Source organism: Mesoplodon densirostris, chromosome 18 (genome assembly GCF_025265405.1).
Source record: "Mesoplodon densirostris isolate mMesDen1 chromosome 18, mMesDen1 primary haplotype, whole genome shotgun sequence".
NCBI classification, from domain to species: domain Eukaryota; kingdom Metazoa; phylum Chordata; class Mammalia; order Artiodactyla; family Ziphiidae; genus Mesoplodon; species Mesoplodon densirostris.
The window spans coordinates 8522148-8653200 of NC_082678.1; the positions used below are offsets into that span (position 1 = coordinate 8522148).

The window sequence follows — 131053 nt, forward strand, 5'->3', positions numbered from 1 at the left end:
GGTCTGGGAAGATCCCACATGCCGCGGAGCGACTGGGCCCGTGAGCCACGGCCGCTGAGCCTGCGCGTCCGAGCCCGTGCTCCGCAAAGGGAGAGGCCACAACAGGGAGAGGCCCGCGTACCGCAAAAAAAAAAAAAAAAGAAAGAAAGGAGGGAAGAAAAAAAAGCCTCAAGTTTCAAACAGGGAAATGGGTCTGGTTTCCAGCCTCTGGCAGGGAGTGGTAGAGCCGGGTGCTGTGAGAACCATGTCACTTTTTATTCACATGGGGCCCAGGCAGGAAAGGATCAAAACCCAGTTTGAGAACTTGAGAGTCGCCCTGGGGCTCTGTGGTTTGGAAATTGTAGGGTCAACTTGAAGGCTGCAGTGTGTCACTATTTCCATTACACATTTTCCTGGGTCCCCACTTGGCTGGGACACTCGGAGCAGATTCTTCTGTCCAGGGGGATGGGAGCGGAGGCCCAGAGAGGTAGGATTTGGGAAAGCTTCCGGTTGGCAACAGGAAGCCCTGCTTGCCCCAGCCTGGCCGGATAAGAAGCTCTTGATTACTTGTGCTATTGGGAGGGGGGTGTTGTTAGCACAACCCCCTGCCCCCATAATCCCCAGCAGTTTCAGTTAACCTGTGAGACACATTATACTGCTCCTCCCTGCCACAGGGATGTTGTTTGAAGCAGATTTTTTTGTCAAAAATTTTTTGGAATCGGTAATGCAAGTAGTAGAGACGGAACAGTCAGATGACTGCCCCCTGTGTTTCCCAGAGCCCAGCTAGCTGTTTCTTGTGTATTTAATGCTGGATTTCAAGTTAAGGTCAATTTACTTGCAAATGAAGGGTAGGTGAAGTATGCTCAGGAATTAGGGGTGGGGAGAAGAGTATGGGAGATGAAGAGACCTCCTCTGGTACCACCCACAAACAAGGACATTTGGACACGCTCAGAACACAGTGAGGGGGGAGGGATGAACTGGGAGACTGGGACTGACATATATACACTATTGATACTATGTACAAAATAGATAACTAATGAGAACCTACTGTATAGCACGGGGAACTCTACTCAGTGCTCTCTGGTGACCTAAATGGGAAAGAAATCCAAAAAAGAAGGGATATATGTATACGTATAGCTGATTCACTTTGCTGTACAGTAGAAACTAACACAACATTGTAAAGCAACCATACACCAATAAAAATTAAAAAAAAAAAAAGAACACAGTGCGCTGGCTCAGGACCTACCCTGCCTTGGTGAGAGGCAGTGTGGTGGGTGTGCAGTCCTTGAGTGTCTGGAAGCCCTGGGTTCAGAGGTCTGCTCTGCCCAGCTGTGTGCATTCATTTATGTGTATTTCTAAGATGGTGTGAGAATGTGATGAAATGTACAGGAAATCACATTGTCATATGTTAATTTTTCATTGTAAAGTGGTCTATAGTGGTTATCTTTTTTTTTTTCTTTTTTTTGGCCGCACCATGCAGCATGCAGGATCTTAGTTCCCCGACCAGGGATCGACCCCAGGACCTTGGCAGTGAGAGCACGGAGTCCTAACCACTGGACCACCAGGGAATTCCCTGTAGTGGTTATCATTATTGGCTGGATAGTGCAGCCATTTACCTGCTGTGTGATATGGCTGTTACTTAACCTCTCTCAGCCTTGGTTTCCTCATCTATAAAACGGGGATAATGATATCTACCAGTTGGGGCTGTTGCGAAGGTTAAATATGTGAAGTACCCTAAATCTTGTAGGCTCTCAAGACATTAGTTCCCTCTCATAGTGCGCTTTGGGTAATTTGGGTATTCAAAAGCCCGCAACACAAGAACTTCAGCAAAACATTTCAACTCCTCTGGAGCAACCATTTGTTAGTACAGGGGTCTGTACTGGTGTCTTCTGCAGCTCAAAATTTTTCCTTCACAAGACATGATTCTGTGTCAGCATCGCTACAGTCTGATTCAGCCTTCCAATTGCTATTATTATCCACACCCTCTTAGAATCTTTAAAAATATGTGAGCAGACCCTCCAGAATGATTAGGGGGTACTAAAGGCCCCCAAGCCTGTGGCTCTTGAGGTGTTCTTGGACAAATGCTGCGAGGTCCTTGGAACCCAGTGCGTGTTTTTAGAAGGAGAGGAGGTGTCCCACCCTCCCCACCCCAGGCACCCTCTAGAGGCTGCCTCAGCCTAGCCACATCATCTGGAAACTTCCACTGCCTCTGCCTGTTCCTGCTACTCCCTCTTTGCCCCTCAAGTCCCCCAGATACTACTGTATGGCCCAATGTTTTCTCCCCTGTGATTACCCCAGCCCTTCAGCCTGGGTCCTTCCCATTCCACCCCCAACTCAGAGCATCCTCTGTTCCTTGTCCAGTTCATTCATCATCATCCCCTCACTCACAGCACTCCTTAGCTCAAGGCAAAAGCTGCACGTCCCTCACCTCCCCCCTCTTGTCACTCAGCTCCCTCAGGCTATATATAGCACAGCTGTGTCTTAGATTGTGTACAGCCTCAAGTCCAAGTCCCCCTCCCCTACCCATTCCCTTCCCCCCACACAATAAGGAGAACAAGCCTGAAGCTTCCAGTTAGGGCAGGGAAGCCCCTCCAACAAGGAGGAGGTGGGATTGGAGAGGGATGAGAGTGTGCTGAATTCCGGACCACCCAGAACATGGGAACCTTCCCATCTGTTGTCAGGGGCTTTCCACTTCTCCCCCAGCCTGTTACCCATCCCTGCCACTTGCTCATTCTGGAGGAAGAGAAGCAGGCAGTGTGCAGGGGAATTCTAACAATCATCTTATTTAACACAACGATCCTATAGGTAGGTGCTACCTCCATTTTACAGATGGTGACACGCGCTCAAAAGAGGTTGAGTGGCATAAGACCAAGTGTTCAGAGAGTGGTTGGTCAAGCAGCTGACCCCACGTCTGACTCTGGCCTGCACTCCGGATCCATTAAGTCTGTCTGCATCATTCAATTAGGCCCCTCTAATAGAATTTCTATTAGTGTGACCTGATCTGGGAGAGGTTTATTAAGCAAATTACTAATGTAGAAAGGCTTAAATCAAAGTAATTATTAAAGACTTGGCATATTAAACAAAAATGTTATCATAATTTTATCTGTTTACTAAAACAGGACTCTACAGAAATCTGGTCCTTGAAGTTTTAATTACTGTGTGTTCTCAGAGGTTCTTTTTTTGTGTGTGGTACGCGGGCCTCTCACTGTTGTGGCCTCTCCCATTGCGGAGCACAGGCTCCGGATGCGCAGGCTCAGCAGCCATGGCTCACGGGCCCAGCCGCTCCGCGGCACGTGGGATCCTCCCGGACCGGGTCACGAACCCGCGTCCCCTGCATCGGCAGGCGGACTCTCAGCCACTGCGCCACCAGGGAAGCCCAAGCCTCAGTTTTTCATCTTTGAAATAGGAGTAAAAATAATAGTACCTACCACATACCTAATAGAATAATAGTTGTGAGGATTAAATAAAATAACCTACTTAAAGCAATTAGCACATTTCTAGGCTCACAGGTGCTCAGAAGGTCATAGCAACTATTATTTTCTTGGTTCTGGGCTGAGATGCTGTGGGAGCATCGACATCATCTCAACGGGGAGAAGTTGAACTTCGCTCTCCATATCTTGGCCTCCATTTTCTAAAGGGCTTGGAGTTGACCCTGATTCTTGCACTGTCTCATCCAGACATTTCCATCCTCCCACTTGTGGCCTAGAGCATTGATCTCTGGGGAATTCAGGCCACTGCTGGGACTGGGAGAAGCAGCACAGGAGTGTGTGTGAATGACTGGGAGGAGAGTTCCCATGGACGCTGGGGATATGCGGAGGCCCTGGGGAGATGCTGTGACCCTGGGTCTCTCCCTGAAGCAGTGAGGGCTAGGGAGAGAAAAGAGAGACGTCAGCTGCTGGACACATTTCCAGTGCTGAAAAGCCCCTTTAGGACAGACACATGGGCTAGGAGAGGAACAAAGGCATGGGATGGAGTGGGACTCTCCACAGTGCATCTGATCTTTCTCCATTTCTTAGCAAGAAGCTACTTTGGAGCCAGCCAGACCTAGGTTCAGATCGTGACACTGCCATTTACTAGCTGTGTACTTGTGGATAATTCATTTAGCCTCTCCGAAGCTCAGTTCCTGGTCTATGAACAAGCTGCTACTTACTGTGTAGAATAGTGGAAAGGTCTGAAATATAAATACTTGAAATAGAATAGGTGCTAATGCTGGTCGTTGTCATCTCTGTATCCTGAGTGAGCATCACCCCACAGGCAGTATGAAGGGGTCTGGAGGTGTGAGGGAAGTCCCAGTTGTTTCAAACTCCTAGACAAATCTCTTTGGCCCAGAAAACATCCTTGGAAGGATCAAGACCAAGACCAGACAGCCCGTCTCTCACAATTAAGGCACAATTAAGGCAGTACAACTTGCGGGAGAGCCCAGGATCTCTACCCATCCTTGCCTCTATATTCCCATCTTAGTTCTCCAAATCAAGTCTGTCTCTGATCCAGCCACTTACGTCCAGAGGAATGAAAAGACTGGATTGAGGTAAGGGCTCCCCTCCATCTGATCTTTCATTACTTTCCAGTGCTTGGAGCTCCAGCCTGGAACTCAGCAGATGGGGGGTTAAGACTGATGCCCTGTCCTATCTCCTCCCCTCTCCATTCCTGACTTCAGAGTCTCCATAAAGCCGGACACTGCTTCCCTGACCCCATAGTGGCAGCTCCGTCATCAGCTCTTGGCTGATTCAAAACAGCAGACGCTGAGCCCTGGCTGGGCTGCTTGCACTCCACTCTCTAGACGTCTCCTAGGGTAAGCACCGGCGTGCTGAGGACCTGTGGGGCCAGCAGTCTTTGCTCCTCCAGGAGAGGAGAGGCAACTAGGAATAGAAGTCACCTCAAGCGGGGACTTTGTCTCGTGGTTAGACTTAGAAGCCACCCGGCAGGCAGAACCCCTGGTCTAAGGACCAGGACTCTGGGACTCCATCTAGTTTTTGATCAGAGCAGACATTTACAGGGTTAGCAAGTAGAGCCATAGGGGTTTCAGTGCAGGGATAAGGCAGGGGGTTGGTACCTGCAAAGAACCTGTCAAGAGATGGACTTAGAGACAGGGGAACAGCTCAGGGACCAGAATTTGTTCCATTAGCCTTAACATCCAAAATCTACACAAAATTATACACAGATCCATGCCTAATCGTTTCAATCTCTGGCTCTGGTGATTCGGTGACCAGTACTGTAACACTGTCTGGGATGGCTCTGGCTGCCTGGGGCCAGATCTTCCTCTGCAGCTCCATCAGGGACAGCCATCACAGACTCAAGGCCAGTGGGGGACCCAAGGTTAAAGGCCTGTTCCTCCCACCCTCATCTGTGGATTTTTCCAGCTGCTTTTCTTGGCCCAAGGATCACACCCATAGGGACACAGATGATAGAGGGGGAGGCAGAGAAAACAGTGAAGCTGGAATGATCTGGGCAAGAGGCAGATGTTGGGAGGAAGAGACGGAGAAATGGCTCCAGCCATCTGAGACAGGACACCCAGGACATCTTTTTTTTTTTTTGCGGTACGCGGGCCTCTCACTGTTGTGTCCTCTCCTGTTGTGGAGCACAGGCTCCGGACGCGCAGGCTCAGCGGCCATGGCTCACGGGCCCAGCCACTCCGCGGCATGTGGGATCTTCCCAGACCGGGGCACGAACCCGTGTCCCCTGCATCGGCAGGTGGACTCTCAACCACTGCGCCACCAGGGAAGCCCCCAGGACATCTTTTTAAGTAGTGTCTATGTTGGGCATGGTAAGAGAGGTCTCAGCAGTCCACTTCTTCCTTCTCACCCTTGACTGGGAATTGGAGTTCTTCCTGCCTCCTTCTAGGACTGGTTTGAAGCCTAGGAGCCCCAGCTCCTAGCATCTGGGGGCAGGATCACGTCTGCTAACAAAGGCTGGTGGGCATCACCTCAGGGTGAGGACAGCGTGTCTGAGAAGTTCCTGAGGAAGACCAGGGAGTCTCTGCTGGTGCCTATAGGTGAGTGGGAGATGAAGGAATGGGGGACGAGGAGGGGGCCTTCTCTCAGAGAACATGTCTCCTAGTCCTTTCAAAGAATGAAGCACAGAACTCAAGTGGTCCTACCCATCGAATAATCAACAGCTAGAAGAGAAGTGAACCAACAACAAAGGTGCCGAGGAACTAAGGGACACAACCTGACAATGAAACGAAGGAGTCTGGATGGCTGGATGGCTGGAGGTGGCAGCCAACCAAGCGCATGGGATACCAACACCAGTGTCAGGATGGGCAGGAGCAGTTAGGGGTCCCCCAGGGCTCCCTTCCCCTGGCCCTGGGAGGTTAGAACAGCTGTGGGGGCTGGCAGCAGTTGGAGAAGAGCTAAGCGGGGTGGAAGAGTCATGATGATGGGCTACCTGTACAGGGAGGAGGGGAGTCATTGGCGGGAAGCACTTTGTAAATATCTTTGAGAAGAAGCAACTCAATGTTCTAATGATAGCCTCTCCTCACCCCACTGCCAGCCCCAAAGCAGCAGCAGGAAGGCAGCTGATTATCCAGATGCCCAGCCTGCCTAGTGAGGTGTCTCTCACCAGGAGAGCGAGGTACTTGGTGACTGAGGTCCAAGGGGTCAGTTCTCTGCCTCCCTAGGCTTAGGAGGCTGCGTGGTGCTGGCAGCGTACAGGATTTACCGGCTGGAGCCTCGTGGTTCCACCAAGATGCCCACACACCTGAGTCACACCCGAGTGGCAGCCCAGGCCTGTGCTGTGGGTGTGATCGTGCTGGGTCAGTAGCTGGTGGGGTCACGGGAGAATGAGGGCAAAACTGATTAGGCAAAATCTGGCTGTGAGTCCTGACAGTTAAGGGACCATGAGTTCAGTCCCTGTTCCCTATACCAGGCTCCACAGCAAGTCCTTGGTGAGGTCCTCATACTGAGACAGTTTCAGGGTTCCCTGTTTAATTTCCTTTGTTCCAGGGGAAGATGCACAGTCTGTTTCGTGAGTTTGTCCTAGAAATGAGAAAAACCACGCAGCAGAACCCATGCTGAATTTCTTTTCCTCTCTGGATCAAAAGGCAGACAGCTACTTACTAGCTGTGCGACAGTGGACAAATCTGTTTCCCCACGTGCGACATGATGACAACCACCCCAGCTTGCCTCCCTCGTGCACTGCCGTGAGGTTTCTCAGACAGATAATATACATTAAAGTACTTTGTCAAGTGTTAAATGGGATGTTTCCCCAGGCTGTGCGGCCAGGTGTTTGCAGCAGCTGTGGTGACCTAGGGCGGAAAGATAAGCAACAAAGCTGGACTCTCGAGGGGATATAGCTAGTGTTGGACCCCCAGGACTCTGGGACACCTGAGAGAGTCAGAGGATGGGTGGAGGGTGCGAAGTCATGGGGCCTTTTCCCTTCTCCCTCACACAGGTGCTGTGTACACGATGTACAGAGACTACATCAAGAGAACCGCACGGGATGCTGGGGAGAAGTGGGACTCCTGCAGGCCTGGGGCAGTCAGACCTCTTCGACCAACCCCTGGTAGGCACCTAATAAAGGAGTTTGAGGCAAATCAACAGTCTCTTCTTCACGTAGACGAGAGCAGAGTAAGGGACTGGTAGTGGCTGGTAGGAGGACTTAGAGCCAAGGGCTGGAAAGCAAAGAGTTCTGGCCCCCAGCTCCAGGGCAAGGAGAATCCTCAGGGGCAGAGGAGGAGCTGTAGCCCTCTGATCCCAGAGACCCAACAACTCCCAAGCCCCCTCAGGTGCCATCCACCAGGAATGGGAGCTGGGGACAGTAAAGAGGCCTCAGTGCTCATGGGAACACCGAGTGAAGAGGCAGGCGTTCCTCCCCCCACAGGCCGCCTCCCTGGGGACCAGGCAGGAAGAGGCTGCAGCTGGGAGCAGTCAGTGCAGCCTCGTGGGAGACGACACAGAGCCAGGACCCAAGTGCCAGGACGAGCCTGTGCTGGAGGGAAGGGGGCGGAGCGGTGGGGATGAAAAGAACGGAGCAAGGCAGAGGTCAGAATGTTCTGTTCATTTATAAACCATGTCTAAGGTCAAACTTTTATACAAAAAAAAATAAAATAAAAATCCACGTAAATCCTGAGGACAGGGCCACGTGGGCTTCAACACTTCCGTCCCCTTCTCCTTCCCTGAGCCCACGCTCCTCTCTGTTCTCTGGGAATGGAGCCAGGCAGAGGCCACAGGAGGAACCAGGAAGCCAAATGCTCCTCCGGCTGGGTTGGAGGCTTGGAGGCTCTGGGCTTGTTAAGGGCGGCCACAGCAGTCCCAGACACGCTCTGACAGCACGGAGTCCGAGTCCCACCAGGTCCTAGCTTCAAAGTCCAGGATGCAGCCCCGTGCAGGCAGCAGGAGCCGCCAGGTGTCCGGGCGCTCACATGGGGTAATTGAGCACAACATCCTGCTTGGCGAGCTCCAGCAACATAGGATCATCGAAGAACTTGCTGATGCTGACGTCTTCACTCAGGCCCTGCAGAGTGGGGCAAATGCAAGGATGAGCCCTGCGTGACCGAGCTGTGCCTGAGTGTGGGGAGCAGGTGGGGGCCGAGTGTCGGCTGAGCTGCTTCGGGAGCCCTGCCTTCAGGGTACTGTCCCAGGCCAGGGGAAGGCGCTCCCTTCCCAGGCACACGGCCCCGGGTCTGGTTGCCTGAAGCCTATACAGATCGTGACTCTCCACGCTGTGCTGTGAAATACTTTCAGTTTTTGGGAGAAGGGTCCAAAAGCAAGAAATGAAGGGAGATCCAACTCCTGGCAAGACCCTTGGGGGTGGAGGGATGGCTGTGGGTCTGAGGGACACGTACCTTCCTACGACGGGTTTTGATCATGAATTCTCGGGCCAGGTGGGGCGCTGGCTGCGGCTCCAAGGGACGGATGACAATGCTCTTGTCCAGAGGATCACCGGGTACAATCTGAAAGGCAAAGTGGTTTCATCAGATGGTCCAGGCCGACCTCCCAGAGCATCCGGCCTAGAAGCAGGGCCCTTCTCTAGGATGCTGGTGATCCCCCTTGGGGCCTGGAGAGGAACAGGTCAGAGGGGATGGCCTTGCAGAGGTGGGGACCACAGCGGCCAGCCTGCGTTGTTTTCTTACCTGCCAATGGTGGAAGACAGACAAGGAAAAGGCCTGCCCCTGCGTGTGAGTCCGCAGATCGGTCTCAAAGCCAAAAGAGTCGATGGCGGGGATGAAAGCTTTGATGGTGTAGAGAGGGGAGCCTGGGATGGGTGCATCCTGAGTCACATGCCCCCTGAGACAGAAAAACAAAGGCTGAGTCCCTAGTCCTGAAGAGGCCAAAAGCAGAGAAGTAGTGTACCCCCAAATGTTGACCATCAAAGAAAGGATAACCACAAGTGCGCTACAGAGGGCAGAAACGGCTCTTGGCATAGTTCCCTGTGGAAGTCAAAGGGGCAGCAACCTCTGGGCAACAGTGCAACATTGATGAGACAAGGACCTGTAGACATTCCCACCACTGACACACCCCAGGAATACCTGCCCCAGGAGCTCTCTGAGGGGGAAGCCCAAGGAGAAATCTCAAATTATAATCTGTGGTAAGGCTGGGGATTGCCTCATTCCTTTCCTACTTCCTTCTAAAAACCTTGGTTTCAGGAGTGGGAAGTGTGAGGTCCAGTCCCTCCTCCTCCACAGCGAGGTTCCCTCTTGCTGGGCTTGTGCTCGCTGCCCCCTCCCTTACGTGCCTGGGCGGCTCACCTGCGCCTGGCCAGGACAGTATAAACAGCAGAAACACAATCTGCGGGGGCCTGGACCTCTACGAAGTAGTAGGGCTCCATCAGACGAGGGGTGGCCTGCAAGAGAGCCAGGAGGAAGGGTTCCTCAGCTTGGGGAAGGCTGAGGACCGAGAACCGGGTAAAGGGAAGGCTGGGGGACAGCGGCCTCGAGGCCCCACTTGATGCCCTGCGGCAGGACAGCCCTGCTCGCTCACCATGAGGAAGGCCGAGTAGACGACTCTTCTGGCCGTGGGGATGATCTGGCCCCCGCCCCGGTGCAGGGGCTCCTGGGCAACCACCGCATCCAGGATCTTAAACTTGACATTTCGAATCACTGGAAAGGAGAAGGGGGAGCTGACTGCTGAGTGGTTCTGGTGCTAGTCAAGGGCGCACGGGCAGAGCAGCCAGGAACCTCCTGCAGCACTGCAGCTGTCTTGTAGCCGTGAAAGACGTGGTACAGAATCAGCCTGCAGATGCGTGTTCTGATAGCATATGCGGAGGTGTGAAGGTAAGCGTATGTTCTCAGTGTTGGTTTCAGGCCACGTTCAGACAGCATAAAGTGTCCCTAGAAGTTTATGTGTTTCTTTTCCAGATATTTAATTATTTGGGGGATGCAGAATACGTTCCAGGAATTGCACATTTGTCCCTACTAAGTTCAGTCCTGGTCTATAAACCACTCCAATCCCATCCCCCGGATACCCTTCCTGAAACACATTCCAGAAATGAGGAGCAAATGTCAATCTAGATGTGACTTCCATTTCTAAGATGTACCAAGCAGTAGCACCAGGATTGGGAAGGAGAAGGGAGGAAGCTGGCCCAGGACATGGGGAGGCCCTGTGGGCCCTAAGCTGCTGCTTCTGCCGGGTCCCAAAGATGAGCCCACCCCACCTCATACACCCAGATGCAAGGACCCTAGAGACCTGGGGCGGCAAAGGCAGAGGCGCTGGTGGACTTACACTCATCACACAGGGGCCCCTCCCTGGTTCCCCACTGGAAACCTTGAACGATGCTGTCCTTCACCGATCCGAGAAGAGCCTTGTCCACCTGCACAAAACATGAGGACCCCTTAGCAGTGACCCTGGCAACAGCCGAAGAGTTTAGAGGGAGAAGGAGGTAGGTACACCAGTAAAAGGGTACTCTTCTTCACCAGAAGATACAAAATACTTTCGGGAAAAATGAGAACACTTTGTAGTTTCTTCCACTCAAGAGCTAAGAGAAGGCCACAGGGCTTCCACTAGTTCTTCTGTACCTCAGAGGGCAGGGTATCATCCACCAGGATGTTGGGGCCGGTGGCATCAGGGCCAAAAGCCCAGATGGAACGGGCAGCTAGCAGATCCCAGTCGTACTTGGTCTGGAAGAACTCTCCCAGCTTCTTTCTGGGGGAGGAGGAGAAAATGGTCATGTCAGACAGTTCTGTGATTGCCCGTTCCTGAGGCCACAGATCTTGCTTTTCTGGATGACAGTCGCCTCAGCCTACCTACACTGTGCCAGGACCATAGCGAGAAGGGGGAGACAAAATCGATTCCTAGAGGGAGGGATGTGTCGTGCTAGAGACTCATCAGGTAAGCTGTCCGGCCCTGGAATCAGAGCCACGTTCTCACCTGTTCCACGTGATCTGGACCACCTCGTTCTCTATGTCCTCAGCGAGACCCTTCTCAAGAGGCTCAGCAATCATGGTGATCTTGTTCCTAGTCAGAAAGGAAATGGGTAATGAGGAGGGTCAGCAGGTTGACCCTCTCATCAGAAAGGAAGTGGGCTCTGAGCGGGGTCAGAAGGGTTGTTCCTAAGAAAGGGTGACAAAGGAAAGAGCTACGGCAGCGACATCAGTGAAGGCCACAGGAGCAGAGTAGAGGAAAAGGGCTCATCTTCTGACATGGGAATCTATCACTTTAAAAAAGTAAGATTTGGGGCATTTGTTTAAAAAGCTTTAAACAGTATTAGTTATTGAACAGTGAAACAGTAGAGGTGCTGCTAGGGAAAATTTTAAGATGGTCATATTATACAGAGAGAAAAAGTGGCAATTACAAAACCACTGGGAGTAACTAAGGCAAAGAATTCCACAGCATCGTGTCCAAAGGCATAATGAGAGGGCTGAGGTTAAACTCTAGTATCCTAAGCACCCTCATCCCAAGACTTAGGGGCCTCTATTTGTGATTGGGGTAGAGTTGGGGGCAGGGGAAAGCGACCCCTGTGAGTCCCAGGGTCACTATGACCCCCAGCTTACTTCTTATTGGGAGTTTCAGCAAAGCATTTGAGGGAGGATGTTTCCACAACCGTCTCACAAAACGTGACAACGGGGTCAGCCACCTGAGACACAAAATAAACTGTTAGGCAAGGTCTAACTGTTGGGAGGACAACCTTCTACCAAAGGGGACTCCAAGGTTCCCCTGACGCTACCTCTGCGAGAACCCCTGTCTTAATCAGCGTTAGCGACAAGTACCATAGCAGGCTGAGGCTAAAAGTCTGCACCTACACTGAGCAGCCTGGAAAACTTAGTGTAGCGCACCATTTATGTTCCTGAGCCAAGAGTAAGTGGAGATCAGTTTAGGGCCTAAATTATGGTCTCCCAAGGTATCTTTCAACATCCACAGAGCCATCCCACCAGCATCCACTGAACACCGTGGGTCTGTCAGAGCTCTGCCTTGACAGACTGACTGGCGAGCGCCCGTTCCATCCTCAACCCACGACCTCGGGGCAGCACAGCTCCTCCCGGAAGCCCCCACACGGCCTACTCCCGGAAAAACGCAGCGTCTTCTACAGCACCAGCCCTGGGCTAAGAGGGGCACTTGAGGGCACTCACTCCCACGACCACCACCCAGGGCCCTGGAGAAGATGTGTGTGTCCACTGAGACCAAGGCTGTGCGACGGGCAGTTTAACTGAGGGGCTACATTAAGACCTCACCACGAGTCCAGAAGAGCCCATCCCCACGCTCTCCTCGAAACCATCCACTCTGAGCCCTCATCACCACAGATGGCTTAGCTGTGCAACCATTTTCTTAACAAAAGATCAAGAATAACTTTGGCTTGGGAGCCTTGACTCTGAACGTTTGACACTGAGAATAACCCCCACCGAAGGAGGCAAACTGGATTTCCAATCCTTCCCACACAGGGAGCAACAGGTCATGCTTTTCCCACACCGATCTCCTCCCCTGGACCACCCTTCTCCCCTTGGGCCTTCCTGGGGACTCAAGGGTTTGGCTGCCTGTAAAATCAGCCTGGAGCTGTGAGCCAAGCTCCTGGCCAAGCAGGCGCCAAAGAAAGGAGAGGCTGCTTTACCTTGATGTCTATCTCCGAGTACATCTTCCGCAAATCGTGCATCACACAGTCCAGGTAGAGCTCCCCAGTACCCAGGATCACGTGCTCACCAGATTCTTCCACCTGAAACACAGCGACGCTGGTGGTCACAGCCTGGACTCTCTTGTGGCAGTAACAGCAGGCAGACAGCATCAAGGCTGGAACCCAGGAGGAGGTGCCCAAGCCCCCTATGAGAAAAGCCACTGGTCGGCGCTGGTTCCAGCCTCTCCAGGAAGGGTCAGTGGGGAGCAGCGACCTATGAGTCAGTCCTCGAGACACCTGGACCACTGAGCACAGTGCTACTGGGTGTGAGGTCACGGACTGAATTAACATCTTAGCCATTTAGGGAAAACCCTGCTCTGTCTGTGGATATCAGGTGACCCTGTAGCCCTGGCCAACTCCTCAGAAAGCTGTGCTGGCAGGCTCAGAGTGACTCACCTTTCCCTGTGTGTTTTCTGGAAAAATCAATTAAAAGTGTACTTTCCAGGAATCACCTTTCCTATTTAAAGACGCTTGTGTAAGATGCACACACACGTGCATACAGGCCCATGCACACAAACAGGGGTCTTGTGCTGCCTTCAAATCACAATTAACAGACAGGGACCAGTCCCTGATGTAGGCTGCTGGAAGCAGCAGATCAGAGCCACCCGATGGACACGAAGCAGGGTGCGGCACAAGCAAAGACCCCTCAGCCTGGGCACACAGGGCTCGGCAGCGACTGCGGCCTTGGGCCTACCTTGGTGGTGAGGGACGGATAGCTCTTGTTGACCTTGCGGAGGCCGTCCAGCATCTTGGGCAGCTCAGAGGGGTTGACTGGCTCCACAGCAATCTTGATAACAGATGTGGTGTTGAACTTCAAGGGCCGGAAAATCTGAGCCTGAGACCCAAAACGCAGAGCAGTGAGGACACCTGGCCTGAGCAGGCACAGACAGTGCAGAGGTCAGGGAGAAGCTGACGACCTGCTGGAGAGCGGACTATCCCCCCCACCTGGAGCCAGGGCGCTGCTTGGAGGCAACCTGAAGGGCCATTTAATCCCACATATGTTGGCAGAACAAAAAGAGGAGGGAAAGAATAAAAGGATCCCTTCTAGTTCCTAGCATTCAGTACAAGGAGAGTCCAGCAGGGTCAGATCTGGAAGGCTGGGCCCATGCTGAGGCCTGGCAGCAGGAAGCAGCAGTGACGCCAGGTTCAACCCCTGCGTGTTCTGCTGCTTGGTGCTCACGTGTGCTGCGGCTCCTCGTGACCCTCTAGCTTAAGCCAATCTAGTTGCCTCTTCCAAAACTCTTACCTCCTCATTGCCTCGGGGTTCAGTTATGGTCGCGGTCTTCACAATTGGTTGGTCGACACCTTCAATCAGAACCCAGTTGCCAGCAGGAACACGGTTCACTTCAATGTGGTACCTGGAGCAGCATCCAATAAGCAGCAATGGAACTTGGGCAGAGTATTCCAGAGTAGTTATTCATTCCATAAAAATTTACTGAGCACCTGCTCTGTGCCAGGCACTGAGCCAGGAGCAGGGTGAGCAAAACAGATACTCTAGCAGGGGAGGGATGCGATAAATCAATAATATAGCCACACATACATGTGGTTACAAACTGATGCATGCCATGAAAGAAAAATGCAAGGTATAACATGAGGACAAAACAGGCAAATCTAATTCCAGTTAGATGTTGGTAGTAAGCAAACCACTACCCAAGGGGTAGAATGTAAGGAGATGCCAAAAGCACCACAGAAGATACTGCAACTCTCCTAGCTCTTTAATTTTCTTCTGGCTTCTAGAGAATGGGGTGAATTTGGAGGGAAAAGGGGCTAGTGGCAAGGTGCAGCAGCCACCCTAGGAACAGGACAGCCTCGGTTCGGCTTTCTACCTAAAACGCCAAACTGATGAACTGACAAGCAGCCCAGACACACAAGCGAAGTTTAATTCTGCAGACTGGGATGCTACAAGGGACCCAGCAAAGTCTTTATCTTAGTCAAAAAATAGTCAGTGGAGTTTGGGAAATAATTTCTTTGGGAAGAAACATAAAGGTTATGATTTAAAGAACACAGAAGAGGAAGACAAGATTAAGATGAATGAACATGGAAATCCTGCTACAAGAGTTTATACAAACCATCCAAAAGGCAAAGGCAGGGCTCTTGGCATTATCCCAACAGTAGCTGCCTTGTGAGCCTAGCAACCTTGGATAGTAAGAACCAGAAGTCAACAGATCTGCTGAAGGAGTGTCCATCTTACCCCCATCACAGGGGGCCAGGCAGCTACTGTGTTTCCAAGGAGGACCACCCCTTTCAGCTCACTGGGGCAGTTCCACTGCAGAGGCCCAGGCATGCCCCTAGGGGCCCTGGTTGGCAGTACCTGGCCACGGAGATCCAAAGGCGGCCCACGGTGCATATCTGGGAGTCTTCCTCATCCTCCAGGGTGTAGTTCTCCCCCAGTACCTTCACAGGCTGCCCAGCATGGATGGTGCCACTTAGCACTCGGCCAAAGGCATGAAACTGAACTCCATCATCTGTGCTGTACATCTTGGTAGTATGGCACATCAGGGGACCCTGGAGGTGGCGACAGAGTGCAGCCTCAACCACACGGACTCTGTGGGTAAGCACCACTGTCTCCACCTTCCTTGTTAGCAATGACGTGAGCTCCACGAGAAGGCAGCCCAGACCGAGAAGAAGATATGGCAATCTCCTGGGAAAATTCCAACCAAGGCCCACCCCCTGCTTAGTTAATAGACGTCACAGGCATAGCAAAAAGAATCTTCCTTTTTCTTGGGGGGGATGAGGGCACTGGGAAAGAGAAGCAGGTTTAGGATGGTAGAATGGCACTTTTAACTTGCAAGATTATAAGACTAACTTGCCCCAAATTTCCTCCAAAGAAGTAACTCACAATTCTCGACTGGCTGTAATGTTTATGCCAAGAAATTAGACTGCCTAAGGAAGGACTGGGAAAGATTTTTTTAAAAGCCAGGACTGGGACTTCCCTGGTGGTCCAGTGGTTAAGACTCCACACTTCCACTTCAGGGGGCACGGGTTCGATCCCTGGTCAGGGAACTAAGATCCCGCGTGCTGTGCGGCAATCAATCAATCAATCAAAAATTAAAAGCCAGGACTGACAAGATTAGTTATCATTCGTTGAATCTTTACTACCTGTCAGGCACCATGCTAAACACAACCATGACACTTGCTTAATCTTACTTACTTCTCATAACTACCACATACAAATTATTATCATCACTTTAGAGACCAAGACCCTTAGACTCAGAAAGCCTAAACAACGTTCTCAAGATCACACCAGCAGTAGTGGTAACATCGGGCTTTGAATTCAGGTCATTCTGACTACGCCCATTGGGAGGGCCATGTAAGGATGGAAAAGAAGGCATTACTCCTGTGACTGGAAAACAGTATTCCCCATACAGTAGGGGACGGAAATCAGAGAACCGGGGAGCCACGTTCCCTTACATCAGGGTCACAGTCGCTCATGGCCTCGCCAAGGTCGGAATCCACACCTCCGGTGTAGGTGTGCTCTATCTTGGGCTTGGCGCCCACCTTTGGAGAGGGGATATGCTGTACACACATGTCCACAAAGCCTGTGGAGGGAGAAGAGAAAGCCATTACTCTACACTCTCATGGGGGAAGGGAGTGGGGAGTTCTGATCCACTCATGATGGTCAGAAAACTAACAGTGAGGGGACTGCTTTTCAGCTCTAAAAGCTATGGTCCTATGATTCTAGGCAGAAGTGATACCCTGTTTCCTGGGCATATGCTGCTAAAAGATTTGGAATCACACTGATGCCAGGGAAGAGCAAGAAGCAGGTCTAAGCGGTTCCTTGGAACTCAGCTGACAAAAACTTTAATGTATCTATATCAGTCCATGACCTTTTACTGAATATAAGCACTTACTGAGCACTTACACAAAACTAAATAAGTACCCCATCTCTTCTTTCTAGATCTACTTAGAACAATCTCCGAACTCACTCTTCCCTTTGGGAAACACTGCATACGTTTCTGTTCAATAAGTTATTCTGTTTTTCTAACAGCCAATAAGCCATACAAGAGAGAACCTCCATTGGCACCTTGGGGTGCCTAGCATGTCTGCTTTTAGTTGGGATCTCCTATGTCAGATTGATGACCAGCCCAGAATGAACCATTAAAATTATGTGCTTTAGGGATTCAAATACCTAATTCCTACCAGACTCGGAATCAAGAGATTGCTGAGAGGGCCCTTAGCCATCACCTTTTCCACCTCCCTTTTTTTTTACAGATGAGAAATTAGAGTGACAGAAGGATTGAGTGGCTGGCCCGGGATCACCCCATGGGACAGGGCCAGAGGAGGATTAAGACTCAAGTCTTTTCCCAACCAGTCTGGGGCTTGTTTTACTACAGTACCTGCCTTCTGCATGACTGAAATACAAGAAAGAGGAGCTTGGGGGAAAGAGAGATCGGAGTCTATAACCCATCTCCCAAGTCCCAGCCTGGGGCTTTTCCCACTATTTTACCACACCAATGAGTCCACCTTCCTGACTGCCCTCTGGCAAAAATACCAGAACCTCAGAATCTGCTTCCCCATCCCCTTTACTTGCGTGCTCCTCCTGGTAGGGAAATTTAATTGTTTTTGTTTTCCCAACATAGAATTCTTGGTACCATCCTCTAAGCAAAGCAGCTAGGCAAAAACCCAGGTGCCCTGAATCCTGACCTGCAGTTTACTTAAAAGAGCCTCAGATCTCCAAACACCACTGTGGGGTAAGGAGAAGGTCCCCATGATACATGTGGAGGAAATGGTGATGACGACGAGCTCCTTACCTGTGAACTCGCCAAAGAATTTTTTGCAGACCAGCCTGAGCAGGGGGCGGATATTCAGCTTCAGCTCCTCCTTGGTCAGGTGGATGCCAAGCTCATCCAGGGTCCTCGGGAGGCTGGTATCCACATCACCCACGACCTGTAACAGAAACAGACACCATGTCAGCTCGAATGATAGCCCCAGTGTGGTGGTACAGAGGACAAGGGGGGCCAAAGGGCAAGAGGAAGGGTCACTGCACTGGGTTCTCTTCTACAGGGAGAGCTCTTGGCAAGGATATCAATTTGGTTTCAGGGAAATCTTTGGTACTTACACGTCAAACCAACAGTGGGTGTAGCAAGCTCAGTTAAATGCCCCCACCAGCCAATAAACCTGGCCCTCTCAGACGGACGGCTATCAGTGCCGCCCCCTGGTGTCCAAAAAGCAGCACCTCATCTCACTCAGGAAATCCCTTACCCTTCCTTCCCTATTTAGAGACTTCTCAGATTTAGAGGATCACTGCCCTGGAAGGAACCAAAAAAGGTCACCCAGCAGTCCATCAGCTGTCAGGATGGAGCCAAGCTAAATCATCCTCAGCAGACTCAAGGTCTCTACGGAGACGGACTCTATACATTTCTTCTTTAATTCATCCCAATCTCACACAAGATACAAAGTATTTTCCAGCACTAATAAATTTTAATCGTGGTACTTTGTCTTGTTGCTATGTTTTACTATTTTGTCAGTCGGAATGGCCACACACATTTTGTGTATGTGTGTGTATTCACTGTGCACAGTGCTTATTAAACACTTGCATAAACACATAACAGTCATAAAGTATAACTGTCTTGGGAGAAAGGTATGTATGAAAATTCCTGTATAACATTATTACCCTTTTAGGTAGCACAAATTCATACAAATGCAATGTTATATTCTTTTCTTTGGAGCATCCTACATGTTTGTTTGTTTGTTTATTCGTTATTAATTTTCATTGGCGTATAGCTGCTGGGAGCATCCCGTATGTTTAACTATATCACTACCACTGTCTGATGCATCCTTTTCAATCTGACAAACATCACATACATACGTGCCCAGAATAGTCATTAGAATCAAGCTCATATAGCCATTCATTTAATGGCTACAAAATACTTCATTTTATGGGGTGTATCGTAATTCATTTAATCAGATTCTCACCGATGAACACGTATTTCCAGTTTTTCCCCTTTTCCTGCCGGTATAAATAACGCTATAACATGTATATATATTTTTTAAATATATTTTTATATGTGTATAAAAGTAAAAACTAGAGGACGTTCATGTGAAACAATTATATCTAAGTTAAATCCCCATAACTGAAACTATTATTTCTCAAGTGTCACATTCTTTCGAATAGTCAAAATCTTTGTACATTTCTCCAGGCTGTGCCTTTTCTTTTCTATCTTCCCCCTTTACTCTGATCTCAACAGCACTTAGAGGACTGTAGTGTTCTAGATCCAGAAGATTGGTGACCAACCTTCCTCGTACTGAGTAATACAAAACTGATCAGGTTCAGGGGCAGGGGGAAGACCAAGTTCACCAGCTCTCCCACCTTGTGCTTAGAAGGGCAGACCTGAGCCAGGGGGCCTGACACACTCACCTGAGCGAGGATCTTATAGAGGGGCTCCAAGATAAACTCCACGAAGCTCCTCTGGGAGCTGCTGGTTGGGGCCTTTTTGGTGAACTTTCGCCTGAAGAGATCAAGAGTTATGGGAGACCCAGGAGGGAGAAGGCAGTGTCACCAACCCCAAGGGTGTATTTCCTAACTTCTGAATCTGGGCAAGGCCAAGGCTTGAGGGGAAGGAATGTGTGTGATCATACAATCTCCAAACAGAGACTCCTGAGAGGGCATAGGTTATGACGCTCATGAATGCCTGGGCTGAGCTGTGGAGACGTCAAGGGAAATGGCCTCTCACCGTGTTAGAGCTCATGAAGCCAGCTCACTTAGAGGAGAAAAGATGGTAGTTCACGTCTAATAAAAAAGTAGATTTTAATCTTAGGAACTCTTTCTCCGTCTGTCCGCACTTACTGGGAAAATGGATCACGCCTCTAGAGAGTCGCTTCCTGCACTCTACTTACGTCTTGGGGTTGAAGTAGATGTCACCCCAGAGTCTTTTAGCAAATTCCTGGTAGTTAATGTCACCTATAAGAGAAGCCATACAATTATAATCTACCTAGCAAAGTACTGTTTAAAATTGTTTCATGTGCCACAAGTGGTTTCTAGCTGAGGAATTCTTGCACCTTCCTCTCCAAGGTCCAGACATTCGCTTCGACCCAGGCAGGCAGACAAGGATACAGAGGCACAAGGGACACGACTGGTCCAACGTCAACAAGGTGATGCTGGAGCCAAAATGAGCACGCAGGTAGCTCCGTCTCCAGCAAGCGTACGACTGAGCTATGGACAAGGGTACAGTTTATATCCTTTCCTTTGATGCAATGGGCTCAAGCGCCCACATGCTGTCCTCTGTGTGCACCTGGCACCGCCCCTTCCTGCAGTGGGTCTCAGTAGCTCCTTCATCCCTTCCTGACCCACAGAAGCTCTACTCTGCTGCCAGTGTGGGCCACCTCCCAGCTGCAGCACCACGCCGAGGCTCCGACTAGCCCTCAACCTCTAGAAGGCACACACCCAGCCCTCTGGAGAGAAAACACCAAAGCTAACCGTTGTGTCATCTTTTACCAATTGATATTTTTAGTTTGACTGCAACTGCTGATCCTCATCAGACTGAAGCAAGCAATTGTGGCTTTTAAAGATCTTCTGAGTCCAGAGCTCCTCTAACGTTCAGTTAGATCCCTGATATCACCAGCTATCTCGTGATGCTTCTAACCCAGATGTCAGACTGCAATCTCTTTCTCGAGAAGGCATAGAGGAAATTCATCACCTTTTCCCTAAAGCCACGTTCACTCAGACTTTTCGCTCCCTTTCAGCGAGGCCATCATCGGCACTACAACCAAGCTCAAAATCTCTTCGTTGGTTAATTACCACATTTCCCCTTCTTTCCCACATTATTAGTTACTTTAACCCTCTCTCCTCTGTGAACCGCTGTTTCTTTTACACACCTCTATTACTGCACTTAACGTACACTGTATCATAATTACTGGAGCGAGCTGCCCGAGCACTCACAAGAACCAGGCCTAGTCCGTAACAGACGTTTAATACATGCTCACTCAAAGAACGAGTGAACACCTCTCCAATCCCCCTGCCCCCGTTCAATCTCAAAGATGACATCCAGCCAATAATCACAATCCTGTATCTGCATATTGACGAAAATGTCTAAATAAGTGTCCCTTCCCTCATCCTTTCCTCTCTCTGGCCTATCTTCCATCAGCTTTGCACCTATCACCCTACCCCAATCTTTACTAGCTCCTAACTGCCTACAGGATAAAGTCTAAATTCATTAACCTCGCATTCCAACCCTCCCCAATGTGGTCCCAACCCAGCCTCCCAGTAGTTTTACTTGAACTCTTCTCCTTGATGCAACAATCCACTATTCCTGAACAGCCACCTGTGGGCCAACACCACCTGCCTCCGTGCCTCCTCTCCCAGCCCAGCGAATCTGGACATCCTGGCTCCCTACTCTCCACCGTCAAAGCCCCATTTCCTTCACGCAGCCTCCCCTGGGCCTTTGGAGCTCTACCTGCCTACGGCAGCCACCAGGCACTAAGCCTACACCACCTTACACTGTCATTCATCACTGTGGGATTCTGTCTACCCACTGGATGAAGTTCCCAGGAGTCAGAGATTATTCATCATGCCCTGTGTTCCTAGTAAGAAGACATGGTATCAACTTTGGCAGGATGATGTGATAAAAAAAGCACCAAAGTGGATTCTAGTCCCAACCCCATCAATAAGTTCTGTGTCCCTGGGCACAGTTTTCCCACATGTAAAACAATGGGGAAGGACTCAAGTGATCTCTGATTCCTTCCAGTGCTGACTTTCCAGAAGTCCATACATGGCTTTTCATAATGATGCTGGGGCTCACAGCTGGCTTCTTCGGAAACTAACAGTGGGTTTGAAGGGTGAGTAATAATCTCTCCTGAGGCTCAGAGCCATTTTCAGTCAGAAACTGAACCGTCAATACATTATAATTACAGAAACAATCTTGGATTTTGCTTCGTATGTTGATACAAAGAACATTCAGAAACATAACCTGGAACCTTGTTCGGGTGAATTTCATTTACTGTCTGTCCATCTATACATTTTTTTAAAAAGAGCCATTTGGAAACAACCAAAATATATGTCTAATGATGAGAAGGCGAATAAGTTATAGTTCATCTATACAGCGGACCAGTAGGCAGTTACATAAAATCATTTTATCAATAAATTTTAATAGGCAAATTATTGTGATCTAATGCTAAGTGAATATTTATCTTATGCTATTATACTATATGTATATATATAAAATATGATCTCTTTTATGTAAAAAACTGAACTCAGAAGGAAGGAACTATATCAGAATGTTTGCAGTGGTTATGGTCATGAGGTTATGGGTGAATTTTGTTTCCTTCACATTTTACTGTATTTTCCAATTTTCTCAATAAGGATGCAGTAAATATGTATATATTTTTAAAAAGACCAAGTGTCAATTGGTCCATTATGTTCACCAGAGCAAACGTTTCCACGTTTGAGAGCGAGGCCGGACCAGTGACTGGAGAGAACACTGGTGCCCCAGCGCCAGCGACGACCGGCTGTGAGGCCTCTCACTGAGCCTGTCTCCTCAGCTCCGAAAACAGGGCTGACAAAGACCTCTGTGAGGAAGTACAGTATTTTACACACAGGCTTCACACTGACACCCAGGACATGGTTCCTACTAGATCTGAGGGAACTGGGGAGGCACCGAGGTGGAGCGCACGGGAACCTCTTGAGAGCTGGGGAGCTGGTCCCAGGGTTCTGGTGTTGCAGCTCCAGGGGCCTATAAAATCATTCCGCTGGACGTCCCAGTGGGCTGCGAATCCAACTCGAGTTCTCAAGTGGGCCTATAGAACTTCTGTGTGCCTGGATATAGTTGGAAAGACAGCTAGAAGCACGACCGGTGAGAGAGATTCCATCTCTGAGAAAGAGGCCTCAATGGCTTTGGGGCCATGGATAATTCCTTCTTGACAAAATCTGTTTCAGTCTAGGAGAGATTCTTATTCCTAACTTGAGCTCCCTCTTCACCCATTTCTTCCCAGGCACCTTTATCCTTCTATCTATTGTTTGGAAAGCAGTTAGCCTGAGGAAAGAGCCTAGGTGCCAAAAAGAGCCCCAGATGTGAAGACAACACTTGATAAAATGCCTCCCTCCGACAGTGGACTCTGGCATGAAGCCCATTTCTAAACCATTCAGCAGGAAAGGCACACATGACCTTGGGGAAGCTGGAGAGACAGATTGCCAGCCAGAGCTTACCAAAGGTGTCAGCGTAGATCTTGGCAAAGGAGCCCAGTGTGAAGCAGATGCTGTACTGGGAGCTGGAGAAGCAGACGTTGCCCAGGAGCGGGGAAAGGATTAGGTTCTCGTCAGTGGAATACATGCTGAAAGAGAGACAGCCGTGAGTGCAGAGCCAGGCTGGGCAGCAATGCCGGCGCGATGCCAAGGGTGAAGGGTGCAGGGACTCAATATCACAGCTTCTTCCCAGCCCTCACCCTCAGAAGGGGCTTGTGTAATACACTCAGCTTTGCCAATAGCCTGGTCCAAGAGGGTGACATGATGGAGCTGTACCCTAACCCCCAGTAACAAAGTGATTTCCCAGAGCTGGAAACATTCTGTGTGATCTTTAAGAAGTTATCTGCGCCGGACAAGGGGAAACTTGGAGGACAGAGACAAAGACCTTGGAACACAGGAAACTAATCTAATGTGATAAGATTAGAGAAATCCAACATTTTAGAGAAATCTCAATTTCACAAAGAGAAACACCAGTGTAAGTGAATGAATGAAGAAAAAGCAACTTCGCCCCCTGCTCTCACTGCCCTACTCTTTATTGCCTTGTTTGGCTTTGCTTTACAAATTCACGTTAAAATGTTCAGTCTTAAAAGCCATGCAGAAGCCACAGCACCCCAAGTTCACTAGCATTTATAACAAAACCAGCTGTACACAGGGATCAAATCCACAACCCTAGCCTGACACCCTGCTTTACGGAATTTCTTTTCTTTTTAAAAAATATTTATTTATTTGGCTGCGTCAGGTCTTAGTTGCAGCGTGCAGAATCTTTTTACCTGCGGCATGCGAACTCTTAGTTGCGGCATGTGGGATCTAGTTCCCTAGATCGAACCCGGGCCCCGTGTTGGAAACGCAGAGTCTCAGCCACTGGACCACCAGGGAAGTCCCTGGAGTTTCTTAATTTAGAAATAGAAGTATTGGCTTATAAAGAGTACTCCCCTACCATACTCCCAAGTTACGGTCCCCAGAGGCAATTGCTTTCAACTCTTTTAAAGGTGCTTCTAGAGCATTCACCTCTATATTTCTAAATAACATGTTCATGTTACTATTTCTTTTTATTTCTTTTCTTTTTTTTTTTTATGGCTGCATTGGGTTTTCATTGCTGTGCATGGGCTTTCTCTAGTTGCGGCGAGTGGGGGCTGCTCTTCGTTGCGGAGCACAGGCTCTATCTAGGTGGCGGGCTTCGGTAATTGTGGCACGTGGGCTTAGTAGTTGTGGCTTGCAGGCTCTAGAGCGCAAGCTCAGTAGTTGTGGCGCACGGGCTTAGTTGCTCCGCGGCATGTGGGATCTTCCCGGACCAGGGCTTGAACCCGTGTGCCCTGCATTGGCAGGCGGATTCTTAACCACTGTGCCACCAGGGAAGACCCATGTTCTATTTCTTGTTTGGTGGTTGAGATGTGACTTCTTGACTTCCTATTCTGGTAGATCAGGATTTAGCCCTGTCCAAGCTGTCCCCCCTTTAGAGACGTTTATCATTTCATCTTTTGGACTCCAGCCATTATATGGGCTCCAGTCATTCTCAGCCCTTCCAGTGACAGGGAGAAGATACCCTTGTTGAGAACCAGTGTTACACACTGGGGGGTGGCGGGGGTGGGGTGTCTGAAGGGGAACCTGTCCCTGGCCACGAGAGTACTGTCCCTGATCCTCAGCTGGAGAGGAGTTCTCTCAGGAGGACAGCCTCCTCCCAGGTCCTTCAACGGGCCTCAAAAAGTCATCCAGTACATCCTTCAGCCTACAGATAAAACTGTCTTTAAGAATATATTTAGGGAGTTCCCTGGCGGTTCAGTGGTTAGGACACCACACTTCCACTGCTGGGGGCCCGGATTAGATCCCTGGTCGGGGAACTAAGATCCCACAAGCTGCATGGTGTGGCCAAAAAAAAAACTATATTTAAGCTATTCTTCAAAGCCACCTTGGTACTGTATTCTAAGGACTCCCAACCATCACTCATAAACCCCAAATCCATCTCGTTGAAAAGCAGCTTCAACAAGAAATAAAAGCCAACAGTTCCTTCGCTTACTGAGTCTGTGCTAGTAAGATGATAGCAGCTAACATTACTCACCAATCAGCTACTGTCTGCTGAGCACTGTGCTATGGGTGTTACACTGGCTGTCTTTAATTTCTTGTAACATCTCATTGGGCAAATATTACTATTCCCTTCTTACAGAAGCAGAAACTGAGGCTCTATGAGCTTAAGGACTCTGCCCAACTTTACATGGTTGGTTCGGTGAAGACGAGACTGATTCTAGAGCTCAGGATACTGACTGCAGTACTAAGGTGAGGATGTGAGGCGAGCTGCATATCTGGTTAAGGAGCAGAGTTAACGAGGCCAAGGCGGCGGAGTCAATCCCTGCAGAGCCACAGAATGCGCCTCTGTGTCCAACAAGCCTGTCAACGCATGCCAAGGAATCAGAGTTGCCCCCAGAGGTGTTCAAGGTTAAGATTTATAAAAACCAGAGTGCCGAGGACAGGAGGTCCACTCCCAGAGTTCCTCTACCTTATTAATCCGTTGACCTCATCTACAATGTGACGCAGCTTGTAATAAGCATCAGTGGGGGGCAGCTTCAGCTCCAGGATCAGCCGGTCAATCTTGTTGATGCACACGGTGACTGCCAGCCTCTCCTGCACGGCGTGCTTGATCAGCCGCTCTGTGTTCAGCATCACCTGCGAGACACAAGGCTCAGAAGGTGGTGATGAGAGCAAAGAGGGCAGAACAATCCAGAGCAGAGCCAAAAAAGGTACTACTTAAAAATATGAAGAATGTGGAAAAGAGGAAATAGATTGTTGGGGGGAAGCAGAGGGTATCTTGCCCAATGGCAGATTCAGGAATTTTAAGAGGTGACCTTGCAGGATTGAGAAATGAATAAATACACTGATGTTGGGAGCCAGGTTTCTCAGTGCCAGAGGAGGAACCTAGGAAGGCTTGGGAAGAAGCTGTGGTGCTGAAATAGAATTGTGGGTATTAGGATAAATTGATTTTTTTCTTCTCTTCTACTGTGTTAATAGTTCTTAATATGTATGTGTACAAACAGTTACAGATATGTATGGGTGTATATTATCTGTGTTCAGTGGAAAGTCCTAGAAGCAATGTGTCCCTGTAGCAATGAACATACTCTGATCTTTGTTTCTAAGTATCCGTCCTCACTATAAGGAGCCGAAGCTCTATGGAGAAATGGCTGATTCCAGGATTGGGGCAGGGAAAGTATAAGATGAGTCTAGAACATCTTTTTGTGCCTAAAAAAAGACAGGGCACGTCAAAAGGATGAAGGAGCCAGCCTGAAGGAGTTCTCACTAGCCAAATCTGGGATAACTAGAGTATCAAAAGATATAAAGATACTAGTGGATTATAACCCACTGAGTAAAATAAAAATCCGTGTATCCATACAGATAATAAATAAGCAAATGGAGAAGGGAAATCTCTTCCTTACAACAGAATTCCCACCAATAAATATAAAAGAAATAGTAAGAGTTAGAAAACCACCATTTGCAACTATTATATCAATAAGCTAGGAATGACCAATGGATGATAAAACTGGTAAAGTTTGATAAGGAATAACATGTATACATAGACTCAAGGTATCGCCCCACAAATCAGTTATTACAAAGGGGGAAAACAGTAACTTTACATTGGAGAAGCCTGGCACACCCACCTTAACCAAGTGATCAAAGTTAACATCACCAATAATGGGATAAGGTTACATCATGGGCCTTCTGATGTGATGGACTAAGAACACAACTGTGCTGATATAGTATTCCTGCCCCAAACAACCTGAACCTAATCATAAGGAAACATTAGACAAACCCTGACTGAGAGACAGTCTACAAAATAAATGGCCTATACACTTCAAAAATGCCAATGTCATAAAAGACCAAGAAAGGTAAAAGAAGAATTCCAATTAAAAGAGACATGAAAACTAAATGTTATGCATCATCCTGGATTAGGAAAAAAAATTCTATAAAGGACATTATTGGGACAATTAGTGAGACTGACTAAGATCTACAGAAAAAGATCTGTACAACAATATTGTATCAACGTTGAATTCCCAGATTCTGGCAAGTGTATTACGATTATGTAAGTGAATGTCCTTGTTCTTAGGAAATACATTCTGAAATATTTTATTTTCAAATGGTTCAAGGGGAAAACACATAAGTGTGAGTGCATATGTACATGTACAGACACAGAATTACAAATGAGGGTGTTCTCTGTACTACTGCAACTTTTCAGTAAGTTTGAAATTACTCCAAGATGGAGTCGATTTTTAAAAAGGTAACCCTGGCTCCCTCTGCTGGCTGTCTCACCGATGACAGCATGAAGGAGGTTAGCCAAATTACCTAATCTTTGGGCCTTTTAACTCCAATCTCTCTTTACCTTAGACAAATTCATTAACATTTAAAACTCTCCTCCCTCCCTTTTATTTACCTCTGTCATTTTTGTGTTTCCGAATGACAATGGGTCCTATCATTTTGAGCTTCACTGCGCAGGCAGTGAGGGACTCACTGAGAACTAATTTTGACTTTCATTTGCTGCCCTAATTTTAGAGCAAAGGTGAGCCTTAATCCCACAGACTCTCACGTTCTCTAATTCCCAGCTCACTCAGAGCTCTGGGCATTGTGTGTGGCAAACAGGACAGGGAGGAGGGGTCCTAAGAGAACTGACGCAGACTCACGCCCTCAGCAGCATCGATGAAAAGGACCACCCCATCTGAGATGCGCAAGCCAGCTGTGACCTCGTCAGAAAAATTCACGTGTCCTGAAAAGCAAATACCAAGTAAGTCGCCACTGGTGTGGTGGCAGGATGAGACACGATTAACTTGTACGTGGTCTGTGGGGCACTGCAAAGCATGTGAACCCACAAATACCGCCTTCCCTTCTCCCCACAGCTCCCTGCAGTGTGCCAAGTTCCATGTTAGAGTCACATCCTTGGATTACGCTTTTATACAGGAGGCCCCCAAACATAAAGAAAGCATTTTATCAAGGAGGGCACAACACATTCAACTTGTACACTAAACCAGTCTAATCAGCAGTGAACAGAGTTCTGCCGGACAGAAGACAATTTGGAAGCAGGAAAGAGGGCAAAGGAGGGCCTGGAGCACGGGAGCTGGTTCCTGGCAAGGTGGTGCTGATGGGTGCGGGTAGGGGTCAGGGGCTGAGAGGCACGAGGGCATCGGGCATCTGATGGGGCAAAGAAGGCCAATCTGTCAAAACCCAAATTTTCCTATTTAAAAAAAGGGCCCGTGAGCCATGGCCGCTGAGCCTGCGCATCCGGAGCCTGTGCTCCGCAACGGGAGAGGCCACAACAGTGAGAGGCCCGCGTATCGCAAAAAAAAAAAAAAAGGGAACCCTGAGCTGGCCCTTCCCAAAGAGAAAGTCAGCCACAGGGTGAGGTATGCTGCTTCTATGGTGACCTGCATGTCCCCCAGCCATCGGTGTGTGCTCCCATAGTCTCCTTCAAAAGACTGAGACTGCCTGAGGCTGGGACCATGTCTAACTCAGCTTTGTTGCCCCAATGTCTAGCATGGGCTGACACAGGCTGATAGGAATAAGTGAATAAGATTCCCCCAAATTTAAATCTTCTATAGCAGAGTCAAGAGAGGAACAAAATAGAAGGCCTGGAGCACACCGCTGGCTAATTAACTAGTTAGAAGCAAAGGAGACAGATAAAAAAAGAAAATTATCTCAATTAAGGCAAGGGAATGTAAAAACAAAGACATAATGCTCTGCCCTGTTCTGGAAGCAAAAGAAACAAACAGGACAGAGTTCTGATGGTAAAAAGTCAAGGAATGTCCTACCTGGAGTGTCCATGATATTGAAGAGGTAGGATTTCCCTTTGGTATCTGGCAAGACTACGGTCACAGGAGTACTCTTGATGCCGACACCCCTCTGAAAGTCGCAGAGAGAAAGAGGGCGAGAGTGATCAAGGTTTCTTCCTATGCAGGAGGGATTCATTCTGCTCTTGGATCTTTCCAGTTGCTAGTAAATTACACTGATGTCTCTCCTTGTAATGGGTATGATTTTTATCTAGGTCTCTAACCACAATGACCTTAAAGATGAACAATCTTGATGTTAAAAAGCACCGGGGCGGCGGGGGCAGGGGGAGTTGGTTCAAATACAAAAAAGTAAAAATAAAAAAATGAGCAAGCCAGCAAAGCAGTATTAAACCTTAATAGAGAATCCAGAGTCCTAAAATCTTATCCTCCTCATACACTGTAAACAAAAATAATTAAGCACAGTACAAGTAAAAAGAAACAATCTGCAGCATTTTAGGTTTTCTTAAAAATATATTATAAAAGCTGTAACAGAAAATAAGTATTAAAACAACTCCAGTCAAACAGATACATAAATAAAAAAACAATAGCTAGTATCTGTTGAGTGCTTAACATATGCCAGCACCACTCAGAGTTCCTTTGGTTAATCACAGTACTTACACTCTTGTGCTTTCCATGTGGTCATTTGAGACAGAAATAAAGAAGAGGGGGAAACAAGGGATTAGAGGGGAGGGACAAAGCTCCAGATGGAAAGGAAGACCAACCAGTAGGAACGGGAAAGACAGAGATGTATGCTCACTCCTTTATACAGAAAGAGAAGCACAAAGACAGACGAACCCCTTCTCCAGGAGAAGCTACTCCCAGAAAGATCAACATATGGATGGAGTCATGTTACAGATTTTAAGGATGATGTCATTTAAAAAATCATGTTTAGCTTCTGCAGAACTTACAGCATAAATGTACACATCACCTCTTAGCATTTGCCCTACTAGGCTAAATTAAATCCAGCCAAGGATAGGAGGGTCCCCCCTTTTACCCTACAGTTTGCCTACCCAGCTCTCTTTCAAGTTATAGATCATAGGATGACCGAGAGAAGCAGGGAGATAAAGAGATGAGGGGTGGGAGTGAGGGTGGGGAGGCGTGTGGTATGGACCAAAATGTTACCGTGAAGCTCTTCTACATTCCCTACAAAACTACTACTGCTGGGCCTGCTGTGGACAACAATCAGACTTCCAAAGGCACACTTACCTCTTGCTCTGTGAAGAGGATGTCAGTGTAGCACAGCTTAAAACAAAAACAAAAACAAAAACAAAAACTGTAATTACCTCCTGAATTCAGACTCCTCTCCTACACAAACCATCAATCACTTTTCCTCACCACCTCCCAGCTCAAGGGTCTCTGCCTCAGGAGGAGAATAGATGGAAGAAAACAGGGTACCCCTACAGAAATTTCAGACAATGAGACCAGCACCCTCCCGGATGGAAAATGCTCCTGGGTGTGTGGTTTTTTGGGGAGTGGGGGAAGTCGCTAAAGACCAGGTATGACTGAAGAGCTAAATTATATCAAATGCACTGAATTTTTCACAGTGGTACAGGGAGACACATCCGGCCTTCATGGGACCCTGAAGGTCAGAACAGTCAATCTGGCCAAGATTGAACATTTATTGCACTGAGACTTGCAGCCCCACCTGGCCTCATTCACAGGCGCTTAAATTTATCACGAAAACAACAAGGTCCAATTGTATTATATTTATAAAGAGGCTATTAATACTATGGTAGGAAAGAATAGGCTATCGAAGTCAGGATATATCAGAACAGAGGAGGGATCCCAAGCACAGAACAGATCATCCAAAAATACTGCACACTAATATTTCTACGTTTCTGAGAAAGTTGAAATTATTTTAAGGCCTATTAATAGAAATTACAATTATAAAGCAGCACATTATATGCATCATTATTTACAGTGAGAGTGGGAAGGTGGAAGAAAGGGGAAGGACAGAGACACCCACCCCTGTATATTCCGAATGGTTCATCCTAAACCTTCAACAGAATTTCTACTCACATCTTGGTCGTAGCGCTTTCTGATTTCCGGGTGAGTCTGCTCTATTAAACAATCTACAAAACATGTCTGAAAGGGAAGAGAAAGTTGAACATGTCTGAAAAAGAAGAGAAAGTTAAGTTCTGCCAACCACAGAGAAAAATCTACTCTACCCTTCTCCCAGCTCCCACTACACCACATAATTTAGGGATAAAGAGAGGAAGAAGAGAGCAGCGAGGATTATGGGACAGCAAAGAATTAACAAGGAAGCCACAGGATTATTTTCAAATGAAAGATGAAATCTTTCTTAGACAAGCATCCCCCAGGAAATGAAAACTTATAAAATCAGAGTAAGGCTCAATTTCCCCTCTTCTGTCCAGATGTAGACACAAGGCTCAGGCATGCAAGTGGCTTAGCTTTCCATCTGCTGCTCAGGAAAAGCTAGAATTTCACAGCTCAGTTTCACAATAGGCATGGAGGCCCCCCAGAGTGAGGAGGTCCAGCCTTCTGGCCTCAGACCCCAACGTGTGGCTCTGAGGGCTGAAAAAACGAGCAGAAATGAAGAGCGACCCTGTTCCAAGTAGCCGAAAGCTCTCTCACCTTGCCATGGTGGAGATGACCACAAAGGGTCACATTTCTGATGAGCTCCGAGTTATCCATCAGATCTGCCAAGAAACTGAAAGGAGAAAGGAAAAGAGCAAAAGGGACTTTGCCATAAGTTTTCAAATGGGGGAGTGGTACAAAGGTGTTTTAGGTATTTTCGGCCAGGAACAACTTTCAGACCAACTGGAGAATGCTCAGAGGCAGAAGTGAGTTTCTACCTCTACACAGTTCTGTCTTTGGTTACGGAACAGACTTATTCATGAGGAGACTCGACCTGTGAAATGTCATGGAGATTTCAACAGTAAAATAATGAAATTTGAAAAGCAAGCAAGAAGAAAAAACCAAATACCAGCACACACATCCATGAGTACTGCTCAGTTCAAAACATTCAGGCTAGATGTTATACATTTATACCACTGATACCAAGGGGACTTCAAATCACTTTGGGAGCTTTGCTTCTGAAACTGCCGTTACCGCTGGATAACTAGGCTTTCAAGAAAACCTCATCTCATTAATGATGAGCAGAGGAGTTCCATCCTGATCAAAACCAACCCTGCCCTCCTTGCTTATCATCCGCATTACTTACGGTAAATAGCCTTCAGATGACTTTTGGCTCTTTGAAAAATCACGCCTGATTTCAAAGACTGGAGATTTTTTTTAAAATCATCACTGAGAACACAAAAGAATGTGACGCAAGTTCTGAAGAAAACTGAAGGGTTGTTTCAAAAATGTGTGAATGGAGGACTTCCTGGGGGCGCAGTGGTTAAGACTCCGCACTCCCAATGCAAGGGGCCCAGGTTCGATCCCTGCTCAGGGAACTAGATCCCACATGAGATTCACTTGCCACAACTAAGAAGCCCACCTGCCACAACTAAGGAGCCCGTGAGCTGCAACTAAGACCCAGTGCGACAAAATAAATAAATATATTTTTTTAAAAAAGTGTGAATGACGGCAGGGGAGCTGACCATGTCAGAAGGGACCTCACTCCTTCGGACATACAAGATGTCAACATGTTTTTTTTTAAAAAGTTTCATTATCTGATAATGGGCCACAAGCTCCTCAATATATGGGCCTTATAAGTGCATTTCATCAATGAAAATATTTTCAAAAACAGTTTTCAGTTTGAAGAGTCTAAATTATTCTACACATATCTACCTACCTGTGCCTCCTTTTCAAAATAAAGAGTTGCTATGTTCCCAAAACACTTAGCAACCATACCGTGTCAAAACAGGCTCTGGTGGCCCCAACACTGACAATTATAATACCCAGTTCTGTCTCAAAGGGTGGCTTCTAATACCCAACTAAAGGTTTGGAAGAAGAGAAAATGGCTGAGATCTGGATGAGAGCCAAGAAGAAAGTTAAGACTGAGCCTAAATATCTCAGCAACGATATAAGCTGAAGGAAAATTTTGGCAAATTGTAGGAAGAGATTTTTGCTTTCACAATAATTCACTGGTGCAGCACCATGGATGGACCTAGAGATTATTATCCTAAGTGAAGGAAGCCAGACAGAGGAAAACAAATATCATACGATATCACTTATATGTGGAATCTAAAAGAAAAAAAAAAGATACAAATGAGCTTATTTACAAAACAGAAATAGGCCCACAGACATAGATAACAAACTGACGGTTACCAAAGAGGAAAGGGGAGGGGAGGAGAGGGATAAATTAGGAGTTGGGGATTAAAATATACACACTACTATATATAAAACAGATAACCAACAAGGACCTACTGCATAGCACAGGGAACTATACTCAATATTTTGTAATAACATAAGGGAGAAGAATCTGAATCAGTGTGTTGTACAGCGGAAACTAACACAACATTGCAAATCAACTATACCTCAATTTTTAAAAATTAAATAAATAATAAAGAGCTCAGGGATATGCCCTTTTACCTACCAAAATAAATAAATACATAAATAAAGCTGAAATCTGTCAGACTAGATGTGGCAGCGGGCAGCGACAGAGCTGAACCTGGTCATAGAGAGAAGTCAGCAAAATGACTCAGGCACAAACAGATGCCACTGCTCTCACCACCACCACCCCAAAAATTCACTGGTTACTTCAACCACAAACCACCTCCTACCTCCATGAAAAAACTGAACCTACAATATTCATGCAGAGAGGCTGCAAGACCTTATAACTTACTCCATTTCATATACCGTGACAGGTAATGTCTGCTCCATCAGAGTGAATTTCTTGGTTTTCACCGGTTTAATAATGGGTTCTAGGAGGAAAAAAAAAGGAGTGATGTGCAGGTAGGCATAAAGCATAAAAATACAGAGCCCTACTCCATTAGACTGAGCTTTCAGAATGGATGATATATGACATCAATTTATGTTGTTCTCGAGGACCACTCAGGTTGAGAAAGTTCTGGGAACACTGTTTGGCATGAGACACTGAAAGATCTTGAATTGTGGACTGAGGTGTTTGGACTTCATTTTGTGGGAGGAAGGGAGAGGGACTGGATATAGGATGAGGTCAATGTCAGTTCAAAATCTCTCCTCGCATTTATAAAATGCAACTACTTCCCAGAAGATCAATGAAAATTATTAAGGAAGTGGAAAATAAGCATTGTGGGGACTAGTTAAAGAAACTGGTATTATTTGGATGGAAAAACATATCAGGGGCTTCCCTGGTGGCGCAGTGGTTGAGAATCTGCCTGCCAATGCACGGGACACGGGTTCGAGCCCTGGTCTGGGAAGATCCCACGTGCCGCGGAGCAACTAGGCCCCGTGAGCCGCAATAACTGAGCCTGCGCGTCTGGAGCCTGTGCTCCGCAACAAGAGAGGCCCACGCACAAACGATGAAAAGTGGCCCCCACTTGCCACAACTAGAGAAAGCCCTCGCACAGAAACAAAGACCCAACACAGCCATAAATAAATAAATAAATAAATGAAATTTTTAAAAAATCAGACCAGAGGGAGAACTTAAAAACTGTCTTCAAGAACCCAAACAAATATTAGATAAAGAAAGAAGTAACACTTATTTGCTTGGTAACAAGCTGTTTTGTTGAATATCAAAACAGGGTTAACTGAATCTCAATCCAGAAATACCACCTGAAAGAAAAACTAGTCAGTTCATTCACTGACCTTTCAAGACTGCTGATGGCTATCAAATGAAGTTTTCTAGTTTCGATTTCACCGCTCACAGCCCAGTGCCTCCAGACTCACCTGTGAGAGGCTGGGTGTCCTCCTCCTGAACTATGGTCTCCACTTCAGGACCATACACCTCCTCAGCTGTGGGGTAGTACTTCTTGTCCTCATGCAGCACCACCTCCATCCCAGGGTGGTCTTCATCATGATCTCCCAGCTCGTCGTCGTCGTCATCATCATCAACCTAAAAGCAACAGACAGAAGGAGGTTGGAAGAGGCATGCACTTGTCCTGCTCAGTGACTCACTACACTACACGAGTTAAGAGCAATGACTTCACACGCCTGACAGCTTCTTATTTTGAATTCTGTGCTACAGTCAGTGGCGCAGGTTCTACTCTTGCGTGATCCTTCACAAAGAGAAGACTGTAAGCCATGGGTGTGGACGGCTCTCCTGATTCAAATGGACCCTTTCTTAAATGCAGGCCATTGGTCACAAATGGATCAAGCTTGGAGGCACTTTTCTGGATATTGCCCTATGCCTCACATATTAGCAATCCCATAGGATGGGAGTTCTCTGAGCACTATTCATCTCTGCGTCCTCGGAACACAGCACGGTGCCTGGCACATAGCAGACCATGTTAAATGAATGAACTCTCTCTACGTATTCCTGTCCCTGTTGAATACTTCCAATAACAACAGTACTCACTCACAAGACAGCCCAGTTCCCTGTTGGAAAGTGAGTCTTCGTAAATCACATCGAACTCACCTCCTTATAAATTAAAACCCACAGTCACAAGCAACACTGAACAAAGCTATGCCCTCTTCTCCTAAAAAGTCTTTCAAATGATTAAAAGTGGCTACTACATAACCCTTTATGTTCCAAAACACCCTGGTTAATTCATTCGCTCAACAAATATCTACTGAGCACTTACTATGTGCCAGGCACTGTTCTAGGTATTGGTAATATAGCAATGCAAAAAAGAGAGGTGATGGATGACATTTGAGCAAAAATCTGAGGGAAGAGAGAGTAAGTTCTACAAGTAAGTGGGGAAGAGCATTCTAGTTGGCTGAAACGGCAAATGCAAAGGCTCTGAGTCAAGGGTATGCTGGCAACTTTGAGGATCAGCAAGGAAGCCAGTTCAGTAAATAATGGGGAGAACAGTATACGCTGAAATCACATAGGAGGTGATCATATAGGATCTTCTGGATCATTCTAAGTAATCTAACTTTACTCTATGACAGTGCTTCTCAGCCAAAGACAATTCTGTCTCCCAGGGAACATTTGGCAATGTCTGAAGATGTTTCTGGTTGTCACAGCTGGGTATGTGTGTGGGGGACCTAGTGAGTAGAAGCCAGGGATGCTGCTAAACATCCTACAAAGCGCAGGACAGCCCCTGCAACGAAGAATTATCTGGCCCCAAACGTCAGTGGTACTGAGGCTAAGAAGTTCTGTTCTAGCAGTTCTGAGCAGAGGAGTAATATGATCAGGCTTTTGTTTTAAAAGACTCACTCTGGTTCCCATACTGACATATACTAAAAGGAGAGAGATTAGTTGGAAGGCTACTGCAGTGATACAGGAGAGAGATGGCAGTGATTGTGGCTTATACCCAGAGGAGTAGCTGTGAAGGTGGAAGGAGAGGTTGGATTCTGCATATGTTTTATAAATAGAGTAAAAAATGTATTCTAGTGAATTCAGAGTAGGAGTGAAAAAAAAGAGACAAGGTTTTTGACCTGAGCAACCGGGGAATGGCCCTGTCTTTACTAGATGAGGAAGACTGTAAGAGGAGGTTGGAGGCAGAGGCAGGGGACAGGGGATGGGGAAGCTCTGTGTTTAGGCCTTAGATATGCTAAGTTTGAGATGCCACATTAGACATCAAGTAGAGATGCCAAGTAGAAAGCTAGACATACAAACCTGAGGTTCAAGAGAAAGGTCCAGGTTGGAGATATAAATTTGAGAGTCCTCAGGGAATAGAAGGGATTTGATATACTGGATAAGATGACCAGGGGAGTGAGTGCAGATAGAAAACAGGTATTAGGAATGGAGCCTTGGGGCCCATTGACAGTTAAGAGGTCAGGGAGATGAGGAGGAACCAGCGGCAAAGACTGAGAAGGACCGGCCAGAGAAGAGAAGGAAAACCAGGGGATTCCCTGGAAGCCAAGGGAAGAGAGTTTTTTTAAGGAGGGAGAGATCAGCTGGGCCAGATGCTGCAGACAGGTCGAGCAGGATGAGCCCTGCGTCTGCGGCAGAGGTCACTGATGACCCTGACAAGAGCAGTCTGTGTGGAATGCGGGAGGCAAAACAACAAAACTTTGATTCAGAGAAAATGGGAGGAGAGGATTTGGAGACAGCAAGTAACAACTCTTTTGTGATGTGCCGCATTGGGAAACAGGGAAATGGGAGGTAACGGAAGGGGGCTATAAGGTCGTGAAAGGACTTTATGATGAAACAACAGCGTATCTGTATGCTGATGGAGATGATCTAGTAGAGAGGGAAAACTAATGACATGGGAGAGAGAGGAGAATTGCTGGGGTGAACATCTTGAGTAAATGAGAAGGGATGATGGAAAAATCAAAAACACTAGTTCAAAAAGACACATGCACCCCCAGGTTCACAGCAGCACTATTTACAACAGCCAAGACATGGAAACAACCCAAGTGCCCATCAACAGATGATGACTGATTTAAGAAGACGTGGTACATGTATACAGTGGAATATTACTCAGCCATAAAAAAGAATGAAATATTGCCATTTGCAGCAACGTTGATGGACCTAGAGAATATCATACTAAGTGAAGCCAGACAAAGACAAATATTATATGATATTACTTATATGTGGAATCTAAAACACAACACAAATGAATCTATATACAAAACAGAAACAGACTCACAGACACAGAAAACACATTTATGGTTACTACTTTATTGCTTTCTTAAAAGAGATGAAAAAAGTATATATTTGTTTTACCTCATCAAGATCTTTGGTCTCTCTGCCCAATTCATCATCATCTTCATCAGAATCAAGCTCTGGTCCAATATAATTCCCAAACTCATCATACAAGTCAGTATCCATGATGCTAAAATTCAAGGAGAAGAGTTAGATGCTGGCAAGGTAATCAAGGCCTCCGCCCTAGCCTGTGGTTGACCATATCCCTCACACAGTCTCCTCTCCAGTTACATCAACCCACTGACTGCTCCTCCAAAGCCCTGTACCTTCCCCTCCTGTCTGTTCCACTCCTGTTTCTGTTTACATATACTTCACCCACTTCTGTTTTCTAATACTAAACAAATTTTAATTTTAAAATAATTAAATACCAGAAAGTTGCAAAAATAGTACACATAACTTTCTTTCTCCTAAATTATTTGCAAATAAGCTGCTGACACAGTGTCTCATCGCCTCCTCATACTTTTGTGCAGCAGCTGGTAAACTATAGCCTGTGGCCACATCTGGCCTGCCAACTGTTTTCATACAGCCCTGAAGTTAAGATGTTTCTTATTATTTTTAAATAGTTGAAAAAAATCAAAATAATAATATTTCATGACACATGAAAATTAGTTATATGAAATTCAAATTTCAGCGTCTATAAAAACAGCTTTATTGGAACACAGCCATGCTCATTCTTTTATATTGTCTGTGGCTGCTTTCACACTGTAACAGCAGAGCAGAATAGCTGACACTGAGACCATATGGCCCACAAAGTCTAAAATATTTACTATCTAGCCCTTGACAGACAAAGTTTGCCAACCCCTGCTTTTAGTGCATGTGATTCCTACAAACGAGGACATTCTCCTACATAACCACAATACAACCATCAAAATCAGAAAACATTGACATATTACTACCACCCAGCCCACAGGCCCCCATTCAAGTTTCACAGACTGTTCCAATAATCTCCTGCACAGAAAAGGAGCCAATCCAGGATTCCATGTTTGCGTTTAGCTGTCATGTCTTTAGTCTCTTTCAATCTGGAACAGTTCCTTGGTCTTTCCTTTGACTTCTATGACTTGACACTTTTGAAGATTATAGGCTAGTGAGTTTGTAGAATGTCCCTTAATTTAAGTTTGCCAATGTTTCCTCATGATTAGATTCAGGTTATGCATTTTTTGGCAAGAATATCACAGAAGTGATGCTGTGCTCTTTTCGGTGCATCTTCTAACAAGTGGCATATGATTTTAATTTGTTCCATCAGTGGTGATGTTAACTTCACCACTGATTATGGTGGTGCCTACCAGGCCTTTCCATTGTAAAGTTACATGCTTTCTCTTTGTAATTAATAAGTATTTTGTGGGTTGTCTCCACTTCAATTACAGAAATTCTACTCAAGGTAACAGGTCAAATACCCCCTCCTTCAAGCCTTCCTATAGCCTCAATTTCTCACTCTCCTATACTGCTGTAGCCTTTCGTGTCTTTATCAGCATTTAATTCTGTCATGAATGGTAGTTAACTGTACTAATTACCCTCACCAACACCTCTACAGCTTACAGTAATAGGCAACAGACCAGAGTGTGGGTTAATGGTCAGGGCTCTGGAATTGGAAGACCTAGATTTGAATCCCAACTTTGTCATTTAATAACTATGTCATTTCAGGTTATTTCACCTCTCCAAGCTTGTTTCTTTAATTGGAAAATAAAGTGATTAATCCCCATTGCATAAAGGGTTATGAGAATTAAGCAAAATAGTCTGTGTAAACAAGTTATTACAGTTCCAGGCTCAATAAATGTTAGCTAGCATTATTTTTTGGCCATTCTTGAATACAGGAACCCTGCGTTCCTTGTGCCCACCTGCCAATGACCAAGACAGCGCTTCACCTAAGTAGAAACTGGATAAATGTTAACTGAACAGAATGTTTAATTTTGAAATACTGATACTTCTTTCATGAGGCTAATCCCGCCACCTCCCTCAATGCCCCTGTTGAGGGCTGACTGTGGATAAAATAGAGAATTAAGAGTTCCAAGCACTAATAATTAAATGTAAATTATTATGGAAACTTTCATATGCATAGAGATTCTTTTTACTTCCAAAGAGCTACCACATCTGTGCACATTTCATTCTCCCAAGACACCCATGAAATGACTGCAGAAATTTTTACAGAAGGCTGTCCATGGAACAACCTATCTCATTTCTGCTTCAGGGCCACTGCACTTACTATTCTCTTCCAAAATGCTCTCCCCTTGCGCATGTATATCTTGTTCCTTCATCTCACCCAGGTGTCTACTATATAAAATGTTACCTTCTCTGAGAAGCCTTCCCTTGTCACTCTAAAAAAAGCTCCACCTATACACACATTCTCCAACCCCCACTTTCATTGTTTTATTATTTTTATTAACATTTATCATTAGCTGACACGTATCTATTCGTGTATTTACTGTCATCTCTCCAACTACAGTTGAAGCAAGGACTGTTTTTTTTCACTTAGAACGGTGCCTGGCACAAAATAGAACCTCAATCAGTATTTGCTGAATGACTAAATGAGTGACTCCAACAAGGCACACAGAAGATAGCTGATTGCCCACAGTTGCAAAAATCAGTGAATTTCGGTACCAAACTTCACCGCAGCTTCCCGCTACAACGCAGGCTCTCCAAGGAATACAGAATAAGGACGGAGAGAGCTTGGCAGAGAAAGGGTGAAGGCCGCACAGCTGGAACAGGGAGTGAGACAGTGCAAGAACGACCCCTGCCCCGGGAAAGGGTTTTAAAGATGGACGACATTAGGGAACCCCGGAATCGGGGTGGGGGAGGGAGGGCTTTCATTCCCTTTCCCGCCTCAATTAACCCATGTGTAAAGTGAAAGTAGAAGATAGCATATAACGTCTCCTCCACATCTGCCATTATTTAATTTCCCATCCCACAGTAGCAACCTTCCCATGCCGTGGACCCGTGTCAACTCACCTCCCGCTGCTCAGCCAAACACTCCGAGTAGGCCGCCAGAGACCGCGCTTCCGTCCAACGCCGCCGCGCCGCCTGCGCCTGCTGTTCGGAAGGACCCCGCACACGCCGGAGGACAGCCCTTTGCCTGTGGACCAGCTCGGAAGAATGCCGGCCGCGGACACAGGAACCTGCGAGGCGGAGTTGTGGGTCCCCAAACCAAGGCGTGGGTTGCTCCAAAGAAAGCAAGGCCCGAGGAGGCGAGAATCTGATCAGGCGCCTCGGGGCAACCCTGAAGGGGTCCTTCGGGGCGGTCACGTGGGCAGGCTGGTGGAGCAGTTGCTGGGCAACCACAGCTGCTGGGCGTGGTCTACGCTGAGCAGACTTGGTCTGGCGGTAACTGGGGATCCCCAAAGAAAGGAAACCAGGGCCCTGGCTGCTGGGGTGAAGGTCAGGGGGCAGGAGGATTAGGTGTTCTATTTATTCAGTGGCTGGCAAGGGCTCAGAACTAGACAGGAGCCAGGACACCTGAGTTCAGTTCCTGGCTAACCCAGCCTCCTTCTTGGTCTTCAAGCTTACCCATGTTGGGGTGGAGGGGGAGGGCACGGGGTTGCTTGTAGACCTCAAGCTTCCCTGCCCTAGGGCTGTTGATGATGACTTCACCACGTAATCTAGCTTAGTGCATTAGGAGTCTGATGTTCAAAGGGGTCTCACAGCAAGGAAATGCTAGAGCCAAGACTAGAACCCATACAGGTGATCTCCGTGTAGAACAGGTCAATCAGCCTCAGATATGCGGAGGCTGCAGAACTACAGTGGCAGCGCTGAAGAGGTTGCCCAAGAACCTAGGAATCTGTGCTCCAGCCCTGGCTGGAAACGGGGATCATTGAGCCCCTTCTTCTGCCACCTCTACTTGATTTCCTGCTCAGTCACTGCGTCTGGTTTGGGTGGAAAGTATCATTCCTCGTTAAAGACATTTAACAATGAGTGGTATTTTATCCCAGGGCTCAAGAGTAGGTTACAATAGTTCTGCTGTTGTGTGAGGGCCTCTATCACAACTCGCTATAGAGTGAGTCCATGTAGAAATGTGAAGGGACTGAATTCTGAAATCCATATGCTTCCTCAGCCAAAGCACCAATACTAAAATATTTTTAGAGGCAGAATAAAAAAGAATGAAAAATTGCCGTTTAAAACAACATGGGGGGCTTCCCTGGTGGCGCAGTGGTTGAGAGTCCACCTGCCGATGCAGGGGACGCGGATTCGTGCGCTGGTCCGGGAAGATCCCACATGCCGCGCGGAGCGGCTAGACCCGTGAGCCATGGCCGCTGAGCCTGCGCGTCTGGAGCCTGTGCTCCGCAACGGGAGAGGCCACAACAGTGAGAGGCCCGCGTACCGCAAAAATAAATAAATAAAATAAAATAAAATAAAATAAAATAAAATAAAATAAAACAACATGGCTGGACCTAGAGGGTGTTATGCTAAGGTATTATACAGCATTACAGGGTATTATAAGTCAGACAGAGAAAGACAAATGCTGTATGATTTCACTTATATGTGGAATCTAAAACACAAATGAACAAACAAAACAGAACAAACTGGTGGTTGCCAGAGGGGAAGGGGGTGCTGGGGTGGATGAACTAGGTTAAGAAGCACAAACTTCCAGGTATAATATATATGTTATTAGAACGTAATATACAGAATAGGGAATATAGTCAATAGTATTGTAATAAACTTAAATGATGACAGATGGTAACAAGACTTATTGTGGTGATCATCTTGTAATGTATATAAATGTCGAATCACTATGTTGTACACCTGAAGCTAATATAACATTGTATGTCAATTATACTTCAATTAAAAAAATATTTTCAGAAGCAGAGAGCAAAATTAAGAGAAGGCACTAAACTGAAAGTCAAGACTATTTTCAGTGGCAAAAAATCTTAAGCAAGACCTCACTGTGCAGCTCAGCTTCCCTCTGTAAAATAGAGAACTAGATTTTTATAACACCTCCCTCAAGATAAGTGACTAGATATCCAGAGTGCTTTGGAGTCATTTTGTGGGCTGGCAAAGAATCCAGATGCAACCCCCCATCCCTGATATTCACCCTCTGCTGACGTTCATTCCCTTTGCCTTCCCAGGCACAGGCCATGAAAAGGAATGACATCATTGACTTCAAGGCTCTGGAGAAAGAGCTGCAGGCTGCACTAACTGCTGATGAGAAGTACAAACGGGAAAATGCTGCCAAGTTACGGGCCGTGGAACAGAGGGTGGCTTCCTATGAGGAGTTCAGGTCGGCTTACTGCCATTTTTCTCAGGCTCTCCTGTTATGGTTTACTATAGTGGATAAGAGCGTGCACTTGGAGTCAGACAATTCTGGGCTCAATCTTGACCGTACCTTCTGCTACCTGTGTGAGCTTGTGCACGTTATTTAACCTATCTGAGCCTCTGTTCCTCATCTGTAAGAGACAGTAACCACTGTCATGATTAAATGTTATTGCACATAAGATTCTGAGCACAATATCTGGCACATGTAAAGTGCTCAAAAGTTGTCAGCCATTGTTGCTGCTGTTGTTATTATCACTGTCATATTGGCCTGCCAACAGGTTCAGCCGGTATCACGCAAAGTCCAGCCACCTCACACCTACAGATGGCATTAGGTCCATCCCCTAATCTCTGTCCTTTGCCTGTAGGGGTATTGTCCTTGCATCACATCTGAAGCCACTGGAGCAGAAGGACAAGATAGGAGGAAAGAGGACTGTGCCCTGGAACTGTCACACTATTCAGGGAAGGCCCTCCCAGGATGAAACCACTGAAATCTCCCCGGTAAGTGAGGCCCAGCGGGATTCTCTGCCTTAAACTTCCAACCTTGTTTTCTTATAACATATATGTTTTCCTTATTTCTCATGTAAAGCCAACAGAGGCAGGTTTCTGCCTCCAATCCCAGAAAGAAAAGCAACCAACGGGTGGTGAGGCCTAAACCAACCAGAATAAGTCAGAAAGGGGGGCTCAGCAGGCCCCTGTCAGTCAGTCCTTGGTTCCCGTTCCCAGGTCAGATTTGGGTTACTCTACCTCGAGTTATATGGTATAGAGCCTATGAGCCTCTGGCAGTGTTGGGAAGGAGATTCAGCCTGTCATGCCCTTTTTTTTTTTTTTTTTTTTTTTTTTTTGCGGTATGTGGGCCTCTCACTGTTGTGGCCTCTCCCGTTGCGGAGCACAGGCTCCGGATGCGCAGGCCCAGCGGCCATGGCTCACGGGCCCAGCCGCTCCGCGGCATGTGGGATCTTCCCGGACCGGGGCACGAACCCGTGTCCCCTGCATCGGCAGGTGGACTCTCAACCACTGCGCCACCAGGGAAGCCCCAGCCTGTCATAGCCTTAATACTCATCTTGAGTTCCTTTCTCTCCTCCAGAGGTTTCCAATTACCCCCTCTCCTGCCCCGCCCAGAGTAAACTCTGAGTTAGTCTTGCAGAGAAGGGCTATGTCCACATTCATCAGTAGGAAAAACCTGGTACAACTGAGAGTCTCAGATCACAGCCTGGGTTCCTTGGGACCCTCCCTCCCCATCCCATCCCTTGTTCTCTCATCTGAAAATGAGGCCCACAGGGACCGCAGCCTTGCCAGTGCTCAGAGTGTGATACTAGAGCTCAGATGAAAATCCACAGGCTCCCCTCACTCTCACTGTCACAGAGCAGCTGGAGGAGCTCTGTACTCTCTTTCCTTCCTTTGCAATCCAGGAGAAAACGCTCCTCCAGCCCGAGACCTCGGCTGAGTTCTACCGTGATTGGCGGCGATACTTGCGGAGTGGGCCAGAGCGCTACGAGGCCCTGCTGCAGCTCGGGGGCCCAAAGCTGGGCCGCCTCTTCCAGATGGATGTGGGGTTTGGACTTCTAGGGGAGATGCTGATGGCACTGGCTGATCACGTGAGGCCAGCTGACTGGTGGGTGGTGCTGGGGATCCTGCGCAGCCTGGCCAGCACTGGCCGCTTCACCCTGAACCTGAGCCTGATGAGCCATGCGGAGAGAGAGAGCTGCAGATCCTTGTTTCAGAAGCTGCAGGCCATGGGCACCCCCAGCCTGGAGGGGCGGGGTCTGGGGGAGCAGCCTAGTGGGCTTCAGGAGAAGGAGAGTCTGCAAGAGCTGCTAAGGCTGTACCATGTGGACTGATGGGACCAGTTACCTTCAGAGGCCCCCAGTGGTCACTGGAGGCATTTTTTCGTTGTCTCGAGGGCTCTGCAAGACTGTAGTGAGAAGCCCACACCTAAGTCCCTTCTGGTCTTGGAATTTTCACAACAAAAGCAGTAACTGAATTTTCCCTTTTCCTCCAGCCTTTTGGGGGCTCCATATTCTGAACTGTGTAGATCCACCGGATGGTCAAGGGCCCAAGAAGTTGAAAGACTTGTGCTTCCCACCTTTAGAGTCTGCCTGTCTGCTAGCCCATGGCCCTGAGAGATGGGTGAGCACCCAACCAAATACTGGTACCACCAGTTATAGCCTCCACTCAAAAAAAAGAAAAAGCAAAATTGTTAATCTTCCATGATAAATTAATATTGATCTCCATAGCTCTTAACAAGAGTATTTGTAACTGGAAATCAACAGAATGGACATTTAATCAATAAATGATCAAATGCTACCTCATTTGAGGTTCATTACTTTTCTCCAGGGGCTGAGTTCCCTTGCAGGTTGGGCCTGGGAAAGCCCCAAGCCATCAGCTCAGGCCTGGCCAGCCTCCCAGGCATCTTTAGATGACCAGATGTGCAGGTAGGAGGGTTGCCTTCAACTCCTGGATTAACCAAAGGGAGGACCTTTCCACCAGGCAGGCAGGGCAGGGCCTGGAACAGAGAGGCAGAGATTTCCCTGTCCTGGTACCTGGGCCCTTGCTTCTCATTCTGGCTTCCCCTGACCCATTCTTGAGTGAGTGCCAGTGTTCTAGAAGGGGAGAAAGGGCCAGGTTCTAGAATGGTTTTCCCTCAAGTTCACGTCCAGAACTTTAGAAGGGCATCTTGTACATCCACTGGGAATAAATTGCCTTGTCTGGGGCAGCTTCCTCGGCAGATTGTTGCCTCTTTTCCTGGCTGCTGGATCCTTTCCTCATATAGATGACTTCTCCCAGCAGTGATTTCTAGAAGCCCCATAGGCCTTTAGTGCCTAGGTTTTGCCCCGGCCCCTCTGACTCTTCCCTTGCACAGGCATGAACCTGGCCCAGGCCACTGTGCTCCTATGGGTGTTGGGGAGCCTCCAGGCCTTTGAAATCGTGGAGAAGGAGAACATTTTTCAGAGGACCCCCTGCCCAGCGTTCCTGATGTTTGACAATGCAGCCTACCTGGCTGACATGAGCATCGAGCTCCCCTGCCACTGCAAGCCCGAGGAGGTGTCCGCTGTCGTCTGGTACTATCAGAAACACCTCGGCAGCAGCCACACCAAAGTGCTGACGGACTTTGATGGGCGGGTCCTGACGGAGGCAGCCCAGGTGCGTGTGGGCAGCGACATGCTGGTCCGCTTCAGCATCCGCATGTTCAGCCTGTTGGTCTTCCGGGTGCAGCCCGAGGACTCAGGCTTGTATTTCTGCGGCACCCGCAAGGGGGACTACTTTTATGCCTACGACGTGGACATCCAGAGCAGTGAGGGGATGAAGGCCACCTTCAAGGACCAGGGCCAGGAGCCCTTCGCAGATGAGTACCACGGGAGCCTCCACGTCTTCACCACCTTCTGGGAGTGGACCCCCTGCGACCGCTGCGGGGTGCGCGGGGAGCAGTGGCGCATTGGCCTGTGTTACCTGCAGAGCCCAGGCCTCTCCCCCCGCTACCGCAAGACAATGCCCGACGTGGTGTCCTGTGGTTCGCGGGCTGTACCCAGGCAGCTCCGGGCCAAGGCCAGCAGCCACGCCCCCGAGCTGCTGCTTCGGAGCTGCCTGGTGCCCTGCGAGAAGAAGAAGATCCAGGAGGGTGTGATGGCGCTCTTCAGCTACGTGTCCAAAGTGGGCAGCCGGCCCTGGTTGCCCCAGGTGCCCATTCAGTTCCACCAGCAGAGGCTGGGCCACGGACTAATCATCTCCTGTCCCGGGGCCCGGCCGGAGCATGCCGTGGCCTGGGACAAGGACCAGCAGAACCTCTACCGCACGCAGTACCTAGAGGGCGTCAACAGGTCCATGAGGGTGTTCATCGACCACGGCAACCATCTCCACATCCGCTTCACCCGGCTGGAAGACCGGGGCATCTACTATTGCTGGCGGCAGGGCGTGCGCATCGCTGGGTTGCGACTGGGCGTGACATCTCGAGGCCGCTACCCAGTCTCGTTCTCCAACCCCGAGATTCGGGCCACCCTGGTGCGCACCCTGATAGGCTACCTGGTCATCACGGCAGTCTTCATCACTATTCACCTCTGTCGTTGCTGCTGTTACTTATTCCGCTGTTGTCCCAACTTCTCCCCCTAGGCTCTCTCTTCCCCAGCTCTGAAGACCAATTGTGCACAAATGTGTTTGTTAAATGGTACCAGATGCCTCTGGATAGGCATCCTGAGCTGGGATGTGTGGCAGGGCATGTGGACAAAGTTGTTAGCTATAACCTGTTCCCTGCTATCATGAGCGAGTCTGGGACCCAATCTGGGAAGCGGGGAGGCCCGAGGCTGGTGGGAGATGGGGGACTGAAGCGAGATGGAAGTAGCCAGGGTGCCTGTGTCTTCTGACTTCACGCTCAGAGAAGGAAGAAGTGAACCTAACATTTATCACCTGTCTGGTGTTGAACAGCGTCTGACGTGCTTTATTTTCTTGCCTTCGAGGATTGCTAAGTGGGCGCTGTTTGAATTGGGGGTAGCAGAGGGAGGAAGAAAAGGGTCGGGGTACCTAGTGTATATCCTCTTTGCCTTCTTTCCCAGCCTCATCCCGGCACTGGCAGGTAGAAATGGTGAGTTTGGGAACACAGGTAGAGACTAGAACAGGGGAAATGGATGAGGAAATTGGAGACTGAATTCAGGACTTTCCTGAGAGATTGCACCCAGGCTGGGGGCTGGGGGTGAGAAGAGGGGCGGGAAGCAAAGGCTGTGGGGGAAGGCACCAGGGCTGCAGGGCAGAGTAGGGCTGGAGATGGGATTTGTCATGTGGCCACTGCTGGGGGTGGCTGGGGGTCCCAAGATGATCAGTGATAAGAAGCAAGTTGTGTCTTGTCCAAGGCTACTTCCTGCCCCCTTCCCCCAGCCCCAGCCTCTGCCGAACAGATCAGAGTCCACTCTGGGGAAAGCCACAGCAGTTGTCTTTATTTATGTCAGTGACTAAAGGCAGCAGTGGTGCCCCGAAGGTTAGCAGCAGTGGGTGGCAGGAGGGAGTAGGGGAAGGGCACCAGCCTTGGAAGGAGGGAGGGACTCCGACTTCTCCCTCCCTCTGCCTTAGAGGGAGATGGGGACCCTGGAGTGGGCCTCTGAGCCCCACTCGTGGCCACTGATCATCTCGTGCCCGCCAGTCTTCCCGTGGACCCCAGAACAGGTGCTCGGGGTGAAAGTGTCTGCCCCAAGCTGTCCTGCCTCTAGGCTGCAGGAACACAAACCAGTGTCTTCACTCTGCGTGGGTCTCGGGTTCCCAAATTATAAAATAGGGTGCTACCTAAAACACGGGGGTACGTTTTGTATTTGACTACAAGGGGACAACAGGGGCCTTGGCTTAGGGAAGAGCAGCGGTCACTGTGGGGAGGAGGGGGTCGGGCGTGCAGCAGAGGCTTTGCCTAGCAGTATTTGCTGGGGTCAGGCGGCAGCTGCAGCGGCTCCCAGGCCTGGGTGGACAGGGATTACGCAGCCAGGAAAGGGCCTTTAGTGCTGGGACAAAGTGGGCCCCGCCCCCAGGAACAGCAGCCTCTTTCTTTCCTGTTTCAGCATCTTCAAGAGGATGAGTCACTTTCTTGATTCCCACGACCCAGAGGCCAAGTGTAACTGCTCACGCACAGCCCCCCACTCTGATGTCTGGCCTCATCCCAACCGCCTCCTCTACCCTCTCTACCTGCTCCCCCTCCAGCCTGTATGGGGTGGGGGGAGTCCTCCCGGGCTTGACCTCTCTGTGCCCACAGCTCGGGGCCAGGCCCCCTTCTACTCTCCCCCAGCACCCCTTCCCTCACCACTTACACTGTAGTTCCCCCAAGTGCTGAGAATCAAGCTCCCACGGGCCCACGGCATGCCCACGTGGCAGCTCAGTGGGGCTGAGACACTTGAACCATCACTCAGGAAGCCCCTCTGCAATCTGGGCAGGCCAGGAATTCTGTCCTGCGACTACTCCAGGTGGCAGGATAGCCCCACCCATCCTCAGACTGGTCAGAGTCAGTCTAGAAGAATAAGCCTCTGGCCAAAGCCTCCTTGCCTGTGGGGATTCCCCTGCCTGTCTCAGAGTCTCGGTTTTCCTCCACCAGCCTGAAGAAATTCAAAGGCCCCATTCCCAGATACCCCCAGACACCTCCGGCTCTGGCAACAGTTGCCATGACAACAGAGATTCGGGATACGGAGGGTGATTTATTAGGTCTCCCTGCCCTCCCCAACTTCTCTCCTCCCTCCCAATTCTAACCCAAGCTGTTGGCCATGCCCCTTCAGGCTGCCCCTTTGGGGTGAGTGCCCTGTTAGAGTTGCTGGGTGCTGGGTGGGTGCTGTCTGACAGGCTTAATGCTGATGGAGCCTAGGGCAGCAAGCTGACATAGAGACTGAGGGGGAAAAGGAGCAGCTGGGGTGGGTGGGAACTCAAGTCTGGGGAAATTAACTAGCAGAGGAGGGGCAACTACCCCGACTCCTGCTGCAGGCCCCTCATACTGTGGGGCAGGGACCACCAGGTGGGTCCTGTCTCACATCACATCCTTGTGCTCCTGCTTGGACTCCTTAATGACCTGCAGGGGACAGAGAAGGTGCCACAGTTAGGTTAAGAGCTCACACAGACTCCAGGTCCACCACAGCTAGGCTATGGACCTAGACAAGTCCCCCGCCTTCCTGGGTCATCTTTTCTATGAGAGTAGCCAGAACACCCCCAATGCAGCAGTCAGAGGGGGAGATGAGGTAACACGGGCAAACAACTATCACGGTGCCTGGCACATGGTGAGCTGATCTTGTGAGATTAGCTGGTACTGTTGCTGGTGTGATGGGGAGGGGGTATGACCAATCCCCCCATCCCATTCTTCTGCCAGGTTCCTTTCACCAAGCTGCAAGTTGAAAGTTGGGAGTGAAAGCTACTAACTTTAATTTTCTTTCTCTCTCCCCCAGGCCTGGCATGGGGGCACCTGAGTCTGAGGGTGAGATAGGGAGAAAGCTGGAGTCAGGACCCCATCCAGTGGTCTAGGCACCCAGGCTCCCCTTAGAACTGCCAGTGGAGGGGCTGGGGAAATGAATTACATCCGGGTTCCTTCCCCTCTTGCAGAGCCTCCCAGAGGAGCTCTTTGTGAATTATCAAAAACCTTCTATGTGCCAGTCAAGCTTTCTTCCAGAGTCTGCCGGGGCCAGAATCTGGGATCCACCCTCCTCACCTCTCCATCCCGCATCTCCACAGTCTTCACCACGATGTTCCTCTTGAGGTGGCCTTCTGTCACGGAATTGGTGTCCAGGCTGGTTTCTGCAGGCATGAGGAGAGGAGGCCTCCATGGGCTCTCAGGGCACTAGACATCCTCTCCCACCCTCGGTTTCACCATGAAACCCCCAATCATGAGTACAAAAGCCTATCCAATCAGGCAGAGCGGGCATAGGCTCTTCCAAAGGGGCTGGCAACCTCCTAAGTCCCCACGGTGCTGGGCAAGTCCTTGCTGCACTGCTCGCTCTCCTGGCCTGGCTGCATTTCAGCCCCTCTGCAAGCCCTCACCTGGCTCCTGGCTTCCTGTCAACGCAGCGCCATGCCAAGGAAGGAGCACGTGGGTTTTGAAGTCAGGCAGGCCAGAACTTGAGTCCCAGCTCAGCCACATGACTGTGGGCAAATTAATTTACCTCTTCCAGCCTCAGTGTCCTCATCTGCAAAATGGGGATGCTGTTGTCTACTTTTCCACGTGGGAGTGAGGAGTCAGTTAACTGAAATAATGTTTGTTAAATGACGGGCACATATTAGTGCTCAATACACGTGGGTCCCTTTCCTGTCCCCCTTCCTCTTTCCTACTTCTCTCTGCCTCTTCTCTGGGCCCTAGTGACCCTTTTCTGTCTGGCATTTGGCAGTATTGCCTCTACCTGGTCTGCCTGGTTAACCCTTCTGATGCTGAACTAAGCCCTGGGACATGCATAGCTAGTGTTCCTAAATTTCTAGCCCAAAAGAAAGAAGAATTTTTTTTCCTTAGCTAAGAATCATTTGAGGGCCACATACAAGTAAGAAGTAATTTACTTCTTTTCACCCCCTCAGAGAGAAAAATATAACATGTCACACTCACTAATATTTAAAATTAAGAGCAGGGGACATAAAACTTTATTCACTCCAAGAGCAGCCGTCCAGGGGGAAATAATCCTCTGGGTTGAATCATCACTGAGCTGAACAATGGAGCCTCAGGGACAGACGAATCAGGCAGAGAGCCTGGCCGCCGGGCACAGTGAGACCCTAGGGGCCCTCCCAGTGATGGGAAAGAGGTGAGGCAGAGGCTGGCGTTTGCTCAGAGGCCCCAGAGCATCTCATCTGTGCACCCGAGGACTTATCACCTTGAACACCGGCCAACTCTGCTACTTTAACCTACATTTACCCTGTGCCAGGTCCTGGGCTGGGTGCTGAGGTTGCTGGGAAAATGACACAGGCTTGGCCCTTTAAGGAAACCTGGGAGGAGGGAGCCTAAGAGGATGGGGAAAGTGGGCTTGGTGAGGCTCGCTCCCTATCAAGCTGAGAAGAGCACCGTGTCTATAAGGCAGGCAGCTAACCGAGAGCCGAGCCGGCGGGGGCTCCATTTACAATCTGGTGAGCCTGTATTGGTATAACTTGTATTGTGAGGCTTTTGAGATGTCTTGTGACCTTGTGACTTTCCCCTTCTTTGGTGCTTTTGCCCCCTGTAGTGACAAGCAGTTAAAAAAAAAAACACAAACATCAAACACTTGGATGAGCAGAGCTTAATCAGGGATCTGCAGACAGGACAGAGGTTGAGACAATCACCCAGTTCTGCAATGGAATGGGGTGTGGGGATGCGGGGGCGGGTGGGACAAAGGGCAGAGCAGGACAGGAGTGGCTGCAAGCCCCACCTTGAATGCTCTGGGATGGTGTGTTCTGGCTAGAAGTTCTGCGGTGAATCATGAAGGTCCCCATGGAGAGCCCCAGGCCCGTTTGCCCTGGTCCTTGGCCCCAGGCCAGAACAGCAACTCACAGGCCTGGGGGAGGGGGCAGAAATCCAACACTCTGCCCACAAGACCCTGTTCTACTGACCTCGGATCTGCAGGTTGGAGAAGGTCTGCACAGGAATGGTGATGCTGAAAGACAGCAGAGAGAAAGAGAGAGAGGGGTGACCAGGCTGCCCGAGGATATCCCCAGGCCAGGTCCTGGTCTGGAGATTTCATGACAGCTTTGAAGCTTTCTTCCTTGCCAGGAAAGGCCGACCCCATCTTTTAGCTTCCCCAGCAGCAAACACACTCCTTGGAGCTACCAAAGCTGGCAAGGAGCCTGGATGTTGTGAGGGGCACATCTCTATTCAAAAGAGTGGACGCTTGGAGGATGGCAGAGGGGAGGGAAGAGTGGCGAAGAGAATTCCCAGGCGGCAGAAGACACTGGTCAGGGGAAAAGAAGTCCGATTTTTGTGGGGAGGGTGGGGAGTGAGCCTCAGTTTGGGAGGTGACCCGAGTCCTTACTCTGGGACTTAATCAACATGGGCTGAATTGAATCCGTTCACTCATTCATCAGACATTTATTGAATACCAACTGTGTGCTAGGCAAGCACTGTGCTGGGCACTGGGATAGGAGGGGGCTGGACGCAAGACTGAATAAGACGGTCCCTGAAGGGAGCAAAGCAACTCCAGGGAGGGGCCAGCAGGGAGGGCTGCTGGGCAGGGCTCACCGGTTCTCCTCGCCCTCCAGCAGCTTCCTGTAGGTGGCGATCTCGATATCCAGGGCCAGTTTAACGCTGAGCAGGTCCTGGTACTCCTGCAGGTGGCGGGCCATCTCGTCCTTGAGGCTCTGCCCCTCCTCTTCCAGCCGGGCCAGCGCCTCCAGGTAACTCGCCGCCTCCCGGGCGTGGCGCTCCTCCTGCTCCCGCATCTGCCTCTCCAGGGACTCGTTCTGTGGGTGGAGTCGGCTGGTTTCTCGAGGCCCCGCCCCCGTCCCCGCCCCGCCCCGAGTAACTTTTCAGAGCTCCGCCCCCAGCCCTGGTCCCAGCCCCTGGCCCTTTTCCAGCACCTCCTAGGGCGGCAGGTTCCCTCCTCCGGTTCACCAGCCTCCGCTCGCGGACCCCGTCCCCCCCGCCTCGGGCCCTGCCCGCGCTCACCGTGCCGCGCAAGGACTCCAGGTCGCAGGTTAAGGCCTGCAGCTGGCGCCGGTAGTCGTTGGCCTCGTGCTTGGCCTGGCGGAGCAGCTCCGCGTTGCGAGCAGCAGCGTCCGTCAAGTCCGCAAACTAAATGGGGAGAGGGCTTTATGCTGAGGGGAGGGCTGGGGACGCTTACGGCGGGAGCTGTGCTGGCCCGTGGGGAGGGACGATGTCTGGAGGATCAGGGAGATGGGCGGGACCCCAGGGTTGTTGTCCAGCTCACCCCAGCCAATGGCCTGGGTGGGATTATTCGCAGCGACTGCGGCCCGTGGACCGGGGACACACAGGACACTGCTACGTCTCTAGCACCTAGCACAATGCCTGGTCAGGGAATGCAGGAATGAACAGTGTTTGCCACGGAATCCGGAATCTCCAGCATTGGCAGCTCCATCCACGTGACTGAACCCTGACCTCCTCCACCTTACACAGGGGATTCTGGTGAGCAGAGCTCTGTACTCTAATAGCCCTGTTGCAGTGAAGCCCTCAGGGCTCCATCACATCTTGCCCTGCTCAGAACCATCACTGGCTTCTGCCACTTACACACCTCAGCTCCACGCCCTGGCCCAGGATCTCTGGGCCCCTACCTCTTTGTGCTTTTCGGCCTCTACTCAGGCTCTGTCCTGCACTCTGAATGCCCCTTTCCTCTTTTTATGTTCACAGGCTTCCAGTCCTGCCTGGCCCCAGTGCCCTCCCTTCTATGATATCCTTCCTGTCCCCATATTGTATGTAAACTCTGCCCTGCTGTGTTCTCCGTAGACATCATTATTGAGTGACATAACATCTCCCTGGTCAGACATGCCTCTGTATCCTGGGCAGAGCTGGAGATGTAGTAGATGCTCAATAACCCAGGATACAGACGCATCAAGAATGCAGGCTCCGGGCTTCCCTGGTGGCGCAGTGGTTGAGAGTCCGCCTGCCGATGCAGGGGACACGGGTTCGTGCTCCCGTCCGGGAAGATCCCACGTGCCGCGGAGCGGCTGGGCCTGTGAGCCATGGCCGCTGAGCCTGTGCGTCTGGAGCCTGTGCTCCACAACGGGAGAGGCCACAACAGTGAGAGGCCCGCGTACCACCAAAAAAAAAAAAAAAAAAAAAAAAAAAAGAATGCAGGCTCCCAAGTGAGGTAGCTAGGGTTAGAAATCCAGCTCTACTGCTTAGGAGCTGTGTGACGTTGGGCAAATTGGTTAACCTCTCTGGACTTTAGTTCTCTGATCTATCAAAGAACAGTACCTACTTCATGGTGAAATAATCCATGCAAAGCACAGGGCCTAATACACAACAGTGTTGGCTAATAGTAATAGCAATAAGTACTAATAAGTACTTATTGGAAATAATAGTGCCTGTGTAGCCCCGGGCAAGGCACCTCACTTCTCTGGTGAAGGTCAGTCACTCAGAGAGGATCCTCCCCCAGCTTCCTCCACCCTCCTTCCCCAGTTCTTTTGTATGGAGCCAGGAGGGCTGCCTGGAGGAGGCAGGCTGGCCCAAAGTCAGGGCTACCTTGGAGCGGTACCACTCCTCCGCCTCATGCATGTTGCTGGATGCCACTGCCTCGTACTGTGTACGGATCTCTCTCAGGGCTGCTGTGAGGTCGGGCTTGGCCACATCCATCTCCACGTGGACCTGCTGCTGAGCCAGCTGCTCCTGGAGCTCCCGCACCTCCTGGCCAGGGTGAGAGAAGGAATGCCAGGCTCAAGGACCAGGCTGCAACTGGGGTTTCCCCACAGCATCATGCCCTCTTCTGTCCGCCCCTCGGACACAGAAGTTGGCTAAGGGAGGTGGGCATTCCTAGTTGGAGGAAATGGCATGGCCCAGGCTAAGGGAGGCGGGGGTAGTTTGGGGGTCTCATGGTGTCCTCCTCCCAGGCCTGGAAGGCAGGAGCACTGAAAGTGTCCCTGTGTTCTCGTGGGTGAGTGACTGAGTCCCTGTGGTGTGGGTGTGCCTGTGGGTTCCCAGGTTCCCTGAGGCCGTGGATTCTGCATCCATTATCTGAAGTCAGAGCTCAGCGGGGGTAGGGGGGTTTGTGTGTTTGTTTGTGTGTGTGTTTTTATGTATAGCTCTCATTTAAATGAAGACAGATGGCAGAGGGAATGGAGTCAGAGAGACTAACTGTGTGACCTTAGCAAGTTCTTTAACATCTCTGGGCTTCAGTGTCCTCCTCTGTGAAAAGGAGAGAACACTGGAACGGTCCCTATCTCACAGGGCTGTAGTGAAGAAAAACAGGAGGTGACGAGGCCCGTTGTAATTCTCAGTAAGTGGAGTGTGTGTCTGTGTGCATTTTACCGGGGGCTGGAGATGCTCTCTTGTCTATCATTTTGTACCCTGGCCGCGCCGCGAGGCATGTGAGCTCCCCAGCCAGGGATGGACCCCGTGCTCCCTGCAGTGGAAGCGCAGAGTCCTAACCACTGGACCACCAGGGAAGGCCCTGTCTTTGTCTCCCTTAGTCTCTCTCTGTATCTCTCTCTGTCTTTTCTCTCTCTCTCATTTTTTCTCTCTCTGTCAGTCTGTCTCCTTCTCTCTCTGTCTGAATATCTGTGTCTCAGTCTCCGTCTCTCTGTCTCTTTTCCTCAGTTCCAATCTGTGTTGGCCTTTCCTCCCTCTGCCCTGACCTTACCTCCTCATGGATCTTCCTCCAGAACCGGATTTCCTCCTCCAGAGACTCAGTCTTCCTCTCCAGATCCAGACGGCCCAGGGTGGCTTCATCTGCCTCCTGGAGTAGGGAGGAAGCAAAGGGCCCCTCTGACCCCAGACTCCTCCTCCCCACTCCCTAGTCTTATCTGATCCCTCCTTTTGTGGCTGGGGGGAGCAGCACATTGCTCTGGAGGGCTGGGCTTGGGGGCTGTGTTTGGGTGGGCTGCCATCAACACTCTCCCCCTCCCCAGCCCCTCCCCTCTACCACCCTGACCTGTCGATAGGCAGCCAGGTTGTTCTCAGCCTCCAGCCTCAGGTTGGTTTCATCCTGGAGCCTGGGGTAGGGGGACACATTCCTGGGTCCGGGCTCTTCTGAGGACTATTGGACCCCTACCCTAACCTCCCTGGAGGTGGCTGCCAGAGAACCCCCCCTCCCTCCCAGGACCACTGTGAGCGGCAAGAGGAGTGAGGGGCCGCAGGACTTGGCCAGGCGGGTGAGCAGACAAGGGCCTTTGCTTTAACTCATTACCAAGGGGCCTTATCAGGGTTGCTGCACCTGCTCCTGCTCACACAGGCGCTTCCACCAATGTACACTCACTGCTGCACACACACCACACACACACACACACCACACACACACACCACACACACATACCACACACACACCACACACACACCCCACCCCCCACACACCACACACACACACCACACACACCACACACACACACACCACACACACACCACACACACACACGTCCTCCCACACTTGAAGTCACACACGCATGCCCTGCCAGCTCAGCAAGGACCATGCCCCTGGGGTTTCCTCTGACCTTTGGAAATGGGTTTTATTAAGATCTCCGCTTTACAGCTGTGCAAGTTGAAGTGTCTTGACTAGGGTCATAAGCTGGTGACAGGCAGCGTCTCCTGTATTCTGAAGCCAGCATTCTGCCTGCTCTTTCCCTGTCTTCCTGTAACCCCAGCCCAGTCCTCCTGGTGCACACCGATCTTCCTTCCAGTTCCCCCTCTAGACAGACCCAGGCTCAGAATAGGTGCGCTCCCCGACCACAGTAACAAGGCCCTGCAGTGAGTGAAGCGCAGAGACCCTGCCCGCTGGGGGTCCCTGACTGTCCCACACAGCTTTCCCCAGCGGGGAGGCGCTGAGAGTACCCGAAGGTCTTTGGGAATCAGATCCCTGAGATCCTGGGCCTCCTCCCGGGCCCACCCTCATCTTGGGGAGCAAGGGCCACCCTCTCCTCCCAGAGGTGGGAAACTGGGGAGCAGGGAGGCAGAGCCCCTGCCCGAGACCCTGCAGGCCTGCAGGCGCTCCCTCTCCGGGGGTGGGGGGCAGCTCATGAGATCCCTCCTCACTTCTGCCTCAGGGTGCCCAGGTCCTGCGCCAGGTTGTCCCTCTCCACCTCGAGCCGGGCGCTGTTGGCGGTAAGTTGATCAAGCCGCAGCCGCAGCTCGCGCAGCTCCGCCTGGTAGACGTCGGCAAGCTTGGTGGGCTCCTTGGCCCGCAGCTGGTTCAGCTCGGCAGCCAGCGCCTTGTTCTGCTGTTCCAGGAAGCGCACCTTCTCGATGTAGCTGGCGAAGCGGTCATTGAGCTCCATCATCTCCGCCCGCTCACTGGCCCGGGTCTCCTTGAAGCTGGAGTTGAGCGCCCCGGCCAAGGAGAAGTCCACCCGGGCCGGGCGTGGAGATGGCATTCGAGCCAGGGACAGGCGGGTGCCAGGACCCAGGCGGCGGCCCCCCACCCCCATCTCTGAGGAGGAGACATAGGAGCGGCGAACCGCTGAGGTGACCCGTCTCCTCTCCATCCTGTCCTGGCTCTGCCTGCTCCTGGGATGTGCTGGCTTTATGGAGGAGGGCCTGGCCTGGCCCGGCCCAGGCTGCCCCTGGCAACACCCCCTGGCATAGCCTGAGTGGGTGGGGCTGGGCCGCAGCCCAGCCATGGGGAGAGTGCCTCTCATGCCCACCAAGGTCACTGTGCCCAGAGACAGGGCCTCCTGGGCATGCCAGCCCCAGCCTGGCTCCAGACAGAGGTGCTAGTGGGCAGTTCCTGGGGCCGATGCTGCATCTGGGGCCCTGACCACTGGACAAGGAGACCCTTTCACTGGGACGGTGGGTCAAGGAAGGGCTGGACCAGATGACCTCTGACCTGTCTTCTAACTTTTAGATCCTATGACCCAGGCCTTTCCTCACTCAGCATTCTCATGCACACTCAGTGCCTGTTAGATGCTGGGAATCTGGTGGAAAACAAACCTGTTCCATATCTTCAAGGAACAGCCTGTTACAGTTTCCTGCCAACCTCATTCCCAGCAGATTCCTGGAGTCCTCCCCTCTGAATACAGGCGTTCTGCATTCCTGCTTTCTCCCCATCTGCAGGTGCGGGGCTGTGGGCTGGAATTAGAACCAGCTCTTTGTCTGGAGGGTCAATTGAGGCCTCTGTCTAGCAGTGGGGGAATGATGGAAGGAACGTGGAGCCCCTGATAGGGTAAGTGGGGGCAGGCGCTGTACTCTCTGGCCCTCCCCCTGGGTCACCCTTAAGCCCCAGCCTCAGCCTCCTCAGGCTCACCCCTTCCTTGCCCAGCCTCCCCGCACCCCCTCCCAGAGCGCAGCTTGACAGCTCCACAAAGCACTTATGAATGAGCTGGCTGTCCCAACTCCCATCTTTGTTCCTGTAACACGCCGTTTCCTTGGCCACCCCTCACCTCACTCTCACACTGGAGATTTATCTCCTTCAAGTTCCCACACATCAAGCTGAGAAGCTGGGAAAGGCTTCTGGGGAATCGGTGGGTATGGGAACCTAGGAGCCAGTGGGTTTGAACTGGGAGCCTGGGGCCTGGGCCCTGTTGGCCCTTGAGATTTCAGATCCAATCACACCTTCTATCTGGTCCCCCAGGGTCAGTACCCTGCCCAGGCCCTTCACCCATCTGTGTCCCTGGATTTCTGGGAAGTGGGCAGCCTTCCTCTCCTGCACCCCCCCACCGCCCCACTGCCCACTGCCCATGCCTGGGCCTCTGATCCCTTTTCCCGAGCACTTGCTGAATGGAGCCTTGTTCTCCACTGCCGGTGAGGGTGTCACGTGGCAAGGGCAGCCCTTGCAGGGGGCTGTGCTGTTTTTATCCCAAGATGCCAGCCTGTTGGGTGGGGTGCAGCCCAAGCCCCTTGCTCAAAGAACTTCTCGGAAGGCATCTGATGGGGGCTGGGGTGCAGCAGGGAGCAGGCTCTGTGCCCACCCCTGACCATTGTGTTTGTGCCAAGGTGAGTCATTCAGTGGGCCCCTCACAGTGGTAAGTCATTCAGTGGGCACCAAGGGGAGGCCCTGGGGGTAGCCCAGCACTGCCAGGTCTCCAGCTCTGCAGACAGAGTCTGGCTACTCGCCTCCTCCCCAGCTGTCAGAGCCAGCACAGCCCCTGAGCTCCTATCTGGGCAATGCCCCCTCGTCCACGCCAGGGGAGATGCTTTTCATTTGGGCAGGTTACAGGCTGCTTGCCGAGATTTCCCCATGAGTCCCAAGCAGAGAGAGGAGGTGAGAATCCCTAATTCTTTAGCAGAGTCTGACCCTGGGCTTGAGCAGTCTCATGGGGAGGGGAATCTTGAATCTTGAGGAGGGGGCACCCAGTCACTGGATCCTGCTGTGGGTTGAGGGGCCGGGGAAGGATGGGGGCGGGGAGTGACATTAAAGGAAGAACAAGACTGGGGACAAACCCTTGCCCCAACTCCTCTGTGTGGCTTGGAGAGGCTGCCCCTCCAGCTTGCCGGGCAAGTCACAGCGTGTGGCCTTCTCTCTTTGTACAAGTGAAATCTAGTTGAAATGAGCGCAAAGCGGTCCTGGAGGGAAAAGATGTAATAGAGCAGGAAGGGCTTGTCAGGGGCTCTCAGTAATTGTGTCTGGGAGACAGAGGCTCAGCTCGTTTTGGAAGCGGCAGATGAGTCCCCCTCTTTAACCCCTTCAGCCACTCGCTGGGCCCCTGTCACCCGCCCAGGCCCTCTCCCTCCATCTTCAACTCCCATCCGACCTTCAGACCCAGCTCCACACTCAGCCCTTAACTATCTGAAGTTGTCCACACAGAGAAGCAAAGAAATAGACAGACCCGGTCATGGTTGTTTGTCAAAGCTTCATTATTTTTTATTATACCTTCATTGTAGAAAAATCAGCAGATACAGATAAGCAAAACAAAATTTAATTAGCTATAATTTTGCCACCTGGAGATATAAACTTTACCGGATTTTTTTTCCTACACATATAAATTCATTGTTTAAAAGTAGGCTCATGCTGTACAAATTATTTTGTAACTTGCTTTTTTTTACTAGACAATATGTTGTGAACATCTTTCCATATCAGTAAATATTTATCTACATCATCATTTTAACAGTTGCATGGTTTTCCACTATGTAAATTAATGTAACCAAGCCCTGTTGTTGGACAGTTATGTCACCTCTGTCTCTGTTCTAGGTCACACCGTGATGCACATCTGCCTCGGGCAGACACAGCTCCCGGCCTCCACCTCTACCCACCTCCTCCCGGCCTGACTCAGGCCCCATTCTCTGTGGCGCCTCCTCTCCTGCTTCCCCAATCTGAGGGCCTCATCATCCAAAGCCTCAGGCCAGTTCCTAGACTGACTTCTGGACTAGACAGCAGAACGCTGCGGGTCCCAAGAAGAGGATGCCTGGACACCCTTCCACACGGCCTTCAGCCAAGCTGCGCCCCACTTCAAGCCGAGTTGGGGACAAGATGACCTCCCACTCCCTGTGCCCATCTTCTATGTCAGAATTTGCCAGGATGCCCTCCTGCTTACGAAGCCCAACTTGATCCCAGGATAGATCAACACTTCACCCGGCCTCAACCTGCACATGAGGTGCCCAGTGTTTTCCAAACCTGCCAGCCTCTAATTCAAGGGGCCCTTTTGTCCCTTGACTGCTGCCCACTGACTCCTGCCACTCTCCCAGTGCCTGGCACAGCGTGGTGGTCAGCAAGAGTGAGTGGGATGGAGAGAACATGGATCTCTGACCAGTCCATCCACTCGGTGACCCATCGCTGAGGAAGGAAACTGGCCACTAGATGGCAGTGCTGAGCTGACCAGGTCCGAGTGGCCTGGTGGACATAGCCCTTTGGAGGCAGGAAGAAAGTTGGTCTCACAGCTCTAGGCAGGCTTTCTAAAACCCAAATGTGCATCACTTAGAGGGCTCACTAGAATTGCCTCTGACTGCTATGGCAGTGCCGTCTAGGGGAGAGAGCAAGGCCATGGCCACTCAACAGCTGTATGATCTTGGATGACTCAGGAACCTTCTCTGAGTCTCCATTTCCCCATCTGTAAAATGAGGTCTAGACATACTTACTTCCAAGGTAGTTGTGAGATAAAAATCAGTGAAAGCCGGACACGGCAGGTGCTTGACAAATCCTAGCTTCCATTTAATAACACCTACCAGGTGCTTTACCTGTTTCCATGTTAGCGCATCTGTGATGGGGTGGACCCCGGGGGCTGGGAGCTGGGTCTTCCAGGGGAGTGGCCATGTCCTGTTGACTACATTGGGGTTGGGGCAGGGACAGCATGTGGGCAGGCCCCCCCTGCACAGGGCAGTTACCTGGCAGTGTGGACAGGATGTGGGGAGGGGGCAGCACCCTTTGCCCCCAGATCACTAGTTGTCTGTGGCTTTGGGTCTCCCAGGGGACATGGGAGAGTTATGTCCCACTGTTCTGGAGGAGACTCAGAGTACAGGCTGTTTCCCACCCTGCTTTCTCTCCTCCCTGACTCCCCCAGTGGGCTCTGTGCCTCCATCCTTGCCCTTCCCCAACCCTTGTGGGCTTGAGACCCACAGCTCCATTGGCCTGAAAACCTCTTGGTGTGTCAACATCTCCCATGGGTGCGAGTCTCTTCTGCACTTTACCCTGAGGCTTCCCAAGACAAGGCCCCCTGAAGATGGGGTCCTCCCGATGCTAGACCTATGTTTTCCCATCAGACTGGGATGCACCTAAGGGTAGGGTCTGTCTCCCCCTTCAGACTCAGGCACCCACAGGACAGGAGCCGCCCTTTCCCCTTGGATGGGAGCCACCTAATGGGAGAACCCCTGGTTCACTGTCAGCTGGGAGCTCCCTGAGGGCAGGGGTCTCCCCTTTCTGTTGGAGGATGGTTGGAGGATGGCTGCCTCAAGCCAGGGATGCTTCCTTCTCCGATCCTGAGCCTGTGCCCAGTCCAGCTCTGTCGGTTAGAAGCGCCCGACCCCTGTGGCTGCAGAAGGGCTCCTGGCTGAACCCCTGGACTCCTTCTCCTTCTCTTCCCCAGCCCCTCAGCCGTTGGAGGCATCAGCTCATTCACCCTCACAGACCCAGGGGCCAGGCTGCTGTGTTGGGATTAATAAGCTCGGGCGCTTGCTCTAACCCTGCCTCCGCACCCAGCCAGGGGCCGCTCAAGCCTGCCCCCAGCCTCTAACCCCGAGACCAGCTCTTTAATTGCTTTCCCTGGCCTGCTCAGCTCCCTGCTCCCTTCCGTCTCCCGCCTGACTGTGTCCCTTTGGGAGGGTGAGAGGCGGGGACCAGATGTGTCCCTGGAGGGAGGAGAGGGCTGACCGGCGACCTGTTATTTCCAGTCCAGTGGTCCTTCAAATGGGCAGGATGAGCTGGGGGTAGGGCTGCGGGTGAGCCCAGGGGAGCTCTGGGGTGAGCCAGAAAACAGCCATGGTCTCCAGGCTCTTGGGTATGACTCTGGTCCCTTCCTCCACCCACAAACTCCATCCCAAGACTTTCTAGGTCCCTATTCACAAAAGGACTGTGGAGAAGGAGAAGACAGCCAGAAACTAGATTCTGTCTGGGAAGCAGGATCCCCCAAACCTAGCCAAGAGCCAAAGAGACATTCTGGGGGAAACTGGAGGCAGATGAGCAAGGGTCTGGGAGGCAGGATGCCTGAGTTAACAGCTGCCAAGGAGGAAGGATCCCCATGGGGTGATGATGTCCCCTGTGGGCGCCAAGCCGATGGCTGGCGGTGGGAGGACCCAGTGGAAAAAGCCCAGTCGCTTCCTCTTGACACATCCTAACACTGAAGGAGGTTTGGCTTTACGCTCAGGTGACAAGGGCTCCATCCTGACTGTGTGAAGGGACCATATCTGCAGCTCCTGGCACTGAGCCTGATTCTCTGAACTGGGCAGGAATTTGTGCCCCCGGGGTGGGGCCCAGACCTGAGCTGTGGGGCCTGGAGTGGGTGCAAAGAGCCTGGGAAGAGAGAACGTCTAAACTCCCTGAAGTGGAGGGAGGGGCTCTGCGTAGGCCCTCAAGGTGGAAGAGGCAGGCTGAAGCCGGGAGGGGAAAGCTAGGGCAGTGGACGGGGAGCCATCTATTGCCGCCTCTGGCGGATGACTCTATGTGAGAACAATCCAATCTCAGAGTCTCATTGCTGCCCACGGAGGTCAGCTGGGAGCTGGCCGTCAGCTCGCTGCCCCCCTCAGCCCCTGCCAGCTCCCTCGACCAGCCAGGCTGCCTCCTCGTGAGCGGCCCAACTCAGCCCAACCTCCCGTGATTGAGGGCAGGAGCCACATGTGCTTAACTCCATTGGCAGAGTCTTTGTACATTTAATGGGTCACCCGAGAGCACATTCTGCACCACGGAGCCACAAATGTTTGCTGAGCGAATGGTCAGGTGCAGAACATCCTTGTCAAGAGTGACCTCTTCCCCTTGCAAGCTGCCCCCAGCCCTCGTGCAACGGAGCCTGTTGGGCGAAGCTCGCCCTCCTGGCCCTGGTTACCAGCCACCTTGCCCTGTGCCTGTTGCCTCTGCGCTTGCAGGGGTGATGGTGACGATCAAATGAGATAATAGATGTGAGGGCCCCAGGAAATGAGGCAGTTATTCAGTTTGGATCCAACCAGCAGGCAGCGAGGTCTCCTGAGGCCAAGGCACCACACCAAGCCGCTGGGGGCTACAGATGTGACGCGGTGACTGCTTCTGTGGGGATCATGGTACACAGGGGGAAAAAACTCAGGAAGACTAATTGGAGAGGAGGAAATTCCCGGCACGCGGAAAGAAACGATGTCTGTTCACTTCTAAACGGAAGCAGCTTGGTGTCATGTGTACGACCAGATCCTGATCTGAAACCTGGCGCTGCCACTTGCAGTCTAACTCCGGGCACATTTTGTTAACCTTTTTGTCTGTTTCCTCATTATACCTCATAAGGTCGTGAAGTCGTGTGAGATGCCTGCAGCCGGTAGGAATGCGATGCTCCCCTCTGTGCTCTCCACTCCTCCAAAAAGGCATGGAAACTGAGCGGGGAGGGGTGCCCCAGGTAGAGGGGGAGGCTGCTGGCCCAGAGCAGCGAGGCCTCACTTGAAATTAGTGGCATTGTTTACACACTGCTCACAAAGTGCTAAATGCCTTTTACCGTGTTTGTTTTCAGAAGCAATTTAAACACAGACTCCTGGAATTTTGGTTATGCCATTCGTTCATGCAGCCAGCCATGTCTTCCTGGGGAAACAGAGGTAGGCTTGGGTTGAACTGTCACAATCCGAATGAGTGGAGGGGAAAGCCACGAACGGGGGTGGAGGGGAGCTTTCGGAGCTGTGGGAGGAAGATTTCAATGGGTTCCAGCAGGTGGAGCCTCAGCCTGGAGCCTTGTAAGACCAGGGGACCACTAAGACGCTCTCTCTGACGACAGGACTCCTGGCAACCCACCACATGCAGGCTGTAGGAGGATGGACCAGGCCTTCAGGGGTGATAGCTTCTTCACCTGCTAAGGAGCAGGGGCCCTTCGCAGAAGGTGGGGCTGTGGAGTAAGGGACAGGGCCCACCTGTAAGGCTGAAGGAGGAGGCAGCGGGGGGATGTTTTTTATACTCAGAAGTTTCTTGAAGAGGAGGAAGGGGTTGCTATCCTACCTAGGTGTACAGAGAGAAACACACACCAAGGATGGAGATGGTTTATTAATCGTTATAATAAAAAACTATATCTATACATATATATATATATATATATATATATGCAGAACTGAAGGATCAGCGGATATAAACCCACGTATTAACAGCTCTTATGTCTACGTGGTAGCATTAAGGTTTACACTTCTTACACTGAGTGTGTATCCTGTTTACAATAGGGTTAAAACGATAAACTCTCTTCATTTGGAAATCAAGGCACCACCATCATCTGCATCATCGCCAGGACTGTGGCATGGGGTTGGGGCTCTTACTCCAGGCTGGGGGGATGGGGCTGAAGACGCCTTCCTCTCAAAGCCAGGAAGAGCCAAGCTGGGATTCCCTCATGCCCCCATCCCATGCTCAGCCCTCCTCAACTGCACAGCGGGCATCACTGTGCAGAGCCCTGTGTTAGATGGGGGGTGGGCAACAAAGCCCCCAAAAGCCACCTTCCTGCATGGAGGGTGTTATAAACTAGGGGGGGATGATGGCAGCACCCTTTAAAATAGCAACACGTTAAAACTCACAAATGAATAAATACACGCTGAGAAGCTGAGTGTGACAAGAGATTAATAAAGAGGGCGAGTAGCAGAATGAACGTCTGGGGGAGGACTGTTAATAAAGGAAGAGGGTGTTGGCATTAATTGCTCCGAGCCGAGGAAAGCAGGTCAGGGCTCCCGGTTTAGGCGGCGCCAGGGACCAAGAGGGGCCGGGCGGTCAGGACACCTTGGTGGAGCAGCTCCCAGCTGACAGCGCTCCCCCAACCCCCAACAGTTCCTTCTGGCTCCTCTGGTTGCCAGGGGAGTGGGGACTGGAGGGGGGCTCTGCAGGCCAGTTAGATGAGGGGAGGCAGGGAGGAAGGAGAAAAGTGAGGCTGTATCCCACCATTCCCTTCCCCCACCCCATCCCCCATCTCTCTCACCAGCGTCCCTGAGATGCTCGGAAGTACCCCATGCCCTCCTCTCGCCTGTCCCCGCCTACATTTTTTTTTTTGGCGGCCTGCGGGATCTTAGTTCCCTGACCAGGGATTGAACCTGGGCCACCGCAGTGAACGCGCCGAGTCTTAACCGCTGCACCGCCAGGGAATTCCCTCCCCTCCTACTTCTTGTCCCCATCTGCCACTGTGACCCAGAGCATCCCTGCCCCCAAATGCCAGTCACCTGGGATTGCCAGGGGCCCAGCTGGCCTCTTCAAGGTGCTGCTGGGCAGGCGGGCGATGCGACTGTGGCCGCGGGAGATTGAGGAACTGCGGGAGGGAAGGAAGGAAGAAGGGGGGAAGGTCACGGCCAAGCCTCTGGACTTTGGTGGGGGCGGGCGGTGGGGTGGGAGGGTAAGAGCTAGACACGGAGCCTTGGGAGCAGGGGGAGGCTGAGCACCAGTAGGAAGCACCCAAGGCCAGACCTGAGGGTGGGAGAGGCAGCAGGGGGAAGAGGAGCTGAGTGGGGTTTGGGAAGGAAGTAGAGGTGAGGGGGTGGGGAGTCCACTCCCTGGATTACCCAGGGAACACTGAATGTCCCTTCATGGAGAGAGGGTCTGTGGCCTTTACCAAAGGAGGGAGACATCTCTAATATAATCCTGTAGTAGCAAGAGCCCAGGGACCCTCAGACAACCAGACGCTGGTCCTGCTCACAAGATACTGGCTCCAAGGGGTCTAGAGACACGCGCAGCGCCTGTAGTTGGCCCGGGCGCCCGCCGCCCTGGTGACAGCTCCCGCTTTTCCTCCTCCCACACCTCCCCGGCCTCACCTCACAACGCGCCTCTTCTTGCGAGCTGAGGTCCTAGGGAAGGAAGTTGCCGGCTTGGGGCCCTTCACGGTGAACAGGGGCCTGGGTCCGCTGGGGAGGGGGGAGGAGGAAGGTGGCGCATCAGGAGGGAACCAGAAAAGGGTGCCAGCTCCTCCCGCTCCGGCGCCCGGCTTGCGGGGCAGGGAGGTTAGACAAGATGACCTCTGAGGTTTCTTCCTCCTACGAGGCGGACTCCTCTCCCTGCCTCACTCGGCCTGGGCTGACAGCTGAGTGACAGGCCTGCTCTGGGAGAACATCAGGTGGCAGTTTCTGGCGCGTCTGGGGAACTGGAGTTCAGACAGTTTCACCCTTCCACCTGCCTGGCTCTGAGCTTGTTACTGAGAGGGGGTTCGGGCTGTGGGAGAGGTGGGGGGAGCAGTGGGCAGCCTGCCATCCTCGGCCTCCCGAGTCCAGGTCAGTCTGCTGCTTGTTCGCGGCCTTGGACTGTCCTGAGCTGGTTGCTGCTCCCCCCTCCCCGCCACGCGGGCAGAAGCCGAGGGTGAGAGCATCTTCCCACTGAAAAATGCTGAATAAAGTTTTCTCAGGATCCCCTTCCCAGTTCCAGATGCTGGGCTGGAGGGTAAAGTCTGGGGTGGAAGTGGTAGAAACAGGTATTTCTCAGTGGGATACAGAACTCAGACCAGGCCCAAGTGACGGCAAGGAACAGAGTGGGCTGGGCACCCCATGTTAGTTCCTCCTCCCTGCTGGCCCTCCCCATAGGGGGCGCCTGTGAGCTACTCATGGGCATGTCACAAACCAGCACAGAGCAGGCGGCTTTGAAGTATAGATGGACAAGGCAGGGCCTGGAGAGGAGCAACGCCTCCAAAGAAACGGCGCGTTCTGCTCTCCTGGGCCTGGATGCTGGTCAGACCAAAGGGAGAGATGCAGTGTCCCAACTCCAAGAGTGTGCTGTCTTCCGTTCCCCTGGGCAGCACCTCTGTCCCTTGCTGACCCCTCACCCCCTGCTGAGGCCAGAAGGGAGACCTACCTGGGGATGAAGGGCTGATCCAGCCTGTCCAACTCCCGGGGGACACTGTCCCAGCCAACGCATTCGTGGAAGCCCAGCTTTGAGGGGGCCTCCTCGGAGAGATCAAAGGTGGCGTTGAGGTCCCGTGCGGGCAGGGCCAGAGGGGTGGAGCAGTTCTGCAGAGCGGAAGGGCCCAGGGGCACCCGGCTTTTGATGACTGTGGCTGGGCAGAAGTGAGGGGAATGGCAGGGGGAGGAGGCCCGTCCCCCTGTGGGGGTGATGGGCCCTTCCGGAAGCCGAGCCTCAGGAGGGGTCCCCCTCCTCAGGCAGGGCAAGAGGGACTGGCGCTGGCGCTTGGTCCCGGGCTTCGGGGCTGGTGGGCTGTCTGGCTCCAAGGGGCTCGGTCTCCTCCTTTTCTTCTCTGTGGGCCGTTGGGATGCCTGAGCTGAGGTGCGGTCAGGCCTGGGTGGGACCCCGAGAGTGTGTATGAGGCCACTCAGTTGCCTTGCCATGGTCCGGGTCACAGGGCCGGAGTATCCTAGAGACTCTGAGCAGAGAGGAGGGTGCTGAGGGGAGATCAGGGATTGGCCAGAAGGAAGGAGAATTTGTAGAATTTGGGAAGAGAGACACGGGACAGACAGGAGCCCCTGACTCCTCAGGTCTGCGTGACCCCTGGGGCCTCTCTGTGCAGAAGTCCATCATCCTAGAGGTCCAGTCTCTGACCGAACTATAACCCTGCACCTGGGGCCCCAGCCACCCCTTGGCACCAGAAGACAGAGGCCGAGCAGGGCTGAGGCTCACTTGACTCTGAACGTAGCTCCTGAGCCAGAGGTGACCCCCTGGCCGGGTCAGGCTCCCCGGTGGCCTCTGCTCCAGGCTCAGTGTTTTCCTCTTGTACCAGCTGCTGCAGCATCTCGAATTCTGCGATCATGTCAGGGGTCAGGAGGTTGGCTGCTTGGAGCAGGGAATACTGGCGCTGGGCCAGGCACAACACCCTCAGAGCCAACCTGGAACAGAGGGAAGGGGATCCCCACTCCGCCTCAGACCTGCCCGGAGGACCCGGCCCCAGGGCTCCAGGTGTGGTGAGCAGCACACGTGCACTGGCCCTCCCGGACTGCCTGGCCGGCCTCATCACCCTTCCAGCCGTGCTGAAGACCAAGGCCGGCGGAGGTGACCCTGGTAATGGTGGGCGGCTTCACCCACTAAACATGTCCCCTGACAAAGACAGTACTTGGGAAGTAGGGAAAGGGCACTAAGTGGCCTTGGACACGGAAGGTCTGAGTTTCCTCTGAGCTCTGCCACCTACAAGTGCTGTGATCTTAAGTCCATTTCCCAGAGGGGCAATGGGAGGTAGCAGAGAAGAGCCAGGCTCAAGTCAGACTAACAGCTCAAAACCCGGCTCCAACACATCCCAGCTGCATGGCCTCGGATCACCTCTTACCCTCGGTGTCCACATCTCTAAAATGAGGTCAACACACGCAGCCACCTCACAGGGTTGCTGGGGAGATGAAATAGGTTATATTATTATTTTTTTTTTTTTTTTTTTTTTTTTTTGCTGTACGCGGGCCTCTCACTGCTGTGGCCTCTCCCGTCGCGGAGCACAGGCTCCGGACACACAGGCCCCGCGGCCATGGCTCGCGGGCCCAGCCGCTCCGCGGCATGTGGGATCCTCCGGGACCGGGGCACGAACCCGTGTCCCCCGCATCGGCAGGCGGACTCTCAACCACTGCGCCACCAGGGAGGCCCAGGTTATATTATTTAAAAAAATTTTGGCATCGCCCAGCAGATTGTGGGATCCTAGCTCCCTGACCAGGGATTGAACCCGGGCCCTCAGTAATGAAAGCACACAGTCCCAACCACTGGATTGCCAGGGAATTCCCCAAATGGGTTATCTTAGATATAAAGTGTTTAAAGAGTACTTGGCACATACCCAGCACTATAAGGTTAGTTAATTGTTGTTTTCTATAATAGTAATAATAATAATGCCATCTACCTTGTTAGGATAATAAGAGATTAAATAAGATAGGCCATGTTGACCTTGGTTCTGAGGAGACCCTCAAAAATGCATTCAGTCTGCTCTTCCTATTTAGTGATTGGGATGCTGAGAGAGTATGTGTGTATTAACACATACTTCACATGCACTGAGGGGCTATTTAAAGGAAATTACGAAGGACTCCCCTAGTGGTGCAGTGGTTAAGAATCTGCCTGCCAATGCAGGGGACACGGGTTTGATCCCTGGTCTGGGAAGATCCCACATGCCACAGAGCAACTAAGCCTGTGCGCCACAACTACTGAGCCTGTGCTCTAGAGCCCGCGAGCCACAACTACTGAGCCCGCGTGCCACAGCTACTGAAGCCCGCACGCCTAGAGCCTGTGCTCCACAACAAGAGAAGCCACCGCAATGAGAAGCCCGCGAACTGCAATGAAGAGTAGCCCCCACTCGCCGCAACTAGAGAAAGCCCGCGCACAGCAACGAAGACCCAATGCAGCCAAAAATAAACAAATAAATAAATATATTTTAAAATATATATATGTAAAAAATAAAGGAAATTACGAGGGTAATGTGATTATTGATGTTGTAAATTTAGATTCTAAGAAAGCAGATTTTCTTTCTGTGAGGCACACCCATGATAAAAGGATAAACAGTTATCTCAGTGGGGATTATTCATGGCCAGTCATTTATCCCTGGGTAGCATTTACCTGCCTGGACATCTCTGAGCCCCCTCCTCTGTCCTCAGTGTGTGCTCAGGGAACCCAAACTCATTTTATAAAGCAGCCTCAAGGCCTTTTTGAAAGAAGGCAGGATATAAATTAAAAAGGACACAGCAGAAACTCATTCTATATCTGCCTGAGCCACACATTATATGAAAATTAGACCACTGAGAAAAGTGGGAGTCTGGGGAGAAAGCCACTGGCCTGGATGTCAGATGACACAGGTCTGGCCCCGTCCCTCTTGCTGCGTAGCCCCCGCAGACGGGGAGTCGGTCTATATCATGGGTTTTCAATTCAGGTTTCAAGAAACCCATCAGAGGACATTTTTAATGGAACAGCTCTGCTTTATCTGTTCTATATATTAGACCTCAGCATAAGATTTCATTTGAAGACAGGGCTTTGCCGCTAAAAAAAAATTCTGAAAAACCACTGGACTGGAAAATCTAAGATCTACTCAGTGCCCTGGTGGTCTAAGATTCTAAACTCTAAGGCCAAAGCAAAATTATTTTCGATTATCTGGTGGTTAGGTTGTTTTCAAGCATGGAGAAGACCTAGAATGTTCTGCAGCCCCTGACACTTGGGGTCTTCCATCACAGTTTATTAGTATCTATTATTAACTCTAAGAAGTAAGGAAAACAAGGACCATGATGCCCAAATTGCAGCCAAGGTTGAAGCAACTTGTCAGAAACCACAAAATCAGAGGCAAAGCAGAAATGAGAACCCTGGTGTCCTAGCAACGTGGGACTCCAGGCAGAGAGACCCTGAGTCATCAGTGGGAGTCCACGGTTGTTCCCTGGGGGCCAAGGGGACATCCCGCCAGTGCATCCCTGCCACTCCAGGGCCCCCGGGGAGTCGGCAGCAGGAGACAGATAATGAGCCGCTGATTATTCAGGCTGCAGCCTTTTTTGCTGAGTCGGGAACAGGCACTCCCCAACAAGAAATAAAATTAAACAGGCCCTTCTGTCCGGAAGCTTTAAATACACTGCTTAGCGTGAAGCGTGCTGGGGTGGGGAGGTGTAGGGTTGGCAACAGCAAAGCTAAGTGGCAGGGGATTTATGTTCTGGGGGCCAAGGAAGAAAACACTAGCTGCACCTCTCTATGAAGCACGGAAAGAATGGTCCCAAAGCCATTTCTCTTTGGGTTTGTATTTACTTCAGAGAAGAGCAGCCGTCAATCTGTTGATGAAGACACATGACGCACACCTGACTCAGGAAAGCTGTCCCTTGCTCAGCTGCTGCCCAGCTTCTCCTGGCAGCTGTCTCTTTGCTGAGCACAGGCAGCTTGGCCTTCAGACTGGAGAGCAAAGCACTAGCCCAGGCAGCCCTGCCCTAGCTCGGCGTTTGCCAGCTGTCTGGATGGAATTCGGTGTTTTGCTTCCCTCCTGTTGGGCTGCCAGCTACACGGAGTAATAAATAGAGAGGATGCTACATAAACAGAGTAGGTGATAATATCAAATTGTTGACAGCAGGTAAGGGACAATATTGATGAGAAAAGACCTGCCTCTTTAACTAGAGCAGAAACAGAGCTTTTGTGAAGTACTTAGCGCCAACTCCCACCCCAGGAGGCCTGGAACCCATCACCTCCCGCCTTGAAGCAAGAAGATACCTACTGCTTAGAACGGCCCCTGCCCAGGTTCCGTGGTGGGAGGTGGTCCACGACTGGTTTGGGCTGCAGGGTCAGGTCAGGGGAGCCGGGCAATGGGTGTCTGAGGTTCTGTGCTGGCACCTGGATTGGAACCTAGAGAGGAAGGGAGTCACAGGTCGAGAGCCCAGGATGGCCTCCCTCGCTTTACGTGAGCAGCTCCTACAACCCGTCCCTCCTCCAGGAGTGGGAATGACAGCTCCTGGAATGACCAGTCCCCGTGCTCCCTCCCTGCTCCCCTTCTGTTAACACTCAGCCTCCCCACTTCCAGACACACAGAATCTGACAGACTAGCTCTTCCTGCGCAGGATCTGAAAGCCTCCTAATGACCGAGGTGTAAGACATCCAGGTAGAGAAGCTGGGACTGAAGGGACCCTGTGAGTTGGGGGTGGGGCATTTCTTTCAATATTCCACCAGCTCCAAGTCTTACCTCCTCAGCCAGACCTTCGTCCTTGCCCTCTGGGGGCTGCTCCCTGTCTGAAGAGTTGCCTTCCACGACCTTCTCCACCTGGGCCTCTGTCCCCAGGCTCTCCTCTTGAAGGACTGCCGACCCTGGGCGTAGCTCTGGGGTGCAGGACTGGCTGGGGAGGCGGGATGGCGAGGGGCAGCTGGAAAGGCTAAGGGGGAAAGGAGAGGTTTGAAAGGCGGGAAGCGGGGGCAGGTGGGAAAATCAGGGAGGCGGCGGGATCTCTGTGGCTCCAGGTCCATAAGGGGTGGATGCTTGGGTAACAAGAGGGCAGTAGCTGAGCGTGGGAGAAGGAGTCAGGGATTTTCTGGTTTAGGAAACAATGACACCCGCCCCTTAAATGCACCTTCTTTTGAAGAGTAGGTGCTGCTTATATAGGCTGGGGTGTGATTTACTCCTTTGACATAGACCATTCTAGGTGACAGTCAGTGTGCCGGGCAGTGAGGAGGAACCCCTAACCCCAGATGCCAGAACAGAAGCGAGGAGTTCTAGCCCTGCAGAAGCTGGAGAAAGGATGGGCGCAGGTAGGGGACGGCAGAACTCACGGTTGATGTGGAGGGCCCGCTTTGGGGGGCTGCGAGGAGTCCTGCTGCGGGGCCTGGGCCCCTGCCTCGTACACTCGGAGCTTCTCCCTCAGGGCGGCCACCTGGAACGAAGCAGCCCAGCCCCTCAGAGCGCGCCGGGTGAGCACAGGAGGCAGGGGGCAGGCAGAGCGCCCTGGCCGCGCGCCCGCGGTCCCGTCCTGCCCCGCCCCGAGCCGGGCGCCCTGCCTCCCGGCCAAGCTCCCGGGGCGGCTCCTCACCTCAGCCTGGAGCTGCTGGCAGATGCTGGCGTACTGGCTGATGTGAGAGTCCAGGCTGATCACGTTGCTCTTCAGCTGAGATGGGGGCACAGGGGAGGGATCTGTTCGTTCATTCAAAGCAGCTTTCGGCAACCACTTCCGGCGGCCAGACGCCGCGCTAGGCACACCTCACTCACATTCCCGAGACTCACCCTCATGACTGAGGGAACAGGGAGGCCAGTGGCTCTCCTAGCCCAGCAAGAGGAGAGCTTGCCTTTGAACCCAAGACCCCGGCTCCCTGACCGATATGCTCTCCGCAGGCCAGCCGCTCTGCCGCAGCGGCTCCTGGAGCACTGGGGCTCCCTGGAGGAGGCGGGGGAAACCGGGCAACTCTGCTTTTATCTGTGTTATATGTTGTTTTGCCAAAAATATGGGCCTGCTGCTAAAAACAAGTCTGACAAAGATCACTGGCTGGTACTCGGCCACTCCCTTCCGTTGCCTCCCTCTTGAGAAGATTCTGCCTCAAACATCCCAGTGCTGTGATTTTTTTTTTTTTTTTTTTTGCGGTATGCGGGCCTCTCACTGCTGCGGCCTCTCCCGTTGCGGAGCACAGGCTCCGGACGCGCAGGCTCAGCGGCCGTGGCTCACAGGCCCAGCCGCTCCGCGGCACGTGGGATCTTCCCGGACCGGGACACGAACCCGTGTCCCCTGCATCGGCAGGCGGACTCTCAACCACTGCGCCACCAGGGAAGTCCAGTGCTGTGATATTTTAAGGACGAGGACTATGTCACTCCTTCCCTCGGCCTTGCGGGAACGCTTGCTCCAGGTACCAGAGAAAGCCAGTGGGTCCTGTCCCCTCGTCCTCCCAGCCTGGGGGCTCCCCCGACACCCCTACACCCCCACTCCAGGGTGGTGGCCATCCCAGCTGGCACGCACCGAGAGTTTGATCTCCTTGGCCCGGTCGGCATACTTGAGGGTGTTGTAAGTGTCCTCGTAGGCCAGGCTGGAGGGGCTGATGGCAGCGATCATCACCGTGCGGCAGTTGCCCCCGATGGAGTCCTTGAGTAGGCGGGTCAGCTTGCTGTCCCGGTAGGGCACGTGAGACTTGCGGCCCTGGGGACAGTGGGTGGGCGTGGAGTGAGTGTCTGGACTACACAGACCCAGGCTAGACTCGGTAGCCTTTGCTTTTTTTTGTTTGTGTTGTTTTTGTTTTTGTTTTTTTGACCCCATTGCTGGGCTTACAGGACCTTAGTTCTCTGACCAGGGATTGAACCCGGGCCGCTGGAGTGAAAGCACCGAGTCCTAACCACTGGACCACCAGGAAATTTAGACTTGATAGCTTTTGGCCCAGGGCTGGAGGGAGGGACCCTTGGCTCGGGCACTGGGTCGCTGTCCCGGGGAGGAGCCTGGCTCCGTGCAGCTTTACCTTTGCGTCGGCCAGGGCGTTGAGGACGTTGATGAGGGCCAGCAGCGAGCGGTTAATGCTGGCTCCCTCCCGCAGCCGCTCCCCCTTGGCGTGGGTGCTGGACGCCCGCTCCGAGCCAGCCAGGTCAATCAGGCTCATCTTGGCCACCCGAAGGGCCTGAGTCAGACCTGGGATCCGGTCCTGCTGCTTCACGAAGATCTGGGGGCAGATGGCAGGGGTGAGGGGACACTGGGCACCAGGAGCTCCAGCTTCAGGCCCTGGCCTGTGACCCCTCCTCACCTGGAAGATGGCATGGGAGCGGGAGGACGTAGCGTTGACGTCAGTGGGGTGCTGCGTGCGGTTACGGTTCCCCCTGGTCAGCATCCCCAGCAGCTGCTCAGCTGAGGTCGGCTACAGAGGAGATGTGCAGGAAGGGAGCTGTGGTCTCCCCAGTGGGGACTTTTCCCCCAGCAGAAGGGCTGCTCTTCAGGACCAATGTTACCCCCTTGCTATCACCACCACTGCCCCAACAGGATCCAGGACATCCCCAAACTACCCGGTGAGGGGATCCCGGAGGACAAGGCTGCTCATCCCACCTGAGCCCAGCCCCTTACCTGGTGGAAGGAAAGCCCTTGCACCACCACCCCCTTGTCGGGGTCCTCACGGATGGTAAGGGGCCCCTTGGGCTCCAGGAGGTCGTGGATCTGCTCATTGTACACCTGAGGAGAAAGGAAGCCAGGGAGAGACTCGAGGGAGAGGCTGGTCAGGAAGCCTCTCCCCTAGGCGCTGGGGAGAGCTGAGTTGCTGGGTCAGGGAAGCATGAGACACGCTGTGGTGAGTGGCACTTTGCTGGATGATGTCACATGATGAGTAGGACAGGCGGGGTCAGTTCATACGCAGGCTCTCTTGGAGCTGTGTCCACCCTCTGGGCCCCCGTCTGCCCACACCCTACCACCCTCTCCCCGCTCCTGCTTGCTCCACCCCACTCCCTCTTTAGGTGGTTGTGAGAATGAGGGATGGGGCCGCCCAGTCCTGGGGTGCAAACAGCCCTACCTCCTGGTAGCTGATGAGCACCTCGAGTTTCTTCTCCTCCCGGCAGGCCTCGAGCCTTCTGTACAGTTCCATGGTGGTCAGGTACATGATGCCGGGGTCCCCCTCTCTTCCCAGCATGGTGTGTGTCTTCCCGGCCCCGGTGGCCCCATAGGCAAACACTACAGAAGACAGAGTAGGGAGTAGGGTGGCGGCAGGGCCAGAGCCACCTTCTCTGGGGGCTTCTCCGGGGGCTCCCCCAGTGCACTTCCATCCGGTCAGCCCTTCCCTTCTCCCCGAGCCTCTTTCCTTCCTTCCACGTGCGCGGTTCCACTGCTCCCTCCCACCCACCCACATCCCCGACGTTCACAGCTGTTGAGTTCTCCGTGTCCATTCCTGGTGCCCCTGTAGGCTTGTGGATTTGAGGGCAAAGGGGTCTCCACTATGGGTGGGAGCTTATCCCTTCCTCAGGGAAGACTTCTCCAGCCTGGGTAGCTTCCTCTGTGGAAGGCCCACAATTCTTTCCCTCATATCACTCATCTTGGTTTTTAACCACACACTTGTGGGTGTGATTTTTTTTTTTTTTTTTTTTTTGCAGTACGCGGGCCTCTCACTGCTGTGGTCTCTCCCGTTGTGGAGCACAGGCTCAGCGGCCATGGCTCATGGGTCCAGCCGCTCCACGACATGTGGGATCCTCCTGGACCGGGGCACGAGCCCGTGTCCCCCGCATCGGCAGGCGGACTCTCAACCACTGCACCACCAGGGAAGCCCCGGGGGTGTGATTTTGTGATGTGTTTTCTCCCAGTTCTAAACTCTAAGCCTCACGAATACAGGAACCCTGTCTGCCTGATCTGCTATTGTATCCCGTGGCCCAGTGGAGTGGTCCCCACCCAGGAGAAGAATGAATGGGGGGGCCCACAGAGAACGCACGGCCGGAGCGCTCCTCAACCAGTGCCCAGCAGAGGGGGAGACGGGCTCACCTGAGCAGTTGTAGCCCTGGAGGAAGCTGTCCAGGATGCTGTGGGTGGTGTGATGGAACACGTCCTGTTGGGTGGCCGCCTCACCAAAGACCCGGTCAAAGACAAACGTCAGGTCTTTACCCTTCTTCTTGGGGCCATCAGGAACGCTGCCCCATTTCAGGCCAAGGAAGCCCCCATCGGGCTCCTCAGGGTCAAACACCAGCACCCGCTCATCCACCACCTGAACCACAGGCCGCCGCTGACTCTCCAACTCCCTCGGGGTGGGGGGCCGCACCCGCACCACGACCCGCACCACGCTGTTTTCCACCGCCATCACCATGGCAACACCTGGGCAGAGACATGATGGAGATGAGGACCAATCTGACCCAGGCCTGACCAGGTGCCCTCAGTCTAGCACTCAGGGGCCTTCTCCCACCTCCTCCTCAACAGCTCAGCTCCATTTTATACCTCAAGAGAATATTGATGCCAGCACCAATCATTGACAAATATCTTTCCCATCTGAAAGACTATCTCTGTCATATCCAATGACTGTATTGTTTTCAGAGGCCTATTCTGGGCTTTCTATTATGTTCCACGAATCTGTCTATTCCTGTGCGAGCACCAGTGTTTCCACTCCATTCCTTTACAGTTGCTTCTTATCTAGCAAGGCAAGACACCCCTCCCAACCCCAGCTTTCTTTTTCGTGATTCTCGTGGCTATTTTCAGTCATTTATTCTATTCGACTTTAAGAACATTTTATCGATTCCATCCCCATCCCAGAACCCCCCCCCAAAAATACCCTATTGGGATTACAATCGGAATTATATTAAATTTACATATTTATTTTATATTAAATGTTTTCACACAAGAATATGGCTATTACCATTCTATTTGTTCGTGTATTTTTTATATCTTCAGGTAGTTTCTATAATTGTCCTTTTAATACAATTCTTAAGTACTTTATTGCTCTTATGAATGGAACACCTTCCCTATTTCCAGGTGCTAATATGGAGAAACATGATTGATTAAAAAAATTTATTTATTTATTTGGTTGCGTTGGGTCTTAGTTGTGGCAGGCGGGCTCCTTACTTGGCTCCTTAGTTGTGGTATGCAAACTCTTAGTTGCGGCACCCACGTGGGATCTAGTTCCCAGACCAGGGATCGAATCCAGGCCCCCTGCATTGGGAGCGCAGAGTCTTAACCACTGCGCAACCAGGGAAGTCCTGAAACATGATGGATTTTTATATATTTGCCTTATACCCACTACCCTCAAACTCTCTTATTATTATTATCATTATTTGGCCATGCCACGAGGCTTGTGGGATCTTAGTTCCCTGACCAGGGATTGAACATGGGCCCTCAGCAGTGAAAGTGCGTAGTTCTAACCACTGGACCACCAAGGAATTCCCTCAAACTCTCTTATTGACTCTAAGTGCTTTTTATTAGAGCTTATTGAGTTTTCTGAGTATACAATTATGTATCAGAAAATAATTTTTTTAACTTTTTCTTCTCCATACTTATACCAAATATTTCATATGTTGTCTACTGTATTCCCTAGAACTTCCAAAACAATGTTGAATGATAATAGGCATCCCTGTATTGTTTTTTATTTAAATAAATTTATTTATTTATTTATTTTTGGCTGTGTTGGGTCTTTGTTGTTGCACGTGGGCTTTCTCTAGTCATAGCAAGCGAGGGGCTACTCTTTGTTGTGGTGCGTGGGCTTCTCACTGTCGTGGCTTCTCTTGTTGTGAAGCACGGGCTCTAGGCACGTGGGCTCAGTAGTTGTGGCTCGCGGGCTCTAGAGCACAGGCTCAGTAGTTGTGGCACACGGGCTTAGTCGCTCCACAGCATGTGGGATCTTCCCGGACCAGGGCTCAAACCCGTGTCCCCTGCATTGGCAGGCGGATTCTTAACCACTGCGCCACCAGGGAAGTCCCCCTGTAGTGTTTTTGATCTTAAAGGAAACGGCTTTAGTGCTTCACTATTTAGATATTGATTTGGGACAAATAGTCATTATCATATTAGTAATTTCATCTGTTCTTACTTTACTCAGAGCTGTTATCAGGAATGTCTTGAACTTTATCTAATGCTCTTGCAGCATCTTCTGATATGTTTACATGTTTTTTCTCCTTTATTTTGTTGATGTGGTAAATTATTTGATATTATTCTTGGCATCAAAGCAACCATGCATTCTTGAAAAAAAAATCCTACTCTGGCCATATTGAAGTTTCCAATTTTCAAATTGTCAAATGTGTCAACCTTTTTTTTATTGTTTTTATGTCATATTTAAGAAGACGTTCCTTCCCTAAAATAATAAACACTTTTCTTATATTTCTAATACTTTTCCTTTCTTACATTAGATCTTTATCCAGATGGAATTTATTTTTGTGTGTGAATGATATGAGGATATTCCTAAATATCTTTTCTTTCCAAATGGCAGGCAACTATCTCAAGATCATTTATTAAATAGTGCATTCATTCTCCACTGATTTATTTATTTTAAAATTTTTATTTATTTATTTATATTTATTTTTGGCTGCGTTGGGTCTTCGTTGCTGTGTGCGGGCTTTCTCTAGTTGTGGCAAGCAGGGGCTACTCTTCGTTGCGGTGCACAGGCTTCTCATTGCAGTGGCTTCTCTTGTTGCAGAGCATGGGCTCTAGGCGAGCGGGCTTCAGTAGTTGTGGCGCATGGGCTTAGTTTCTCCGTGGCGTGTGGGACCTTCCTGGACCAGGGCTCAAGCCCGTGTCCCCTGCATTGGCAGGCGGATTCTTAACCACTGGGCCACCAGGGAAGTCCCCCCCACTAATTTAAATGCCACATTTAACATAACTAAATTCTCATATAAACATGAATTTGTTTTGTGACTCTCCATTCTGATCTACTGAAATGTCTGTTCCTTTTTCCGTAACTCGTTGTAATTATTGTGGTTCTATAATATATCACCTTATTGTTCTTTTTCTTCGCTATTCTTGGGCATCTTGTCTTGTGCATGATTTTAGAATCAGCTTATGAAGCTGATTCTATGAAAAATCCTGCTAAGATTTTAATTGGGATTATTTTGAATTTATAGATTAATATGAGAATTGGCATCTTTACAGTATGAAGTCTTCCCATCTAGGAATATCATATCTCTTTTCATTATTCACAACTTTATAATCTTCAGTAAAATTTTATTGTTTTCCTCACATGAGTTTTGTACATTTCTTCATAGGTTTATTACTAGTTACTGTATAGTCTTTGTTATATTATAAATAGGCTCTTTTTAAAATTACATTTTCTAATTCATTTTGACAGAACATAGGAAAGCTACTGATTTCTGTATGCAGATCTTCTATCTGGCCACATTGTTGAACACCCTTATTAGTTCTAATAGATTGTCATTGATTCTCTTAGATTTTTCAATTAAATGATGATATAGTTTGCAAATAATAACAGTTACTTTCTATTTTTAGCTCTTCTATATTTAGTTCCCCACCCTCCACTACCCATTAGGAATGGGTGCTAAATTTTATCAAATGCTTTTTTGGCACTTGCTGAGATGATCACACAGTGTTCCTCCTTTAGTCTGTTAATGTAGAGGGTGACATGGATAGATTTCCTAATATTGCCCTGGAAGTAATCCGAAAAGCTTATTTACCTATTCTCTCTTGAATTCCCCTCAGACCTCTCTCCCCTTTCATTTCACCTTCAAGCCAGCCTACCAAAGGTAGAGATGGAATTTCTGGAATGCAGGAGCTACAGATATCCTGGAAAAGTTCAGCCCAAAGAGATGGAATTTCTGGAATGCAGGAGTCACGGATATACTGGAAAAGTTCAGCCCAAGTCTAGGGATATGTTAACAGGGGTAAGAAACAGGGGGCTGTTCCTGGGGGATAGGAATAGCTGAATGCTTTCCTAGGAAAGATGAGGTCCTACTGATGGGTCACAATTACCAGGGTCATTCAGCAAAGAAACAGGATTTCTACCTAAAACTCCAGCAAACAACTCATTTTTTCCTTGGGGAATGAGGCAGAATTGAGTTGATTTCAAACTCCTGTCCTTCACCCCCAAACTTCTTAATTTCTTCCCCACAAAAAACAAAGGAGAGATGTCAACCAATAATCATCTTTTTACTTGTGTGTAATTAATTCTGTTCCTGTCCCAGCAATCAGCTCATCATAATAATAAACATAACAGGTAAGTGCCCACTCTGTCAGGGACTGTTCTAGGCGCCCTACACGTTTCACCTCCTTTCAACCCCATCACGACCCCAGGTGGTAGATACTATTATTATTTTATTTATTTATTTATTTATTTATTTATTTTTCTTTTGCGGTATGCGGGCCTCTCACTGTTGTCTCCTCTCCCTCTGCGGAGCACAGGCTCCGGACGCGCAGGCTCAGCGGCCAAGGCTCACGGGCCCAGCCGCTCCGCGGCATGTGGCATCTTCCCGGACCAGGGCACGAACCCGTGTCCCCTGCATCGGCAGGCGGACTCTTAACCACTGCGCCACCAGGGAAGTCCTAGATACTATTATTATATTCATGTTTCACTGAGAAAATTGAGACAGAGAGGGTTAAGCAACTTGCCCAAGATCCCAGTGATAGAAAGTGATGAATCCTGGTTCCAACCCGGGCAGTCTGACCATAGAGCCTGCTATACTGCCTTGTAATGACGTTATGTATTACACCCTCATGATCACATTGTTGTAATAGTCCCTTATGTTTGTATAATAATTATAATCCCTTTTATGTAAATAGCATTATGTATGCTGCAAACGCTTTCAGATAAATGGACTAGACCTAATTTTCAACACTCAGAATTCCTGCCTCCCATCCTTGCATTCCCACCCCCAGGGAACCCCACTCTTTTTTTTTTGGCTGCGCCTCACAGCTTGCAGGATCCTAGTTCCCTGACCAGGGATCAAACCCCTCGGCCCTCGGCAGTGAAAGCATGGAGTCCTAACCACTGGACCGCCAGGGAACTCCCAGGAACCCCACTCTTATGACCAGGAAAGTGAAGGCAGAGGGTGCCTGGGCCCACCATCTGAGTCTACATTCTATTAGCTGAGTTGGAGCTACAGAGCAGCCTAACATTCAAAGCAGGAAATTAAAAAGGGCACTGGCAGCGGAATGCGCCTAACCTTTACAGTTCTCTCCTCTCCGCCTCCTGAGGGCCAGTGAGGCCGACTGTTTGCCTAATGAGATGTTTTCCTTCTTCCTGAGACAGCGCTGAGGGTGTGGGGTGGGAGGTGGGGAGCGGGTAGGGTGACACTTGGCATGGCCGCAGTTAGGACACCTGGGTCCTGGTCTCTGCTTTGCCTCTGACTGGTGGGGAGGTCTTTCCACCAGCCACACCATGTTGATGTCACATCATCTACCTTCGAGAGCCAGAGAGAACAGCTACCAATCTGCTCCTGCCCCAGGGGGATGGGAGATTAATGAGAGAACGTTTGTCAAGTTTGCTTTGATCCTCGGCTGGAAAGAGCTTTTCAGCCCAAAGTACAAGGGAGATGATTCTTTAATAAGATCTTCAGGGTTCTGAGCCAGCCACAGTCACGTCCTGTTTCTAACCTGGGGCAGCTCATTAAAACCCGGAGGCTAGTTCGCTGCGGAGCTGAGGCTGGGAAGCCAAGATTCAGTTGTTTTCAGGGTAGCCTCCTCTGCCCATCCTCATAGGGACAGAGAGAACAAGCCCAAGATCCTCAGAAGCCCCTGGAGAAGAATTTCTGAGGACTTGAGGGGGGTCTGCCTGCAGACATTGGGAGCTGGGAAGGCAGGGAAAGTGCTTAGCCCTTGGGTGTTATACTTTTATATAGTGGTTGCTGTGGTCCCCTCCACTGATCCTTCACAACAATCATACACTGTGTTTCTTGTCCTTAAGGTCCAAGAGAGCAGGACCCTCTTCTGATATAGTCTGTGCACCCCAGATGCCTAGGAGCCAGATCCAGCATGCAGTAGATGCTGTATAATATTTGTCCTATGAATGAATAGAGGCCAGAGAAAAGCAGTCTGAAGCCAAAACCCTAAAAATAACTACAATTATAGCTAACATTTATTGAGCACCTACTATGTGTCAGGCATTATGCTAAGTGCTTTACAAGTGTTTCGTTTATCTTTCACAGCAATCTCATTCTGCAGTTATTGATACATTTGTTATATCCCTACTCTGCAAAGGAAACTGAGGCCCAGGAAGGAAATTGTCTCATGGATGGTAAGTAGCAAGGCCAGATCTTGACTTTGTTCTGTCGTCAGAGGCGCTACTCTTCATCCTAGCCTGCTCTGCCTTCTACCTGGGCTTTTGCAGCTCTTAATCCCCCTCACCTTAGTACCCACAGAAAAACGTCCAAAGATGGCTGTTTCTTTCTGTGAGTGGTAGCAAAGAGGAAGGAGCTGTGTTCTTTTGTTTTCTAAATAGACAATCATAAGGCTGTAACTAATGATAGTTTTATTTATTCCTTTCTAATCAGTTTTATTTATTTTTCTTGTCTTGCAGCTCTGGCTAGGACCTCAGGTACAATATTGAAAGCAGCAATAGTGAGCAATCTTGTCTCTTTCCTGCTTTCATTTTGCTCTTTGTTGGTTTAAGGAAATTTACCTCTATTTCTAGTTTACCATTGAAAAAAATCATAAATGGTTATTGAATGCTATTTCTGTACCTAATGGGATATGTTTTCTCCTTTAATCTGTAAATGTGTAAATTGTATTAATAGATCTTCTATTGTTAAACTATTCTCACATTCCTGGGATAAACCCAATTTAGTCATAATGCATTTTGTAAAAATACATCACTGGCTTCTGATTGCTAGTATTTTATCTAAGATTTTTACAACTACATTTATAAAAGAGATTGGCTTGAAATTTTCTTTGCCTCATTTTTGGTATCACAAAATAGACTGGGGACTTCCCTGGCGGTCCAGTGGTTAAGACTCTGAGCTTCCACTGCAGGAGACACAGGTTCGATCCGTGGTCAGGGAACTAAGATCTTGCATGCTGCGCGGCACCCCACCTCCCCCCCAGAAATAGACTGGAAGTGTTTTCTTCCTTTCTTTCTTTTTTTTGGAAGAGTTTCTATAAGATTAGAATCATTTCAATTGCCTGTATATTTTTGGTGGGGTTTTTTGATGTGTGTGAAGGTAGATTTTAAACTAATTAAATTTCTTTAGTAGTCCTAGGTTTGTTCAAAATTTCCATAGCTTCTTTTTTTATTATTTATTTATTTAATTTTATTTATTTTTGGCTGTGTTGGGTCTTCATTGCTGCTTGTGGGCTTTCTCTAGTTGCGGTGAGTGGGGGCTACTCTTTGTTGCGGTGCACAGGCTTCTCACTGCGGTGGCTTCTCCTGTTGCGGAGCACGGGCTCTAGGCATGGGGGCTTCAGTAGTTGTGGCACACGGACTTAGTTGCTCCGTGGCATGTGGGACCTTCCCGGCCCAGGGATCGAACCCATGTCCCCTGCATTGGCAGGCGGATTCTTAACCACTGCACCACCAGGGAAGTCCCTTTCATAGCTTCTTGAATCAGTTTAGGTAAGTTGTTTTTCCTAGAAAATTGCCCAAAAGCATCATCAAAAATAGTTCCCATTGAAGTCTTTCTCTCTCTTTTAATCTTTCAGTAACCAAAGTTATGTCCCTATTTTCATTCCTAAGGTCATTTTTCCATGTTTCTTTTCTTTTTGTCTTAATCAATCTTACCAGAGGTCTGGCTTTTTTATTAGTCTTTTCAAAGATACAGCTTTTGGCTAAGTTAATCATCTCTATTATATAGGAAAATTCTATTTCATTAATTTTTGCTCTTAACTTCTTTTACTTTCTACACTTTAATTCTGTTGTTCTGTTCTCTTATTAAAATTGAATATCTGCCTCATTTTCATCTTGAAAAAATACATGTTCTAATGTAAGCCTTTAAGACTATAAATTTCCCTCTAAGTATTCTCTAACTGCATTCCCCACATTTTATACATAGCATTATCACTGTTTCATGCTAATTACATTTTAATTAGAATAATGATATCCTATTTGACTGAGTTATTTAAATGTTTTTTTAAAAAAAATCCAAATGTGGGTTTGTTTCTTTTTCTTTTGTATTTTAAACTTAATTGCTTGTGGAAATAGAATATGGTTTGTACAATGCTCTGATAACTGTTTAGATTTGCTCTGTGGCCAGATAGAGATAATTTTTATTAAGACCTCTAAAAATATGCTACTGGCATACTTTTTTTTAAAAAAAGGTATAAAATGGAGCTGGGTTGGTTAAGATAAAACCAACAAATTGAGACACTTTAAAATCTCTCTCTGATGGTGGGGGAATTCAATCATGAAATAGGAAGAGAAGGACTGGATACTCTGGTAGTTGTTTGAAGCATGGACTGTGTGACCGGAGAGGAAAAAGAATAGTGATAAGACTGGTGAAAGCAGTGTAACATCCATAAGAAGCTCATACAGAAAAATTTTGTGGATGTTCTCCTCTTAGCTAGGCTTAACTTCTCTGTTTCTTAACCTGTAAAATGTAAATATTAGTATCTATTCCACTGGGTTGTTGTGAGGATTAAATGAGATAACTCAAACCTGGTAAGTGCTCAGTAAATGTTAGCCATCATTATTAGAATTGATATGACATACTAGCGTTTCGCCCCCTACCAGAAGAACCAACATCTGCAGTAAAATCCCCTATTTTCCTTGACACAGACCAGGTTTATCTTTCCTGTGTCACTTCAGTACCTTAAAGGGTCAAAACTAAGAGGAAAGGCATCCTAGGAACAGTAGCAGAAGGCCTGGTTTTCCGTCATGCAGATCTTCTTTCATATTTTCCTTTATTCAATCAAATATTTACTGTGTGCCCCAGTAACTAAGTTACGGCCCCTGGCACAGCTCTGCAATCAGTTCTGCACAGATGTGCAGCGAGGGTCTTAGCTACTCCTTACAGATGTGCAGAGAGTCCCACGTCTCCAGTTCTAGTGCGCGGGAGGCCCCAATTCTTCCTTACGTATGAGCAGGGGTACCTTTCCCAGAGCGGATGTACAGAGGGCTGGGCCCGGGTGCAGACTTGAGGGCCCAGTCTAGGTCCTGTACAAATAAGCAGAAGGTCCCGATCTCCCGTGCAGGTATGGAAGGAAGGGCCTTCTCCCCGCACCTCCCCCCACCCTGTTCGGAAGGGGCCGCCCGGGACCTGATCGGTCTTCACGCTGTACCTCCATGTCCCGCACAAAAGAGGCCGGGCTCCGGCTTCCGCCGCCGTCAGCAGCTGGGTCCGCCGGTCCAGACTTGAGCGCAGGAGCCCGCGGGGCCGCCTCCGTCGTGGACCAGTGCTTACCCTTCGTCCGTTCCCCGCCGCTGGTGTCGCCCCTCGCTGCCGGGTCCCGCCGCAGCAGACAGGAAACTGACCACCGGAGAGCGCCGCCCGTCCAGCACCCGACCGGCGCCAACCTCCGGCCCGCGCGGAGTGTTCAAATTAGCCGGGTCGGTTCATCGGCGCTTGCCATTGGTTACCGCCCGGATGGCTGATTGGCTGTTTCCTAAGTCACAGTGTACTACTCCGAGGTGGCGGGAGTTGTCAACGTGCGCTTGCGCACTTCCCCTTCCTGCTTGCTGGAGGTTTGAGGCAGTGTCTCTGAGGCTGGAGCCACAAGACTGACCGGCAGAAACCAGTATGGGGTTGGGGTACGGAGGGGGAAAGCGGGGGCGGTGGTTACGGCCTGTCTCAGTTGTCCCTGGGACTGAGTTCATCACCAAATGCAGCAACCAGACATCAAACACGTTTTCAAACCTGCTTTTTCTGTGGGCTAAGTCGGCATCCACTTACCCAAGAAGGGAGTTTCAGCCGCTCTCCAGGGTTTCTTCTCTTCCGCGACCATCCGAAGAATGAACTTCAAGCTTTGATGTGGAGAAACCGGTGGAGGCAGAGAGTGGCACCTGCTTGGCTTTGACAGTGCCAGGAGTATCATGGAAGGATTGTTGAACATGAGGGGCGGCCCCTTAGGGCACCGCTGGGCAGCAGTGTCTCTATCCTCCACAGTGGTCTGCTGCTTGGATTCTGATGGGCCACCCTCATGCTCATCCCCAGGACCGGGGGCTGTGGAGGTGGAAGAGAGAGCCTTGCCCTGGAATCGGGAAGTCTGATTCCAATCACTAGTGCCTGTATCATTAATTAGTGCTGAGACTGTGGAAGTCGCTTCTCCTCTCTGGGTGTCAGTTTCCTCATCTATATAGTGGGGCAAATATCCTGCCCTTCCTAAGAGCGTGGTTAGAAAACCCTCTTAACTTCCAGCATATGTAAGCTTTCTATGAGTCTGATTAGGATGAAACAGCAATGGCTGCCAGGAGTCCGTTGCTCACCACTTTCTAATGATCTGTCCCCACACTGGGACCATGAACAGGTCTGAGGCATGCAAGAAAGCAGGAGGCAAAGTTCCCTGGCTGGCCTGCCATCAAGATACGAGTGTCACTATTTAATCCCTGGTTGATTTGGCCCAAACTCCATTCACCTACCTGGACCTCTACCGCCTTCTATTCAGTGAACTAGCACTGTTGGTTTGGCGAGAATAAAATGAGACAACCATGCAAACATGCTGTTACTGTGATGCTATCAGAAAACCAGGGTATTCTTGACATCTCCACTACCCAGGAGAAATCAGCTGTCAAAGAATGGCTTCCAGGTTAGGGATCTCCTCCCCCCTCACAGGGATGTGCATTATAACAGAGGTTTGGAGTGTGGTTGAAGGCTTGGGGTGCCCAGGAGACGAGGGGAATAGGAGCCTCTTGTGCCCTGTAAGCCAAGTCTTGCCCTGGTCCTATTCTGACTCTGACAATTACCTAGAGAAGGTGAGGTGAGTCACGGTGAGGCCAGGAGCAGAGGCTGGCCCTGCTATGGGCAGTAGAAAGGGGACATTTACTTGCTTGATCATTTGGGGCAAGTCACTTAGCCTCTCAGAGCCTCAGTTTCTGCAGTTATAAAAAAAGAGGATAAAATAATACTTAGCTTGTTACAAAGATTAGAAATAATGTAGGTAAAGCAACTTGCAGACATTCAATGAAGTGGTAATGGGTGTTCTCGTGTTCATTCATTCAACAAGTATTTACTGATAGGAGACAAGTAGGCTCAGAGGATAGGGTGGTGAGTGATAAACACTCACCTCCTACCTTCATAGAGCTTTCAGGCTATGGGAGAAATTGGCCTATTAAACAAAGACTAACAATGACATGAGAGATGGGCTCTAATGAGAACATCTGAGGGTGTCAGGAGGAAGTGACATGCAAGCTGAGGTCTGAAGGAAGAGAGGAGCTCGTTTGGTGAGTGGAGCCATTCCTTGGATCTTAGAGGCCAAGGGAAAAGAATTCTGCAGGTGAGGGAGTCAACCAAGCCCAGTGATGCTGAGAGAGCTTGGTAGGGCCTGGTGAGGCCCACCTTAGTGGACACAGATGGAAAACCCTTGGGCCCTACACCACAGATGCTGATAAGGGGAGAGTAGCCTGGTACTGGCCTAACAAGAACTTCAAAGTATAGAACCCAGACGTGAGGGCTGGGTGCAGGATTTTTGCCTTGTCTGGCAGCAGATGTTTCTGGGCTGACGTGGCTGGGGGTGTGAAAGGCCACAGGCTCTGTGCTCTTGTGAAGTGTGTGGATGTCTCACTATCTGCAAGTGGCTAGACTACCAACCCTGGGTGCTCAAAGGAGGCAGAGAGAAGGCATGTCCATTCACCTGTACCCTTGTCACTGCACATCTTTGCACCTGGATGTAGCATTCACTGCTTCGGGTGTAGACCAATTTTAAAAGGTCCTTGGAGACTTCCCTGGTGGCGCAGGGGTTAAGAATCCACCGGCCAGTGCCAGGGACACGGGTTCAGTCCCTGGTCCGGGAAGATCCCACATGCCGCAGAGCAACTAAGCTGGTGTGCCACAACTACTGAGCCTACGCGCCACAACTACTGAGCCCACGTGCCTCAACTACTGAAGCCCATGTGCTCTAGGGCGGCATGTGACAACTACTGAGACCGAGGGCCTAGAGCCCGTGCTCCGCAACAAGAGAAGCCACCGCAATGAGAAGCCCTCGCACCGCAACGAAGAGTAGCCCCCACTTGCCTCAACTAGAGGAAGCCATGTTAGGTACTGAGTGAGCCACTTGGAAGATGCTCTCAGTATGGCCTTGGAGATGGCAGATGACTGCTGGGGAAGTCCAGGAAGGCTTCATGGAAGAGCAGGTGTTCTGCAGGCAGCTGAAGTAGCCCAGGGTCTAGCAGACCCATCCCTGGTTCTGGGCAGGCAGGGAGAGGTCTGTAACTCTACTGGCCTAGGCAGTTGTCCTAATGCTGGCTGGGGTTCTTCACTCAGGGAGCAAAGGGACTTGTGCCCTGGGGACCTGGGAAGAACTCCTTGAATTTGCCCATTACCGTCTGGGAAGAGGCAGGAACCCCGCCTCTGCACAAGCTGCCCAGGTGGCAGGTGTTATAGGAAGTGTCTAGTCTTAGACACTAAGTGTCTAGATTTAGGGGATGAAAGACTTCTCTGGCTGGGAGGGAGTGAGATTCAACCCTTCCCCTACTCCAGGGAATGGACAGTCAAGAGAGCTGTTGTCAGAAAGATTAAGCCTGGTGATCTTGGGCAAGGTTTACTTCTCTGTGGCTTATTTTTCTCATCCAAAAAAATGGGTGTGATAATAGTAACTACCTTATGGGATCATCGTGAGATTAAAATGAACGAATACGTGCAAAATTCTTAAATCAGCGCATGGTGCATAAGCTACTGTTATAACTTAGTTGTTGATACGGAGATGAGAGTATATTTGTTCTTCCAGCTCCAATATTCCCCAAACCCCTGGATGAAAGAAGAGAAACCCCTCAGCTGCCTGGGCTCTGCCCCCTTCCCTATTCCAAAAAGGACAACTTCAACAACAGCTGGGGTGGGCTTGGGGTCTCAGATTTTAGAGGGAGACTTGTTGTAAAACCTTTTTGAACATTATATAAGTAAAAAAAAAAAAAAAGTAAGCCTCCACTTAGTCCAGCTCCCTCAGAGGTAACCGCTGTTAACAGTTTGGGGAGCCTTCCCTGCCTCTCTAATAGCACCGTGTCCTGGATGTATTTATATGATCTCTGTAGGTATCTTGAAGCCCTGGGTGGTTTCTTATCACTTTCTGGCTCCTCCACACTGAGCTAGGGCCTGGCCCAGATGAGGTATTCAGTAATGTTAAAATGAGCAGAGCAAGTAGAGGCCAAACAGATGGGTTGGCCAAGTCCTCGGGCGTATCCCTGTGCTCTTACCCCGAATTGGAGGCCACAGAGCAGAATGGTGGGAGAATCCACATTGGAGACTCCATTCTTAATACTTAGCTCTACATCCTGGGTACCTCAGACCAATCTCTCCCCTAGTGCCCCACACTCACTTCGGGTGGGAGAAAACCCAGATGTCTTCGTTTTCTTCAGTGATGATCATCACCGTCCCACGCACTGAAGTGCAGCCAAAAGAATTTTATTTTTATGTATTTATTTATTTATTTGGCTGTGTCAGATCTTTGTTGCGGCCTGTGGGATCTTTTGTTGCGGTGCGCGGGCTTCTCTCTAGTTGTGGCACGGGCTCCGGGGTCCTCAGGCTCAGTAGTTGCAGGGCGCAGGCTCTCTAGTTGTGGCACTCAGGCTCTAGAGCACATGGGCTTAGTTGTCCTGTGGCCTGTGGGATCTTAGTTCCCTCACCAGGGATCAAACTCATGTCCCCTGCATTGGAAGGCAGATTCTTAACTACTAGACCACCAGGGAAGTCCTCAAAAGAATTTTAAATCACAGGGCTTGGGAGACTTGCATCTGCATTTTGCTTTACAACTTACAAAATATTAATAATTTCTTACCCACTGCCTCATAATGACCCTTCAAGTAGATATTTTTATGAGGCCCATTTTATAGATGGAGAAACTGAGGCTCAGAGAGGTGAAATTTCGTTTCCTGAAACACTGAACTGGGCCAGAACTTGAGCCCAGTTCTTCTGACTCCAAGTGCTGCATGTCTGCTGGGTCCTGCTGTCTCCGGTTCTAGCTCTGCCCTGAACCAGCCCGAGCAACCTTGGGTTCTGCTCTGGGTCTCAGTTTTTCCAGCTGTGTAATGAGAGTTGCCCATTCTGTGGCTTTCTCAGTTTTGGCAGATGGGGCAAATGGGTAGCATGTGGAAAGCATGGTGGCGGGGAGCCCTCTGGTCCCTTTTCTCTCCAGGCCCCAGATGCCCCCTCTCAGTAACCCTTCCACCCCCACCCAGTCCCAAACATGTATAAACTTTTCACTTCCACTTTATTATCACTTCCCTTGTAGGATTTTAAGGTTTATTACCTGGAAGGAAGCGAGGATCTCACACCTCCAGTTCCACTTTTCAAATATACCTTCATCGCTTGTGAAAATAACCTTATTAACAGCATCTAACCTGCTACAGCTTACGGGGGTACCCAGATAAGTACATGCAGAAGGGACCAGGGCAGGGGAAACAGCACAGCTAGCTGAAGTAGTGCAGCCTCTGGACCCCTCGGATTTTCTCCCAGCTCTTGGGGGTCCTGGAGCTGTTGTCAGGGTCAGCAGAATGCGGGTGAGCCCCAGAGTAGCCTTGAGCAATTGGTCCTTGCCTCCTGCCTCCTCCTTTGACGCTCAGAGATCCTCCGGGACACAGCTCCCGTGCCTCCGCGCCTCCCCTGTCCCCTGGATGCTTGTCCAGGATTGATTCTCCAGGCAGCTCCCCCTCTGAGCAGTAAATGAAATATCGGTTACCAGGAGTGAGGCGGGAGGCAATTAACCCCTAGACCTCACCATGGCAGATGTGTTTGCAGCAAGCTGAAGCGGAGAGCCGAGCGCACCTGCCTGGCCTTCCTGCAAAGTCATCCAATTAGGGTAGCCCCCTCTGCTCCCCGTGACCCCGGAAACCAGGGCAGCAGCAGCTCTGAGGGCTGGCATCTGCCTGGGCACAGGATGGCCTGCCATTCCTCGTGTGGGTGAGCTCCAGGGGCGCTGCCATCCTCACACCCCTTTGGCAGGGACACTATTCGTTAATTAATCACACATCTTTCTAAAGGGGAGGCAGCCTGGGGAGGCTTCTTCCTTGCTTCCTCCAGAGTGGGACCACCATTCTGCCTGTCCAGCTTCGTTTCCACCACCTAGCCAGCCCCACCCCGTGGAATGTTTCTGTGGCAGACACGCCCCTGACAGAGGAAGAGGCGAGACACAGGCCCTGCTTTCAAGGAGCTCCCAATTGGATGAGGAGACAGTTTGTCCTTCAGGGAACCCCCAGTCCCAGGGTCTGGTCTCAGAAAGCCCTAGTTTAATAGAAAAAGCACAGTGTCTACCCTTGGAGCCACTGAGAGGATGGCCACAATCTCTGCAACTAGGAAATGGCCCCTCCTCATCCCCAGTCTCTGGAGATACACACCTTGCCCTCAATTCAGTCAAAACACTGTCTTTGAGGATGCCCAGGCTGATGGAGGACACAGTCTTGCCTTCAGGAAGTTTCCCATTCTGAGGGTGGAGACATAGTCCTTGCCCTCAGGTCTCCCAAGTCTGAGGGGGAAAAAATAGACTCGCCCTTGGGGAGCCCCTGTCTAATGGGGGAGACACTACCCCAACATGTTCCCCAGCAGCTGGGATGCCGCTTGAGTGACAACCAGCTGGCAACTGGCACCGCCGGACACCCCTGGTGCCCTGCAAAGGAAGAAAAAGTCCTTGGCTTCAGTCCTGTCCCAGTTGTGCCACAAACTTGCTGCATGACCATGGACAAGTCACAGATTTTCATACTATAATTTCCTCATCTGCGACATGGAGATTTTAGGCCCATCTCTCAGAATGACATGAGGATCAGCCAGTCACCAGAAAGAAAAGAAAGCAGGCCAGCCAGCCTGGCTCTCCCTACAAAAATGATTAACATGCTTTTTGCTGTAGCAGGGGTCCTAGACCAGGCCCTGTGGTCTCTGGGGAGGGCTGGGGAGCATGCCCAGGTGTGGTGGCTGGGTAATTCGGGGCCAGTGTGGCCATTAAAGAATCACAGGGGGGCTTCCCTGGTGGCACAGTGGTTGAGAGTCTGCCTGCCGATGCAGGGGACACGAGTTCGTGCCCCGGTCCGGGAAGATCCCACGTGCCACGGAGCGGCTGGGCCCGTGAGCCATGGCCGCTGAGCCTGCGCATCTGGAGCCTGTGCTCCGCAACAGGAGAGGCCACAACAGTGAGAGGCCCGCATACCAAAAAAAAAAAAAAAGAATCACAGGGGGCTGTGGGTGGCACTGGGCGGGGGGGTGGGGGGTGTGCTGGCTAATCTAATCACTCTTCCCAAGGAAACTCTTGTTCCAGCTAGACCTGCCAGGGGTTTTACTGGGTTTGTGGGAACCCGCAGATTTCAATCTCCAGACCCCACAGGGAAGGAACAAGTATTAAGCTAATTTTATTAAATGGCCACAGCTGGCAGTAGGGGGATGTAGGGGAGAGAAGACAGGATAAAGAAAGTCATTCAAGTCTGCCAGCCTTGACAAGGGTCCATACATGGGGCCTGACTGGGAGGGAGGCCACCCCTCCTTCCTGTCTCTCCAGCTGAGCCAGCAGGGGGAGGGGAGGCCAGATGGGACCCTTCCCTCAAGCAGAGCCTTGGGATTCTCCAAGAGGCTCACCCCATGGCTGCTGCCCAGGGCAGATGCTTGTAAATCCCATCAAGGCTCTGCAGGGCAGCGCTGGAGTGGAAGCATTGGGCTGCCCCCAAGCCATCCTTCCTCCATTCTGCTTTGGAGATCCCAGGTCTTTATGAACTATGGCATGCTGGGTAAGAGCATGGCCTTTGGTTCAAATCCTGGCACCTGCCTCTTCCTAGCTCTGTGACCACGGCAATTACTTATCCTCTCTGTGCCTCAGTTTCCTCATCTGAAATGGATGAAACAACAGCAACCATGTTAAAGGGCATGGGAGCACTTCTTGCCAGTCCACTCCCACCCCACACACATTTCCATGAGATACTATTTATAAAGTTCCTATATGGGGCTTCCCTGGTGGCGCAGTGGTTAAGAATCCACCTGCCAATGCAGGGGACATGGGTTCGAGACCTGGTCCAGGAAGATCCTACATGCCGCGGAGCAACTAAGCCCGTGCACCACAACTACAGAGCCCGTGTGCCACAACTACTGAAGCCTGCGCGCCTAGAGCCTGTGCTCTGCAACAAGAGAAGCCACCGCAATGAGAAGCCCGTGCACTGTAACAAAGAGTAGCCCTGCTCGCCACAACTAGAGAAAGCCTGCGTGCAGCAACGAAGACCCAACGCAGCCAAAAATAAATTAAAAAAATAAAAAAGTTCCTATACGGTGTCAGACACAGAGTGGGTGCTCTCTAAATATTAGCTATTATGATTTAGGAATGCCCTAACTGTGCAACTGTCATGGTCCCAGTAATAGGAGGTGAAGGAGGCAGTGACAAGGCAAGGAGATTTAGTGTGCCTCCAGGGAGCAAGGGCTTCTTGGATTCAAGTGCAATCACAGAACTTGGGGACTGTGTCCTTTTTTTAAAAAAAAAAATTTTATTTATTTTATTTTATTTACTTTTGGCTGCGTTCGGTCTTCGTTGCTGTGAGTGGGCTTTCTCTAGTTGAAGCGTGCAGGGGCTACTGTTCGTTGAGGTGTGTGGCCTTCTTATTGCGGTGGCCTCTCCTATTGCGGTGGCCTCTCCTATTGTGGTGGCCTCTCCTATTGTGGAGCGTGGGCTCAGTAGTTGTGGTTCACGGGCTCTAGAGTGCAGGCTCTGTAGTTGTGGCACACAGGCTTAGTTGCTATGCGGCATATCTTCCTGGACCAGGGCTCGAACCCGTGTCCCCTGCATTGGCAGGTGGATCCTTAACCACTGCATCACCAGGGAGGTCCCTGTGTCCTATTTTAAAAGCTATTTCACCTCTTTGGAAAAAGAATAAAATCTACTCACCCAACCTCCCAGGGCTCTTGGAAGACTCAAGTGAGATGACATATGTGAAAGCCTTTGACAAACTTTAAAGTGATGCATAAATAATAAAAGCTGTGTTTATTGAGCATATACATGACACCTCTTTAATTCTCAGTCAAGTGAGGTAGGTTAGGTCTCCTCACCTACATATTATAATGAGAAAACTGAGGCCCAGGGGTGAAGTGCTTGGGTCAAGGTCAACCAGCATTTAATGCAAAGCTTGTTCCCGTCACTGCTGTCACTAACCCAGAACCGAGTCAGAAAAGAGTGACACGGCCAGGATTCTACACCGTGGCACTGGGACCGGAACCTGGGTTTCCCAATTTAAAACTTGCTGTGCCTTTGGAATGCTGATGCCACTTTCAAGGTCGAAAAGATGGAGCTTTTCCACACTGGAAAATGATGATGTAACTGGGCTGCCTCCTATTCCAGCTGCCCAGGCCCACTTGGGCTGTGGTGGGCATTGGGCCCCTCGGCCCACCTCCTCCTGGAGCAGCTCTGGCTCTGGCGCCTGGCTCCCCACGGATCCACGAGAAGCTTTCAGCAGACCCCTTCCCAGCCTGGAGGAGGGCAGGGTTCATGGTACCCTCCTGCAACTCCTCTCCAGGGCACAGTCGGAAAGCCAGCGGGGTGGAAGTGTTTTATTATAGCTTTGGTCAGACGGGGCGCAGCCGGCCCGGGCTGTAGCTGGGAAGCCATCCAGCCCCCAATACACCGCTCCCCCAGGCAGCGCCACCCCAGAGCGGGTGGGCAGCGCATCCGAGCACGGGGAGCGACCCCGCCGAGACCTCTCCCCCAGCTGGGGAGGGCTGGTGGGTCAGGTGGGCAAAAACAATCCTATTGTACAAATATACAGTGCGGGCCGGGGCGGGGGCGGTCGACACCGCCTCCCGGGGAACCGGGACGGGGCGCGCTGGACCCGGCTCTGCGGTGAGACGGCGGGAGGGCTAGCTGCGGCCCCGACAGTGGTGAGGGCAGGCCGGGGGCGTCATAGCCGGGAGAAGCCGGCGGCCGTGGCGGGCAGCGAGGGGGTGTGGGTAGCGGGACGGGTCATCCTCTGCCCCGCCAGGAGGGGACCTCCGGGGGGATAGGGGAGGGGTCGCGAGGAGCTCAATCGGAGTAGATGATGAAGCCGGAGAATGTGCTGTATTTGTTGCTGTTGCCGCCGTGCGCTTTGCCTCCGTCGAGCTTGATGAAGACCTCGTCGCCCGCGTCCAGGTGCAGGATCACGCTGTTGCTGGCGTAGTCGTAGTTCTGGTCTGCGTCCTGGGCAATGGCGCTGGCCCGCACCTGCGGGGTTGGTGGGGGCAGGAGAAGAGGGGTGTGTGTGAGAGGGTAAGGGAGGAGGAGGGAGAGAAGTGGGGTTGGGGAGGGAGGGGGACCGTCAGAGGTAAGGCAGCTACCTGTGGAAGCCCCCAAAGCCCCACCTCCAGCCCCATCAGGGCTCTCAGCCTGCTTTTCTCCCATCATCCCACCACTGCCCTGTCCAGTCATAACTGTGTGTTTTGGGAAGGGGTTACAGAGGAGCCTTGGATTTCTAGGGCAGGTGTAATCTGGGTCTGAATTGGCGGTCAAGGTGTAATCGGCCCCCTTAGCTCCCCTAAGTCTCACTGTCTGACTTCAACAATGTTTCCAGGATGCCCCAGCTTGGAACTCCCTCCTTGCAGAGAGGAATTCTCTGGACCCCCAAGGGATGGAGGGCCATCCCGTCTCTCACCATTGGTTCCTCTCTGCCTTATTGTGATAATGATGCCTTACATCTCAGCCACATCCACCTGTTCTTATGTCAGTGGATGGACAGGAGGGCGCCCCTTGGCCTTATAGGTTCGGGCCTGGATCAATGCCAGGCTACTAGTAAGCAACCACACTAGTACCAGGACCTGCTCTGTGGACGCCTTGTCTGAAGTCCATTCTGGAGTCTTTCACACCAGAGCAGTGAGATGGAAGGCCTGGTAATTACTTCCCTTCCCAAGGCTCACGTTGGGCCTGCATCCCGCCTCCAAGGAGCTGTAGCTATACCTGTGACTATTCCCCCACCCAAAGAGGACTTCTGGCTTCTCCTGTTATCACCCCACGGTGGTAGAAAGGAAGTGGATGGGAAGAAGGGAGCCAAGCCTTATATCCCTCTGTGATCCTCAGCCTGATCTGATATCTTTGTTGCTCCTTGTTTTGATGGAGGAGGGGCGGGACAGGCAGGACGATGGGGCAGGGGAGGGCCAGCCTTTGGATTTTTTTTTTTTAATAAATTTATTTATTTATTTTTGACTGCATTGGGTCTTCATTGCTGCATGTGGGCTTCTCATTGTGGTGGCCTCTCCTGCTGCAAAGCATGGGCTCTAGGCACGTGGGCTTCAGTAGCTGTGGCACACGGGCTCAGTAGTTGTGGCGCACGGGCTTAGTTGCTCTGCGGCATGTGGGATCCTCCCGGACCAGGGCCCAAACCCACGTCCCCTGCATTGGCAGGCAGACTCCCAACCACTGCGCCACCAGGGAAGCCCCAGCCTTTGGATTTGAAGCCTGACACATCATTTAGGGGGCTCAGACTATAATCATAAGATATTGAGGATGTGGGGTGGTGGACAAATTCCCTCCAGTCATTCCTTTCCAACCGCTGAGGCCAGCACAAGTCCTGAGCCATCTGATCTGGGGCCTCTCCAGGATATTCTGGGTGGAGAATGGGAAGAGAGGAGCCATCTCCAAGTTCTGGCTTGTGTTGGGGGGAGGGTGCATTGAATGGGGTTCTCTCAGCCAGGCTCCTCAACAGCCCCTCTCCATCCTGCCCCTTCCCCGAAGGCAACTCCCCCAAGGGCTGACAGTCAGGGCTGGGCCAAGCCAAATTAGGGGAGGGGCCCATCCTCCCTCCTGGACGGAAGGCAGAACTGTAGATCAGCTGTGCCAAAGCTGCTGACTCAGCAGCAATGCCGCAGCAGGAGGACCCGACACATTTGCATGCAGTCAGTCTGCCATTGAAAGCCCAGATCTTTTCAGCCCCTTCTCGCCCCTGAAGCTCTTCTTCCCCAACCTGGGAGGGAATTGTTTGGGGCACTCAGTTGGGAAAACTCCTGGTCCAGCTAAAGGTGGTGGAAAATCAAATGAGGGAAAGATGCCGTCTGCCAAGGAGCTCAGTTTCTCCGTTTAGAAAATGGATGAGAAGATCCTGCCTCACCACTGCCACCAGTGTAGAAGCTTTTTGACAGTGAAGGAAAAAATGTTTAATCTTGATGGGGCTTTGAGCTACTAGGAAAGAGCTGAAAGCAAGCAGCCAACTCCTGTATTGTTCCCTGGGCCCTAATCCTGGTAGTATTTATTATTACACATGCATTTCATTATCTTTGCTAATAAATTACTATTAATAACAATTATTTTTATTACCCAGATTAATTTAGCCTTAACTCATTAAGACAGTGTGCTTCTTAATAGCCAAATCCATTAGAATACCACCATCTGTCATCAGGAATCTCCTGGTGATATGACAGGCATCAGAACTGTTATGCTTATGTTTATTATTTATTCATCACCATGATTGTTGCTGTGATTATCCTAACTATCCACGGAGGCAGGGAGAATTAATGCTCTTCCATCCTTAGACAGTGGGGGATCCAGGAATGGAACCCAGGGGTCCTGATTCTCTGCACAAGACTGGAAACAGTTGAGGCATCCAGCTCCTCCTGGGGGCCGAGGGGAAGTTTGGGGATTTGAGGTTGTCCTGGAAGCAGGAAAGCAAGTCTGGGGCTTGTCAGGAGGGGACGCTATAGAAGTACCTCTTCAAGGGCTGCCAATAAAGGAAACTGAGGCAGTGGTCCGATTAGGGGCCTGGAGTGGGGGTGGGGTGGGGCAGAGAACCCAGGAAATGTGCCCCTACCCCCAGAGCAATGCTGGGGTTTTGGATGTGCAGGTGTGGCTCCCACAGGCAGCCAGCCTGGTCCACAGGGGACTTGTGCTTTCATACCATTGCTGGGTCCCTACTATGCCATGCACTGGTTCTGTGCTGTGAAAGGCATTAGAGGCCAGAGAGGACAGCAGGGGGCCCCTCTCCCCCCATCAGAGAGGCTGATCTCCAGTTAGGTCTTTATACCATGGTCCCCAGTTTACACACCCCACCACTTCTCACCTCACTCAAACTCTGGTGTCCAAGCCCCTGCCCATCTGTAATACTTGCCTTCCCATAGGCCCTGGCCTGTCCCCACACAGCACCCTCTTCTCTAGCCCCGTTTATCAATTTCACATCCTCGCCCGGCATGTGGGATCTCAGTTCCCCGACCAGGGACTAGGGATCGAACCAATGCCCTCTGCACTGGAAGCATGGAGTCTTAACCACTGGACTTCCAGGGAAGTCCCTGAACTGTGGGTCTTATAGGGAGCTGCAGGGGGCTCACCTCACCCAGGGCACCAGCCCCAACCTAGAATCCCTTCCTCAGGCTCTTCAGGTGCCCATGTCCTAATGACTCGGGCTTAGTGCCATCAGGCTGTGCAGTGGTGACTCAAAGCTACCCCTAGGTAGAGGGGCTGGTGGGCCTCACACAAGGACAGAGAGGGGGTCTCAACACCAGGCAGGAAGGTGGTGACGCCCCGTCTCCCCATGTTGCCCAGGGAAGGGCCAGGGCCCCGATGCAGCTCTGCCTTCTGGAGGAAATTCTGGAAGCCTCTCTGCAAGGCAGGAAGCCAGGAAGGAAAAGCACAGAGCCCAGGGTCACCCCTGGACTTGAAGGCGTGGGAGGAGCAAGCTCCTCTCTTCTGGTCCCACCCATTGCCCAGCCCCATCATTGTTTTCTCCGCTCACTTGAATGTCCACCTCTGAGCCAGCCTTTCCCTACACTTGACCTTTTCATTTTCTCCCTAGTTGTGTCTCCTCACCTTGGGGACCCAGGTTCACCTTCCTCTCCCCCGAGCAGGTTGGTCTGAGCTGGGGCAGGCCCCACTGAATCACTCTCTCCAGCCGACACATCTGGGGACACAAGAGTGCCAGTGGTCTCCCTATCCTCCCCCCAGTCAATAATCGCTGGGCTGTGTTATTGTGTGTTAACTACCGTCTCCCCTGCACAGACCACGAGGTTCTGGAGGGCAAGCAGACTGAACCTCGGGAACCCCAAACCTGGCTCCTAGTAGGGGCTCAAGACTAATATAAAGAATGACCAGTGAGATTAAAGGAGTCTCTTGGACAATCTGGAAGAAGTCACAAAGGATGTGGGGGAGGACCAGGGCCTATGACCCGACTGCTTGTCTTGGATGTTTTTATGTGTGTGGAGGAAATGGTCTGAGTAACTGTTGAAATGCTGGGTCTCTGAAACCCCTGGTTAAAGCCACCTCATTTCTTCTACCAGCCTGTGGTGCCAACTCCGTGTCAGGCTCTGTCGATGTCCTGCCCCGGGGGTAAAAAGAGGCTTTGGGGTCAGTTTCACCTCCCTGAGACTGCAGCAAGTGTCCTTGCCCCAAGCACACACCATCTTTGGGGCCTCCTCTTGTCTCATCTCTGGGGCCCTGCGGCACCCTCCTGAAGTAGCTCAGGGTCTAGGGCCCACTGGTGGCCTGGTGACCACCTCCCTATTCAGGCAAGCTGGGCCCCCAGCCCCCTGAAACCTCAACTTCATGCCAGCCCAAACTTTCTTTAGGAAAGGAAGAAAATCCATCAATGAAGGTGACATTGTTGCATCCCTTACCGGCGATTAATAAGGGGAATTGTGGGGCTGTCTGCAGAGATGGCCCTAACTGGATACTAGGGCCTCCCACTTGGTCAAGAACCAAGGACAAAGAGGAGAGACACAGGAAGCCTGATAGACACAAGTGGGAGAGAGACACCAAAGAAATAAAGAGGGGGGCGGTTAAACCCAGGGGTGAGGGACCAGAAACCCAGGGAGAGACAGATAGGACTGGTAGACACAGGGGAGAAGCCAGCACAAGAGATGGAGAGATAGGAGAAAGAGGCAGGGGAGAGGCAGAAACCAGAGACAGCAGGCATGGGAGAGAGGGCAGAGAGGGCAGGGGGGAGACTTACAAGCACCTGGTAGGCTTTTTGCTGACTCTCAGGCCTGTCCTTTCCCCCACCCCTCAAGCCAGGGTCTGCCTCAGGGTAGTGCTGCAGTGGGAGGGGTTCCAGCAGGATCCTGGGTCTCAGTCGCAGGAGATTCCTTCCCAACTCCCATCAGCCTAGCTTTAGTTCTGATTGGCACAGACACCTTCTTCCACAAGGATGCTCTGCTTGACTACCCCAGGGGCCCCAGGCCACCATGGTCTGGGAGCACTGAGAAGGGAGGGGGAATCAAAGCGAAGGGAGCTGGGTAAAACTGTCACCCTAGGGCAGGGTTAGGTCAAGATTGGTCCCGGGGCAGCGGTTCCAAGGAGAGCAGGAGGCATTGCCGGTCCCAGGTACCAAAGACCTCGTGAGCTTGGTGCCTGCCACTCTGGTCTCTCCGATGGGGATAGGGAACGAAGAGGATCCCCCGACACCCCAGGAATCAGGAGTTGCAGCTGGGAGGCAAAGACGAGGGGAGTTTCCACCTCTTTGCCCTGCCTCAGGAGGAAAAACTTTCCCCCCACCCCGGCCGTCTTCTTGTGCGGTTAGCTCTGACACAGTGGGAAGGGGCCGCGCAGTCCCGGGTTTTGCAAAGGGTGTCAGATCGGCCCAGTGGTCCCTTCCTTAGGGCGGGGGATGTATTGCAGCTAAGGCTTTATGCGCTCGGCTCCCTTTGCCTTTGTGCGCAAAACATCTCCTACAGCTCGCCTTCTCCGCTTGCGCGCCTAGCGGTGCGCCCAGGCGCCCGTGGGCGCCGAAGCTGCCTTTCCCCAGAGCCCAGCCTGATCCGTCCCCTCATCGCCAGCTGGTACCAACAAGAATCCCAGCTCTCAGATGCTGTTTCCCAAGGGCCAAGCCCCCAAGGGCCAGTCCGCGCGCCCGGGAGCCCTGCGCTCTGATTATTAATTGGATTTATCTCCCGCATTTCCATGCCGCAGGTGCCCAGCGGCATTTGCCTTGGAGCTGGCGCCCAGGAACCGAGGAGTTAGGGGTGCCAGCCAGCCTGGACCATCATCGCCTGTAATGCCTAAGCCGCTCCCGGGGCTCCATCTGCGCCCTTCCGTACCCTTCGGCCCCGGGTTCCCTGGATGCCCTGCCCCCAGGCCAGCCCCATGCCCCCGCCGGGCCCACCTGGCCGTTCTTGCAGAGGTCCGCCCACATACTGGTGCCGTCGCCGCCGCGCATGAGGACGTGGTAGGTGAAAAAGTAGGTGCCGGGAATGTTGCATGTAAACTTGCCGCTGGTCGCGTCGTAGTTGTTGCCTAGGTTGGTGACCACGTCGTCGAACTTGAGCACCTCGTAACCCTCGTGAGGGTTCTTGAGGCCGGCGTAGAAGGCCACGCGCGGCACCGTGGTATAGGTGGCCGTGCTGATGGCGCCGCTGCCCCCCGCGCCCGGCAGCCCGGGAGGGCCGGTCTTGCCCGGCTCACCCTTCTCCCCAGGTGGCCCCACAGGACCCGGAGGACCCGGGTCCCCAGGGGGCCCGGGAGGGCCCGGCTTGCCTGTGCGTCCCGGCTTCCCCTGGGGGCCCTGCACCAGCGTGGAGGGCGGGGGCGCGCCGCTCTGCTCGCTCAGGGCGTCGCCGCCGTCGGGCCGCGCGCCGGCGCCGGGGCCCCGCGCGGGGTAGGGGTCGCACACCATGCGGCAGGTGCCCAGCATCTCATAGTGGCCATCCGGGCCGCCCGAGCTCACCAGCACGGGGATGAGCACCACCAGCACCAGCAGCATCACCACGCCCGCGGCGGCTGCCAGGAGCGTCTTCCGGCCGGCGCGGAGCCTGGGGAGCGCCGGGCCGCCAGGCCGCGCCGTCGGGGCAATGGTGCCGGCGGGCGGGGGGCGCGGGCAGGGCGCCCGTGCTCAAGGGCGGTCCGGCGGGGCTGAGGGCATGGGGCCGGGCCCGGGGCGCCGCGCTGCGCTGGATGCGCTGCCGAGCCCAGCCGCCTGCTCCTGTCTCGCGCTTCCCTCCCGCGGCGCGGCAGAACTGAACGCGGCGGCCGCCGCCTCCTGCCTGATTCCTCCAGCCTCCCCGCGCTCGAGCCACCGCCCCCTCCGCCCTGTCCAGCCCCACCCGCTCAGCGCAGCTTTGCGCCCGTGAGGGGTGGGGCTGAGGGCTGGGCCGGCGCCTAATTGGGCCGCGGACGGTAGGGCTCCGCCCACCAAGAGGGGCGGGGCCGTGGGGCGGGGCCGCGGAGTAGAGGGCTGGAGCCGGGAGAGGAAAGGGGAGACTGTCTGAGGGAGACAGAGCCTCGGAAATGGAGAGGGTGCTAGAGTCTCAGACATAGGAGAGGCTCGCATAGAGAAGAGAAGACTAGGGACGAAAAAGCGAATGGAAGAGAGGGTCCTAGGGAGAGCTAGAGAGCGCCGAGGGGGATTGGGAGGGAGAGGACTCGAGGGTCGCTTACGAGGAAAGCCGAGAGAGACAGAGGGAGGCACGAGGGGCCACGGCCCGCAGGGGGCGGAGGCTGGGGTAAGGCACCCCGGTCTTCAGGGGACAAAGAGCGATTGAGAGGAGGAAGGAGCGGGGAGCAAGAAGGAAGGGCAAGGAAGAGGGTTACGAGGGGGGAGAAGAGGGGAAGGCAGGAGGATGGGGAGGGGGCCAGTCTGCCCTCAGGCCTCGCAGACAACCTGTCCGGGAGATGGGGGAGGTGGTGGGATGCCTGTCAGGGTGCCCAGCAGAATCCCGAGTGCTAACAGCTGCCGCTCCCTCCTCTCTTTTTGGCTCCTGAGTGTTCCCGGGACCGCCTTTCCCCAGGAGGAGCAGGATCTTCTACCCACACCTCCTTACCTCTCCTTCCTGCCTGCGCTCCAGGCCAGGTCAGGCTGCTTTTTCCTGGGGATGGGGATGGTGCCGGGGGCTCCTCCATCTTACTCTGGTCACTTCCCTTCTCCCTGCTTTTAGGCAAGGCAGAAATCGGGGCCCTAAGAAAGTGGGCACCCCAGGTAATTTCTCCGTTCTGACAGTACAAACACATCCCTGGGTGGTGACCCCCTCCCTCTCCCAGGCTCCAAGAGGAGGCGTTGATCTCTCCCAGTCCCTCAGTTCTCCCCTCCTACCCAACCTCGAGCCTCCTGAGCTCCTAACTCTTTTCCCCATCAGGTTGTATAAGGCACTCCTCTTCCTCAAGTGCAGTAAAGTGCTTAGGCTGCCTAAACGAGAAGGCGTCTGCTTCCATCAAAATATTTGTCACGTTATTTGAGGCCCAGTTTGTGCTGCTCCACTGCTTCTCCTCACCCTCCTTTATCCAGCCTACCCGGGAGGGCTCTGCCATTCAGAGGCCACGAGCTGCTGCTAAAGGATGACCCTCCAGCCTTTCTCCTTTCTCCTTAGAGGACCCCTCCCAAAGCTGAGGTTGATTAACCCCACCTGAGCTGGGAGGAGGAAAAGAACAGGAGGATGTCGGGGGCGGGGGGTGGGGGCTGTGAGAGAGGACCTTTCAAGCACCGCCGAGCCCGTGTTAGAGTGATCCCCTCGCCAAGGAAGGAGCTAAAAATTCAAGCAATGGCGTTTATTCAGGGTTTTCTGTGTGCCAGGCCCTGTGTTGACTGCTTTACAGACGCCATCACACCAGATCTCCACAGCAATCCAAAGAGGTAAAGCCCATCATTACTTTCATTTTACAGAGGGAGAACTGAGGCTCTGGGAAGTTAAGAGATTTGCCCAAAGTCACACAACTAATAAGCGATAGAGCCGGGGTTCAAACCGCCAGCCTGGCTCCAAGCTCTTCTAACCGCCACCCAGTTGGGTCTCTAGGTACCATTTACTTCCTAGAGGGAGGAAGGCGTTACGTGCAGGCGGAGGAGGACAGCTAGACCTCCCCAGGCTCGGGAAGAGTAGTCCCGACTCTCGGCTGTCAGTCCGGCCTCCCGTCCCCCACGGCGGTCTCCCCAGTATGACTCCCCCAAGAGCGACAGGGCTGGTGACCCGAGGGACAAGTGCGCGGTCGTCGGCGTATGATTTGTACAATCCCGCGCCCCCTAGTTCGCGCGCACACGGCTCTCTCCTCCGTTGTGCCGCTGGGGCTCGTCTGTCACCCGGAGTCCTTCCCGAATCCGCCAGGGAAACTGCGGCTGGTCGCCCGAGGCCGCGGAGGGGCGGGAGCACGCACGCCCGGCGCTCGCCGGGGCGTCCAGGGGCGCGCTCGGCGCTGCAAGGCGGCCCGCCCCCCGAGCCGAAAGAGCGCCCGTTCCCCTAGTGCGGTGTGGCGTCTCTGTCAGCCCAGCCGGATTTTCCCCGCTTCGCTGGAGTGGAAAATAACGGCTTCAAACTTTGCAGAGAGGAGCCGGTGCCAGCACTTTAATTAACAGCCATCTTGGCCTGTGAGCCTGGGCCACCGGCTCCGCGCCTCCCCCAGGCTCGCCGGCCCCGCCCAGGTCCCCGCGGGAGAGGGACCTCCGCCGCGGCGCTCTGAGCCCCTCTTCCCCGGGACAAGAGGGCCTGGCTGATTGGGGGGCCGGTACTGTCTAGGACGGGGGCGCGTCTCCCCAGCTTAATACCTGAGGACCTCCAACCCTCCTACCCCATCCACCCCAAGTTCTCTAAAGCCTGGCCGCTGATGATTCCGGCGTTAGAGACCTGCATGCCAGTCCCAGGTGGTGATTTTAGGCTACCGACTAACCAGCAGCGTCTCAGGTGTTCTCCTCTGGAAAAGGGGTTGTTATAATCATTAAATGAGTAATAATGAAGGTAGCAAAGCGCTGGCCTCAGTATCTGACCCTTATTAGGCGCCAAGTAAAGGATGGCTAATATAATTATTTCACAGCAAGGCCCTTCCACCACCCCGGGGCATGGGATCTCCTCATCCTGCCTTTTTTTCCTACAAATTGCTGTGCTTGGCGCTAGGAGAGGAGGACAATGGCCTATGCTTCCGGGTTCAGAGACAAGACTAGATGAATGAGAAAGGAACCCAGGAGTTCTGGCTCCCAGGCCTCTTCCTCAACCACCTGCCAAGCCCAGGGACCCAAGTTTTCAGAAAAGGAAAGAAGTGAGCCCAGGGAAGGGAGGGAGGGCAGTGCTATCTGTAGCTGCGGTACTGCCAGTGCTGGGGGCCGAAGGTCCAGCTTTGCCTTCCTTACTGTGAGTGAGAGCTCCCTCCCTCCTACAGCCCCCATCATTCCAGAGGTGAGGAGGGGGTACTGGGCATTGAGATGCTGTATGGTGGGTGCAAGAAAGTGGGTAAGTCTCTTCTTTGATGCATGGCTGACTTTAGGAAGCTGGGTGGCTGTTCTGTGGTATTTTGAGGTTCTTTGAATGAATGTGAGTGGGTGTGAATTGTAAAAGACTGTTTGCATTAGTGTGTGTCTGGGTTTGTGAGTGATGAAAAAGAGTGCAGTGCCCTGACTCATCGGCTGGCAAATCTGTGTTCATTTGTTCACTTGTTCACTCAGTAAACATTTACTGAAAGCACGGAGCTGGGCACTGTGAGGCCGTAGAGGTGGTGTGTCCAAAAATGATCAAGACCTAAGCAGTACCTCTAAGGAGCTCACTCTTTGGCAGGGGACACAGGCAGGAAGAAATGATAAGTGCTATGATAATTATGAATATTTTTTGAGTGCTTAGTAGTACAAGATCTTGTTCTAAGCACTTTGCATGGATTACCTCATTTAAATGTAATAACCTATTATCATGGATTTAAAAGTATTACATGGCTTATATAATTTCGTTTCAATAACCCCACCAGGTAGATACTATTATTTCCCCCATTTTATAGCTGAGGAAACTAAGGCTTGGATAGAGGTTTGCACTAGGTATTATGAAGCACAGATGGAAAACTCCCTGCCCAGAGGACTCTAGGAAGACTCTACTGAGGGGAGGTATCATTTTTTCCCATCTATTTATGCATCCACTTATCCATCCTCCATCCATTCTATAAGCCCATATTAATTGATCACTTATTATCACAAGATACAGTGATGAGTGTGAAAAGTCTTCTGACCTTATGTAGTTACAGCGTATGGTAGAAACCTGGACAATTAAACAAGCAACTGCTATCCACCTTGACAAACTGCCTGGGAATATGTGGGATGCTATAGAAACACTCAGCAGTGTTGCCTAAATTCATCTGGAGGCAGGGAATCATGGGAAGCTTCCTGGAGGAGGTGATATTTTAGTTAAGCCCTGATTAAAGGATAGCAAGGTGAAGAGAATGGCTGCCAGAGATGGAGGAGAGAGGGAGGGAGGGAAGATTATTCCAGGCAAAGGGAGCAGCATGTGCTAAGGACAAGACTGCAGGGCTTCAGTGGGCTGTGGCAAGGAGTGTATAATTTATCCTAAGGGCAATGAGAAACTACAGAAGAGTGTTGAGTGAGCGATACCAGAATTTTTAAAATTAATTAATTAATTTTTAGCTGCGTTGGGTCTTCGTTGCTGCGCGTGGGCTTTCTCCAGTTGCGGCGAGCAGGGGCTACTATTCATTGCGGTGTGCGGGATTCTCATTGCGGTGGCTTCTCTTGTTGCAGAGCACGGGCTCTAGGTGCAGGGGCTCAGTAGCTGTGGCATGGGGGCTCAGTAGTTGTGGCGCAAGGGCTTAGTTGCTCCTTGGCGTGTGGGATCTTCCCGGACCAGGGCTTGAACCCGTGTCCCCTGCATTTGCAGGCGGATTCTTAACGACTGTGCCACCAGGGAAGTCCAATAATCAGATTTTTTCAGATATCCTTTGGGCAGGAGGGATTAAAATAGAGTAAGAGTGTTATAGGGAGATTAGGTAGCAGGAGGTTGCAGTGGTCCAGGCGAGAGCTGATAGTGGCCGGATCTGGATGGGATGGGGGTGGGAAGAGGAGCAGGAGACTTCCAGGTTTCTGGAAAGATCTTGAAATGTTTATGAAATTAATGAAGGGTGGGTGAGTGTTTTTGCCATTAGCTATGTACCAATATGTGCCAGACATTTTATATACTCTATTTCACTTAATACTCACTGGAAGTCTAAGGAATAATCATTGTCATCTTTACATTGGAGATGAGGATGCTGAGGCTCAGAGGGGTGAAGTAACTTGCCTGGGATCACACAGCTAGTAGGAGAGAGAGTCAGAATTAGAACTTGGGTCTGTTTGACCCTGGGTGGGGGTTCTTCACCACTCGGCCCAGCAGGTGCATACCTGGTAGATAAAGCAAAGCTATGTCCTTTAGAGAGAAAGAAAAGCTTGGGTTAAGGCTCAATTATATAAAAGGCATATTTTTGATTTTTGGTTGAAGCCACTGGTCTATAGCCCTGTCTTGGGCAGGGTGGGGAGCTGGGCATCAAGAGGCAGAGACTGGCTCTCAAGGCTCAGTTAGGCCACCAACTTGCCACGTGTGTTGGGGAAGTCTCATCACATTTTAGAGCTTCCCATTTATTTCTGTGGGCTGGAGAATTGTCTAGGGCAGCTCGGAGAGCCTGTGATTCTGATGTGAAAGAAAACTCCTCATTGTCATCTGTTAAAATATTTAAAATCCCTTCATGACATTTTAACTCAGACACTTGCAGATCCTCCATGGGAAAAGCCTCCATAATTGCAGCCCCTCTTTGGAGAAGGGGCATTTGGGAGAATGGAAGTAGTGTCGTGATTTGGGGTGGGGGAGCCAGGACACACCAGGCTGGGACTCAGGTTGGTGAGGAACCTCCTTCAGGAGCCCCTCCCCCAGCCCCATATCCTAGGAGGAGAGAGCGGGATGAAGGGGGCACAGCCCCAGTACCCAGGTCACAGGTAGGTTTTCTGATGCTCCTTCGCCAGAGAACTCTGGGCCTCAGGCCTGAGGGTTCCAGGGACCTGCCCAGCCCACAGGCAGCCCATCCCAATCCAGCTCCAGAGAGGCAGCTCTGAAAAGGCCCCCCGCTGTGGGAGGGGAGACCTAATCGGAGGGACCGCCTCCCCTCCGCCCAGCTTGCATCTCCCAGCTGCATGTATAAGTAATGAGGTTCCACAGCCCCAGCAGGAACCAATATAATGGCTGGTGCACGGGGTCAGCCTGAGAGACAGATAGTGGGACGTGGGAGTGACAGGCAGTGCAAATGTGCTGAGCCTCCTGCAAAGGCAGCAGAGGGAGGGCCCGGCCTGGCCAGCACGGTCCCGGGGCTACCCACCCCCTCCCTCAGGCCTTGACTCTTCCAGACCCACCAGCACCCCAGCCCCAGCTCCCAGGCAAACTGGGGGAAGGCAGGGAGGAGGAGAAGTAGTGGGGAGAGGGCGGTAGAGGAGGGACCGGGCTGAAGTGGGGCATTGGTTTTCCTGGCTTCTGGGGAAGACACCCCCGGGTCTGAGGATGGGGGTGTAAGGGCGAAAGCCTCCTGATCCCCGGGATGACTGGGGAGGGCTTTTTCTCTGGAAGCCCTGTCGCTTCTAGGAAAAAACCTTCCCTTCCATTCTCACCCCAGGAGACCTAGAACTTAGGGTCTGGAAATATCTTAGAGACCTCTCCTTTGACGGAGGGGGACACCGAGGCCCAGAGAGGGGACTTGACTTGCCCAAGGTCAGAGGCCAATCTGGGGCAGAGCCAGATGGGACCCCCGGGGGCTCTTGTCAGGACCCCACTGGTGGGGGTCAGGGGGCAAGAGGAAGAGGGGCTGATGGCTCATCCCTGTCCTAGGTGGTCCCCAAAGACCCTCTGAGGGTGTTCGTGGAGGGTTCGGCTCAGAGACTTCTGGCAGCTGGGTGTGAAGGCTGGAAGCCTGGCTGCAGCAGTGTTCCCGGAGAGTCCAAATCAGCCAGGGGCGGGGGTGGCCCAGCCTCCCTTCCGAGTTCAGAGTGGTCTTGAGCACCTCATCCATACACTTGAGGACAGGAGTGGATGAGAGGGGATCTCTGGGGTGGCACAGCCAGAAGAGCGGTGGAATGGAGCAGTGGGTGTTTAGTACATGTGAGTTACACAGACCCTGACCGTGCCAGCTCCATGGACGTGCAACTTGTTCACTGACAAAAGCCCTGCGCTCAGAAGGGACCTGCACTTGGTTTAATGCTCTGCTATCACCATCCTGAAGTTCTTCACAATGTTCGAACCAAGGGACTCCACATTTTCATTTCGTACAGGTCTGTAAATTAGGTAGCTGGTCCTGCCCCTGAAACAGAGACATGGTTTGTTCTCAGAGGGGCTCCTCGGGCCCCTCCCTGCCCCAGTTTCACCCCTAGATGCCCCAAGTGGAGCGCAGCACAGAGCTGGGAGAAGCGGGCGTTCAGTGAGCTTCTTGGCGGTCCCCACCCTCCAAAGGCTGACCCATTCGCTGACCCAACACTCAATTGCCCATCACTGACCCAGGCCAGGATGTGTGGCAGGGCGATGCCCTGCCACAAGACTCCTGGTCCCAGCTGTCTCTTGGGAAGATGTGGCCCCTCTGCTTAGTCCCGCCCCCACCCCAGCTAGACCAGGAGAGGCTGGTGGAGGCGGGGAGGCTTAATTAGCACCCCCAGCCAGGCAGCAGGTGGTGGGCACAGAGCAGGCTGACTTTTCCCGCTGTAGATCCAGCTCTCTGGGAGAGGCACTAGCCGGCTGGCTTAGGCTCTGGCTGGGCTATTTTAGGAACATTCTTAACTCTTCCTGCGCCACTGCCATAACTGGCCTTCTCTTCCAGAGCACGTGCCAGCTCCAGACTGTCTTTCTCCTGGTCCCTCCTTCCTGGCCCCTGCTCTTCCTCGCTGGTGGCTGAGAAGGACACAGTTTTCTTGGGGGTGGGGCCAGTTGCCTTTCGCTGAGGAGAGTGGCTGTCTCTGGCCTCTGAGCCCTGCACCTCCTCCCCCTCCCCCTCATCACAGCTCTGCCCTAAGGAGATTGGCCGTTTTCAGCATCATCCAGCTCCTTCTTCTCATCTTATGAAATTGGAGTAGTTAGGCTCCCCCACCCTAGTGAAAACAGCTGATCTGGGCCCCAGAGAGGAAGATGGGAAGCCACAGTCCTGGCCTCCACCCTCCGGCAGAGCAGCAGCCGTCACCGACCTGACTTCAATGCCGCATTAGGGCTGAGTTTCCAGCTGGGTGTTCCACGTAAGCAGCCGAGCGTATCATGGGGTTCCCTGTCCCTCTTTTTCTCCCACTCCAGTGTCTGGCTTCCTGGACAAGCCTACACCAGGATGTAGGTATTACCTGGGCAAGGCCAAGGGGTATCCCACAGGGGGCCAGGAAGGTCCGGCATTTATTAATCTGAAATTCTAGCCAAGACAGGGGAAGAGAGCTCAGCTCACTTGGTGCTCCGAGTGTCCTATGTCCGTGCTGGGCCTGCCTGAGCTGGGAGACCCAGGACACCCAGGACTCTGGTGCCACCTGTCAGGCAAATGCCTTGTGGGACTAGCAGTTGGAAGTTGCCGCCAAGTCCTGCTGGGAAAACCTGCCCTGGAGATCCAGGCACATGGCCGATGAATCCATGCAAATGCCCAAGGGCCTGTGCTGGGCGCCAGGTAGGATTGATCAATAATCGATAATCAATCTCTGCCTGAGAAGGGCTACTGTCTTGGGCTGGTTCGCCAGGGTGTCTGACCACCAGCCCCAGCCATGGTGTTGACGGACTGGGGCAAGGGAGCCCTCCCCACCCAACTCCCCCTTCCCCCGGTTCCCAAAGCCAGGCCAGCTCTGGAAGTGACTGGGCGGCCTGGGGGTAGCGTGTGAGACCAGATGAAAATGCTTCAGCTCTCCTCAGGGGCTACTGAGGGGGCTCTTGCGATGGGGGTGCCTGAACCACAAGTCCTCCAGCCTCCAACTTAGAAAGATCCAGATGGATTTATCAAAGTGTCCTGGGGAAGATTTTGAGTGGAGAGAAAAAAATACCTTCCAGGGACTCGGGGAGAATCCTCTGTGTTTTTAAAAAAGTAAGACCCTTCCCCTTACCTCAAATTGAGAGACATGAATAGGATGCAGGAGGCTGGCTGTACAGGGGACCCCTCTCTCCATCGGGTAGGGGTGCAGGCTTCCTGAGGCTGAGGTCTGGAGGAGGAGATTTCTGGCTTCACAGTCCCTGAGGAAGACACAGGGGAGCACGGGCTAACCTGAGTCGAAACTAGGAGCTGAGCCCGGGGGTCCTGGGCGCCTGTCTCTCCATTGCAGCCCCCTTCCCCTCCCCCATGTTCCCTCCCCATCAGCTCCCAGGCTGGGAGCCCCAGCTGGTGGAGGATATCTTGCTCCTCAGCAGCTGGGATTTGTAAATATTTATAGGAACATGGAACAGATCAGTGGCTGACAGGCCCAAGGAGCGGGCAGGGGCCCTGCCTGGAGCTCAGCGGCTTCACCCCCCTTCCCCACCCCCTGACCTGATTTGAGGGAGCCCAGGATGGCAGAGATGGGGGTGATCAAGCAGGACGTGGTCCCGGCAGCCTCTACACTGAGAAACACCAGCTCAGAGGATGCGTCTGTCCATCTGCCCTTGGGCTCTGCTTCCACACTCAGAGTCGCTCCCATCCTGCCACCCTCACTCCCACCCACTCGTGCACTCACACACACATCGCCACGCTGACTCCGCCCTCAACACATTCTTGCAACACTCGTGTACGTTCATTGTCACACATGCGTGTGCACACACACTTTCTAACTCCTACATCCACGTTGATGCTCACTCTCACGCACACCTGCTCACACCTTTGCACACACACCACTTCACACTCACAAACCCACTGGAGCCCCAGATCCCGGTTACTCCTCACAGGTCTTAATCACAGGTCCTGGGAGAGAGCCTTCTGTTTTTTGCCTGAGGTGTGTGTGCGTGTGTGTGTGTGTGCGTGTGTGTGTGTGTGTAGCAGGAGGGAATAGGCCCTGAGGTCGGGGGACGAGGGAGAGGGAGGAGGTGTGGACCAAGAGCCCTTCAGAGCTGATAGCAGCCCATAACTGAAGTAAGACAGAGGCAGGTCTTCCCTGGTGGCCAGTGCAGGGGACACGGGTTCGAGCCCTGGTCCGGGAAGATCCCACATGCTGCGGAGCAATTAAGCCCGGGCACCACAACTACTGAGCCCACGAGCCACAACTACTGAGCCCGTGTGCTGCAACTACTGAGCCTGCGTGCCACAACTACTGAAGCCCGGGCACCTAGAGCCCGTGCTTCGCAACAAGAGAAACCACTGCAATGAGAAACCCACGTACCACGACAAAGAGTAGCCCCTGCTCGATGCAACTAGAGAAAGCCCGCAGACAGCAATGAAAACCCGATGCAGCCCCCCCCCCAAAATAAAATAGATACAAATAAATTTAAAAAACAAAGAAAAAAAAAGACAGAGGCAAAGGCAGGCCAAGGAAATGGAGACTGACAAGGGTCAAGGCAGATGGGGCAGGATCTAGGGACAGAGGGATCCCCCCTCCCCCCCATGAGAAGCTGTCACATTGTTGTTCCAGTGGTCTGTGAGACCAGCACCAACCCCCAGCTGGAGCCTCTCCCCCTCTGGATCTTGTCACTGTGGCTCTTCTTTGCTGCTTGGGCAGCCAGGAGTGGTGACAAGCAGGGAAGGCAGTGCCCAGGGCAGCGAGCTGTGCCACTCCAGCCTGGCTGCCAACTCACCCATCAGTGCCCATCTCATCACCCACAGGGACCCAGATGAGACCAGTGACCTGCCTGGCTGTCCTTATCTTGCAAGGCCAAAGTTTGGGGAGGGAGGCAATTGGATCTCCTTCTCCAAAAAGCAGGCAGTGAAACCAGACCTTGTCCAGGTCCCCGGACCCTGAAGCTGGGCTTGGGAAGCAGGGCCAACTCTCTGCTCCTGGGCACCCAGGCACCCACCAGACTTGGACAGGAACCGGTGCCTGAGGCAGGGGCTTGAGGAGGAAGGTCACTAGGAGGAACGAAACATGTTTTTGGCATAAACTTTGTATTCCATTTGTTTTACCGCGCACAGAATGATGTCCCCACGCCCGGTGCCCCTGTGTGCTGCGTTAAATAGTCATCCTTCTCGCCTTGGGTCTGTCTCAGGGTATTAGTTCTGGGGCATAAATTTGTCAGCTTGTGCTCCACAATCTGGGAGCAACCATTTCTATAAAATCAGAAAGGCAAACAAATAATAATAATGAAAAGCAGGGAAAGTTGTGCTGACTGAAGTTTTCCTGTTTTTTAATCATCAGTGCAGCTTTCCACCAGGTTTTGACGTCCTGATTGATTCATGATTTCTCAGGTTCATTCACGTATCTGCTCAACAACAATTACTCACGTAGGTGCCAGGCCCTGTGCTGCGTCCTGGGAGCCAGTGCAAACGCCAGGCAAGGTTCTGGCCTGCACACTGTTTAGAGTTGATCAAAGAGGATAAACAAATGCATGACAAAGCCTGGTGCCCCCAGGAGGCCAGGGAGCAGTATTCAGGTGCCACACATGGGGACCCAGATGTCCTGGTTTTACAGCTGAATGTTGTGAAAATGACACAGAATCCCTCTCTCATCCCAGGATCACATCTCCTTCTCACCCCTCTCCTGCCTCTGCAGGTCTGCTTTCCTGGGCAGCTAAACCCTCTAAGAATGGTGGGAAAAGCTTGAATGTGAGACTGAATCTCAGCTTGGACACACACTGCCTGGGTGACCTCAGGCAAATAAGTCATCTCTCTGAGTCACGGTTTCCTTCTCTGTTAAAATGCAGTGACTGGGCTTCCCTGGTGGCGCGGTGGTTGAGGGTCCACCTGCCGATGCAGGGGACACGGGTTCGTGCCCCGGTCCGGGAAGATCCCACATGCTGCGGAGCGGCTGGGCCCGTGAGCCATGGCCGCTGAGCCTGCGCGTCCGGAGCCTGTGCTCCGCAACGGGAGAGGCCACAACAGTGAGAGGCCCGCGTACCGCAAAAAAAAAAAAAAAAAAAAAAAAAAAAAAGCATTCTTGTGTGTGTGGTGGTTGTGGAATGGTGGTGGTGGAGGTGGTGATGGTGAAAGTGGTCATGGAAGTGATGGTGGTGATGGTGGAGGTGATGATGGTTTTGGTGGTATAGGAGGTGATAGTGGTGATAGGAGCTCATTTCAGAATCTTATGCTCAGATTTTAAGAGCTGGAAGAGAGCTCAGTTCCAGATGATCCATTGAGGGCCTACTATGTGCCAGGCCCTGCGGGGCTCACTTCATTTCCACAGCAACACACGAAGATTGCTGTTTCCTTTTAGGGATAAGGACATTGAGGCCACAGAGAACAAGTGACCCGGCTACCTGCTCACAGCTAGTAAGACATGGAGAGGTACTTAAGCCCTGGGTCCTTTGACTCCTAGCCCCATATTCCTTCTTCTGCCATCATGAAGCCACCCACATGTCACAGTAGGGAAAATGGAGACCCAGAGAGGTGGATTGATTTACCCAAGGTCATGCAGTAGTGAGAAGCAGAGCCTGGCTGTTTTCTCTGTACTTCTAGATCTCAGCTGGGGCTGAGGTCTTACTGAGGAGGATGGAAGGACCACCAGTGTATCCGCCCCCCACAGCCCTGACAGAGGCACAGAGCACAGGCCTCTTCAGGCCCCCGGGGGAGGTGCTGTATCTGCTGTCCTCCTGACCCTCGACACTGTCCATTTCAGTCTCCTTCTCCAGGCTCAGAGTGAGAGTGACAGACGCCCAGCTGCTGCCTGACCCATGACACTTGCCACCCCTCCCCCAGATCTGACCGTGGGCCTCCTTTGGCCTGCACACCGTGCTACAGCCGCTCTGACTGGCGTTGAGCTGGAGGGCCAGGGAATGTCACCCTCAGCCCTCATCCCTGTTTGAGCTCTGAGGTGGTGAGCTCGGGGGTCTGGTCCTTGTCCTTTTCTGGTCCTGCACCTTAGTCCTTAGTCTCCTGCTCAGAAAAATGGGTAGCTCCATCTTGACCCCCAGGAGTTAGTGAAAAAGGGAAGAGGAGAGGAAGAATTGTGCCCAGACTGTACATTGTCCACAGGCTTCCTCCCCCAGGAAGCCTGCCGGGACTCACCCCGCGTAGCTCCGCCCTCTCTGACTCCCTCTGACCGTCCCTTCACTCTCAAAGCTATGAGTCTGACTCTGAGTCACGGTGATGCTGATGGTGGTGATGGTGGTGGTGGTTATGATGGAAGTGGCAGTGGAGGTGGTGGTGATGATCAGAGTGAGGTCGGACCTCCGGGAGGGAGAGAGGTTGACTGGTCACGACCTTCGTCTACATCCTCCCCCACCTCTTTAGTAATAGCTACTATTTATTGAGTGTCATTCACAAAACAGATGCATGCTCAGTATTTTATACGAAATAATTCATTTAATTCTCCCAACAACCCTATGAGGCAGCTACTAATATTCTAGAGATGAGACGAGGCACAGTGAGGTTAAGCAACTTGCCCGAGGTCAACAGCTAGCAAAGAGCAGAGCCTAGACTCCTCCCCAGCCCCCGCCAAAGGCTTGACTCCTGCCCTCAACTTCTGCCCCAGGAGAGCAGGGGAAGAGAGCTGGTGGGTAAGTGTGTGTGTGTGTGTTTGGGACTTCAGGGGGCTCCGCTCTCTTGGGGTGTCCATGGCCAGCAGTACCATTCTGACTACCTTCCTGCCTTCACCTCTCTCGGGAGCGCTGACAAGGGAGGTGAGGATGGTGGGTGTGTGGGAGGGGATAGGTTCTACCGGGTAGTGGTCACAGAATTTCTGGCGGGGGTGAGGGACTCTGCCTGGCCCATGGCAGGCAGCTCACCCCAGCTTCTGGCTAGGGCTCCTGCCCTCGGGAGCTCCATCCTGCCGGGCTCGGATCTCATTATATCCCTAAGAGAAACTGACAGCCTCAATATCTTACTTTGCAAATATAGTTTATTCCTTCAATAAAGCCGCCTGCACAGGGGAATGTTTAAGACCCGCTCTCCCCCGAGAGCCTCATTTGAATTTCTAAGGTCTTTAGTCGGCCCTCCAGTGGGGCAGCTGGGTAATGAAAACGCAGCCGCTTACAGGGGATTCATTTCCTGTCTCGCCCTGTCTCCACCGGGATGGAGGAGCTGAACTGACCGAAAGGAGAACCCTGGCTACCTGGGTGCTGAGGGAGGGCGGAGGCAGGGAGGCCTTGGCATGGGCCTGAGCACCCAGGGACCCCTCCACGGGCTGTCTATGCTCAGGGACCCCTAGACAGCATCTCTTAGGCCATGGTGCTCCCCCAGAGGCGCAGCCCACCGATCCCTGGGGGTGAGGATGGCTCCCTGGCCCAACACCTCTCTCTAGGGCAGCCCCTACCCCCCGGCCCCCATGGGAGTCTCTAATTAAAAGACCGGCACGCCCCTCAGGGACTCATTAGGCCCGCTGTGCAGAGAACATTTAATCATTGCTCAGAGCATCGATTGGAAAATCAATTTCTTTGTCTCTCTGAACGCGGCGCTGGAGAAGTGGGGGGAGCGCTGACCTCCTTCTGCTGCCATGTAAAGTGCTGCAGATTTAATCTGGGAACAGAAATCAATTAGCCACTTACGAGGTTGGCTTTAGTTACCAAGTCGGCAGGGCCCGTGCCACTGCTCAGCGGCTGACAGGAGCGAATCTCCTTACACCCCACCTGGCCGGGGCCACTCTGGAGCATCCCACCAGCTCTCCGGGGTCCCCTTCCCACGCTGGACACCTGTTGTCCAGACAGGCCCCCAGGAACCCCAAAGAAGTCCTGGGAAGGCTCCTGGAAGCCCAAGGTCACAGTCACAGCCTCCCAGGCTGACCCCTTCCCACTAACCCCGACCCCCTGTGCTCAGCTCTTCAGCCCTGAGAAGAGACATGGAGGCTCACCGGAGGCCTGTTCAAATCTCAGTTTTGCCTCCTGCCAGCTTCGGCAATGTCAGGGAAGTTGCTTGACCCTGCTGAGTCTCAGTCACCCCACGAGCACCTTACTCATGAAATGGGAATAATAAGAGTACCTACCTACCTCACCAGAGGGGACGATCATTCTATGAGACCATCCGAAGCACTTACCAGAGTTGAAGGTCAGAGAGAGAACTTTGCACGCACACCCGCGGGGCAGCGTCCCTCCGGCCAGGCAGTCAGCAGGGTCAGAGAAGGGACAGTGTGAGTGTCGGGGTGGTGAGGGGTGTGTCGCCATGTCTCGCCTTCCCTCAGGACAGGGCAGGCGGGCTCAGGGCTGCCCTCACCCTCCCGTTTCCCCACCACCTTCTGGGGGCTCGACTCTGGGTCCCCACCGAGCCCACTCTCCCCCTCGTACCTATGCAGCCTCACCTGTGAGGATGCGCCCCTCTCGCCCCCGTGCCCACCCCACACATCTCCGGGGATACAAGTTTCCCAGCGATGTCTCACACACCCAGAGTTATACATTCCCAATTACACAGAGTTGTACAGTCTGCACCCCCCATCACACACAGTTTCACAGAGTTTCTCCCACAGTTTCCGTCACAGCATCCTCTCCCGCAGCTGCACACACCGCCCCGCCCCCCGCTGCTCGCACACATGTGTCATCTGCGGGCTCACCTGCAGGGCCCCCACCCTGCAGAGGTGCACACTGGCGGCACACGCGCACACACTTGTGCGCACACCTGTCCCGTGATAACATTAGACATGCCATTTCTTTTGTGTGACAGTTCCAGTGGAGATACTCAGAGCTGTCACTTGGATGAAAAATAATGCATAATCCTCATCTTCCTTCCTTCCCTTCCCTTTCTTTCTTCCCTGTTTAACGAGCTCCTAAAAATATTCCTTGCTGTCTCGCCGAAGCTGTGGGCTAAGTGTGAGTCAAGCCTCCCTACCCCGTCCCCACTCCCCACCCCCGGCCCTTCCCTCAGCCCCCCTGAGTGGGCTGCAGGGTGAAGGGTCAAGACTAGTCTCAGGGCCTGGCCAAGCCAAGGTCAGGCAGAAGGGCTCTCACCACCCCCCCCACCAGGCCTCCACAAATCTGTGACTCCCGCCCCTCCCATCCTGGCTAGCCCACCTGAGCTGGGGAGAGAGAGGCAGGGGAGACAAGGGTGGGAGCAGGGAGAAAGACAGAAGCCACCCTCTGATACCTGACAAGCCTCGGCAACCCCCTGCCCAGCTCGGGACCAATTTCACAGGAACCCTCACCATCATCTCTCCCACATCCGAGGGAGAGGCCTGCATGTAGCCGAGGTCCCTTCTCCACCTCCTAGCATACCTGCTTCAGTCTCCCTCCCAGAACTCAGAGGAGAAAGGAGAAAGGGCCTCCCTGAACCCCCAGCTGCTACCTGCACCTGAGCCGGCCCTGCTGGGAAAATTGCAATAGTCACAGCGTCCTCCAGTTCATCCTTCAAGCCCCAGACCAAAGTCACCTCCTCCCTGAAGCCCCCCTGATTCACACGGAAGGAGCTATTTGTTCGTTGTACATACTGTACATAATTTAATAATATTAAACACCATCACATGTTGTGCTCGGTGGGGACTTTGTCTCTCTGTGCGACTTTCTCTACTCTGTGTTTTCTTTCCTTATTTCCCTAGGTCACTCTCACTGCATCTAAGCCCCTTCAGGCTGGGAAGCGGGCTTGCCTGTTGGGATGGTTGGATGGACGGATGGACAGATTTGAGGTGATGTAAAGGGAAGAGCTCAGGGGCCTGAATGCTCACCCGTTTTCTCTGAACATTCACCGTGACTTTGGAAAGGCAGAAGCCCTCTCTGAGCTTCAGTTTCTCTATCTGTAAAGCGGGAGAGCGGGGCTATGCGGTGTCTGAGGTCTCATGCGGCTCTGGCAATCCTCATTCTATGATTCTCCATAGTGTCAGATGGAATAATCCTGTCTACAGACTCTGAGGTCCCATCCTCCTGTGCGCGAGGGGACAGGGGGCTGTGATGGACAAGCAGGGGGCCCTTGGCACAGTTCTCTGGGCTTTATTTCCCACCTTTCCTCTGCCTCCCACTTCTTCCACACTGATTTCTTTGCTCCAGTCTTTTTAATTCCACTTCCACATCTTCCTTTCATTCTCTGTCCTTTTTTTTTTCTTTTTTTTCTGCTTTTTCGGGGCCTGCATCCTACCCATTAGGAGCTCAGAGCTAGTGCCCTCCCCTCCCCTCTCCTCCCTTCCGTCTCACAGCCCCACCTGCTTCAGGAGCCCCCTCCCCATGAGCCTCCCCATCGTCCCAGCAGCTCCAGCCCCGAAAGGTTAAGCTAATAGCAGCTCCTTTCCCATCAGCTGCGCTTGTTTGCTCTACATAATTGCAGGAGGGGGGCACTGGGAGGGGGCCCAGGCGCTCTGAGTGGTAGCGGGTATGGGGGAGGGGGCTGTGCCGCTTTGTCCTTGCGGAGGGGGGCTGCAGGCAGGTGGCACTTGCAGAGACTGGATAGTGAGCTGAGTGAGAGTTGATCATACGGGGCAAGGATTGGGCAGAAGACCCTGCTGCCTGGAGAAGGAGGAATGGGGTCCAAAGAAGAGTGTCAGAGACCTTGCTGCTCCTGGGAGGGAAATAATAACAGTAACAAGAGCTATGAGTAACGTTTACCAAGCATGCCCCGCCTGCCAGGCCCCATCCCAAGCACGTTACTGGCTTTATCTCCCTGATCTTCACAACAACCCCAGGAGGCAGTTCAGCTCTTGTATCCTTTTTTTCTCTTGTACCCATTTTACAGAAAACTGAGGCTCCAGGAGGTAAAAATGGTTGCCCAAGGTCGCACGTTGCTTAACGGCAGAGCCTCAAACAGAGACTGCTCTTCATCGTTCCTTCTGCCCAGAGAGGGTCAGCACTTCCCAGGACCCGGGAGGCCACTAGGTTCAACCCACCCATTGTCCAGAGGGACAGAGGGAAAGGGACTTGTCCAAAGTCACAGAGCAAGTTGTTGCCACAGCTGGGCTGAGGATTCAGGTCTGATGCAGAGGGCGTTGCTCCACATCTGAGCCTGTCCCCCCGAGATTTCCTGTGTCTAGGGTGCGCAGGTTTGTGGGGGGATGAAGGAGACCCACAGGCCTCCCTGGGAGGAGAGTGTGGCGCCCGAGCGGGCATGGTGTGGGCACGTGTGCTTGGTGAAGGAGGCACACCTGGAGAATGCCACCTCTCTGCCAGGGAGCGGAGGCTCTGGCCGCCTGCTGTTTTGAGCCTCTTCAATAATTCACTGGGGACAGAGCAGGGAGCGGAAGATGGGGTGGGGAGTGTCACAGCCAACGGCGCTGACTTTAGGCCAGCGCTGGAAACTTGGACACAGGAGGTCAGCATGCCTCTTGCTCAGCCTGAACCCTCTCGGCTGCAGACTGGGGGCCGCGCTGGCCTCCACAATCCAGCCTCTGCTCTCAGATCTGGGGCACGGCACGTTTGCTCCAATCAGGACAACCTGCCTCTTGTTTTCCTCCCAAGAGATGGATACCCTTGGTGTAGACACCGTCTCCCCCTTTACACTTGGTGGCTCCTGAAGGCAGGGACTGTATCTCTCTCATCAAATTGGGCTCCCAGGGCAGGGACTCAGTCTCCCCCAACAGACTAACCTTCACCTAAGGCAGAGATCGTGCCTCCCTCATCAGATTCCTCCCCCTTCAGCCTCTGCCCCTGTGGTCTGATGGTTACAGCAGCTTTAGCATTGGCTCCATCCTGACCCGCCCCCGGCGCCACCTCACAGCAGTGAGTTATCCTGTCCCTTCCTGGCTTCTGCCCGGGTACCCGCCAGACTTTCCTTGCAGTGACCTGCTACCAATGGATGCAGTTCTCCCAAGCTGTCACTCTTCCTTCTTCCTGGCCCCTTAGTGATGGTCAACACAGCAACTACTCCCCTTGCCCTTCCTGGGAAGCAGCTAAACACCCCTGGCTGGTTATGGCCATTTCCCACCATTCATATCACTAATGGGACCCTGATGACAATACGGGGACAGGGTTGGTGGGAGGTGGGTGCCTCAGAGACCATCTTTCTTGAGAGGGAGTCTTGCAAATTCTGCTTGGACACCTCCAGTCCACGGCACTCAGTGCCTCTGGAAGCAGGGAAGCTTCCTCTTGTGGAGAACAACCTGTTTTCTGGAGAAATTGTCACCAATGGAAGCCAAAATCCATCTCCTTGTGACTGCCCCATGCAAACCTGATGTTCCCTGCACGTCTGCCTGCAAGTCTGCAGCTTGCCCAGAGCTGGGATGCTCCATTCAAGAAATGCATCTCACTGCCTACCACGGGTTCCCCAACACCCACATCTGCAGCTCATTACGTGCTGGGGTACATGTCCCCACCTCTGCTCAGCACTGCAGGGGGCAGCTCTGAAGGGCCAGGTGAGCAGATGGTCTCATTTGTATTCTGAGTGGCCAGGCTCTGCCGTAGTTTTCTCCGTGAGAACCTCATCCTCTCCCCCAGCTCCATCTTTCGGAACTTCTCCCAGGAGCATCAATAATGGGAATCGATTCATCGATGAGCATCCTGGCTTTGAGGTCCACAGCCTCTGTGGAGCTTTGCTGCATCCCTAAGCACTTCAGCTCCCTGCCCACTCCATCCCCCATGCCCCAGGCATCACTTCTAGGGACCTTCCCATCTGCCACAATCCCAAGAGACTAAGCCCCCCCACCCCCTGTCCCGCCTTAGCCTGAGGACAGTTTTGTTTTGACTAAGCCAGGAGCATAGCCTGGGGCTGGATGAAGCCCTGGGGCAGGGAACCAGGGGCTCGCTTTAGGTTGCAATATCAGGTACCATGCATAGTAACACAGAGGTTACCGTGCCTTCAGAGTGTGGGAACTGACCACTTTGCCCCAGCCTCCAAATACTGACTACTCAACATCTCTCTCTTAACACTGACTAACCAAGTGACCGTCCCCAGCAGTACTGACCACCCATCGACCCAGCCCAGCCTCCCATCCCGGATGGCCCAACCAACTATCCAATATCAACCACTCCTGGTGGCCCGACATCAATGTGCTAATGAATCCTTTCAACACTGGCCACCCATCACCAACATCTCTACCCCAACATCCAGTAATGACCCTCTGTACAGATCTCCCCACACTGACCACCCCAGATTAACCACTCTCCAATGATCATGTAAGATTCTGCCTAACAAGGTCCCCGCCCCCATCGCTGACTATCTCCTGTTGCTTTCTGCTGGACTATGTGCTTTTGCAACCCTTCAGATGTCTGCTGGTCACAGCTAGATTGCCCTAACCCCGACTGGCACTAATCTGAACTTCCTCCGGCTCCTGGGACCCATCCGGTCAGCCAGCAAGGGAGCCTTTGGGTCTCCGGTCCTGTTCCCCTCCATCTGACCCAGCCCTAATGTCTCCTCCCAGCTAGCACTGCACAGACTTTGGTTGGGAAGGGATTTTCTCATGATCCCTGAGCCATCCTCAGAGAAGTCTGGTGGCTGCTTGTTGGACACCTCCATCGCCTCCCCAGCTCCTGAGACAGGATGTTAGTGGCTAGGAGTGACCGTCTGTGGAGGGTCACAGCCCTGGGCTGGGCCGATCTCACAGGGAAAGCCCCAAGATTGTCGCCTTGACGTGAGCTGTAGGTGGAAGGAGGGGCCTTCCCTGCCCACCTCCTCCCAGAGCCAGACAAGCGGGTGTGTGTGTGTGTGTGTGTGTGTGTGTGTGTGTGTGTGTGTGTGTTTGTCAAGGTGAAGGAGTCAGGGGAAGGCTCAGAGAGGGCAGAGGATAGGACCCACTGGAAGTGAGAGAGGATCCAGAGGAAGCCTGTAAGGGCAGGGGACCGGCGCTGGCCTGGGCAAGGGGAGGAGGAAGCAAGGAGCTAAGAAATGGTGAGGACAGAAAGGGGGACAAGAGCTTGGCAGTGGGCACAGCTCTCAGCACGTGGGTCTGTGCGCTGCCCGACTGCTCCCGCCCCTCCTACCTGCCCCTGCTTAACGGAAGGCTCCACGGAGGCTCATACAGAGCCACTGCCCATGATCCCCCTTCATCAGAGGCTCAGAATCGGGGCCATTAATTAGATGAGGGAGCAGCTGCTCTGGGGCCAAGTGACAGGAAATCACTCTGTCCCTGGAAGCTCTGGCGCAGCCCTGGCCTCAGGGTTGGGAGGCTGTCTGTCCACCCTCGTCCTCTGTGGGGCCCTTCCAGGGACCTGCGTGAGCCAGCTGTGATGCCCTGTCTGTCGCCATCCTAGGGACGAGGGCCCTGGAGACTCCCTACCCCAGATGGGGAAACTGGCTCCTGGATTTGACTCTGACATGCTGTGCGTCCACGGTCAAGTCACGTCCCTCGGTTTCCCCGTTGTTCCGATGAGGAGGCTCAGTTCCTCCCTCTGGGAATGTTGCCTCAGCTGCCCTGAGGCTCCCCTGTTCCTCTCCTGGGCACCGCCACAGGCCCCCTGTAACTTGTCCTGAGCTGAAACACGGCTGAGCCTGGTGGCAATGACTTCTCCTGGATCCTGGATCCTTTTTCTGCTCTCTAGCCCCACCTTGGGGATCCAAGGAGAGTCACCATCTGCCCAGGTGGTGGATGGGGTGTGGGCGTGGGGAGTGGGAAGGGATGACCCTCCACCACGGCATGAAGGGAGGGTGGACTCAGGGGCTGGAAAGCTGCCCAGGGCCAGCTGGCTCAGCATCCTCAGAACAGAGGACGGATCAGGGGAAGCACAGGGGCCTTTGGGAGCTGAAGGAATTGGAGCTGGAGGACACAGAAGGCTGAGCAGAAGTCAAGATACCCGTCACCCCCAGATGGTGGGGCAGAAACTCCTAGGGTGATGCAAGGACTGCTTCCATCACTAGAACTTTCTGAGCAGGTGGGAAGGAGACAAAATGCTGCTGTGGTGCGTTTTAGCTTCATGACTGTCCGAGGCCGTGTGTCTAAGGCTGACCAGAGAGCAACCACGTGCTGTGCTGTCTGCTGCGGAGGTGGGGATGATTGGGATGGTAGAGACGTGGCCCCTGGGGATTCCCTGGCTGCCCAGTGGTTAGGACTCCGCGCTCTCACTGCCGGGAGTGAGGGTTTGATCCCCGCTCGGGGAACAAAGATCCCACAAGCCCGGCGGTGTGGCCAAAAAAATGGGCCCCAACGGCCAGGCCCTCACCTTTCCAGACTCTTGCCCAAGAAACCACAGGAGTGCAGCATTCACTGAACCTCCCCGTATAAACATTCACACTCCCACACAGCCAAGGGAGATGGTAGGAGTGAGGTTGCTGTGTGGGACCGACCACAGGAGGTGAAGGAAGGAAGAACCCCAGGAGGCTGCCAACAGCTAGGAAGGTTTCAGCAGGTGGCGGGAGTCAGTCTGGGTCTTCAGGATTGCACAGGACATGGATTCCCAGAGGGTTGATGGAAAGGGCACTCCAGGAAGAGGGAACAGCCTGTGCAGACATGGAGGGGAAGGTGGGGGCCTGGGGGGAGCATGGAACCAGCTCTGAGACGCCTAGAGTGCAGGCAAAACAGAAGGGGGTGATTGGGGGACATCCTGAATACTCTTTCAAGGCATGAATGTTATTTTCTCGCTCTTTCTTTGTTTCTTTGTTTCTTTCTCTCTCTCTCTCTCTCTCTCTCTCTCTCTCTCTCTCTCTCTTCCTTCCTTCCCTTCTTCCTTACTTCCTTCCTTTCTCTCTTTCTTTCTTCCTTTCAGCCGCACCATGCAGCTTGTGGCCCAACCAGGGACAGACCGCAGGCCATGGCAGTGAAAGCCTGGAATCCTAACCATTAGGCCACCAGGGAACTCCCTGAATGTTATTTTTTGATCCCCAAGTCAGAGCATTTGGTGTGATTGGCTGCGCGTGCTTAAGCAAGGCCTGACGGGGCAGCATGTTTGAAATATGGGTCATTTTGGAAAAACAGGCATTTTTGGCTGTGGAATTTTTTTTTCACTCTTTTCCCAGGTGCAGGTCATACCAGTTAGATTCTGGGGCCTATCTTCCAGGACCCTGCATCCCCAGGGGCAGACAGAAGTGGAGGTACCACTCCGCCAGGAACACAGTCAAGGTCCTGGTACCTCTGAGGCACGGGGGTCCGGGCGTCCTGCCTCCTGGCTTTGCCCGCCTGCCCTAGGCTGAGCTGCCCTTTCCACTTCTCTAGTTAAAACCCAATCCCATTCCTGCTGGTCCCAGGGCTCCCCCCAAACAGAACAGAAATCAATGAGCCATTTGCTGCTATTTGTAGATCTCCTCCTGCCGGCCCCCAACCCCGGCCGGTCCTGACCAAGTTCAGCCCTGCCCCCCTCTTTGGTCAGATGGACTGGCGCTGTGCCCAGCCACATGGAGCCTGGCACCTGGTACCTGGTGGGGGGATGGGGATGGGGTGGGGGATGGGAGTGGGTCACTGTCTGGAGGCCCCCGAGGGGGTCAGAGCTGACTCTCTACCTGAGTAAACTCGTGAGAATCTAGAAGAAATAAGGACAAAGCAAAGCATCGGCCAGCCCAGGAATCTGTATTTTTAACCCCCTCCAAGGGATGCAGATGGGGCTGGTACAGGTATTGCTGGGAAATTAACAGCATTGGCCGTTGTCACTCTCCCTTCCACCTGCTAGCTGTGTGGCCTCGCTGACCTTCTCTGTGTCTCAGCATCCTCATCTGTAAAATGAGGTCAATAATAGCTTCAGCCCCCTAGGGTTATCCAGAGGATTAACAGAGAAAATGCAGGCATAGGGCTTAACTCAAAGCCTAGCACTTAACAGGCATTCAGTAAATGATTGATGATCACAGCAAGCAAGTCTGAGGGCTCTGAGCACCAGCACACTGGCCTTCCTTGGGGATCCCTGAGTGGGTAAGCCTGGTACCTGCCCCAGAGCAGAGTACCCATGCCCCCTCCCACTACACTGAAGGCCCACTCCCAGTCCCTGGATGGTGGGTGGGAGAGGGAATGTGCAGAGATGGACTTGACCTCTAGCTATGGAAAGAAAAAAAACTTTGACTCCCCTGGGGGTTCCTGACCCACTAATCAGGATGCTGCTTTAGGAAGCTTTAAAGATGTTTCCTATTGAAGGGGTCAGGGAGGGGACCCAATGGGAGACTAGACACTCCCAGGTGGTCAGTTCCTAAGGTTACAGAGAAAGCCATAGGGAGCCTGGGACGTGGGGCTGGGGGAGGGGCAGTAAAGCGGAGGAAAGCTGGATGCTTCCTTCCTGTGGAGGCAGGTAATCAATTCTTGAACCACAGCCCTTTCTCTTGCTCAAAGGGGCCGGAGGTACCCACTACTCAGCTGCCATTACCTCGAGAGACACAGGATATAATAGTTACAGGTGTAGATTTTAGCTCAGCTTACCTGGGTTTCTTTTTTCAACTTTATTGAAGCATCATTTACGTACAATAAAACGCCCACATTTGAGGTGTTCAATGTGATGAGGTTTGATAGATTTATGTGCACGTATAACCACCGCTACAACAGGATATAGGACATTTTCATCATCCCCCAAAGCTCCCTCGTGCCCCTTCCCAGTTGATCCCCACCCTCCCCCCAGCCCCAGGCAACTACTGATCTGCTTTCCGTCACAATAGATTAGATTTGTCTTTCCTAGAGTTTCATCTAAATGGAATTACGTAATATGTACTCCCGGTAGCTGGCCGCTTTTCACTTTTCATAATGTCCATGAGATTCATCCATGTTGTTTTGCCAGTAGTTTATAGCTTTTTATTGCTGAGTACCATCCCACTGTAGAAATATGTGACAATTTGGCCACTTGCTGATGGACATTTGTGTTGTTTCCAGGTTCGGGCTGTTGTGAATTAAGCTGCTCAGAACTTGTGTGTGCAAGTCTGTGTGTGAACAGATGTTTTCTTGTTTCTTGGGTAAATAGCTAAGAATGGAATCGCTGGGTCCTACAGTAATTGTATGTTTCACCTTTTAAGAAACTGATCCACTGTTTGCTGAAGCAGTTGGACTGTCATACATTTCTACTCTTGGGAGTTCCAGTCACTCTACAACCTCACCAACATGTAGCACGGTTAGTCTTCTAATGGGTGTGTAGTGGTATTTGTTGTGGTTTTCATTTGCATTTCCGTGATAATGAGTGAGGTCGAACATCTTTTTCATGTGCATATTGGCCATTCTGTATCTTCTTTTGACCATTTAAAAATTAGATTGTTTATGGGGAATCCCCTGGCGGTCCAGTGGTTAGGACTCGGTGCTTTCACGCACGGGTCCTGGGTTCCATCCCTGCTTGGGGAACTGAGATCCTGCAAGCCTCGTGGCAGGGCCAAAAAGAAAAAAAAATTAGATTGTTTGTCTTCTTATTATTGAGTTGTGAGCATTCGCCGGATACGAGTCCTTTGTCAGATACATGTATTGCAAATATTTTCTCCCAAGCTGTGACTTGCCTGATTATTTTCTTAGCTGTCTACATCTTGATTCTCCTAGTTCCATGTGTGCAATCTTGAGCAAGTAACTTAATCTTTCTGACCCTTAGTTTTCTCATCAGTAAAATGGGGATACTAGGATGTATGGTACAGAAGTGTTGTGACATTTAACTCAGTTCATGTGTGTGCAGTGCCAGAACCCAGAGGAGGTCCTCAACTCCTAGTGGCTTCACTGCTATTGTTCTCAGGCAGTTGATGGCCTCTCCTTCACCTCTCCTGGATCTGGCCCCGATGGGATGATCTCTTTTCTGTCCATCTGACTCCTCAAGATCCCACTGGCAGCCAAGGCAGGGGTGGGATGAGGGCAGGATGATTTGTGTCATCATCCTATGTGAAGCTGGGCCTCCATCCATCCTGGTTGTTGGCCAGATACACAGAGTTGGGGTCCACAGGGTTCTGGGCCCAGGGGTCGACCATCCCGGAGCTTCAGAGAGAGGGAAAATGTCTCTGGGAACCCACAACTCCTACCCATAATTGTTCGTGCACATCCCCAATCCCTTAGTCACCAAATCCACATGCACGCATGCATGCAACCCCATTGCACTCCACCTGGCACCTGCACCAACTCAGACACACCAAGAGTGAAAGGCAGCGATCGCCTACTCCCAGCTTCCTCTGCAACAGATCGGGAGTGGAGGGCTCACTGTCCAGACCATGGATAATTCAGAGGTTTGGCTCAAAATAGTTCTATTCGGGCCCAGCCTCTTGGCTAGGAGAGTAGGAGTGGCAGGGGCAGAGACAGTGACCCGGAGGAAGAGTCTGCCTCCCGCTCCGGGTGCCTGCGCAGCCTGTAGGGCTACCTTCCCAAGTTGAGGGGGCCCCCTTTTCCCCCTTCCCCATTCACATCCCCAAATCCTCCAACCTGGGGAGACAGGGTCCCCTGAGGGCCAGCGGAGAGCTGCACTGCCCATGTCGGGTCATTCATACCTGCTGGGGCCTGGAGTCCCCACCTGCCTGTCTCCAGCCCCCGACACTTCCCCAGGACCCACGGTGATAGGGACGCTGCTTAGTTCTTAGGCATCTTTGTCCCAGGCCTCCTGTCTTCATTGCACCAATCAATCTGTTGATAAGTCCACAAATATTTACTGAGCCCTTGAGTGGGCAAGGCTGGACCTAGGACATCGGAGGCACACGTGCTGTGCACAGAGAGGTGCTCACCACTTGCTGAGAAGGTAGGACATTCACAGAAAGAGCAAGGACCGGCCAGGGAGGGACAGGCCACCAGAGTCAGGGACAGGGACTACAGGAAAGTGACCAGCTGAAGGCCTGACTTGAACCAGGCCTCCTGGATGAAGGGTCAGATTCGGGGAGATGGTTCGAGCTGGATGAGGGGACTAGAAGCTACGAGGCTGCTTGGAAGGTAATAAGAAGACTGGCTGATGGAACCGGGGTCATGTGAGGACGTCATGGGACTGGCCTGGTGTATCCTTCACCCTTCCATAGCTCAGCAAGGACAGGGACCACACCATATACAATCCCATGGAATTTTTGCCCAAGGTCCTGTCACAGGGTGTTAACCACTTTGCTTTGGAGTCAGCCTACTTGGGTTCAAATCCTGACATGGCTACTTTACTCTCCATGACCTTGGGCAAGTGGCATAACTGGGCTTGTTTCCTCACCTGCGACGTGGGGGTAATAACAGTCCCTACCTCTTGGCCTTGTTGAAGAGAGAAATCAGAGACGCACAGATGGTGCTCAGCCTAGGGGCCATCCCGACTCTCATCTACCGCGATTTCCCCACCTGTGCAGAGACAGCGGTACAGAGTGCCTCCAGGACCCAGATAGCTGACCAGGAGAGGGCGCTGCTGCCCAAGGGTAAAGAGGTAGTGCTGCCAGACAGAAAGCAAGAGGGCTTCCTGGCAGAGGAGGCCTTTGTGCTATGATTCGATTAGAGGCGCCTGACTCCAGAAAACCTCTAGGCAAAGGGGACTAGTGGGCCCAGTGTTCTGGGGGCCACGTTCTCCGTGGGACACGACACTCCCCATGGTGCCGTGGGAGTTCTATGGGGCTTTGCTTTCGCTTTGCTGTGTTTTCTCCTGAAGAAAGTCAGTGTGTGCTTTGGCCCTAGGCTCCGGAGGGCTCTCTCTCTCCTCTGCTCATCGGTCTCCATCCATCTCCTGGGACCTCTGGCTCCGTCTCTCCATCACTCTCTGCCTCTGCCTCTCTGAGTCTCGCTAATTTTGTCTTTCCTCCCATCTCACCCTCCCTCCCTCCCTTGTTCCAAGTCTCTCTCAGGCTCTGATTCCATCTTCCCTACCTCTCCTCTGCTCTCCCGTCTCTCCAGGGACTCCCCCCAGACTCCACACTCTCTTCCTGGAATTGGAAGCAGCTGGGGAATGGGGAGGGGGTGCCTGCCTCCGAGGGGTCCACCCCAGGGCCGGCTATATCGATTAGGGCTTTCTTCAGGGGGAGGGAGACATCAGTGAGTCCGCGACAAGACTCGCCAGCGCTGCTAATATTAGCCCAGGAAGGCAGCTCACTGATGGATTAGGAGAAATTAAGAATTCAGATTCTGTAATTTGAATTGGAGGCCGCTGCTTGCTGACAGCTCATACTTCCTCAGAAATTAATGAGTGAAGGAGGGACGGCAGCGCCGATTTTCCTCTTTGACGATATAATTTTCCCCTGTGATCTGCACCTCTGAAACCCCATCCCTAAGCAGGCACTCGCCAGGAGGGTGGGGTCCTGTTTGTCTCAGATCCTATTCCCGAATCCTCTTGCATCCCAGAAGTTCCCTGGAACCGGCCTCCTAATTCCCGACAGAGCCCTGGGCTTCTGCCTGCTGGTGCTCTCAGCGAGAGGCCCGCCCAAGGAATGCCAGAAGGACAGGCTGTAAGGCGCAGGCAGACCTTGCTTCCTGCCCCTCCTGACCGTGTGTGCTGCCGGCCAGGACCCTAGTCTGTAAAATGGAGGTCGTATGTGCACCCCACCCCAGGGGGTGTCGTGAGGAACAATATACGAACATGAACATGAAGGTTACCTTCTTTCTCTCCCTGCCTCTTCTCCCTGTGCATCTCAGCTGTGTGGTTCTTCAGAAAGCCCGCCAACCTCCCCACGGCCAAACCGGGCCCAGACCCCTTTCCTGCAGGAAGTCCACCTGGCTTCGTCTTATTGAGATTGATGGCTCCTAAGTGCTTGAGGCCTTCTTTCTTCACCGTCTTTTCTGTGAAGTCTCAGAGTTTCAGGTTATTCTGGGAAGGGGTGTCCTGTCTCCCAGAAGATTGTCAGCTTCCCCCTGACAGAACTGGTCCCGTGCCCGGCACCCAGTAGGCGCTTAATAACTGGTGTATGAGTTTAACCAACGCTTTCTATTCCCTTTGCACCTGCCTCACTGTCCCTCCACCCATGCCCAGCAAGTGCCCGGTAAACCCTTGCTGATGACTGGCAGATGTTGAGGTCCACCAGGGCCTGGCCAGTCCTCCCTGCAGGCCCAGTGTCCACGTCTTGGGGGCGAGGTGTGTGGGGGGGCACATGCACTCCTGCTGTGAGTAGCTCCCCAGAGCACAGTCTCCAAAATGGCAGCTTGTAAGCAATTTTTAAAAAGTGATGGGCTTCCCTGGTGGTGCAATTGTTAAGAATCCGCCTGCCAATGCAGGGGACATGGGTTTGAGCCCTGATCCGGGAAGATCCCACATGCTATGGAGCAACTACTGAGCCCTATGCTACAACTATGAATCCTGCATGCCTAGAGCCCAGGCTCCACAACTAAAGAAGCCACTGCAATGAGAAGCCCGCGCACTGCAACGAAGAGTAGCCCCTGCTCGCCTCAACTAGAGAAAGCCTGCGCGCAGCAACAAAGACCCAATGCAGACAAAAGTACATAAAATAAATTTATTTTTTTAAAAAAAGATGACATGGTGTTTGTTAAGGTAACAGGTAAGTCTTTAGAGGGAATCCTGGGAAAGCCAAGT

At 52.0% G+C, this 131053-nt stretch overlaps 7 protein-coding genes across 10 annotated transcripts; 3 read left to right on the forward strand and 4 right to left on the reverse strand.

Moving 5' to 3' along the window:
• The first annotated feature begins 5731 nt into the window (after positions 1 to 5731).
• Positions 5732 to 8108, forward strand: HIGD1B (HIG1 hypoxia inducible domain family member 1B). Its single transcript, XM_060081768.1, has 5 exons — positions 5732 to 5743; positions 5839 to 5971; positions 6596 to 6730; positions 7369 to 7479; positions 7798 to 8108. The coding sequence occupies exons 1-5, from the start codon at positions 5732 to 5734 to the stop codon at positions 7935 to 7937; spliced, it is 531 nt and encodes a 176-aa protein (XP_059937751.1). The 3' UTR covers positions 7938 to 8108.
• EFTUD2 (elongation factor Tu GTP binding domain containing 2) lies at positions 7960 to 40686 on the reverse strand. The gene is made up of 28 exons (XM_060081804.1): positions 40580 to 40686; positions 37658 to 37766; positions 34771 to 34936; positions 33746 to 33824; positions 31591 to 31666; positions 31015 to 31080; positions 30202 to 30237; positions 28978 to 29068; positions 27856 to 27938; positions 25686 to 25852; positions 23159 to 23283; positions 19855 to 19918; positions 19376 to 19466; positions 17769 to 17904; positions 16429 to 16556; positions 15329 to 15522; positions 14264 to 14375; positions 13712 to 13852; positions 12958 to 13059; positions 11906 to 11988; positions 11283 to 11369; positions 10931 to 11057; positions 10638 to 10725; positions 9897 to 10015; positions 9665 to 9759; positions 9050 to 9203; positions 8762 to 8869; positions 7960 to 8430 (listed from the first exon to the last, which is right to left on the reverse strand). The coding sequence occupies exons 2-28, from the start codon at positions 37760 to 37762 to the stop codon at positions 8335 to 8337; spliced, it is 2919 nt and encodes a 972-aa protein (XP_059937787.1). The 5' UTR covers positions 37763 to 37766; positions 40580 to 40686; the 3' UTR covers positions 7960 to 8334.
• A 243-nt stretch (positions 40687 to 40929) lies between these two features.
• Positions 40930 to 45102, forward strand: CCDC103 (coiled-coil domain containing 103). Its single transcript, XM_060082217.1, has 4 exons — positions 40930 to 41005; positions 42691 to 42842; positions 43243 to 43375; positions 44287 to 45102. Exons 2-4 carry the CDS (start codon positions 42700 to 42702, stop codon positions 44713 to 44715), a joined length of 705 nt encoding a protein of 234 aa, XP_059938200.1. The 5' UTR covers positions 40930 to 41005; positions 42691 to 42699; the 3' UTR covers positions 44716 to 45102.
• A 637-nt stretch (positions 45103 to 45739) lies between these two features.
• On the forward strand, positions 45740 to 46981 carry FAM187A (family with sequence similarity 187 member A). The gene has a single exon (XM_060080409.1). The coding sequence runs from the start codon at positions 45740 to 45742 to the stop codon at positions 46979 to 46981; it is 1242 nt and encodes a 413-aa protein (XP_059936392.1).
• An 867-nt stretch (positions 46982 to 47848) lies between these two features.
• On the reverse strand, positions 47849 to 57430 carry GFAP (glial fibrillary acidic protein). Of its 2 annotated transcripts, XM_060080654.1 has the most exons (10): positions 56967 to 57430; positions 55873 to 55933; positions 55582 to 55677; positions 54468 to 54629; positions 52935 to 53060; positions 52509 to 52729; positions 51884 to 51927; positions 51388 to 51513; positions 50031 to 50116; positions 47849 to 49400 (listed from the first exon to the last, which is right to left on the reverse strand). In XM_060080654.1, exons 1-10 carry the CDS (start codon positions 57413 to 57415, stop codon positions 49359 to 49361), a joined length of 1413 nt encoding a protein of 470 aa, XP_059936637.1. In that variant the 5' UTR covers positions 57416 to 57430; the 3' UTR covers positions 47849 to 49358. The 2 variants fall into 2 exon arrangements, with proteins under 2 accessions (XP_059936637.1, XP_059936638.1); XM_060080655.1 differs by lacking the exon at positions 51388 to 51513 and having other exon boundaries at positions 56967 to 57415.
• A 6671-nt stretch (positions 57431 to 64101) lies between these two features.
• On the reverse strand, positions 64102 to 85646 carry KIF18B (kinesin family member 18B). 3 transcript variants are annotated; one of them, XM_060081314.1, is made up of 16 exons: positions 85529 to 85646; positions 76257 to 76583; positions 75301 to 75458; positions 74862 to 74966; positions 74548 to 74658; positions 74269 to 74466; positions 73779 to 73955; positions 72864 to 72938; positions 72607 to 72707; positions 72026 to 72212; positions 71564 to 71691; positions 68044 to 68249; positions 67264 to 67789; positions 66237 to 66326; positions 65652 to 65737; positions 64102 to 64348 (listed from the first exon to the last, which is right to left on the reverse strand). In XM_060081314.1, the coding sequence occupies exons 2-16, from the start codon at positions 76573 to 76575 to the stop codon at positions 64185 to 64187; spliced, it is 2631 nt and encodes an 876-aa protein (XP_059937297.1). In that variant the 5' UTR covers positions 76576 to 76583; positions 85529 to 85646; the 3' UTR covers positions 64102 to 64184. The 3 variants fall into 3 exon arrangements, with proteins under 3 accessions (XP_059937297.1, XP_059937296.1, XP_059937298.1); XM_060081313.1 differs by having other exon boundaries at positions 64103 to 64348; positions 85407 to 85646; XM_060081315.1 differs by lacking the exon at positions 64102 to 64348 and adding an exon at positions 65115 to 65315 and having other exon boundaries at positions 85407 to 85646.
• Positions 85647 to 94202: 8556 nt separating this feature from the next.
• C1QL1 (complement C1q like 1) lies at positions 94203 to 101942 on the reverse strand. Its single transcript, XM_060081693.1, has 2 exons — positions 101281 to 101942; positions 94203 to 95429 (listed from the first exon to the last, which is right to left on the reverse strand). The coding sequence occupies exons 1-2, from the start codon at positions 101875 to 101877 to the stop codon at positions 95250 to 95252; spliced, it is 777 nt and encodes a 258-aa protein (XP_059937676.1). The 5' UTR covers positions 101878 to 101942; the 3' UTR covers positions 94203 to 95249.
• Between the last annotated feature and the right edge of the window lie 29111 nt (positions 101943 to 131053).

Excerpts from the sequence above, each read along its gene's own strand:
- GFAP (XM_060080654.1), bottom strand. The coding sequence starts at position 57,415 with ATGGAGAGGAGACGGGTCACCTCAGCGGTTCGCCGCTCCTATGTCTCC. Across the intron at positions 53,061-54,467 it reads AGGAGTGGTACCGCTCCAAG|TTTGCGGACTTGACGGACGC; the intron begins GTAGCCCTGACT and ends CTCCCCATTTAG. Across the intron at positions 49,401-50,030 it reads TGGAGATGCGGGATGGAGAG|GTCATTAAGGAGTCCAAGCA; the intron begins GTGAGGAGGGTG and ends TGTCCCCTGCAG.
- HIGD1B (XM_060081768.1), top strand. Across the intron at positions 5,972-6,595 it reads GTCTCTGCTGGTGCCTATAG|GCTTAGGAGGCTGCGTGGTG; the intron begins GTGAGTGGGAGA and ends CTGCCTCCCTAG. Across the intron at positions 7,480-7,797 it reads ACCTCTTCGACCAACCCCTG|GCCGCCTCCCTGGGGACCAG; the intron begins GTAGGCACCTAA and ends CTCCCCCCACAG.
- EFTUD2 (XM_060081804.1), bottom strand. The coding sequence starts at position 37,762 with ATGGATACTGACTTGTATGATGAGTTTGGGAATTATATTGGACCAGAG. Across the intron at positions 31,081-31,590 it reads GTCATCTCCACCATGGCAAG|ACATGTTTTGTAGATTGTTT; the intron begins GTGAGAGAGCTT and ends CTTCCCTTTCAG. Across the intron at positions 10,016-10,637 it reads GGGGCCCCTGTGTGATGAGT|TGATTCGAAATGTCAAGTTT; the intron begins GTAAGTCCACCA and ends TCTCCTTTCCAG.
- KIF18B (XM_060081314.1), bottom strand. The coding sequence starts at position 76,575 with ATGGTGATGGCGGTGGAAAACAGCGTGGTGCGGGTCGTGGTGCGGGTG. Across the intron at positions 66,327-67,263 it reads GATCAGCCCTTCATCCCCAG|CGGACCCAGGCCCCTGTTCA; the intron begins GTAGGTCTCCCT and ends CCCCCTCCCCAG. Across the intron at positions 64,349-65,651 it reads TGGGCCCCTGGCAATCCCAG|CCCCACCTTCTGCGAAGGGC; the intron begins GTGACTGGCATT and ends CTTACTCCACAG.
- CCDC103 (XM_060082217.1), top strand. The coding sequence starts at position 42,700 with ATGAAAAGGAATGACATCATTGACTTCAAGGCTCTGGAGAAAGAGCTG. Across the intron at positions 42,843-43,242 it reads GCTTCCTATGAGGAGTTCAG|GGGTATTGTCCTTGCATCAC; the intron begins GTCGGCTTACTG and ends CTTTGCCTGTAG. Across the intron at positions 43,376-44,286 it reads AAACCACTGAAATCTCCCCG|GAGAAAACGCTCCTCCAGCC; the intron begins GTAAGTGAGGCC and ends TTTGCAATCCAG.
- FAM187A (XM_060080409.1), top strand. The coding sequence starts at position 45,740 with ATGAACCTGGCCCAGGCCACTGTGCTCCTATGGGTGTTGGGGAGCCTC.
- C1QL1 (XM_060081693.1), bottom strand. The coding sequence starts at position 101,877 with ATGCTGCTGGTGCTGGTGGTGCTCATCCCCGTGCTGGTGAGCTCGGGC. Across the intron at positions 95,430-101,280 it reads ACCTCTGCAAGAACGGCCAG|GTGCGGGCCAGCGCCATTGC; the intron begins GTGGGCCCGGCG and ends CCAACCCCGCAG.